This window comes from Papilio machaon, chromosome 21, assembly GCF_912999745.1.
Source record: "Papilio machaon chromosome 21, ilPapMach1.1, whole genome shotgun sequence".
NCBI classification, from domain to species: domain Eukaryota; kingdom Metazoa; phylum Arthropoda; class Insecta; order Lepidoptera; family Papilionidae; genus Papilio; species Papilio machaon.
The window spans coordinates 6,817,425-6,955,811 of record NC_060006.1 but is presented as its reverse complement, the minus strand read 5'-3'; the positions used below and the strand labels follow the sequence as shown (position 1 = coordinate 6,955,811).

The window sequence follows — 138,387 nt, the reverse complement described above, 5'->3', positions numbered from 1 at the left end:
CCTAACCTAACCTAACCTAACCTAACCTAACCTAACCTAACCTAACCTAACCTAACCTAACCTAACCTAACCTAACCTAACCTAACCTAACCTAACCTAACCTAACCTAACCTAACCTAACCTAACCTAACCTAACCTAACCTAACCTAACCTAACCTAACCTAACCTAACCTAACCTAACCTAACCTAACCTAACCTAACCTAACCTAACCTAACCTAACCTAACCTAACCTAACCTAACCTAACCTAACCTAACCTAACCTAACCTAACCTAACCTAACCTAACCTAACCTAACCTAACCTAACCTAACCTAACCTAACCTAACCTAACCTAACCTAACCTAACCTAACCTAACCTAACCTAACCTAACCTAACCTAACCTAACCTAACCTAACCTAACCTAACCTAACCTAACCTAACCTAACCTAACCTAACCTAACCTAACCTAACCTAACCTAACCTAACCTAACCTAACCTAACCTAACCTAACCTAACCTAACCTAACCTAACCTAACCTAACCTAACCTAACCTAACCTAACCTAACCTAACCTAACCTAACCTAACCTAACCTAACCTAACCTAACCTAACCTAACCTAACCTAACCTAACCTAACCTAACCTAACCTAACCTAACCTAACCTAACCTAACCTAACCTAACCTAACCTAACCTAACCTAACCTAACCTAACCTAACCTAACCTAACCTAACCTAACCTAACCTAACCTAACCTAACCTAACCTAACCTAACCTAACCTAACCTAACCTAACCTAACCTAACCTAACCTAACCTAACCTAACCTAACCTAACCTAACCTAACCTAACCTAACCTAACCTAACCTTTTTTTTTTTTTTTTTTTTTTTTTTATAGTCTGGAAATGCATTTACGCACCCCCTACGCCGGGCTGTGCAATGGCGTAGGGGAGTGTGGGACTCGCCGGCCGCAGAAGATAAAGACAAGGCGACCGGAATACCCACTAAAACCAGACTGCCCTCTCACGCGTTACGGCGGGGCCACGGGAAACGCGTTAGCTTACTTCCGTGACCCCGCCTGCGTTTGGCCGCTACGGGCCCTCAAAATTTAAGGCGTGGGGAGAAGGGCAGCAGCGAATTGCCGCCTCCTCCTCCCCACTCTTCTCTGCCGGAGCGGGGGCGCTAGGGGATCCCCTTCGCGCTCCCGCTCCCTCTCCTCCTTCTGCGACATGACTAATTCACAGAAGGAGGAGACCGCGTTCCAAGACCTCTCACTTCCCAACATGGCGCGTACGACGCCGGGAAGTGAGAGGTCGCCGCCTATCGCCGCCACCAGAGTGCGGCGCTCATCATTCCAGGCGCAGCACACTTCGAGTGTGTGCTGCGCCGTATCCTCGCTGGCGCCGCACTCGTGGCAGCGCATCGTCACCTCCCTTCCGATCCGACACAGGTACCGTCCGAAACAGCCATGCCCGGACAGCACCTGTGTCAGTCGGAAGGTGAGGGAGCCGTGGCTCCTCCCACACCACTCCGGGAGCTGCGGGCGTATGGCCTCTATGGTGCGCACGCCATATTTGGCGTGCGCTAGGCCTCTCGCCCACAGCTCCACGGTCGTCCTTCTCCTCGCCTCCCGGGCGCGGGAGAGCTCCTCGGGAACCGGGGCTTCGCCCCGAGCTCTTTGTCTAGCCCGCGCCCAGTAGGCTTCGGCCAGCACTCCCGCCTCGATCTCCCACGGAGGGGTGCCGGCCAAAACGCAGGCCGCCGCGTGGCCTACCGTTCGGTAGGCCCGGCACGCACGCGCCGCAACAATGCGTTGCGGCCTGCGGAGGAGGGCCCTGTTCGGTGCATTAAGGGCGCGAGCCCATATCGGTGCACCGTACAGGGCCATACTCTTGACGACCGTGGTGTACAGCATCCTCGCATGCACACCCGGACCGCTGAGGTTAGGGAGGAGCCTCGCCAGGGCTGAGGCCGCGCCCACAAGCCGGGGGGTCAGCGCTCGAAAGTGGTCACCGAAGCGCCAACCCCCGTCGAGGACAAGACCCAAATATTTTATCCGGGCCTTGACCCCGACTTCCTCTCCGTTGACCCGGAGGGTGGCCCCCGCAGGTACCCTCCACCGAGGCCCTTTAAAACAGAGGGCCTCGGTCTTGCTGAGGGCCACTCGGAGGCCTAGTGCCTCGATCCTCCGGGTCAATAATGTGGCTCCGGCCTCAGCCCTTCTCACAAGACGGCTCCAGGTGGTGTCCCGGACGGCTACCAGCGTGTCATCTGCGTAGCAGATGACCGCCATCCGGGACAGCACCTCTCCGCGGATGGCCCAGTCATACCCGATGTTCCATAACAGGGGCCCTAGTACAGACCCCTGTGGAACACCGGAGGCCATCCGCCTTTCCTCTCTCCCGGTTCTCCCCATGTAGGACACCACCCGCCCTTGCAGGTAGTGTCCCACGACTCTCCGCAGGTAGAGGGGCACTCCGTGATATCGGAGCGCCTCCTCTATTACCGCAAAGGGGAGGGAGCCGAAGGCGTTGGCGATGTCTAATGACACCGCCATGGCTCCCTGCCCCTTTTGGGCCGCTTCGTCGGTGAACTTCTTCAGGGCGGCCAGGGCGTCCAAGGTGGATCGTCCTGACCGGAACCCGAATTGGTTCACCGAAAGCTGCGGCCCATCCCTCTCTAGATGCTGGATGATCCGGGCAGCTATGACTCGCTCTAGCAGCTTCCCGGCCTCATCCAGCATCACCAGCGGGCGGTATCCCGACGGAGAGTCCGCGGGGCGGCCTTCTTTCCTTATAAGGACCAGCCGCCCCTCCTTCCACACCTCAGGGAAATGCCCCGCTGCCAGACAATCGTCGAAGAGGCAGCGGAGGCGGTCCCCAAGGTGCCTCAATGCGATGGGGAGAACCTTCCCCGGAACCCCATCCGGTCCCGGGGCCTTCCGCGGGCCTTGGAGTCGGCGGGCCGCCCCTAGCATTTCCTCCTCGGTTATCGGAGGAGGATTAGGGACGGCGGCGTCGTCCTCGTCGTCAGTCCTCTGTTGCGACATGCGCGGTGGCTCGAATGGGGGGCTGTCTGGAAATAGCCCCTCTACCACCGCGCTGAGGACGGCCGGCTCCATGGCCTCCGTGGGGGGCGCCGTTTTGAATTTGGCCCGTACCATCCGGTACGGGCGCCCCCACGGGTCCGCGTCCAGGGCCGCCAAGAACTCCGAGTATGCAGCGTCCTTGGCGGCCCCTATGGCGGCTTGGAGCGCCCTCTTGGCCGAACGCATTTCGGCGTGAAGGCGCTCCAGCTCGCCCGGCTCCCGATGCCGACGTCTTCGGCACCGGGAGAGTGCACGGCGGGCAGCGTTGCTGGTGGCACGCAGGGCCGCGAGGTCCCGCGACCACCAGTACACCCCCTCTCGGGGCGTGAGGCGTCGAGCCCTAGGCATTGCTGAGTCGCATACAGCTGTCAAGTCCCGACGGAACCTGGCAGCCCTTTCTCCGACCCCCAGGGATTGAGGGGGGTCGGAGGCCCACGAACAAACGATAGCGGCCTCCTCTGCCAGGTCTTCGTCGAGACGTGACAGCTGCCACCTAGGGAAGACGCCCCTGCCGCCCGCCGTGCGGGTTTGACGCCCAGGGGGCGCTGTGGAGACCCTGAACCTGATGTATAGGTGATCTGACAGGGTCTCCACATCCTCCAGGACGCGCCAACACGAAATGCGCGCGCCGATATTGGGGGTGGCAAACGTCACGTCGACAACTGAGCCACCCCGTGCGCGCACACATGTGAAGGCGCTGCCCCGGTTCTCCGGGACCAGGCCAATAGTGAGGGCCCAGTCCCGAAGGTGCGCCCCCTTGACGTCGGTGATGGGGGATCCCCAAGCCGCGCACTTAGCATTGAGGTCCCCCATCACGATGACCTGGGCTGGCAATGCCCTCCGCACCACCAGCTCCAGGCCATCCAGGAACCTCTCAAATTGCGAGAGGCTCCTGTTCGGGGAGAAGTAGACTCCGATGAGCACTACTTCTCCCCAGTTTGCCGCCACGTAACCCGCACCCCTCTCTCTGAGAGAGAGGATTTGCGGGCCCGTTGGCGGCGCCACCATTCCGACCGAGCCCTCCGTGTCCCCGACCCAATGAGGCTGGGAAGGGATGAGGTAGGGCTCGGCCACGACAGCAACGGCAATTTTCCACTCCGCCAGGGCCTGCATGAGCAGGTCCTGTGCGCGGGCGGAGTGGTTGGCGTTGGTCTGCAGGAACTCCGTATGCAGGTGTCTGGGCATTTATGACACCTGCATACGTTCCTCTTCGGGCGGTTGATGCGGCCCGGACGGCGGCTGCGCTCTTGGCGCAGGGGGAGGGCCGGTGGAGCGGGCCTTCCCCCTTATGGTGGGGGGGGTGCATTTAGCCCCCCCCATGACGTGGGCGTGCGGGCAGCCTGTCCTTTTACACACGGCGCAGTGGACAGGCGCCTCGCACGCAGCCCTCTTGTGGCCCTCTTGGCCACATCGGAAGCAGAGGCGACCATCCTCCGCTTCCGACGGGCATAGGGCCCGGGTGTGGCCCAGCTGCATGCACTTGAAACAGCGCAGCGGCCGGGCCCTTACCGCGGTGACGGTGGCCATACTCCACCCTATGGCCACCTTTCCAATCTGAGCGACGGCTTTTGCCGCCGCTGCCGGACATCTCACTAGGGTGGACCCCCCACCCCAGAAGCTGGGCCTGATTAGGCCCACTTTGACGGCCTCGGGGTGGCAGCCTCCGATTGTAGCCAGTTTGGCTGCCACCTCCTCGCACGTTATCGTCTCGTCCAAACCCGAGACCCGAAGGTCTGCGAGCTTGGACGGACGCGCGATGTCCGCCCAGCCGCCAATGACGCGTGTCAATTCGGCGGCCAGGCGGTCGGCCGTCTCTTCTGGGGTGCTCCCCCCCACCTCCATCAGCTTGGAGCCGGTCATGCTGGTACGCACCTTGACCGTCTCCAAGCCGAGGTCCCTAAGGCAGATCGCCGCCTTGGCCTTGGCCAATACATCTGTATATTTGGCCTCGGCGACCTGACCTTCCGCTGTCGTGATCGTGGCCCCCGGTTTGAGGGTGACGGTGATGGCCGCCGTCTTGGGGGCCACGATCTTTACCGCTTTGGGGGGGGGGGGCAGCCCGCTGCGTTCTTACAGGATGAACCTGTGCAGCGGGCGGGGCCCTGGCCGGAGCCTTCTTCTTACGGGCCTTCCGGCCGACTACCTTGGACCATGGTGTTTCCTCGCCCCCGGGTGTTTGGGGGGCGGGTTTGGTGGCTCCGGCTTTGGCCTTTGTGGCCGTCTCTGCGCTCCCTCCTCCGCCAGCAGGTGGAGGGGGGGGAGGGGCGGCCGGTCCGGTCTTGCTAATCTTCCGCTTTGTTTTCGCTGGACCGGCTTTGGCCACAGGGGCCTGGGCCGGTCGTACCTCCACGGTTTTGGTGGCACCAGCCACTAAATTGGGCCGGGCCACAGGGCGCGGCGGCGGCGGGTGGTTCCTGTCCGCCTGGAGAGGCGGCCTGACCACCGGCTCAGGGGGGAGGCGCGTTTCTAGGTCTCCTAGGCGGGCGTTAACCATCCCGCCTACGGACTCTAGAAGGTCGCGCCTCATCTCCTCGAGGGCGCCCCTGAGCACGGTTTCCACACTCTCCTCCCGGGCCGGAGGAGTCTCCCTCGGAGTCGCGGCCGCTTTTTTCTGCGACTCCGAGTACGCTTCCTTGAACGCTTTTAACTCCGCGCGGATGAGTTCTACTTCCCGCGCCAATCTGGCGTTCTCCGCGCGGAGTCGGCGTTGCTCCTCTTGGGGGGTGATTGAGCGGAGCTCCTCCACCGCCTCAATCACCCCCTTTGTGGCCCGGTTTATCTGGCCCAGGACCGTGCCCTTAATGTGGCCGCTCTTTTTAACCTCCCCCTGAATGGCGGCCACATTCAGGAGGGCTTTTGCAGCCAGGGCCTCGATAGTAGCGGCCTCCGGCTGGGAGCACCTTGGCTCCGAAGAGTCTCTGGGCAGGAGGCAAGGAGGCCGGTAGGGGGGGGGGTTCGAGCCGCTTGCTCCACTCTCCCCCTCCTCCGCCATGTGCGCTCTCGCCTCCTGCAGATAGGCGGCATGAGCCCCTGGGCGTCTAGGGCGGCCTCTTGCCGCCGTGGACACCTTGGTGGCGACCGGGGCCGCCGCTCCGTCATCTTTTAGCGCCCTCTTCTTTGGCATCTTTGCCGCAAATTTGAGGGCGAGTCTCGGGGCTGTGGGGGCGGTCTTACTCGTCTCCGCCAGGTCTTTTGTGCCCTCAACTGTGCTGTCCGAGTCTGAGGATAGCCCAGACAGTCCCGACATTCCGGACACTTCGGATACAGACACTAGCTCAGCGTCGCTAGTGTCGTCCTCCTCCGTCGGGTTTTTACCAGTCTTTGGCCCTCTCTCTCTCGACGCTTCCCGTCTTTCCTTTTCCAACAAATCCAAATCGCTCGCAAACGTTGTCAATATTCTTGCAGTGGTCGTGTGGCATCCTTTGGCCCCCCCAGAATACGTGGGCCGGCCAGAGGTCAGAGTGACCTCTGGGAGGGATTCTCCGCTGGCGTAGCCAGCGGTACCCTCCTGGGGTAATACATTTTTGGAGTCTGCCATGGTCATTGTTTGTCCGGCGTTGTCGGACACCGGAAGCCGCCTTTGTTATGCAGGGTGAGGTCCCCCAATCATGACGCGCGGCCTTGGAGGCCGCCATACTCCGACCGAAGTCCGCTGCCTTTTAACGTGTTGCCGCACGCCCTCGACGATGTTCCGCAGGCCTGCCCGGTATGGGTGGCCCTATCCGGTATAGCCCTACGGAACATCCTCCTCCTCCTCAGGGTAATTTTTTAGAGAGGTTTTCTTCCTCGCAGCCCCACGCTCAGTGCGCAGGGCCCCCGGTCCGCTCAATGCGGATTACGGTTTACTTGGCGTCCACCGATCATGAAGACCAGTGGGCGACCAAGTGTGGTGTTGCCACCAGGGTAATTTTTTATAGAGGTTTTCTTCCTCGCGGCCCCGCGCTCAGTGCGCAGAGCCCCCGTTTCCGCTGAGTGCGGATTTACGGGTTTTGGTGTTTGGTTCGCGGGGCGAAAAAAGCCCTACCCCAGCAATATGCCGGGGCGTTCCCCTATCCACCACCCGGGGACGCGCCACGTCGGAGTTCACCTCTCCGCCCACTCGGACAACCGAGCAGGTCCGTGGAACCTAACCTAACCTAACCTAACCTAACCTAACCTAACCTAACCTAACCTAACCTAACCTAACCTAACCTAACCTAACCTAACCTAACCTAACCTAACCTAACCTAACCTAACCTAACCTAACCTAACCTAACCTAACCTAACCTAACCTAACCTAACCTAACCTAACCTAACCTAACCTAACCTAACCTAACCTAACCTAACCTAACCTAACCTAACCTAACCTAACCTAACCTAACCTAACCTAACCTAACCTAACCTAACCTAACCTAACCTAACCTAACCTAACCCAGTCACGCGCCGCCCGCCCTGGCACCACCACGCGCTCAGAGTCGTAAAAAGTTGCTCCGCGAAAGAAAAAAGTGCTAAAATACAAAGTTGTGGGAAAGTTTTCGCAAACATACCAGTGCGATATATCGCTGGATGCGGAAAAATCACACGAGTGCAACGGTGCTAATATCTTGAAGATCAGGCGAGGAATAAAGAAGATATAGACAGAAAACACAAAAATTGTTAAAACTTACATCTTCAAAAATTCCCGCCATCGAAATAAGATCGAGAACATATATTTTTTAAATTACTACCGGATAGGCCTCGTCAAGACCTAGGTTTTTGAGTGGTTTTCGGAATTTTTTGGACCCGAAAAGACCACAAAAACACCAAAATTCAAAAACCGCGTGGACACGAGGCCCAAGATCCCGGTCTGCGAGAGGGGCGTGACACACCTCATCTGAAAGCCCTCGACGAGCCGAACGAGGAGCAGCTTTCAGAAATAAAATCGGACTACCAGCTGCGAAGCTACAGGACGAGGAAGTGGGGCAAAAATTTGACTGATTTTCAAAAAATCATAACTCGTCATTAAGATCTGTGACATATACTTTTTATTGTTTTACAAGAAAGAGCGGTTCAAGACGAGTACAGTGATACCCCATTTGGATTTTTCGGCTCAGAAATAACGGTGCGGTAACGTTTTTAAAAAAGGACTAAATTTAGAAAAACTTTAAGTGCTAATTAGGAACACTAAGTGTAGGATAAGTGTAGTTTTTATTGTTGTAAACCTAATTTTAGAGACAAATAAACAATATTAGTGAAAAAACTAAGTGAAAAAGTGACGTTTTAATCAGCTCATTTTGGAAATCGAATTACGTAAATCGACAAAGTTAAAACGTAAACAAGTTGCGTCATCGCGCACCTGCACCGCTCGCACGCCGGCGTCATTACTCCCACGGCGGCGCCAACATTCCTGCGCGTGCCGGCCGGCGCCAACATTCTTTCACACGCCGGCGCCGAGACATTTTTCCCACGGGGTAATTAGCGTGAGAACCGGCGCACCTGCTCGTGGGAAAATAAACAATTAATTAATAGGACATCGACTTGACGTCTTAGTCATATTGTAAATAGACTGTTTTTATTGTTTTATCTTTTATTGTTTACTTTTAATATATTATTTTACTTGTATTATTATTATTATAATTGGTACTTTTGTGCATATAGACTAAGACAAACTGTGATATACTGCGTAGTTAATAGAGTTAAGCCTAGAAATAAGTTTTAATTAAAATTTTGGTTTTAATATTTTAAAAAATTTAAAAGTTTTAAAAATTTAATTATTTAATTATTTTATTTTATTTTATTTTATTTTTAGATTATTGAGATTGTTAATTTTTAGTAGAATTAGTCTTAAGTTAAACTTACTTATTTAGTTTAACTAATACTATAAAAGTTTTAATTTACTTAAATTTTAATTTAAATTTAATTCAATTTATTAATATTCCTATTTTAAATTGAAAAATTTTTAAAAATTCTGAATTTGTTTTTAAAAAATTCTTTATTTTTTATTTTTTATTTTTATTTTATTTTCATTTTAACTTTATTTTATTCTTTATTATTTACTAAATTATTTCATAGGCGAAACTCTCGGAACTGGCAGTGAATATAAATTAACAAAGTCGAGTGTCCGACTACTATATTGACCTGGCTTTTGCCACCAATATTAGATTTAAGTTTTAACTATTATCTTATGACAGGCGCTTTTGCCAAATAGTTAATTTAGATATAAGTTAGTGTATTGTAAGGGTTATTGCCCACAATACTAGTGTAAGTTTATTGACAGGGCCTATTGCCCCTTAGTTTGTAAATTTTAAGAGTTTTAACAAAACAAAATTGTATTTTTAAAAAAATTTTATTTATTTTTAAAATTTTATTGACATTGTTTTTAAGTCTATATTGACACGATCCCCCGACCATGTTCGGCATTCGCACGCCAGAAAAGAGGGCTGGCAGGGCTCCTTCCCCTGACATGGATAGACCGGGAACCTCCAAAATGGCCCCCGCAGATAAATCCACTCCTCCTGGAAAAGAAAAAGGAAATTTAGTCAAAGAAGCTCACAAAAAACTAAACATCAAGCTAAATATAAACAAAGAGCCCTCCGACAGCTCCCCGAGATATCGGAGTAGAGCTGCAGAGGCTAAGTCGTGGGTGAGCAAGGCGAAAGTACACCTGTCACAGTCACGAAACATTAAGACTGAAATTAAAAACGAAGTCTCTCTAGCCATAGACATCCTGTATAAAATAATTAAGGAACTAGAAGAAGAATTACAGGGTAAGGGAGAGAATGAAGGAGGAAAGAAGAAAGAAGAGAAGAGACCAGAACCAGAAATTGAGAAAGAGCGGGAAAGGGAAAAAATTGAAAAATTTGGAAAAATTTTAATTGAAAAAATGGAACAGCAAGCTGAGCTGCTACAACGGAGCAACGAAAAAATTAACGAGTTAAAACAGACATTGGAGGAACAAAAAGTAGCTCACAAACAAAATTACACATATGCTAACGCAGTGACTCGAGGACTAAAGATACCGCAACAGAAAACTTTACACTCTGTTGTGGTAACTTCCAAGGACGAAACTGAGACAGGAGAGGAAGTATTAAATAGAATAAGAAAAGTGGTTAATGCCAAAGACGGAGGAGTATGTGTGGACAAAATAAGGAAGGTAAAGGATAGAAAGGTGATTGTTGGGTGTGAGACAGAAGAAGAAAGGAACAAATTAAAGAAAAGACTAAAGAAAGCCGAGGAACATCTAGAAGTGAAGGATATTAAAAACAAGAATCCCCTAGTAGTACTCAAAGACGTTTTTAACTATAACACGGATGAGGAAATACTAGCTGCACTGAAGATTCAAAATAAAGACATGATGCAAGATGTAGAGGGGATAGAGGAAATTGAAATTGCCTATAAAAAACGGACAAGAAATATCCACACCCGACACATAGTCCTACGGGTGCCCCCACAACTGTGGAGAAAAATGACCGAGGTGGGCAGAGTGCGGATCGACCTGCAGAGAGTGCGCGTTGAGGATCAATCGCCTCTCGTGCAGTGTTCGATCTGCCTCGAGTATGGGCACCCGCAACGACTGTGCAAAGCAGAATTAGAATTATGCAGTCACTGCGGAGACCTCGCGCATAAGAAGGCAAACTGCGAAGCATACAAAATGGGGAAGAAACCGGAATGTTTCCACTGCAGTCGTGAAGGTATGGACAAACTTGATCACAACGTCTTCGATCAGGAATGTCCAGTACGGAGAAGATGGGATGCAATAGCGCGAACCGCCATCATGTATTGCTGAAGTTGTCCCGAGCAATCAAGGCCCATGGAGTAAAAGCGACGGGAAAATCCAAAGGACCGAAAGCGGTGCGGAGATGAACGAAGTACACAAAAAGGTCACAAATGCGGGGTGGCATGCTGATCTATGCCACCAAGCACTCGTGGAGAGCGACCTCATATGGTTCGCGACATTCGCACCGACAACGGTCCCGGAGGAGAATACCGAAGCCATATATGACAAAAACTATGTGACGAGTCAACGGTCCGAAGGCGATGTGGAGGAAAAGAAAGTATACAAGAACGTAGTAAATGTGGGGTGGCATGCTTATCTATGCCACCAAGCACTTACGGAGAGCGGCCTCGTATGGTCAGCGTCACCCACATTGTCTTCGGCTCCCGAGACAGACAACAAAATCGGACATGTTAGGGGCACCACAAACAGTACTTACCTGGATTATCAATGGCCCGAAGGCGGCGTTGGGGAAAACGAGGCGAGCAATAAAGTAACAAATGAGGGGCGACATGCTTATCTATGTCGCCAAGCACTTGCGGAGAGCGGCCTCGTATGGTCTGCGCCATCAACGCCGGTTTTGGTTCCGGAGAGGAAAAACAGAACCAGATATGCTACGGACACCATAAACAGCATCGAATGGAGAGGTCAACGGACCGAGAGAGGAGTGGATGAAAATGGGGAAGATAATAAAGTAATAAAAGAGGGGTGGCGTGCCTATCTATGCCACCAACCACAAACGGAGGGCGGCCTCTTATGGACCGCGTCGTCCATACCTTTCCCGGATCCGGGAAAATCTACTGTAAATAAATTTAACAAGGTCAAAGTTAGTAGTATAAATGAAAGAAAAATAAAAAATGTACATACCATCTTCTCAATCAAGCAAAAGAACACAGCAGCCATCCAGCGGAAATCTGAAAAATGCAAGAAAACACGTTTAAAGCCAATAGGGTCTATTATATTAGGTAATTGTAAAATAATGGTGCAAATATTGCGGCAAAAACGGCCAAGTACCAGTGCGGCTTCCTTGAGAGTATGTCCTCATACTCAGAGTAAAGCCGCACATTGCAGCAATATTTGCACCATTATTTAGTACTAAATTTACACACATTAGAATTATTTATTTAAAAAATTGTAATAAAATAAAAAGTTAACAAAGTCTCCGACCCATAAATATGTCGGGGGATTACGGGAAATAAAAAAAAAAAAAAAAAAAAAAAAAACCTAACCCCCACCTCGCCCGCCCACCTAACAACCTACCACCCCCACCTCGCCCGCCCACCTAACAACCTACCACCCCCACCTCGCCCGCCCACCTAACAACCTACCACCCCAATTCTCCGGCGGGAAAGTCTATATCGCATTCCCTAAACGTATCTCGCCCTCTATTGTTAAGAACTGAACCAAAGTATATATAAATCTATCTCTCTACCGTCAGATGGTGCTAGGGACTTAGTATTTTCTGAATGTATTCCAATGATTAATTTACACACACATACACGACCTCTTAACATATCATAATGTTTTCCCATCGTCAGCAATCTACTACATTTTATAACACGCGTCACCATTTACGCACAAATCAGTTCATGTCCTGTCACCATACATATACATACCATACCATGTGTGCTCATTACCAGTTTTAGAGAGAGAGAGTAAACCAGTTATTAGAATTTTAGTTTTTTAGTTATTTAGGTTTATCCCTAGACCATCTTGATGTGTGTGTGTAGTATTAAGTTTGTATGTATAACTTGGCGAGGAAATGTCACCGTCACCGTTAACACTACTTTCCGACAGATGGCATGATAGCAGCCGCGTTAAGCTCATTACGGGTATTATACAATTATTTAAATACGTGAATTTATTGCGACTTAATAGACAGATGGCGTTAGAAAATTGTTTCAACAAATGATAATAATATAATAATATATATAATATATATAACAGTGGAAAATGTGAATTCTTGGCTGTGTGTGTGTATTCCCTTTGTAAGTAAGTTAGTCTTCATTTAGCCACGTATTACGTACGTAACTGTTGAGCGTGTGAACTGTATGTTGGAATGAAAGGTGGGTTTTACGATGATAACTTGTAATATTAAAGTTTATTAATTTTTATATTAAAATTAATTAAAAAAAAAAAAAAAAAAAAAAAAAAAAAAAAAAAAATCACGAGTATGTAATAGCCCACATTCCGAATGCTCTTCGTCCCTGCAATACGCCACTTTTAAGCAACTGTATGAACAACATTTTTTTTTTTTTTTTTTTTTTTTTTTTTTTTTTTTTTTTTTTTTTTTTCAAACTCGTGCGTTCTCTTTCCCAACTGTCAAAATAATGTCTATTATACACAAGTCTATGACACGGTAATAATAATTCCGTGAGTGAGAGAGATACAGTTATACCCAATCCCTGTGACGTGACAAAGACAGGGATAACTATCTTCTGTCCCTTTCTGCGTACCAGGCTTTGGGGTTTGTTTGGAACAAAGGTTGTCCCCAACAAGCAACCTAGGTTGTCCCTAACAAAGTTTGACATTCGTGTTATTTTTCGAAAATTGTGAGTACTTAGTGGCTGTAATTGTGCAAAAATATTTTGATATTTCAGTTTTAGTTAGGTAAAGTTTATAAAACATGGTATACTGCTGTATTGTTGGATGTAAAAGCCGTAGTGAGCGAAAAGAGGAAAACATAACCTTTCACTCGTAAGTACTGTAACTACGCACCTATTCAAATGTATTCATACAAAATAAGGAAGAAAATACAAAATAGTTGTTCTTTACAGTCTTTGTAATAACTAATATGTTAAAATACGTGTAAAATCAGCTAAAATAAAATCGTATTTTTCGAACATTATGCGCCCAAACGCAGATGTCATTTGTGTCAAATAATATACTGTAGATCTGGGAAACAAGCGGCCATATTAAACTTCTTTTCAAATTGGTTGGTTATTACCCGTAAAAATAATACCACCATCTTGTTGTAAAAATTACCCTGAATTTAGAGGAAATAAAGTATAGTATTTGTAATGTATATAAATGAAACAATTCACATTTTTTATACTATTTTCAACAGATTTCAAAATGAGTAGTTTTTAATTCTGGTATATGCTGTGTTTTTTATTGATACTTTCTTATCCCGTTGATTTCAAAGAGTATATTTTTTAATTTGTCCCATGTAAATTTTATCGAAATCGGTTACTTAATTTCTTAGAAAGTACAATCAAAATAGTTAAATATTAAGTAGTTTTACATATAGTGTTCACTGTAATGATATACAGAATAATTTAAAATTATATGACTTTAATATTGGTATGTTTTTTGTAGCTTTTTAAGAAGACTTAGGGCTTCGTGCATATCGAAGAAAAACAGGACATCGTTTGAATGCTGGTCTAATGGACCTAAGACTGAAGAGATGCCGCGCTTTGTTGAAGCGGTACGCGGGAAAAAAAAAATATCGGGAAATTCTTTTTTTGGAGTCACTCAAGACATCCTAGATTAAGGCAGCCGCCGATATTGACATGGACCTCGTTCGTGCTGCGATAGACAACTGGCCGCGCAGATTGAAGGCCTGTATTCAAAATCACGGAGGTCATTTTGAATAAACTTTAGTGTCATAAGAATCTATGTTTTGTTAAGTTCATTTTGGTATATAAATGGTCACATAATGAATAAACTTGTTTCAATTATTTTATATTAAACATGTGACAGAATTTATGACCTGACTAAGTATTACTAAAAAATCTGTTTACCTAATCTTAGTCACATAAACAAAAATTACGCATTGTTTTTTATATTTATTACATTTATTAATTACTACATATAATACAATATAATTGGGAATATATAAATTGGTATATATTAAATTATATCGTAATTATTCATTTTCGGGACAAAACAAATAACTGGTAACCCCAATCCTCTCACTTATATATAGGTATAGTCTATAGTACTCTCTATCTGTCCCTTACGGGTGAACGCGCATGTCATATCTATATAATTCTTCATCTGAGGTTTGTATTCTTTTACAGGTGGCGCCATTTTCAAAACATTTTAAGTAGTTGAGTTTATTGTGTTTTTATTATTATATTTAATTGCTTCGTTTTCTTTTTTTTTTAAATATTTGTTTAGCCCATGGGCGGAACTGTCATTACAACTTGTGCCAACTGTCGACCCTCACCTTCGGCTGCGCCTCGGCTCTGGTAGACATTTGTCGGAACTCTTTGCAATGACAGGCTTTCTGCACTCGTAATGAAATATACTATATAATGCATTCATACTTGTCTCTAATGTCTTAAGGAATTAAGATTATTTTTAATAATTTTTGTATTAAAATTAAAATTTGAAAAAAAAAAAAAAAAAAATAATTCATAATTAAAATAATCAAATTAATATTTTAAACAAGTGTCACCACCATAAGTGTTAAAGTAGTTTGTATAATTTTTGGTATGGTTAACTGTTAACGATTAACTTTAACTTGCGTTAAATTTTCGAGAATTTAACGCTTTAACGATTAACGAAGTTAAATTTTTAATTAACGAATTAACGATTAACGAAGTTAACTTTTCGATTAACTGTGCCCACTTGTGCTTAAAGCAATTTAAATTAATGTTTTGTTTTTATTATTTTGGAAATATAAATCTTTTATTTTGTGTGGATATTTAATACTTACTTTTGTTTCCATTTTATGATAGTGAGTCAAGTTGTGCTAGGCCTTATATTTCCGATTATGTTACCAACACTTCTTTTTTTGTTACTGTCCCAAAATAGTGCTGATAATAATTATACTCTATAACTTCTTCTTTTTTTTTTTTTTTTTTTTCCTTCAAATTTAAATACAAAAGGCACTCGATTAAAAGATTAATGAAAGATATTTTTTTTAAATAAATATGAATAATGGTATCCTTCTTTTGTATTCAAGAAAATAAAACTTTATTACTAGAAAGTGTTGGAATAGTAACAAACATTAGTAGTATTGCTAAAAAAACAATATACTTTGTTTGTTTTCACAGTTTTTCTTTTGACAAGATTTTGTTTGATTTATGTGATCTATACAGTAAAATATAAATTCATAAAAAAATCGTGTATAATTTTAAGATATTCAAAAAATTTCAAGCAATAAAATAAGAACTTTTGTTATGCCTCTAGCTAACATTTTATGGGTTTTTTGTATAAAAACCTAATTAAAAAAAAAAAAAAGAAATTTAAAATCTGAATAAGTTTAGCTAATTATATTTAGAATTAATAAATAATATACAGATTTTAATTTTAGACGAATTTCAAGACTCTGGTCAAAAAATTTGAGAATTGCTCATGTATGTTTTTTTAATAGCGCGCAAAGTCGCGGGCAAAAACTAGTCAACAACGATAAAGTAGAACACAGCACACTAAAACACACGCTGTGCACTTATTTCCGTAGCGGGTCTATGTCGTTTATATTTTGTACGGAACAATAGATAACTTCTGGTCCATGGTAAAAAAAAAAAAAAAAAACTTTAGATATCGTGCTAGTCACGTAAAGTGTGTTGAGTGAAAAATTATGTAAAATTGTGTAAAATTATGTACAAGGCAGACAAGAAGTTTGCGTTCTGCCAAAGAGATGACATACTGCCCACAATCCCTTTGCCTTTTTGTGTAAGAAAAAAAAAAGATAGACGAAAAGCGAAAAGTAAGATGAGAATCACGCGGGAAGTGTTAACAACGGGATGTAGAAGTTGTTAGAGTTTTATGGATTTTTAATGTAAATATTTTAATAGTGTTAGTATAAGTTATTTTACGAACGAATAAAGCATTTGTATAGAATTTTATAAGACTTATATAAAATTCCAATAGACAGAGGACGACGGTCCTCGTAAATGCGCCACAACGATAATAATAATTCGCGATTCGCGAGCATGCTTCATTTGAGAAAGTTTATTTTGCGCCCCGCGCACTCAGCCGCGCGGGGCAAGGCCCTCAGCCCCGAGCCTCGAGCGAGAGCCGCAGTCAGCAGTCGAAAGCCGAGAGCCAACGGCCGACATACATCGCGTCACGCCTAGCGCTCGCGCCGTTTGCGTTACCGCCTCACTTTAATATATTTGCAAGTAAATACGCCCCACCTCTACTAACACTATAGTTAGCGCCGCGCAGCCGTCGAGTGGACGGTTGTTTATGTTGTTCCAAAAAAAATTCAGACACCTTAATCAGAACTTCCTGCTGAAAGTGTATGTTTAGTGGCTGCTGTTATTGGCCGGTTGTTGTCCGTCCGCGTGACTCACAGCACGGCATAGTGCATTCGGAGGCCAGTGGCTAGCAAACGAATATGAAGGTAAGCCTGCCCATATTTTTCCTTTTCCCCTTATTTGAAACTAGCTTTTGCCAGCGCCTTCGTCTGTCAATATAATAGTACCGTCCGCGTGCCTGCCATTGCCCGTCCTTTTCCACTCGTCTCGAAGTTTTATTTGTCACTTTATAAATTATTTTAATTGTAAGCTTAAGATCGAAAGTTATATTGAACTTTGAAAGAATCAATGTGGAAAGATTGTTGCGAGACTAACAGTATTGGCAGAGACGTTTTTTTTAAATTTATTAAGGCATTGGATATCGGTGTCATTTAGCCTACCTAAAAACTTAGATATGAATATGTCATAGACAGGTGATTTGAAAAGCTACCGTAATCGCTAGGAGAGACTAGGTTCATGGGAAATTGACACTCATAATATAATTCTATTATGCAACTCATAAGTCCTAAGCTCGGATTTATGCATACTAATCGATTAAGGGCAAATACACATGTCTTTATAACGTCTTGACAATTACAGCATATTTTTGAATAATACTTTTTGTAATAAAAAGCATATTTACGACACGCTTTTGGCAATATATGTATTTTCATACCATTAAACTCAGGGTTAAGTAAATTGAAAAAAAAAATTGTGTAAATGGGACAAAACTTGCAAGCAAATAGCAGCAGTGATGGTTACCATGGTAACAGTAATTCTAAGCCAATGGCGATGGCTTTTTCATTATTTGTATTTTTGCATTTGCAATTGAAAAATTAATGGAACATAAACAATAAAACAAAGTTTTTCTGTGTAACAAAAATGAATTTAATTTCATGCGAATGAAGCTGCACGAGAACAGCTACTTGCTTTATTTAATTTAAAAAAAAATTAAAAGCTAGACAATGCGCAGACGACGTGATAGAGAAACAGATTGCACCTTTGTTTAATGTTTTAGTTTAGTTATAGTCATCGAACCTTATTTATCGGTTCCGGAACAAAAATTGAATGTCTTGAGATCGAGGACTAGGAAATGTATTCTGGCCGCGTTTGCGCAAGGACAGCGCGCCGCCACCGCCCTCCGCCCTCCGCCCTCCGCCTTCCGCCGCATTGTGAACTGTGATGTGATTCCACCACCGGAATCCAATGAATGCGAGCGAGAGAGATTTATACAAGCTGTGTGTGTGTCACAACTTGGCCTATATGAAAAAAAAAGCGAAAATTAAAATACGCCTGGAATATACACCTACTTTGTTTTTATAGTTACTTGCGTCAAATCAAATGTAATCGAGTCGTATTAACACTTAAATGAGTCAGCTTTTGTGTTCTCACAAATACAAAATGATGTTATTACATAAATGGTGTTAAATGAGTTTATAATTAGGGAAATTATTAAATAAATTAATCGGAAAACTGCAATATGTCATAAAGACAAGTACAAAAACAACAAATTAGACACGTGGCGACCACTTTCGTTATTTCATGTTATCATCGGTGAATGACTCGCCTTGAGCTACCCCTCACTTATAGCATTTTGTGTTCGGTTTTGATAGCAACCAATAAAAATTAATATGAAAAGGAAAGTAGTGGTCGGAATTGACACGCGCTAGTTAGAAAGTTGCGCCGTTCCGCGAATAAATAAAAAATTGAATCCACGCGCGCACACACCGACACTAAGATAAGGTAAAATGCAGGGTGTAACGTAGCGACCGTGCTTTGTGTATGTATTCCATTTCTCCATCCAAACTGTCTCCAAAACTGGTTTTTGTTTGTCGAACGAAAGAAGCTAAATCGACATTGTCAGAGCCAAGGAGGGAGTTCCGTCCGAAACTGAATGTTATCGTGGACGGTGGCTCGCGCTCATTTGTGAGAACGATAGCGCCGCTCCCACGATGAGGCCGATAGCTTGTCGTGTTATCTAACGGCGACCACTTTCTCTGGAGTGGTATCTAACGCCGCCACCGCCGCCGCCGCCGCCGCCGCCATGCAATGCTCGATGTCGCGGCACAACAATTTGGTAGCTACAAAGTGTCTCTTTAATGTTTTCACTGTAACTTATTCTTCCGTTCCGTGTGTCTGTGTGGGGACAGGTGTCACGAGTTCCATCCCCGTTCCCTGTGTGTTTTAATGTCTACTGCTACCCCCTCTCCTTTCGCCGTCCCTTCCCTGCGCCACCGAGCCACACGTGTAGTATTCGTGAGAATTTCTCTAACGAGTTAATTTCATGGTTATCAAGAAACCTGTCCGAGATGAAACTCGTATTGTAATTATTAACACTCATAAATCATTTACTTTGTGAAAATCAACATATGAATTATGAATATTGAGTTTCCTTTGACGTAAAATCGTGTTGCGATACAACTAGTGGCACGACACGCGCTTTCTCCTCGGTCACAGCACAAACCTGTTCATAAAAAAAAAACCACAAAGTTACCCACTAATAACAATATGTACAAACAGGAAACAGTCCCGACAGAGACGCGGAAACAGCTACGTAATCGCTCCCTGATCGATGTTATATTGTTATACATACACGGTTATATGAATTATTAGGAAATAACATTAAAGTTACTAATGACTTATTATTATTAACGTTTATTATACTTAGACATGTGTCTTCTAACTAATTAATTTATAGGATAGTATTCGGAACTACCAACTTGTAGATTAAATTTCATTAAAGTGTAATAGTACCGGTCCCCGACACCCGACCCCGGGCCTCTGGGCAGGCAGTGGCGCGGCGTGTCGCGAGTTGTCTCCTCGCAGCACTCACTTCAGCATCCAGCCGCTCTGTAATAGTCACGGCTCCGGTGTCCGGCTACTTCGCTCTGCCGCATACACTCTGTGCGTAGAACAATTCTCACGCCACACATTTGCTTTGATACATTAATATGTACTTACACGTACATGTCGCGGTCATAAAAATTCATATAACAATCGGAGGTACTCCATGATGTATCTGGCCGTGCAATCTGAACGTCTTCAATGATAACCATTTGTTTGAAATAAGTTTAGTATCACCTTAATTAGGTGACTCAATTAACTATTATATTTAACATTTTATAAACTGGCGACATCCGGTATTTTAAAGCTAAAAACTCGCCGCCGACCATAAAAACTCGATCAAGTTAAATATCAAAGCGACCGGTTTTTTGAATATGAAGATGGACTAATTACGAAAATGTAAATGATTTGCGACAAATGGATCAAGTTGTGTTGCGACGATGTTGTAGGAGCAGCGGGGGGGGGGGGGGGAGGAGGATTTCCCTCTAAATTCTACGAACATTTTGATAGTTAGAGGCGATTTAAAATATAACTTCCTTGTTTTTGTGATATTTTATATAATTTATTCTCGGTCCAATAATAAATGACTATTTATGTATTAACATGTTTGTTCCTACTTACTACGTCTTAGAATTTCGGTATGTCTGCTCTAATTCAAATGAATGCGGATACATCAATATCTACATATTACTAATATTATAAATGCGAATGTTTAGATGGATGTTTGTTAGAAGGTATTTCCAGAACGGCTGTATGGATCTCGCTGAAATTTGGCACATATGTAGAACATAGTCGGAAAGAACACATAGGCTACTAATAAATACTTATAAATCCGCGCGGACGGAGTTGCGGGCGACGAAGATAATTTAGACATTGTGTTTACAGCCACAATGTGAAACTAGACATTATAAATTGGTTATTACACCCACGTAAATTAATATACAAAAAAATTTGTGGGCCGTACCATGAGAAATTTAAACAGTGCTTCAAATACATTTTAGCTTAAATAAATAACGTCAACGCTTTTGTACGGTGACTCTAGCGCCCGGCAAGGATTTTTGCCAATCGTGGCTATTGAAACATTATTATGCGTAGGCTTGCGAAATGCGATCTTCACCAAAAAAAATATGAAGTACTTATACGGAAAGCAGTGTGGTGAATATACAAAGTTGAAGTCCATAATATAAATAACCGGCACCGGCGGTCAGAGTTAAAACACGTGTTTTATTGAATAGTATCTAACTACATTTTTTTGCGGTAAAACAGTGTCATCATCATCCACTTTTCGCTATTTTGGGAGACGGAACGTACGGGTGGTGAGCCGCGTCGCCATCTTCTTCTCTCGGGAATTCACACTATATCTTTGAAATTGCTTTTTGTTGATATGTGCAGATTGCATTACGAAGTTTTCCTGAGAGAGAGAGAGAGAGTTAGAGTAGGGAGGTGTTCTTACTTTTAACAAATTGTCGCTATCTTAAAATCGACCACTTTATGTTTTGGCCAGCTTTTTCATGAAGTGTTTATATTCAATGAAATACCTTACACGATGTACCTACTATGATGCAGCTTTCCAGTTCAATGAACAACTAGCTATTGACAATTTGCAAAGCAAAATAACTACGTTATCCACCGTTGCAGTGCTTATATTGTTTTGTTTTCGTGATGCAACATGGCGGCGGACAATGGTTTGATAAAATACAACTAATTAACAAATTGAATGTGTCAATTAAAGCTAAAAATGGACGATAACATTTTGAATCATACAATATAATACTCTATTTGACGTCATACCTACGTGTCGAGAACGGGGCAAGCAACGATGGCGACGAAACAATGAAACTGTTACAGAGGCACACATTTAGAATGTAATGAAGTAGAAATTAGCTTGAATTTTAAATTGAGTCATGAACGGTTTATGTCTTGTACACAAACCACATTTTGTTTTTTATCAATTCTCATACTACATAACGAGTCAAAATCCTCGTGCACGGTAACAGTATGAACAACAACTGTTGTGTTAAGATGCAGCGTGCGACCGCGACGCGACATAATATCAGATGCCCCGGTTGCTTGCTGCAGGCGCGTGGCGTAATGCGTGACGTCACGCGGAGTGGTCACATGCTCCACTAAACTGTGGCGAGCCTCGAACCCGGGACGTTTTCACTTTCATTACGTATTCGAGTCGCGGCCGTGGTCGCCAGCCTCCAAGACCGACAGACAGGGGCGGACTTATATAGTAACTTTAAATACATAGGAGATTTGCAGAAAATATGCACCTGTATACAAATTTTAATTATTAACCGGTTGGCGAACGCACTAACATTATTTTTGTTGCAGGCGGTGTTGTGGGTGGTGGTGCTGCAGTGCGCGGCGTGGCAGTGGCGCGGCGCCAGCGGCCACGGCCGTCTCATCGAACCTCCCTCGCGCGCCTCCGCCTGGCGTTACGGCTTTGACACGCCGCACAACTACAACGACCACGAGCTTTACTGCGGCGGCTTTACGCGCCAGTGGAACAGAAACGGCGGCAAGTGCGGCGTGTGCGGCGACGCGTGGGATACGCCGGCGCCGCGACCGCACGAGCTCGGCGGCCGCTTCGGGCGTGGTGTCATCGTGCGCCGGTATGCACCGCGCGACACCATCCTCATCAAAGTCGAGCTCACCGCCAGCCACATGGGCTACTTCGAATTCAGGGTCTGCGAAGAGCCAAAGGCGACCACACAGGAGTGTTTAGACAAGCACGTTTTGAAACTCGATGATCGAAACTCCACCAAATACTACCCCAAGGAAGGGAACAAGATCTACGAGATGAAATATCACCTGCCCGAGGAGCTGGAGTGTTCGCACTGCGTGCTTCAGTGGAAGTATATAGCGGGCAACAACTGGGGCACGTGCGAGGACGGCAGTGGCGCCGTGGGCTGCGGTCCGCAGGAGGAGTTCCGCGCGTGCGCTGACATCGCGATCGGTGACCGCTTCGCAACCACTACGCGTCGGCCCAGGCCGACATACGTGCCGCCGAGCAGGAAGCCCACCACGCCTCTGCCCGAGGAGTCCACCGGCGGTGCGTGGTACGGCGTTCTCATTGCCGTCATCACGCTGCTGGTGGCTCTCGCCGCGCTCGCCGGAATCTACCTTTACTACTACAGCAGCGGCATGAAGATTAAGGCCCTGTTGAAGTGGGGGTCCGCGTCGCCCGCACCAGCACCCGTTCCTCCGCCGAGGCACAAGAAGTCATCGATTTCCAGGGACAATCCCCCAGTTATATCCTCGCCGAAAATTATTTCTGAGGTGGGATTCGAAACGGTGGATCTCAGAGCCAAATGATGAAAGTTTTAACTGAAAACAACACTGCCACACGTGTGATCAAGACGTAACGTGACGGTATTTGGATGCGACCACGGACAACGGCTGCAACCCTGTGGCCGTAGCAAATTCTAATACATAGGTATCAATAAGAAACTTGTTTGAAGTGTAGTGTGTAGTAGTGTAGTCAGTCGATGATTCATAATTATTTGTACCAGGAATAATAAAATTTTACTGCTTGGAAAATAATATTATAAAAAAAAGACAGACATTTTGCAAACATTTTATTCATATTAAAACATTAAAACAGTTCAATTTGGCTAATGTGGAAAAGTTTTTTTTTTGTTTTAAGGAAAAATTAATTGGCAACATTGAATCCTGCTCCAGACTACGCGATAGTCATTTGTGATAATATTACATGAAAGTTATCATTCTTACACGAAATATATAGGTATAACGAAGCAAAAACATTTCACAGGAGAACATGCATATTTCTGTAATTTTGTATTTAATAAATATAGAATCAATCTTATCTAATATCTGTCTAAGGTTACGTCTTTGGTAGCTTAAGTTAGATTTAATGAGTACGTATTTGTAAATTGTGTATATTTAAACGACATAAATTAAATAAAATACAAGCGAAAAATTTATCCATTTCATTACATCTAATACTTTGACTGCCTGAATCAGAGTGATTTTCCAGATTTTACATGAAGTGAGTCAGCGAGGCGCGGCTGGTGAACTTGGACCATATTGCACTTGGACCATACCATAGATATATATAACATGGGATATCTTTTAAGTTCTAAGTAGTAATAGTTCTAGTTTTAAATTTCTTTATTGAGTATATTATTAGTATTCTCGCAAGCATAATAATTTTTTTAAACTTTGAAATGGAGGCCAAAAATTAGTAATTTCAATGCATCCATTGCGTTTTTAACATACTCTCTCTACCTTTTATCCCAGTGAGTTTTCTTAATTCCTTAAAATATAACAAAATCGTTAGACCTTTTAAGAATCATAAACGAGAAATGGACAAAAATGTCTATGGATATCTGTTTCAAATACTTAAATGTTTGGTGTTGCTTAAGCTTAGATTGACGAAGTTTAGTGAAGATTTGTTGTGAAAAAACTTTATTTTCTATCTCTTAAGTAACTGTCAATTTTAAGCCAGTACCTATGCAATACGACCAATCATAGCAATGATATTAGGCGCAATCTTTTTCTTAAGTGAATTCTAGATTCTAGTCGACTTTAACTGGATTTGAAAGACCCTAATTGCAATTTTTAGCCGACTTCAAAAAGAAGGAGGTTATCAATTCGACTGAATTTTTTTTTTTTTTTTTTTTTATGTGTGTTACCGCGAATCTCCGCCCCTGGTGGTCCGATTTTGATAAAAATTATTTTAAACGAAAGGAAGTGCTTGCAGGTGGGTCCCATTTTTTTGTTTTTTTTTTAAATAACTAGAAGAATAGTAGAATTTGAATATAGCTTCAAAATTTGTTGCGGAAATTAGGGACATTTTTGCTTTCAGCGCTTACGTAGGCTAAACTATAAGACCTACATCAAAATGATGTATGGCGAATTGTAGCTCTTTAAATGTGCTAAATAAAAGTCCGCGATAGCATATATCTATCTTTTATAGTTTTCTCACAATAACCATTTTTTTCTTTACGAAACATTAATTAAATTCATGCCCTATTTCCGACGCTATTATTCAAGTTCAGTATTAACCCTTATGTAAATAAATATGTTCATTATCAAGAGAATTTAATGTAGATTATATTTGCAATTGAAACTATTTCATTCTGTCTAATAGTTTAGGAGATATCGTAAGAATAAAATTACGCGGAAACGAAAAATGCTACATCGCGTTACAATGAATAGCACAAATTTGCTTTCTGGGCTTACGTAGGTCAAACTATATGACCTACATTAAAATGATGTATGGAGTAATTATAGATCCTTAAATTTGCTAAATAAAAGTCTCAGGTGGCATATATCTATCATCGATGGATGTCTCACAAAAACCATGTTATTGTGAACAAACTTCGATTAAAATGCACACGAAAAACAGCGTCGTAAACTTACGGCGCTATTATATTATATTCGATATGAATCCTTATCCAAATAAATATGTTTGATGGCTAGAGTATTAAATGCAGATTACATTAGCCTTTAAACTATGTAATTCTGATCAATAGTTTGGAAGATATTAAATGATTAAAAACTACGCGCATTCGAAAAATGCTAGTGCGGCGCGCGGCTGGACAAAATTATAGGCAAGCTACGATGTATTAGTTCGTTAATTTTCAATTTGTATACCGATTTTGATAATTAGTTCATTGTTTAAAGGAATAGTGGTTATCTGCTGCATTGTCTATTAGTTTTTGAGTACACACATATTAAAAAGGAAAGTCCTTTTCTTTATTTGTCTTATTTCTTTCCTCATGCGTATTAAGGAAATTTGTAATTGAACTTCAAATTCACTAAAAATTGTGAAATAAAACAAAAATTTTAAGAAAAAAAAATAGCCGACTTCAAAAAAAACAATCTCAAACAAAATGCACTCAAAAGTAACATAAAAAAACAATTTCAAACAAAATGCATTCAAAAGTACCATAAAAAACAATTTCAAACAAAATGCATTCAAAAGTACCATAAAAAACAATCTCAAACAAAATTCACTAAAAAGAAACAAAATAATGACATGAAAACTTCTTTCTTTCTTTCTTCTCTCTTTCAAAAACCCTCTAAACTCTAAAGAAAGTTCTCTTCTTTCTTGTAACATGTCTATATTGTATAATTATTGTTATTTTGGAGTCGGTTTCGGCCTAAGTAGGGACATAAAATGTATAATATTATATTTACTTCGGCCGACACCGACTGCGAAATAACAATAATTATACAATATAGACATGTTACAAGAAAGAAGAGAACTTTCTTTAGAGTTTAGAGGGTTTTTGAAAGAGAGAAGAAAGAAAGAAAGAAGTTTTCATGTCATTATTTTGTTTCTTTTTAGTGAATTTTGTTTGAGATTGTTTTTTATGGTACTTTTGAATGCATTTTGTTTGAAATTGTTTTTTATGGTACTTTTGAATGCATTTTGTTTGAAATTGTTTTTTTATGTTACTTTTTTTTGTTTAGATTTCCATCATTGCCTTTATGAGAAGATTATTTAAACAGTAATGTTATGAAATTTTTTTCCTCCTTAGTTGAACTTATGAAAAATTATCCAGCCTTATCTGGCGCAAGTCGCTTTATGTTCATCGACAAGCATGTGGGCAACGGCAAACTAGATTTAAAAAAAAATAGCTTTATCAAAAATATTTGTCATGGGTGTCCCTAAAAAGCGTTATAATTTCCTTATCTTCTGATATCAGATTTAAAACTTAAAAGTCTGCGAGGATTAATTATAGTCAAATTAGGAACTAGTGAGCGAGGCGCTGCTTCCGTGGTTGATTTTGTCAGAATACATATAAAACTACTTAGACCTACTTAGGCTATAGTACAAACAGGATTTTGACATTTTTTGACGTTCACAGGGGGGCGCTAGTGAGCTATCATAATTTAATTTGACTTATACAAATAGATATAGTGTGTGTATCTGTTTAAGGATGACTAGTTTGAAAACTGAAGCCTATAAAGTATCGAATCAATTTTATATGAGGATTAATATTGTACTTAATGGATGGTTGTCATGTCGAACTGTACATGCAAAATGATCAACTATAGTTTATAATTGATCGAAAATCGGACTTGTAATAAAATGAATCGAAGTAATAAGTATTATAATGTAGGTATTTTATTACTTTTCGAACTTATTCCAGTTATTTGGCTTTGCATCTCAAAGTTAAATAAAGAAATATTAAATACATTTTACTTTTTTGTTTGTCAACACCTCAATTTTTGGTTTATTTATTTGTGTAGTTTTGTAGAATAAAATAGGATTAGATAGAAACAATTTTATTTATTATTTATTACAAAATTCAAAAACAATAATCAGGAAATTTTCTATTGCAAGTTCTATGAGAACAATCAACGAAAATCAAAAAAAATCATAAATCAAAAATAAAAGTTAATTTACGTACCTTCTTAAACCGGGTTTTGTACCTGACAGCTTCATCTTGACGTAGTATCTTTGATAACATAGTTACTTAGTTAGTTAAATATCACTATTTTTTTAAAATTTTCTTCAGACGCTCATAGGTGGGCATTAAAGGGTCACCTTCATCGCCTTCTCAAAAGCATTTGAACTTCGCCACCCAAATTATTTTACTAGCAAACGAAGACCCTTGTGTGCGATTCATCAAAATATCGACAGGCAATATAGCTTTTCTCAAAGAAAATATCTAAAAGTTTAAATAGTAAAACCATCAAGTTTTAATAAATTTTTAAAGATACCTTGTTTCAGAGGCAAACGGACCTAATCTGTAGCTATACAAGCCAAAAATTCTAAAGGAATCTGAAAGTTTTAATGTATTAGATGTGTTTAAAAAAACAGTAACTGAAATAGATTCTCAAAGCAGATTTTGTCGCAAACCAGTGTTGTCGATACGTACCATATGTACCTCTAGTTTACTAAATGCCAAAATCAAATAGGCACAAAAACGACTCGTAGCCCGTCCATATATGTCTAGAGGTTAGTGGACTTATATATTTATATTTACGTACTGGTAACACTAAGTATTTTTGTCTAAAATTTACTCAAACATAAAAGTCTTTCTACGGAAGACTAGGCAGTATGGTCGAAAGACTATAGCCTGCGCCATGGGCGAAAAAAAAAAAAAAAAATCAAACATAAAATGTCACTGTCAGTTGTCAAAAAGCAATAAACGACAAGCACAAAACAAACGTGCAGCGAAAGAATATTAAAAGACACGAAATTGCATTTATTTAGCGAAAGACATATTTTAAGTAGAAAATGGCGGTGCGTCCGCAGCACATGCATGATGGTGGAATTGTCGAACGTCGCTTACGGCCGATATACGGTAAAAATTATATTAACCTATTGGAACCGTTCTCTAATAAGTTATTGCTCTGCATCGGCTTATTTATTTGCAGACTGGTTGGACAATGGGGTAAATAAGAAAGCGCTTCAGGAAGCCGAAAAAGTTCTCAAGAAAAGTCCTACTCTACAAGCGGCACGAGCTTTAAAAGCTCTGGCGCTTTTAAGGTTAGGAAAAAAGTGTGAAGCTCAGGCGGTGCTGGAGGCGCTGGCTGAGGAGAAGCCGAGCGACGATACCACGCTGCAGGCCATGACCATATCCTACAGAGAGTCGCAGCAACGTACGTAGAACGCATCATCGTTAATCCATTGTTAATCATGCATTCAATAAAGAAAGACCCAAAGACTGGTTGTGAAGACGGCCATTAATACTACATATTTTCAATTAAAAATGTTGAACGAAAAATGGTCCACAGTTGAAATATTGAAGGGTGATTAATGGTTGATTTAATTACTTTATTGAATCAATGCCCATCCCTATGGGGAAGGGTTCAAAGTAGAATACTCGTGTATTGTGCATAGTATGGCCCAACATAGTGGCACGATGCAGGCAAAGTGGTGTGTGTGTGTGTGCAGTACAGAAGGTGTGCGAGGCATATGAGGCGGCAGTGCGTGCGGAGCCTGGCAGTGAGGAGCTCCACTCGCACCTGTTCATGGCTTACGTGCGCGTGGGCGACCACCGCGCGCAGCAGCGCGCCGCTCTGCAACTCTATCGCATCGCGCCCAAGAACCCATACTACTTCTGGGCGGTCATGAGTGTTGTGTTGCAGGTACTCACCTTACCCATTTACTTTGGATTATATAAAAAGTTTTATGTGAATCTTTGTTGGCAAACATTTATTTGACATTAATGACAATTTTCACAATACCTGGAGTAATATAGGCTAATGATTATTTGAAATGACGATCCATTCCTTTTTTTAGAATGGTTTGCTTTTCAGGCTAAGTCTACAGAAGATGTTTCCAAGAAAGGAATTCTCCTCGCACTAGCGCAGCGAATGGTAGATAATTTTATAACGGAGAACAAAATGGAAGCAGAACAGGAGGCACGGCTGTACATGATGATCCTGGAGCTGCAGGAGAAGTGGGAAGACCTGCTCGCGTTCGTCGAGGGCCCCGTGTACGCGCAGCTGGTGCCCGGCTCCACACTACAGGCCAGCATACCGTACCTCAGGAGACTCGGCCGTTGGAGGAAATTAAATTTGGTGTGCAAAGATCTGTTATGGGAGAACCAGGACCGCTGGGACTACTACATGCCCTATTTCGACTCCGTTTTCGAATTGATGAAGAGCGACGAGCGCGACGAGAGCGACGGCTCGGCGGACGACACGGCGGAAAAGTGCCACGAGTTCATCTGCTCGCTTGTGGAGAGCGTGTCAGCGGGGCGCGCGCTGCGCGGGCCCTACCTGGCGCGCCTCGAGCTGTGGCGGCGTCTGGCGGCACACGAGGCGGGCGGCTCGGCGGCCGCGCTGCTGGGCAGTGCGCGCGCGCTGTGCGTGCAGTACCTGCGCGTGTTCGCCGCCAAGCCTTGCGCCGTCGCCGACCTCAGACCGTACCTGGCCATCATACCGCAGCAGGAGCGCGAGGACCACTGCAGGGACTTTCTCACATGCTTGGGCTTCGATGAGAACAGCGAGCCTGACAATGTAAGTACATTCGAGCTCAATATTATTTCTTTGAAAGGTTTCCGTTCGGGCGGTCCACGGAAGCGAGGAGGCATTCGATTAACAATGGAGTTAGTTACCGTTCTGTGGTATTGTTTAGCCGGCTTCAAAAAGAAGGTTATCATATTACTAAAATGTCCAAGGTTTTTAATTGAAGCTCAGCCTAGTGTATGTTCGAGGATTCGATACCAAAAGATAAGTCGACTCGAAAATGGCGCAACATTTTCAGGCGGCGGACATCCAGCGGCACGTGTCGTGCGTGTGCGCGTGGCGGCTGTGTGCGCCGCCGCCGGACGCCGCGGCCAGTCTGGCGCTGGCGCACGCGCTGCGGGCGCACTACCTGCGCTGCGTGCGCGCCGCCCCCGCCCCCGCAGCCCCCGCGCCCACAGACAGCAGCCCCGCGGACGCGTACGCAACGCTCGCCGCACACCACTATTGTTACGCCGGTACGCGCAGCCGCACGCACATCGTCCTCAAACTACGAATACACTCGTATATAACAATGATGCGATTGCAGCGGTGCAGCTGCAGGAGGCGGGCCCGCTGGTGCAGGCGCTGGGCGTGCTGGAGCTGTGCGCGCGCCGCTCGCCCGCGCAGCCGCACGCCAAGCTGCTGCTGCTCGCGATCTACCACATGCTCGGTACTCCCGCACGGACAAGCTTAAGATCGTTCGCGACTCTCGATATATTTCTACTAGGTTTCTACTGCTTAACCTGGTATGACAGTATTAATATAAAAATGAAATCGATAAACTTTATCCGCCTGCTCGCGAGAATTAAGTTGTCGAGCAATTTTTGCATAATCTTAAATAGCGACTTCCACGACTCCGGCACGTATGCGGACTCGGCCAACTGTCCCAACTGGCTCCCCACCGAGCTCAGGCGGGTTCGGCGAGGGGTCCTATCGTGTCGTTAGCCAGTAGTGAATGTGTTGCGATGTGCGCAGGCGCCGGCGCCGCGGCGGAGACTGCGTTCGCGAGGCTGGAGGCGAAGCACGTGCAGCTGGCGTCGCTGGGCTGGCTGCACGCGGCGCGCCTGCCCGCCGCCGCGCCCGCGCTCGCCCCCGCGCGCCTCGCCGACGTGCACACCTTCTATCAGCACCACGCCAAGGACGTCAGTATATCTCTGCTCAAATTCATGCGTCCGTCCATTTTGAGCCGAGGCGTTTCGAGAGTGACCGAGGTGTATTGGTCCCGCAGAGCGTGGAGCAGCTGACGTACGCGTACAAGTACGGCACGTTCGAGAAGCTGGTGGAGCTGGGGGCGTGGCGCGCGCGGCTGGAGGCGTGCGCGTGGGCGGCGCTGGTGGCCCGCGAGCGCGCGCTGCTGCCGCCCGCCGCCCCGCCCGCCGCGCCGCCCGCCGCGCCGCCCGCCGCCCCGCCCGCGCTGCCAGACACGCTCACGTGAGTCGCTGCTCTTTAATATCTAATTTAGACCTTCATACACAAGACGAGGTAAATCTCTGAAAACCGGCAATCGCTCTATAAGTAATTAACCAACTACAGGCAGAATACGTGTGCGGTGTGTGCGAGCTCCAGTTTCAACATACTGTGCAAGAAGCATGATATAGACCCATTTGCAACTAGTGTGTGCTCAACGAGGAGTTGCCTTAGCCGAGATTTTTTCAAATAACTCGAGCAGTAAATTTAATTACTTACTTTTATATTTCCTGTGCTGACTGACAAATTAGGTAAGCCAATGCTATAAGTGTGGACTTGTAATTAGCTGTATGTTAACTATCTTGTTTATGATACTGTTGTTTTCTAGCTGTAAGTCTGCCATGTAAATAAATAAATAAATACTCTGGTGCGCAGCGACAACCGCGACCTCACCGTGATAGTGAGCTGGGAGCCGGCGCAGCGACGCGACGAGGGCCTGCGCGCGCGCACCTTCGAGCGCGACGTGGCCTACCTGCGCCTGAAGGACGCGCTGGTGCGGGCGCTGGCGCTGTGCGCGGAGGCGGCCGCGGCGCTCGACAACGAGCACCTGCTGCGCCAGCTCGACCACTGCGTGGACGCGTTCGGCGCGGCCATGGAGCGCTGCAGATGCGAGTACCGCGCCCCCGAGGAGGACCTCAGCGTCTGCGCCCCTCTGCCTTCTAGGATTTTTGGTGAGCGAAGAATTGAATACCGCAACGAAACGATTATAACTACCCACTTACTATAACCTACCGATAGTCGTTGTCGTCTCGATCAAATATTTAAGATCGCTTTGGTTAAGAACATATTGCATTTAAAATAGACGAGCACAAATGTCGCAGACTTAATAAAGTTAGTTATATGATGAACATCAGCGCTGGTGCAGTCGCCGGCGTCGTACGGCGCGCTGTACACGTGCTTGCTGCGCGTGGCGCGCGCGGCGTGCGAGCGCGGCGAGGGCGGGCCGGGGGCGGGGGCGGGGGCGGTGCCGCGCGCGGTCGCCGCGCTGAGTGCCGCCCTGCGCGCCGCGCGCCCCGCCCTCGCCGACCTGGCGCCCGCCACACTCTGGCACGCGAGGGACGCGCTCGAGCATCTCTCCAACATCCTGGAGGTGAGTGTAGCCGCGCTCGTTGGACGGCAGCCGAATGCGGTCCCTCGGTGACCCGATGCTCTTCTATTTGCAGTTCGCGGGAGTGATGACGTACGTGTTCGGGTTGTGCCGCGAGGTGGTGACGCCGACCAACTCGAGGAAGTCGAGCAAGAAGAAGGCGAGCGTGTCCCCGGAGCGCGCGGGGACGGGACGCGCGCTGGGCGAGGCGGGCGGGGAGGCGGCGGCGCTGCTGGGCGAGGTGCGCGCGCGGCTGGAGGCCTGGCCCGCCGCCTGGGCCGCGCCGCACCTCGCCTCGGGCGTGGAGGAGCAGCTGGCGGGGGAGTACCGCTGCCCCGCGGCCGGCCAGCTGGAGCGCAGCTACCGGGAGGCGCTGCGACACGCGCGGGACACGCTCGACGATAAAATTAAATACTTGAAGAGTATGCAGTGACGGCGCAGTGCAGTGACCGCGTAGTGCAGTGACGGCGCAGTGCAATGACGGCGCACTGCAGTGACCGCGTAGTGCAGCGACGGCGCAGTGCAGTGACCGCGCAATGCAACGCCAGTGCCAGTGCTACACGTCACATACATATCCTGTACATAGAGCGGCGCGAGGACTCATCAACTCGTTTTTACTCGCTACAACAAAATACAAAGTGATAGAAACACCCTTATTATTTTTAAATATAAACATTAATCTTTTTTTTTTTCTTCTTGAAATTAAAATGACACCGTGTATTACATGCGGCGAAGTGAGGGCGGTTAACTTGCCGCCATACCAAGAGACACATCTTTAATAAGAAACCCTCCCCGTCCTCTAGCAAGTCATCTCTCAGATAGATGTGTACAAAATCCTGCTTATTGCGACTCGTCGACGCTAAATCATCATTTTTTGGCGGCACATTCACGGCTTCGCTTCGTGCGCTGCTGGTTCTAGTCAATGCGTCACCTCCGCGCCTCGCCCCGCATGGCCCCGCCTCATCAGGTCACTCAGTCCGTAGTATGTTGTTTTGTGGAAAAAAATTACTGCCAAATAGATATTTTTACAATTGTTCAAGAAATGTAAATAAGTCCTATCAAATCCGAAAAGATTTAGAGGTTCCAAACCTTGCTTTGGAGAGTTTTCTAACATCCAGTCCAGGGTGTTTTGTATTTTATATTCAAATACTGATAGAATATTATCATACCGATATTTTTATATGATCAGCGGAAAATATGATACCTGTTACTAACAAAATTGTAGTTTTATTTTATAAAAAGAGGTTGAGCGCCGACGTCGCGGAACATTGGATGTCCCTCTACATTCTGGCCCGCGTTTTATCTAAATCAAAGTACGACATTACTTCTGACATAACACATAACAATCTAACATTAAATTGTTCTAACTTTCCTGAGACATTTATATAAACCACTATGCGGCTAACAATATGGTATAATTTATCTGCAGATAAAGGTACGTCATTGTATAACATTGTACTAAGGATATAATATGAAGAAGTAAAGCCTTTTGTTCTGTGATGAAATAAAAAAGAAAAACATGTAAATAACTATATATTTTATTTACAACACTAATATTGCAATAAAAGTTAATTTTAGACAAAACTTAAAATTTGACAAGAAAATAACTTATTTTTCAATTTTGTTGGTTTACGTGTCGAGTTGCGACAAATATTAAACAATAACAATAATAATTAGTAATTACATTGTGCGACAGAAACGACCCCCCCCCCCTCCCTCCCCCAACTCCGCACTCAACACTCGCTACTCACTTCACACTACTCCACTAGTTCACCAAACAAATTGGAAACATTAAAAGTAAGTAAAGTGTAAATACTGGAAGCTTAAAAAGAAAATAAAATTGATTATGTAATTATAGAACAAGTTGACATTGAACTGAGCAACAAAAGTATTATCTTAAGATGTCTATCTAAAAAAATCAGGTCTCTTCTATACCGGCTCGCAAGATGAAATTTATCAAAGATATGAGATAGTATGTTCAGACAAACGGAACAGTTTTCGTCCAGGTGTGGAACATGTTACATGGCACGTGAAGTGTTCGCCCGCACACAGGGAGGGTGGGGAGGGGGGGGGTCGCCTGCGGGAATGTGTCACAGTTATGGAAATGATTTAATTAAATGTTAAACTCCTCACACATCTATTTGTACTTGCACCGGAACAAATCTTAAGCAATAAACAAGACATAGCAGGAATTCGTCAGATTGCGCCCCCCCCCCCCTCACCCCGCACCCTGCGCGCGTACGTCTTGATTTATCATCATTTAAATAGTTTTAATACATGGGCTTTATTTATTTGACAAAGATCGGGTTCCTACATGGCTGCGGGCTCGATACGGAGAGGGCGAGGGGGGGGGGGGGAGGCGCACTCGTTTAAGTATAAGACAAATAAATACAACATAAATAAAATGTACACAATGAAAGTAAGAAAGAACACTCACACAGAGAGAACGCTCCCGTGTATATATTTACAGCCTTAACCTACCTACATATGCAATATACACATTCTTATCACAATGTATTATTATTATTGAACATTATATGAAATAAGTAAAGTCAGAATACTGCAGCACATCGGAATGTCGTTTTATGTCACATGAAACACGGAGCGTCACCATGTGGGGGGTGGGGGGTGGGGGGAGGCCCGAGCCGGCGGCGCGCGCTCACAGCGTGTGGAAGAGGTCGCGCGCGTTGTTCTTGGAGTACCGCCGGTACGAGCACTCGCTGAATCAGCTGCCGCTGCAACCGACACGTGATGAGTTAGCCAGTGTGTGTGTGTGAGTGTGTGTGTGTGAGCGGGTAGGTAGGTGTAGGTAGGTACCTGCGGTCGTGCAGGGCGCGGCGGCGAGCTGTCTGTCGCTGGTGCTCAAACTCGAAGTCGTCCTCGGTGAGGGCGAGACGCTGCATGTGCTGCAGCAGGTAGTCCTCGGCCAGCACGGCGGGCGGCGGGTGACGCAGCAGCTCGAGCGTCTCGCAGAGGCCGTGGGCGCGGCGACGCGCGCGCGCGGGGCCCAGCGTGCCCGCCAGGATGACGAGGGCCGCCTTGAAGAGCACCTTGACGCCCTCGCAGAGGAAGCAGTCCCAGACCCGCAGCAGGCTGTCCCAGGGCAGCGTGCGCGTGAGCGCGCACAGGAACCACTCGGTGGCGTAGAGCACGGGCTCCACCTTGTGGCGCAGCAGGTGGCGGTGCACGGCGGGCGCGGTGCGGCGCAGCAGCGCGTGCAGGATGTCGCCGTCGCGCTGCAGCACCTCCAACCCGGGGTTGTAGTAGCCGCTGAGGTACTTGTCGCTGATGCTCACCAGGCACCAGAAAGCCTGCACGGCGGGCATGTGCATCAGCAGGAAGGCGGCGACCGGCGCCTGCGCCTGGAAGTACCCCACCTTGGGGTTCAGCACCGAGTACGCCTTCAGCACCGAGAACAGCTCCTGCTGCCTGCCGACGACACCGCTCCATGTAGACATACTAAATAAAATTAGGTAAAGGCGAGCGCGGCGGGGTAGAGGCTACTCACCCGAGGCCCTCCTCGCGGATGAACATCTCATGGTAGGGGAACTGGCGGTGCAGGTCCTTGCGGATGTCGTCCATGCACTTGGGGTCTCCGGGCGCGCGCAGCAGCTCCTCGTAGTCGTGCGGGTGTTTGTCGAGCAGCAGCTGCCCGCCGCACAGGTACAGCCACGCCTTGGGCCGCACCGACGCCGGGATGCCTGCGCCCCACGGTCTTGCGTTAACTCACAGTCACAGGTTATGTCACACCATGTTTTCAAGCCGATATAATAAATATTTACTTAAATAATATAACGTCAAAAAAAAAGTAATGTCCTATGATAGTAGACCTTCTCAATACGGCGTCGTACAGACCTGTGTGTGTGTGTATGTGTGGAGGTGGGAGGAAGGGGGGGGAGGGGGTAGACGCACCTTTCCTACAGCGCTCGCGCACCTTCTTGTAGTTCCTGCTCATGAAGGCCTCCCAGTTGTCGAGCATGCGCAGCCACTTCTGCTCGCGCTTCAGGATCGTGCTCGGGGATACGGTCCGCTTGCTGCAACCACATATCCCCATCATCATCTCAATTATATTGCTATGAAGTTTACAATTTTCATCGCTTTGTAAAGGATAAAGAAATTAAGCTTGTAGAACACAAGCATGTGCGGGCGGGGCACGGGTTTAGGATAAGCAAACCCCGCTGCCATAGGGCCCCCAGTGCTAGCCGCCCCCCCTTTCACAGTTCACATTATTAAATACTGTACCTATCGTATATTATTGACAATGATAGCGAAGAATATTTGCACCGATTTCGTGCAAAAATTCAGTCTGTTTTTGAATACTCTTATGTAAGCCTCGAGTTACGCACAACGTAACAAAAAAAACCTTTAGCATTCCACCGCGCGTCGAATCGAGCTTGCGCACAATGCATTTGCGAAACGCCTCGGCGTCTAGGTTCGCACAATTTTTACAACAAGTAGTAATTACAACAGAGTGTTGCAGCGCGTGCGGGCCGCAGGGCGCGGACCAGGCGGCGCGGCACGGTATATATACGCAATACAATTTCACCTGACACCGCTCAACTTTTTGCAGACGACCGCTGACGTCGCACGCGCTACGCCACAATAGAATTGTGGTGATATACCCTCTGGGAGGCGAGGAAGAGGTGGAAGAAATTCACAATAACCCAATGTTGTTATTGTCCAGTGAACCATACAACTATTTTTGCACTGGCATTTACTAACCTGATATTTGTAGGGTGAATGGCAGGAAAGCAGTAAAACGACCGAATGATGATACAAGACTGCCTTTAATTAATGATAAATTGTATGATATAGCTAGCATGATTACATCTCTATGTATACTTCTATATATTTCTTACAACTACTACATACTGAGGATATAGCAAACTTATCAGTGGAGACCAACTTCATTTGTTCAGGTGTATTGTGTCAGGAGTACAAGCAACTGACACAATACATCTGAACAAATAGGATTTATATATAAAACATAGCAAGATCAAAAAACACAACTCGGTGAAGTCAACCAGGTTCAAGTGATGTGTCTCACTGCATAAGGAACTGTTTAATTACATTTAACCTGACTTGAAACTTTATCAGATGTAATGCTAGAAAAAAAAGGTTATTAGACAATACATAGAAAGTATTTGCAATATTAACATTATGATGCAAAAATGTGACACACAAGCAATTAAAGCAAGAACTGAAGGTCAATAAACAATTTGTAATTGTGGGTAATTGTCCATGTACCTCGAAAGTGTGCATGCTAACTTGGCCTAGTTATCATCCCTCACACCCCTACCTCTCTCCCAACCAGTACATAACATACTTGGGAAAGTTTAGAACAGTGGTAGATCCCATAATAACAAATATTTGGGTGCTCAAATAGGCTGGGTCAACCAGTAAAATGCCACAACCACAAAGAAGACCGGGGATGAAATGGAAGCAATTTCATGTTTCATCTGATAAGGATGCTTTCAGGAGGCCTAATTTCAGTCTACATTCCCTATACGACCTTTCTTATAAGGAAATGATGGGGAAGATGAAGGTGCTGTGATGTTGCACCGCCACATCCAACTGAAGAGAGGTTTATGTTATAACAATTAACCTTTACAGTCCTTCTTGGATCTTATTTCCTCTTCTTTTAAAAACAAATAACACAAATAGTTACTGCTGATGTAAATCAAGAGAACTTCGCAAACTTACTTCCAACAAAATACATACTTCCCTCCAACTGTTTTTATTGCTTATCAATTTACTGAAATCTCTTAACTTGCACAAATTACACAAATATTTTGTAAACACTTTTTCTAGGCCAGGCAAACCAATGGCACTGTCGAAATGACACACAAAACAATATTTGGGCATGATCATAACATTTATTATGCACAAGAGAAAATGAGTGAACCGTAAGCTACCAAATATTCCAATTTATCAGTCATCATCTACAACCACAATACCTCATCAACTATTTCTTGCAACATTTAAATGGCACAATGATATGCAAAGATATGCCACCCTTGTTCTAGGGGATAAATGTAGCAATTAAACATGTTTATAGGCATTACATGGGAGGAATAGCATTGGCTTGAACATTTCACTGTCCTCTTAAGAACTTTGTAATGCCATTCTTCAAGAATAAGATTTATGCATATATAACATATTGTCACTGTCCCATTACTGTAGTTAATTGCGCTTCGCTTGCAGCCTTTATACGTAAAATAGGTTCAAAATAATGAGTGTACAGCAGTTCAAGTTTAAAAATATGGTCATGTTAGCCAAATACTGTCGAGATTGTTGGATAGTTGAGTTTTATACTTACGGTTCTGGACTGTACTGAGCACCTCCAAAAAATCCATGTCTATCGGGCTGCGTGGTCACTGAGGAGCATATCGATGCGTTGTCTGCTTGTTCGCCGCGGTCCTCCGCACTCTTCACGCTCTTCTGTAACGACATTATCCAAAACGAATCCCAAATCTCTATCACTATCTTCTTTCTACCATCACGCACGAAGGTTTCGCCACAAGACTGTGTGGGCAGCAAAATTAATTATAAATCATATAATTATTCCGGATGTTCACGCCCGTCCACGAATCACAACACCCCAATGCAATTTCGTAAGTCAACAGTCATGGATAGTAAGTTATTAATTGAACACATGCCGATCTACATCCATTATCCACGCAGATTTCCTAACAAGAAAAATCACTAAGCATTTGCAACAATGAAAAGAAAGTAACAAACCACAACAAACTATAAAATATAAAACATTGAATTTGCGAATGCCTGCTGTGCTTACTTACACTTACAAACATATTAGGGATGAGCGTTGATTCAACGAACTAGTTAAATCAACCGTTGATAATAAGCCTTCAACTTTTCAACAGTTGACCGTTTTTCATTTAACTGAATTATTTTACCTAACTTTAACTGAATTAAACACAAATTTACGTACGGTACGCACTTGTTGTTTTTTTTTTTCGCCAGTCTTCGGGTTTTCGTATACTGAATGTTTAATTAACCAGTTGACAAAATCAACTAATTTCCGAGTAGTAACCAAATTAACGTTGGTTGACGCTAAAACTGTCAACAACCATCCCTAACGTAGCAGATAACAGATACAGATATAGCTTTACCTGCACAGATAGCAGCTCATAGACAACACCAAAGAGTGTGTTTGCTCGAAAATCGATTTCACGATGTAATCTGAAAAACGTATATGGCTTAAAGGTATCGTAACTAGGCCATTAAATCTTCAAAAAAAAAAAACCCAGATTAAAAAGTAAATTAACATTAATAACATAACCTTGCAAATCTTAGTTTTGATTAATATTTAGTGTTAAAATAATAATTTAAATGCTAATAAAATGTTCTCATCGAAGAACCATAGTATTGTAAGTCACCTGGTTAGATTTTCATCATCGTTTCCAGAATTTGTAAATAGAAATCCAAGGAATCTAGAAAAACTTCGAATAGCCCGCAAACCAGATGGTTACCATTTAGAAAAACCTGGACGCAAATACTGGCACAAGTATGCGGTTAATTCGATTCATTTTTAGTTCTTATATATTCTCTCTTTCCAATTGTATTAAAGCAATTATTGGTATTTTTTCTCGATATTTCCTCCGATTTTTAATAACATTATCAATTTATGTCAGATGATATAACTTACTACAGGACTTACATTACCCTGGCCATTATGAATAATATGTAGAATAAACTATTTGTATCAATTGAGCTTCTGTTTGTACTAGAAGTTAATAGATAGCAATTGTGATGTATAACTGTAACTTTCAGGTTAGTATTGACAAGGAGTAACAGGACAGTTACAGCACAAGTTATTCATTTTATGAATGGGCCTATTGTTGAGGCGAAGACCTCTGAATGGGCCTTAAGGAAACAACTGTACAGTATCACAGACACATCTGCATACTTAAATTTAGGCAGAGTTTTTGCACAAAGATGTTTGGAATCTGGCATCACCGAAATGTATTGTGATATAAATCCTGCTAAAGGTGGAAAAGTTGAAAAGTTTTTGAATGAAGTAGTTCATGGTGGTGTTAAACTGGAGGAGCCTGATGTGTATAAGAAACCTAATCCTTGGGATATGCACAGACCAGAAAAACCATGGGAAGTGACTGAGGAATAAGTAGCCATAAAGCCATATCTGTATGTTTTAGTTTTGCAATAAATTATATGTAGTAAAAAACAACCTTTTTGAAATTATTACCACATAGGGAAATGTACACGAGTATCCCACACATAATATAAAGCATTCTATCTATCTATTCAGCCTCGTAATGCCCACTGCTGGGCAATGGCCATATATATAAGCAATGAATTTCTAACTTGTCACATTTCAGTGAACTTTTAATATTGTCACAGTAGAGTGGCTCAATGCTTATTGTATCCCAACTAAATACTTAAATTTTGTAAATAGCATGATTTGCTTTCATCAGGGTAGCATTTTTTTGATGTATGGATGTAGAAGAACATAGAGAGAGGTGTGCCAGGACTCGTCAAATGTAGGTCCTGGGTCTCTGCCTACCCCTCTGGGTTACGGGCGTGAAATTTGTTGTTGTGGAATTTTACTTAAATTTATAAAAAATTACAACAAAACATATTATTACAAACACATATTAAACTTACAAAATAATCACATAAACATCATATATTCCCATACAAAGTTTCATCGCCTATTCCCTTTTGTTATATTGCAGCCTTGAGGATAAAACCTGTACAAACTTCAAATGTCATATTTATTTATATAAAATCAGCAGCCTAAAAAATAAGTTTCAAGGTTCTAACTGTAAAAATAACGATACTTCCATACAAATTTCCATTCCCATTTTCAACTCCTTACAACCCTTATTTCGCGTTAAAAAGTAGCCTTTATCATTTCTGGGGCTCTAGATAAAATGTTGGTAAGGGTAACTGTTCATATCAACGACCATGGCTAGAGCAGATTGCACAGCAACGAGAAAAATATGTAGAGCATATGTGGCAGGAAGTCTAAAAGATTGGGGCGCTCGTAACACACACACACACCTATGTAGATCGTGTTAATGCTCATGCTTGATCAGGCATCTGAGAACATTAATATATAAGGCGAAATACGTATCAAATAAACCTGTTCCGTTAACCAGCATTAGGTGGTTTTATTTCCCCGTGCTCCGCATTGGAGGTGCACCGTTGATTATTGCCGGTGCACCTCCCGTGCGAGTCGTTCTATATGTCCGCAGTCAGTCCCCTACCCGGGGCTGATTTAGGATGTACATGTTGGCCCTTCGAGCCGGATGAACCAGCGACCTATGGATAATATGTAGCAAAACATATTAAACAAAACATAAAAATAAATTCTGGCAGGTATCTTGAAGATTCGCGCCCCCGACAAGAAATAATCAAATCCATTGTTTAAACGTACACACAAATCAATGTAAGATTTCATTAATTTTGGAGCCTTCTAGCGCCTAAACTAAATAACTTTGGATAGAGATAAGTTGGTTAATCTTCATATTTTCGACCAAGTACTGACCTACCATAAGCGTATTATGATATACACTATTAATTGCTATTAATGTTATATTAATGGCTCTGAACAATTTAAACTTCGTGTGTACTCGGCCTTATAAAATTATTGGGGCTTGTAGATTTCAATAAAGCCATAGACCATACCAACGACATTAAATACTTTTAATTTTTGAATAGGTTATTAATAGATACCTCCTTTTCAAAGTTAAAAATATTACTACCTAGGTGTTTTTACATTTTCTTCTTTGAAATAATTTCTAAAGTAGTAATTATTTTTTTGAAAACGCTTCTGACTAAATTTATTGGCGTAGATATTATCTAAAGGTAACAAGGTACGTTACGTCTCTCGCATATAAAATGGCGGAATTCACTATGGCGTCTGTTACTTTTCAGTTTGTGGTGAAATCTGTGAAATACAGTTTTCTCTTTCTGACACATTGCAACATCCATAGGAAAGTGAACACGCGTAGCAATCAATATGTCCACGTGACCTGTCTTTTTCAGTTCTCTTTCAACTCGCAACTAGAGTAATTGCAAATGCAAAATGTGGAAAAGTGTATTTTATAGCAAAATCATAATATTTTGCGTTTAAGTTATTGTGTTACCGTTTACAAAATGCCACCATCGATTGGTGTTAATTTACGTGTGACTGGACACTGCAGTCAAGGCGGGAGAAAGTATATGGAAGATTTGTTTTCCGTTGCCTATCAACAAACGGAAGACGAAAGGGACTTGGAGTACGCTTTCTTCGGTATATACGATGGCCATGGAGGAAGCGAAGCTGCAGCCTTTGCAAAGGAACATTTAATGGATTCTATTGTGAAACAACGGCAATTCTGGTCGGACAACGACGAAGACGTCCTAAAAGCCATTCGTAATGGTTACATGTTGACCCACTTGAACATGTGGAAAGAACTAGGTAATTCTATATGTCAATAGTTCTTTATCAGGTCTGATTGTGAGGGGATCATCGGGTGCATTGGCTTGTTGGAGGAGAATGTCTGCACTCGTAGATTGTGCAAAGTGTTTCGCGTGACCTTGTTGAGTGCTTACCGTGTTTTTTCTGAGTGCTTTGACATTGAGTCAATTTTTGCGCTTGAAACGTTGGATAATATTTCAATCGACCATTTCAGCTCATGGTATATAATTGCACAATATCTGGGATTCCCACACATTTTGCAAAGTGAAAGCTGTTTAACCAGTTTTTATGTTGTATATTTTGTATAGCACTTTAAGATTGGAACATTAAGAAATATACAATTTTAGATTAAATTTACACTTCAACTTAATGGAAATTTCTAAATTGGTTGCAATGTTTTATTTCAGAAAAATGGCCCAAAACTGTGACGGGGCTGCCAAGCACGGCGGGGACCACAGCCAGCGTGGCGTTCATCCGCCGGGGAAAGATATACATAGGGCATGTGGGTGACTCCGCAATAGTGCTGGGATATCAGAAAGAGGGTCTGTATGCTCATTGTTACAGTTGAGTCAAGGAATTTACTCACCCACTCACGCTAACAGTCAATATTGTATAACTACACGTCTACTGATAAAGGTGGATTTCCACTATACTTGTGTAAAAACATTGTCCTAATGTATTTTAGTGTTGACATGCAGAAGTTCACAGTTTAACAGTTGAACTGTTATTGTCATTGTTATTGTATTTTAACAGTTTAATAAGATTGAGATGAAATACTTATAACATTAATTATATTTAAAAATCTAAATCAGAAATTATTAAATTTATGATTTGTGAATGTTTAATTTACCTTATAGCTTGATAATTAATTGGTTACAAATGATGCTTTGTAGGTTGTGAAGAGTGGGCGGCAAAACCGCTAACATCAGATCATAAACCAGAATCGAGTGCAGAAATAGAAAGGATTCAAAGATGCGGGGGCAAGGTGATCACCAAGGCGGGTGTGCCGCGCGTCGTATGGAACAGACCCCGCCTCGGGCACAAGGGACCAATCAAGAAGAATACTCCTATGGACGAGATACCATTCTTAGCTGTGGCAAGGTCACTTGGCGACCTTTGGAGCTACAACCCACAAAACGATGAATTCATCGTCAGTCCTGACCCGGATGTGGGAGTGTTGACCATAGACCCGGCCAAGTTCAGGTGAGCAGCTGTCCTTATATCTACTATGTGCAAGTGATACAAAGTTCCTTATTGTCAGATTCCCTAAAACATTGACATTCAACTCAGGCTGGGTGGTTTATCTATGGTTTTAATTTTAAAATCTGATTTAGAATAAACTCATACCTAACTCATAAACCAACCTAACCAAACCTTAGGCTGAACTAAATTATTTGTAAAGTTATATATCTGATTTCAAATACAAAAGTCAATACCCATTTTAAGATTATTGTGATAACATTGAGGGTAAAATTTTGTTTGCTGGCAACACATAGTTAAATGTAAAAGCAATATAATCAATTTTTTGTTTAGTTGATAGATCAGTTTTAAATGTTGGGTAATATTATGAATGAATGTATGATTATTTCAGATGTTTAATATTTGGTACGGACGGGTTGTGGAACATGATGTCTGCGGAGGGTGCGGTGGCGCTGGTGCAGGCGACGGAGCGACACAACGAGGCCGCGCTGCTGGGCGCCGCCGGGCCCCCGCGCGACTGGCTCAACCCCTCCAAGAGCCTCGTCGACCACGCTCTCGAGAGGTACTCGCACTTCTCTGTCACCAATGAACAACTTCATTTACACATTGCTTAATATTATACATGCGAATGATTGAATGAATGTTTATTATTAGATATCTCCAGAATGACTTCATGGATCAGGATGAATTTTTGTATAGATGTAGAACACAGGCTGGATGAACACATAGTCTACTTATGATCCTAGAAATATGTATTCCTGTGGGCTATCATTGATTTACATAATAATTTCAAAACAAATAATATTTTTTAAATTTGACACAGATATAGATTATAGTCTGTTCATTTAGCTTTTTTTTTATTCCATGCGAACGAAATCGCGGGTAAAAGCTAGTTGATAATAATTCTGATATTTTTCAGATGGTCCAATACGCGAATGAGGGCAGACAATACGTCAGTGGTGACCTTGATGCTGGACCCTCCGGGCCCGCCGCGCGCCACCGTGTTGCGCTCGCGCACCGGCGCCGCGCACCGCCCGCACCTCGCCGCGCCATCCCTCGCGCACCCGCAAGGCTCGCCGCCTCCGCATCCACCGCCCGCCTCCGCCTCCGCCTCCGCCTCCGCTGCACCCGCTGCTCCCGCCACGCACGATGCACCCGCAACACCCGCAACACCCGCAACGCCCGCCACACCTCCAAACGGCGACGGCGACTCGCGTCAAGTGCCACAGAATGGCCTCACCATCATGACGCGGTACTCCGAAGTCGACAAGCCTGCGTCGACGCCGGACGCCGCAGACAAGACACCGTTGCCTCCGTGTGCCACCCTAGACGGTCGCTTCTCTGTACCCAGCCGGGAGGAGACGCCGCGCGAGGATGTCGAAGACGCGATCACTAATTATGGGAATCCGGCGGAATCTTACTTCATGGCGCGGCTGTTAAATCGAAGTCGCGTCGTCAACACTCTGTCGGAGGTGTACGAGGAGATCGTGAACAGACAGACGTCGGACCGCTCGGAGGCCCCCGAGGCGCCGCCCGCCACCGCGCTGCCCGAGGCGGCGGGGAATGACGCCGCCCCTCCTGCGTCAGACCGCCGCGTCGATGCGGTCCCCGAGCCGCCCCCCGCGACCACCTCGCCCGTCCGCCCGGAACCCGACGGCGGCATCCAGATCAACGAAGTGTCGTCTAGTTCGCCCACCGACGCCCCGAGACCTCGCGGCCGCAAGCCGAGGGGCGACGCGAGGCGCGAAGTCGTCCCCAACGACCGAGTCCTGCGCTCGCACCCCCACCACGAGCCCGACGCCCCCGGTCGGCCGCACACTCGCCAAACTCGCGGCAAGAACATCGAGCGCGTCGTCATCCTGACGCGACGTCCGCCCCCCAAGGCCGAGCGCGGGGATCGCTCCCCTGCGGTGGAGGCCCGGGGCGTCGGGCGCCGCGCGGCGGACCCCGGCGAGGAGGAGGCGCGCCGGACGCGTTCGCAGTTCGCTTCGGGAAACTGCGCGCGCGCCCCGGGGCCGGCGCGGCGTGCCGCGGCGGCGCGCGGGGCGCACTACAAGGAGAACCTGTGCGGGAGGACGCGCGCACGCACCGCGCCCGCGCCGCGCCAGCGCGCTCGCCGCGCCCCTAGCGACGAGGTGCACTCCACGACGGGGTGGGCGCGCGCTCTGCGTTCTCGCAACGACGGGGAACCGCACGCCGCTGTGGGCCCGCAGCCGCCCAGCAGCGCGCCCACAGCGCCCCCGGCGAAGCGCGCGCGCTGCGAGGCGGTGACGCCGGCGGCGGCGAGCGCGGGCAAGCGGGCGGGGCCGTGGCCGACGCTAACGTTACGAAACCGCTTACGTCGCCGCCTCGCCAAATAGTAGCGGCACGCGCCGGAGTGTTACAAGTGCAAGTGCAAGTGGACAGACATATGAGATTTATTTGTTTAAGTAACGTTGTGGTGTAATCGCAATGCGCCTCCGCTACATTGTAGCGCCACCTGTCGTCGTTTACAACAAGCGCTCCTACATTGTTGTAACATTTAGTCAGACAATGTCGGGGGCGGGAGTAATGTGATGTTACCTGCGAGTGCGGGAGCAATGGTGCCTTGTCTAGTACTGCCAAAGTACTGTTTTGAACTTTAAATATTTTATATGGGAGTGCGAGCTGATATATATATCCAAAGATGACTGCTTTGTATACGGTTAGACTTGTGTTGTTATTATTTTGTATTTTGTTAGTCGGCCGAGCGGCGCCATGCTGCGTCATGCTGCGCCATGCTGCGTCATGCTGCGCCATGCTGCGCTCGCGGAGCTGCGTTGGAATCAATAGTACAAAGAGTTATTGACTAGTTAGATAGATAAGGCGACGACGAGGACCACGCAATGAATTAGCCCAAATAGATATTTATTTTGTCTATATTTATAGCACATCATATTGCATTTAAGTTTAGGAGCCAGGAAATGTGATTTCCGCAACTCAGAGGCTACGTCTGAACTTTGAGATGAATTTGTTACAGAGCCACGAAACGTATATACCGAGACTTTCTCAAAAATCTAAATATTTATATAAAGATAAAGAATTTAGCTAAAATTACGAAAAGTAGATTTTGTACATTAATTAAACATTTACATTTTATCTTATTTTGTAATTAGAGTGGTTATTCTTTTAGGAAAAGAATTATGTTTTATTATTTGGTTGACAAAGAGAGTTATATTGTAAGATATGAAGCAGGCAACAGTGAATTGAGACGAAACTAGTTGCCTTATTGTGCGGGGAGCGGTCGGGGGAAGACCAATCTCTTGTTAGTATAAGTAGAGGTTTGCTTTTGTAAATGTCAAAGTTAAGTATATTGTGATGATGAAACCATTGACTTATATTTTATTATCATAGTGAAGAGTGAATCAGACGCAGATCAGCAACAGTGACTTGTTGGTGTGTGTGTGTCAACAACAAGGACACGGTGCAGTGGCCGGGGTGTCGTGTCGTGTAGGACATACTGCACTTCAGAAGGATATTGCGAAGTAAACAATGTGCCTCATTCGTTACCGACTTGCAGCAAATAATAGGTAAAAGTGTTCTTTGATAAAACGAGATGTAATGTATTTTTATTGAAATAAATTTTATTCTGTGTACTTTAGTGATGTAAAAGATGATTTAATATAATTTGTTAAGATAATTATGTAAAGGTTTAGTGAATTTGGTGCGGAGTTGATTGAGTCGGGGCCGGGATTTGTTACAGCTATAGTTTCCTCTGCGTGAGCTGTGGATACAGTTTTGTATCGAAGGGTAAAGTGAATGCCTTGTCTGGGGCCGTGTCATCGGTCGCAGCGATTTAACTACATATTTGAAAATGAAAATTAAAAATTTATTACTATACACATTAGTTCTAAAGCGAAACATCGCTGTAGACTTTATTTTTTAAATATGGTTTAAATAAAGTTTGTATAAAATGAACGCGTAGTTTTATTGTTAGTCGTTACACCCTCCCCAGCTGTCGTGGGGGGTCACCCCCGCTCACCCCCCGCGCCACTCACGCACGGGGCTGCCGCTGCCGGCAATAAGTCAGTCGAGGTCGGACCCGCGGAGCGACGCGTCACTTGTACGCAGAAATAATCACGTACATTTTAATTGCTTATTTGTTATGAATATGATATGCAATCAAAGATTTTGAAAACAATAACGCAGTAATGAAAACGAGACGAGGGTAGGTGTGTGCCCGAGCGGCGAGCGGCGGCCGACGCCGGTGTATCGATCGCGCGCAGTGCAGTGACAGTGGAGTGGACTGAAGGAAGTGGAAGTTGTGCACTGCGGCTAGTGATGCGCACCATATCGTTTTCTACTGCGGTTTTATGTGGCTTATTCTGAATTTTTATAGGCGAGGCGACTGCAAAAATATTTGAGAAAATCAAATTGTAATAGTGGCAAATTTATTTAGTACAAAGTTTAAGAGATATATTAGTTAAAAGCGGAGGAGATTGTTAAAACTGCACAAACACCGAGCTCGTCCTTTAATTAAATTATGTAATTAATAAATGAGTTCGAGTGACTCAATATAACTCATCACTTATTAGAGCACTATAAATGAACTGTTACTTTTTGTAGTATTTACCCGTTAAAGCTACAACTACAATATATTATATTGTTGTACGATTTGAAATAAAAAATAATGAGTTTTGCACTTTATAATGCGTGTGTTGTACATTCGGTATACAAGCCCCGGGCGGTTCTGGAGTTGGGGTGCATCGGCAGTACAAGGATTCACCCCAGTGGGGAGACGCGTGTAAATGAAATCAACTATTGCTAGTACAAATCGAATGTTTTTCGGATAGTAATATACCGCGTTAAAGTTATGTCAACGTCCGATAGTTCCATCTTTGCTGTAGCTCGAAGGTTACGTGCTGGGCTGTCAGCACCTCACGCATGTACATATATATACATAGAATCATGTCAACTAAATGACATCTGTTACGACCGAAATACGATCAGGGAAAAACTACGACTTCCCTCTGAAAAGGTCCAGAGCAAAGTATGTATAGTTCGTTTGTACAAGATACGAACTTCATATTTTGAAAGTCAGTAAAAGATTCCTTCACAGGAGTCACTCTGAAGCCGCTTTATCGCACCATCGCTCTGAGCGAGTGGATGTGGTCTCTGACCTTCTTTACACAAGGCAATGTAATCTTGGAAACTATAATATTGCATCCATCCGTCACTAGTATATTCGTCACCCATGCTCGTTCTGCGTAAAGGGCTGTCCGTAATACCAATACTTTGGCGACTAAAGAACAAAGTGTCGGTGACGACGTGATCCTATGTCCCTTTATGATATAGTATTGCGTAGATGGCATAACGAATAAAATCGCCGGGTTTGAAGATTTACGTTTCGCTTGTGTACGAAGGGCCTAAGGGGCACATATAATGCGTTTCAAATAAGAATATGCTTAAATCATTGTCATATTGTGATCGTCGGTGAAATAGATGTTTTAAATCTGAATCTGAATTGAAGTAGTACTGTGACGTCATCTGTATATCTGAACATTTGGTGTACTGTAAGTTGGTGTGATTGAGGCGAGATGGCGCTGGAGATAGGTAAGCAATATTACAATTTCGTTTTTACATACAATAATCAATGTTTGTTTTCTTCGTGAACATCGATGAAAATTTATAATTTACACGAGAAAAGGGTATTTTAAGCAAATCTAACCTGACATACATATAATCTGCATTATAGTATTTCTGATAAAAATGTGTTGGAGATCGAGCAGCTGCATTCGAGACAGTTTCAATACTACAATTGATGGAGAATACGACGTTATCCTTGTTCTTATAATTCTGAAGTATTCGTGGATATTTATTGCGAAACGATGCAGCGATAAAATAAGGATGGCGGAAACGAACATATCTCTGTCGAGGAAAATATCCGGAAATAAGCACCAATCGTATCACCCTGACAATATATTAATTACAAAACTTTCGCTTTTAAATGATATTATGTTTTATTTTATTTATTCATTTAATGATATGAAAAAACACACAAATGATGTACTTATATACAGTCCACCTCCACCGCTATACATTTATGAAAGCCGTATTTTATTAGTGTACCCGAAGTCACAGATAATCAGGCTAAAAACAACATTCACTCGAAAATTCTATATAGTAAAAGTATAGTATAGTGTAATTTTATATAGTTTTGCGTTTCAGTATATTGACCAAAGAGTCAATATAAAATATCTTAAAAGGTGTACACGCCGATGTCACTCAGCGCCCGCTTCCACTCTCATACTCAGAAATATTGACAAACAGCAAGAGATATTCATTGAGCTGGCGAATGTACTAGTTACGTCACATAACGAGGCAGGCAGGGAGCGTGGGCGGGGCAGGCCTCTGGATCTTTTACTCAGACTCAGGAGGTTTACCGATGAACAACCAATCGTAAAAGATCGGTAAAGAAAGCAATGGGAGAAGGATTAGAAACTGGCCGTTGGCGCCACACCCGTCACACGCAACGAAGACACCTGACTTCCGTGAGATGGTGGTATGACGCCGCCGAGCCGACACATTCGGCGTGGGTAGGATCGCCATGTGTTGAAAATGTTTATCAGACAATAGTTATAAGTAATCATTTGGGGGGGGAGAAGGGTCCAGTCTCTCGTATCTTCAGAGAACACATCCGCTGTCACAAGCGGCGCGTACACAGCCCACCACTCGCCGCGCCCGCACGTGACTACAAAAATTTTTACGCGACCATTCATGACACTATCTTCTCTTGTCTACACTTTACCGCGTGGGATTCCACCAACAAAACATTCGTTTAATTTACCCCCTTCGACCGACAAATAAAGTTACGTCGACCGACAAATAAGATGTAGAGGCCGAATTGTTATCTTTTTTTTTTTTAGAGAAAATAATAGAGATAACTTTTATAAATTTTTTTATTTCAATATGTTATATGAAACGGCGGCAGTGGAAACCCAGCGTTGCTAGTGACTGATAAGTGAAGCCGACCGTTTGTGATTGTGTCAGTCGTTCGCGAATCGCTTACCGAAACTGTCGCTTGTTCCGCACTCAGTGAACGTTCCGCACTCAGTGAACGTTCCGCACTCAGTGAACGTTCCGCACTCAGTGAACGTTCCGCACTCAGTGAACGTTCCGCACTCAGTGCATGTTTCTGCAAATTGCAAAAGTTCATTGATAAATAATTGATTTCACTTTGTTTTGGTGCGCAGCCTGATACTGAATTTATCTTGCACCAATTGTAATATTTACTGCTGGAGGCTCCGACAGGTCAGATATCCTTATCAAGTTAAAACTTATATAGTACGTGTGCGTAATCTTACTAAATCAACCTTTTTTGTGAATTCTGATAAGGACGCGTTGTAGCGTGGGGTGGTGTTTCACCGTCACCAGCTGCTGATCTTAAAGTATCTAATTGTTGGAAATTGTTCAGTACGCTGGCCATACGTTGAAGCCGTGGTGAGGTCAGCGTACCTCTGTCGGCTGACGGCAGGGGCACAGCAGCCCGACTGAGGCACTCTTTAATGAGCCGAAAAGCGTAGATCTTCATTAGCTCTTCAGCGTTACTCCTGTTGTTGGGTCAGTCGCGGCTCGAGTGTGGAGTAGGAGTGCGAGTGCTGAGCGGCTAGCTGACTAGCACGAGCGTCCGTACCTTGGGATTAAGCGCTAGAATTACAATCTGCATGGTTTAATGTGTTGGTCGTTTTCGAATTACATTTCTACATTAATCCGTTGTGTGTACGGTGAAAGAAAATATCTTGATGCAACCTGCACATATCGATGAATAAATTCAAAGATGTGTGAGAAGTGAACTAACCTGCACTAGGCCAGCGTGATTTGGAAAGCGTCACTTTAGAGTAGGCTCTGAGGTGTGTGGTCGTGTATGAGCTGATAATAACCTAGTTGTAATGAAGTGTTCGGGGCAGCAGCAGCAGCAGCAGCAGCAGCAGCAGCAGGCACACCCATGCCGCTGCTCCCTACTGGTTATTACTTAGCAAATTTGTATAAACAGAATAAATCCATTTCCATATTAGCAAGTATGCGTAGGATTTCGCAAGCTGTTGCGCAACATTATATACACCTTGAAATTCTCTTTTGCATATCTTTAGTTTGTCTTGTATATTTCGGACAGTAAATTGTATAAATCAATATATTACAATTTTCGGAGTCGTAGAAGTTTAGTTTCCAGCGTCAAAAGTATTCGTTTTTAATTCCTTTTATTGACAAGAAATAAAAAGTGAACTGTAAACGTATGGAATGATGCAAAGATTTTAATAAAATGTTGCCTCGATTTAAATAAGAAAGTGAGCGGCGGCATTGCGCTGTCGCGTCGTGTCGTTTGTGGCCGGTTGTGGTGTTTGGTAGCGCGTGGGTGGCGCTTGCACCGGCGGCGGTCGCACTGGACAGCCGGCGGCGGTCGCACTGGACAGCCGGCGGCGGTCGCACTGGACAGCCGGCGGCGGTCGCACTGGACAGCCGGCGGCGGTCGCACTGGACAGCCGGCGGCGGTCGCACTGGACAGCCGGCGGCGGTCGCACTGGACAGCCGGCGGCGGTCGCACTGGACAGCCGGCGGCGGTCGCACTGGACAGCCGGCGGCGGTCGCACTGGACAACCGGCGGCGGTCGCACTGGACAGCCGGCGGCGGTCGCACTGGACAGCCGGCGGCGGTCGCACTGGACAGCCGGCGGCGGTCGCACTGGACAACCGGCGGCGGTCGCACTGGACAGCCGGCGGCGGTCGCACTGGACAGCCGGCGGCGGTCGCACTGGACAGCCGGCGAGCGTCCTCAGTCCTCACTCGTCGTCGCCTTACTCTGGTGCTGGGCCACATTGTGCAAATTCCCCTGTCCATAGTCCTGTGATCAGCAGAAGACATCTGTATGATGGAGCTACTATGTCATGAAAATGAGATTGGCCGATTGTAGGAATGTGTCAGCGCTTTCTCTGTGTGTAGCGTGAGTGACGTCACTCGCGATAAGATAGCCCGGTGCGGTCCTGGTGGCTGTCTCCTATGTCAAGGTCACTCCATTGAAAGCAAAACGTCGCGTTGTGAAAACGATACACTTTGCTGGTAACGTAGGACGTAGGCCTCCCTCATTGAGCGCTACAAACATCTGTCTCCTTCTCTGCCCTGATCCCCTCATCATGTTAGTGTTTGCGTATTTGTGTAGATGGCGCTCTGACCAAACAAGCAAAATATCAATATTTTTTTCGTTTCTTTTTTTTTGCGAAAATATTTTAAATTTTATCCCGTCTCATATCTAAGTCGGTTAAGTCACTCGTATGTAATAAACTCCAAAATAAGTTATACTTTAATTTGAAAAATAATAAAATGACAACACAGTTATCAAGTGATCGTCATTATCGCAACAATATTATCACCGCTACAAGCTACAAATATGCCCACGACTTTGTTAACATGTTTCCTTATTCTATAAAAAAATAAGCTTTAGTTACGTTCGCATACATCTGGTACTTAACATTAAAACTCCTGCTAAAATCGCAACATTATGCTTAATAAAACATTATGCTTTTTGGTATAAACAACGCAAATAAATGATATGTACGAAATATTAAATTGTTATTTTGGTATAAAATACATTCAGACAATATAACAGTAAATTATTATATCTGGATTTATATTTTATTCAAGGTATTTTGGACTTTTTAATAAAAAAAATGTGATAAATATTGTCAAATGTCAATATCATTGTCACACAAGACACTTATTAGATTCATATATAAATGTAATTCGAATAAAACGACATACATAAACTGCTAAACAGAGCAAATGTTAAAAGGATCATCCAATAACGTTCTATTAGAATAATTTGTTTTGTTTTATAAGATAAAAGTTATATAGTAAAGATGTGGGCAGGTGTACGGAGGACAAGAGAGTATAAATTTATTGTGGTAATCACAAACAGTAATCAATAATGATAGAGACGACATTTGAGGCGATAAAGTTCTGCGGCCGCGACAAGACACGCAGCGCTGCAATACTTGCGGGCTCCGCGCTGCGCACTGTGCACTTGTTATCTAAATAACTGTTATTTTTTTTTATAATACCTACTAATGGTAGGAAATTGTTGCAAAATCTTGTCTCCTCAGTTGCTTATAATGATAAGCATCATTTTTTTAAATTAGTACAATAAAACTGTTATTGATTGTAGATCGAGGAGGTTATGCAGCAGAAGGCGCCGCGAGTGCCTGCTGATATCAAATTACTGTAAGTTGTATTGTTGTTATTTCATTATATTAAAAAAAATGTAGCATCTAAAATACTTTTTCAATAGACGTAACAGACATTTATTGAATGATCCATCAAAATAGTAAAATGGTCCAAAATCATTTTGAAACATTGATAATCAATACCATAATTTCAACGATGTATTCGAAGGGGATATAGCTCAGTGGTAGAGCATTCGACTGCAGATCGAGAGGTCCCCGGTTCAAACCCGGGTGTCCCCTGACTATTTTTGTCTTCTTTTTGTCTACAGACAACCTCAGTGCGAGTCAATACCAGCTAGCAATTCTAGCCTCCAGGGCGTCCGCAGGCGGCTGTCGGCTAACTTTTTCAAGGCTACGTTCAGTTCGCGCAGCAAGGCGGTCTCCGCCGCCCGCGCCCCTTGCGCTACCCGCTCCGTCGAGGACACTACTAAGATAGGCAACGCGGAGGCAAAGCCTGTCACTAGAAACAGACCTAGATCAGGTTGGAATCGTTTCCTTCATATTTCAATGATTTTTTTTTATTTTGATAATTATATTTTTTTCTTGCTCTGTCAGAATGACAGGAGTTATTATATATCTGTTTAATCCGAAACAATTCTTTTCTAGTATCGCATTTAGAAGACGTAAAATTGAAATCCAGAAAGGGCATAGAACGTTCGAAGCCTGTCAGCCGGCTAGACAAGCCCGAGCGGCCCGCACGCCCATCACGGGCGCCGCAGCCGCCCCACGACTCTGAGCCCCAGCCCGTTCACCGCAAGCCTCAAACTAAAACCTCAAATGTCATACTTGAAATCGTCAAGAGGTCTGTTACTCCGAAGCAAGGTCGGAAAGGCGCTACGAGCGAGGGCACGAGTCTCCTGCCCCCCTCGCTGAAGCCCCGAGTGCCGGAGAAGGCGAAGCTGCGGCTCAACAAATTGATAAACAATAACAACGAGGTGAGCAACGCCAACATACACCAGAGCACCGCGCCCCCCGCACCCACTGCACCCCCCGCACCCACTGCGCCCCCCGTGCCAGCGAGGTAAGTCAACGATCAACTACATGTTTGGTTAATCTTACAAGTACCGTACATACCTCAAGGAACGTTACCGTATCACTGATCGAATTACGGACATAGTAGTTTTATAGTTAGTGACGATCGACGAACAAATACATTGATGTCTAGAGTAACAGTATTCAGAATACTTACTTATGATTATTTTTGCTTGTTTGATTACTTCGTGGTGTACTAAACTTATCTGAATATTATGAAGATATTGGGCCAATTTCGAATGAAGAACACAAGATGGCCCACAGATCCTGCAAATTGAGTAATTTGCTAGAAACTGGGCCGTCCAGTTCAATTGTTTTATTTTCAAAGTTATACCATAGATGTCACTATTTAACATATGTTATTTGTTGATTTATATAAGAATTGACTCTTAAATAGTCTATTTTTTTATGAATTTATTACTTGTAAGTCAATTAGTTTGTTATGATGAAATGCGTGTAATTTTCGAAGTCGGCGCTGTTTTGCAAAACACATATTTTTATGAACGACCCTTACCAGATGTGTGACATGGGAAAATAAGCTCTAAAACAATTTGTTTAAAGTTGTATATTGATTATCGAGAAAACCGTGAGTCGTACAATACACGTGATAAAGTTAAGCAGTTATCTCCAATATGTCTATCTCTTTTTATAACACGTGCGTTTCTTCCAAGGAACAAGAGCGTTGAACAGAGAAGGATATCGTTTCTCCAATCCCACGGAATGTATTTCAGTGATGCGATACAACTAAATTGTATTGATAGTTTAAATCGTGACCAGCCGGCGTCTGACTAGTGTTTTGGCTTCGGTCGGATAATAAATTAATGTGTGAACTGCGAACTGCGACGACCGATGGAATTTTAAAACGCGAAGCGAGTTCCTGCCGCGCGGTCGGTAGCGTCGTGATAGGGCCGGTGCTATTATTCAAACTTTGTTGCGTTTTGACGTCTACAATAAAGTATTGGTAATTCGGTAATGCTGCGTGTTGTGTGTGTGTGAATTAGTGCAAATGTGACGTGGCAGTGATCGGGCTGGATGTTTGTGAGCCGCGGCGTCGCGGTCGGTGCGAGTCGGCGGCGAGCAGATGTGGCCTGCCTGCCTGTCTGTGACAAAACAACACTTGTGTCCACGTCGTGTTTGCATCTTCTAGTTACTCGCTTCCTTTTCTTTATTCTTGCGTATAGCTTAGATTTCTTACTTAACGATGTTCTAACACATATGGCTCTTGGATTACTTCACATGAGAGGAACAATTAATATAAAGTTTATAATTTGTTAGCGGATTCAATTTTGTCAATTGTTTCTTAACTGAGTAGGTCTTTGATTATATACAAGTATATATTATTATTTATAATGAAAGGATAGGTATGTCAAATTCGTTCATATAAGTCAATCAATCGTTGCAGTTCAAAGCACACAGAAGCCGTTAATTTAATAAACGTAAGCAACAGAGTGCCCGAAATTGTACTGCTGATGCTCGGTCTCGATTCGGCCGCCGCTGTCACTGGCGAACCACATCAACTACGCGGTGTGGCGCGCGCGCACGGATCGACGTAAATTAACAATAAGCCCTCTAGCCACCTAAGCCTAACACACTGTCACCAAAGCGAAACGGAAACGCAGCAAAAAAAACTGGAAAAAAAAAACTAGTAATAAATATAGTCGTCACCCGGGGATAGTGTAGCTTCCCAGCAGTGAAAGAATTTTTGAAATCGCTTCAGTAGTTTCAGAGCATATTCAATGCGAACAAACAAACAAATTTTTCCTCTTTATATTTGTACTAAAAAATGTATTCCAGCGCGATTGTTGTTGGAGCCAAGAAAGAGCTCGTCTGTCTCGTCTTTGCCATACTGAGCAAACGCAGTAAATTGATTAAGATCGATAAAAATTATCTTTATTCTTTTTCTATAATATAACAAATAAGTAGTACCAACTCACGTACTCATACCTTTAAGGAACTTTGTTCAAATTAATACTTATAATGCTTGCCGTCTCTATACACTTTTATTTTACTCATTATAAAAAAATCTATGTTATCTACATCAGTACATAGAACGTAAATAAGAAAAAGGCAGTGTTGAGTGGGCGTCTGTTTATAAACATGTAGAATACGTCCACTGCTCCTGCGCCTGCGCCACCGCCGCCGCCACCGCCGCCGCTCTGCACAGCGTTGATGATGGATGCGTTACATTTTATTGAAACAATATAATTTCTAAACTCACCGTTTTTACGAAGACAATGTATCTAATTGCGGATACAATGGAAAACCCTCAGATGAAGAATTATATAGATATGGCATGCGCGTTCACCCGTAAGGGACAGATAGAGAGTACTATAGACTATACCTATATATAAGTAAAAGGATTGGGGTTACCAGTTATTTGTTTTGTCCCGAAAATGAATAATTACGATATAATTTAATATAGACCAATTTATATATTCCCAATTAAATTGTAATTAATAAACGTAATAAATATAAAAAACAATGCGTAATTTTTGTTTATGTGACTAAGATTACGTAAACAGATTTTTTTAGTAATACTTAGTCAGGTCATAAATTCTGTCACATGTTTAATATAAAATAATTGAAACAAGTTTATTCATTATGTGACCATTTATATACCAAAATGAACTTAACAAAACATAGATTCTTATGACACTAAAGTTTATTCAAAATGGCATCCGTGATTTTGAATACAGGCCTTCAATCTGCTCGGCCAGTCGTCTATCACAGCACGAACGTGGTCCATGTCAATATCGGCGGCTGCCTTAATCAAGGATGTCTTGAGTGACTCCAAAAAAAGAATTTCCCGATATTTTTTTCCCGCGTACCGCTTCAACAAAGCGCGGCATCTCTTCAGTTTTAGGTCCATTAGACGAGCATTCAAACAATGTCCTATTTTTCTTCGATATGCACGAAGCCCTAAGTCTTCATAAAAAGCTACAAAAAACATACCAATATTATAGTCATATAATTTTAAATTACTCTGCATATCATTACAGTGAACACTATATGTAAAACTATTTAATATTAAACTATTTTGATTGTAATTTCTAAGAAACAAAATTTACATGGGACAAATTAAAAAGCATACTCTTTAAAATCAACGGGATAAGAAAGTATCAAATATTTAAAAACACAGCATATACCAGAATTAGAAACTCCTTTTGAAATCTGTTGAAAATAGTATAAAAAATGTGAATTGTTTCATTTATATACATTATACATACTATAATTTATTTCCCCTAAATTCAGGGTAATTTTTACAACAAGATGGTGGTATTATTTTTACGGGTAATAACCAACCAATTTGAAAAGAAGTTTAATATGGCCGCTTGTTTCCCAGATCTACAGTATATTATTTGACACAAATGACATCTGCGTTTGGGCGCATAATGTTCGAAAAATACTATTTTATTTTAGCTGATTTTACCCGTATTTTAACATATTAGTTATTACAAAGACTGTAAAGAACAACTAGTTTGTATTTTCTTCCTTATTTTGTATGAATACATGTGAATAGGTGCGTAGTTTCAGTACTTACGAGTGAAAGGTTATGTTTTTCTCTTTTCGCTCACTACGGCTTTTACAACCGACAATACAGCAGTATACCATGTTTTATAAACTTTACCTTACTAAAACTGTAATATCAAAATATTTTTGCACAATTACAGCCACTAAGTACTCACAATTTTCGAAAAATAGCACGAATGTCAAACTTTGTTAGGGACAACCTAGGTTGTTTGTAGGGGACAACCTTTGTTCCAAACAAACCCAAAAGCCTGGTACGCAGAAAGGGACAGAAGATAGTTATCCCTGTCTTTGTCACGTCACAGGAATTGGGTATAACTGTATCTCTCTCACTCACGGTATTATTATTACCGTGTCATAGACTTGGGAAAACCAAAGGCCAGGAAGTAGTTACACAGTGGACAGTGACAAGCGCCAGTTGAGACACATTAATTGTACAGTTTAAAAAAAGCATAAATGGGAAATGTTTCAATAGACTTAAAACTAAATATAAATAAGTACTGCGCAGCTCTGTGCCAGCTGCGACAATATTAACCTTTAACATGTGGCTGAATTATTTTATTTTTCATCTCATTGTTGGCAATTCTTAATATCTTTTGTCCCACACGTCCGCCATAACCATCGTCTTCAATTCTGTTAGACAAAAAGAATATGGTCATGTAGTCGCTGGATTTTAATGGAATACTAATCGTCAACAATGGGTCGGACGCTTCGTATGACGACAGGATGTGACGCAAACACAATCCTCATCTCATCCAGACGCGCCGTTACCTGCCGGACTTGCGTTACGTCGATCGACTAGCGTCCATAATTTAACGTGCAAGTGACCATCGCAACAGACAGATAACAGACAGGTATCTGACGTCAGCTCGCACGATGGAGTACCCAATAGAGTGTGTAATCGATATAAAGTAACATTATGTTAAAGATGTAATTAGTGGCTAAGTAAACAAGTGTATGTATATTATTTGTACAGACGCGAGCGAGGGTACGTATGTTCTTGGCGCTATCGGTTACTTAGTCACCTCATCGCGCCGCACCGCCGCCGCACCGCCGCCGCCGTCGCATGAATTGAGGTCTCCTTATTATTTAGTTATTGACATCCGCTCTCACTATGCATTACGCATACCAAAACATTTATATTATAATTGTTACTTAGCAAACGTCCACATTTCTCAAACAAACTATTTTCTAGTAGCTATGCAGGTCTGTAGTGCGATATAGCTAGGTGGGTAGGTACCAATTGTTGGTAACATTTTATGTTTTTCTCAAAATAAACGCTTTTTGCTTCAGAAATGCATATAAGAGTCGAAGCTTATTAGCACTATTATCGTAATGACAATGGTTTGGAAGATAAGCGGTCACAAACAAACAATGAACGCAACCGAAGAAATAGCTTACGACCCGGGTGCGTCTGTTTTCAAAAGGTTTTTACTAATAGACGGGACAACACTGGGAAGGGAAGGGTATTACTGGTATGTTAGACAAGAGATCGGGCGTAAATACCTTGCCACCTGGGCGAAGCCGGTAGTTTAATCTAAAGTATTTGACTTGCATCTATGTCATATATAGTGATGCAACGAATGTCTGTTTCCGTTTCCGCAAGTGCGGAAGTTCCGCGTGCTTTTCAACATCCGTTTCTGCTTCTGTTTCCGCAACTTTTATAACGGAGATAAAACGGAACTTTACGACGACTGAGAGATCCAAATGCGCGGCGCGAGACGGGCAGTCCGTGCGCGGCCTTTCGGCACTTGTCGCATTTGTTTGTTTACGTACTATTTTGTGAATTTAAGCGCGTAATATTTTCTGCTGCTGTTTGAAACAATCAGTTTCTCTTGCTGGAGTAAACTGTCTAGTTGTTGTCCATATAAAATTTGACAACTGGCAAAATGTGACTATTTCATACTTACGAGTTATTAAATGTACTTTTGAATCAGTGATAACCATGTAATATATCATCATCATTATATAGTTAGAAATATATTTGTCGTTTGTCAACACGAGTGGTTTGGCGAACTTTAATTTGTAAATAGTGTAATTTTGTTTCCTGAAAATAAATTGAAAAAAACGCGTATTTTAACTTATCGCAGCGCAGTAAAAATACATACATTGAAGGCTAAAGGACACCGATATCCAATGCCTTTTTGTAAATATGTTTTTTTATTATTATTTACACTTCTGTTTCCGCATCCGTTTCCGTTTCCGTTTCTGCTAAAATTTATTTTTGACATCTGTTTCCGTTTCTGGTTCCGGTAAGACACTTCCGTTGCATCACTAGTCATATACCAGTGTCAATAGTACCGCTCCGCGCCCCGCCCCGCCCCGCCGCGCCGGTCGCCGCGCCCGCTTGCGATTCAATCGACAAACAAATAGAGCTGTATAAGGGATCCGTATCTGCTGATTGTTCTGTTTATGTCACTAGATATGTAAAGTCGTTGCTTGATGTTTTTCAGTAAAGTATTATATTATTAGGTATTTGATGCGAAAGTATTTTAAAAGAAATAAACTAACAGCGAAATAATGAATTTAACTCTACTTCTAAATAATCCTCGCAATAGTATAAACTCAAACCGAACGTAAATAAACAAAAATGTCAGACGTTCTGCAATGACGGATGGAAAGAGCTTCCTTATAAAACCTTTTGTGAGACTACCCTCAACAGTCCTAACAGTATAGTAAAAAAGTAAAATGTGATGTACGAACACTGACAGTAGTAAAATAGAAAGCGCAGTAATATTCAGTGATATTTAATTTTAATTAAAAGTGTGTGTTGTGATGTAGTTGACGGTGTTCACAGAATACCAGTCACCGTTTCAGCACACATTGCACAGATGACCAACACTTTGTGAACTGACTACACGTACACAACCTAACTAGTAAAGTAATGTACATTTATCAATTATTATCCGTCAGATTTAATGTTTTATATGTGTATGTTAATGTGCATATTTCATAAAATCTAAACCTTTTGGAAACTCATGAAAAGTGTTCTAGTCACTGTTAATTGAATGAGTTCTTGCTGTGTACCAGTTGTGTGTCATTCATTGAAAGTTTGTAGATGAATGATTGTTATGTGGACAGGTTACATGTGTACATGGTCCAGGTGGCGGCAGCAGGTGGTGAGCGCTGCGACAGCGGGCTGCACTCAATATGCGCACCGCGTCATTTGTTGATGCATACACATCAAAAGTTCAAAAGTGCTGCGAAACATTCCTGCATAAATCCATTGATAAATAACTTCGACTAGAAATGTCTGGACAAGTTTATTTATTGTGTTTATTTCAATAAAATTACATAAACCTAATTGAGTAATTAGTTTGGTGTATCATGGCTGGCGGCCATCTTCACAAGTACAATTTCCCGCGCGACAAATTTAACTGTCGTTAATTTGTTGTGTGACGGACGCTGTCCTGACGATACACTCGTATTTTGCTTCCCTTAAATCACGTTATTTGGTTATTTATTTTAATGAAATATGACGCAGTTACATGGGCAGTTGTATTGAGCACGTTTTTTTTTTCTATTTATGTTTTGAGTGAATAATTATCAATGTTACCTTGATATTAAACACAAAAATAATAATTCAAAGCGAACGTCATTCACACAGCGGCCTTAATATGTTACCTTGCTGAATGCAATGATTTAGAGTCCAAATTGCAGTAGAGATGATAATCTCAAAGCACAAAGATCTCATGACATATCGCTGTTTTTTTTTCCAGCGATACTACACTTACGAGCGGTTGACGCGCTCACTCAGCGTGAAAATGTTACGGCTGCGGCATTTATTTAGACCTTTCTCACGTATACCTCGGTAGCACTCTGCGTGCACGTGCGATTCTCCCCTCTGCTACGTACAGCATGCGACATGTTTTCGCGTGCGCTTGCAATGTCGCGTATAATTGTGCAATAGTCTCACTTCCGAGTGAAAATGAAATTAAACCGTTTTAAAATTCTCTCAGCGCGCTCGTTTCCACTGATGTTGCATTAGATGTTAGCGTACATTCAGCTTTAAATTATTGCGTAAGTAAAGAGAAACGCAGGGTCTCAGATTACCATTGTGGACCTTTTAATATCTTACGTACGAAGTTAGGTCCCGGTCGTTTCTTTCTGAGAGGTTATAATGAGTCAAGTCCATTGACCTCTAAACATTGACAGGCTATATTTATTTATTTATTAACTGTTATTAATATTAACAGGCGTTTTTAAGTCGGAACGAACTAAAAGCTGCCACTTCAGGCGACTTGTCCTAATCTATAGAGGTCGGTGGACAAGTCTCACACAACCCCGTCTCGAATAGATAGCAAGGTATCTATAGAATTACCCCCCCCCCCCACTATTTAATGTAATAAATTAAAACTATGATAAATAATGGGACGACATGCCCTTTATCCGGCTCGAACTGGTTCGCGTCGCTAGCAACCTGTATTTGGTGGTTTTCAATTAATTAACTTATATATAATATATATGCTTTTTTAACGGACAGACAGAGGTCCGGTTTTATGTATATGATTAGAAAATTTAATTTTTCATTTCGGTACGAATGTTTTTTTATATATTAAACCATCTACAAATAAACTGTACAGTAGGTACAAAATTACACGATACTAAATGTGTTGTGATCTTTACTTTTCATAAATATATTATTGTTGTAAGAAAGCCGTTGATGTTTGTTTCTATACATTAAATAATTAAGTGAGGTGAAGATATTTTAGAAACATATTATGTGTTTTTCTAAAACACACAGCGTTGATATGAAGAAAGAATATGCGTAAAAAGGGGGTAAATTCAGATATGACGGCTGATAGAGATGTATGGTGGAGTAGTACATACTGTGCCGACCCACCATAGGGATAAGAGGAAGAGGCATGGAGTGGCAACGAACTAGGAGATGCAAACCGAGCGATCAGTCGCCTAACGTTTTAGGCGCCTCTTAGAGGACAAAGGTGGTAAAGATAGGTACGATAGATGGTTAGGGAGCCCATTTCATTAGTGTTCCAATTAGTAGGTGTCGTGCGGCTGCTCATTGCGAACCGCTCACTGAACGATTCGTGATTAAGGCGAGCGGCGTTGCAGGCGCGCACGCCATGCCGCTAACGAACTACAGCGATCAGTGATACGAAACGAACATGCGATAGTGCAAGATGATGAAGTTCAAATCGTTGTTCCGTAGAGGGCAACAGGGTAAGCAGGAGCCCGCGCTCAAGGGCGCACCCTCCGTCTCCAGCCTCGACTCTAAGCATCACAAGGTCGCGCCGGCGCGGGATAAGCCGCTGAAGATCTTCGGCTCCAAGGAGAAGCTGCACAAAGCGCACAAGAAGCGGGAGCCGGAACCGGACGACAATAATGCTGTGGCGGAAGAGGGCGGCACGGGCGAGGCGGGCGGCGCGAGCGCGCTGAGGGAGTACGGCAGCGCCGAGGAGCTAGGCTCGCGGCGCGGCTCGCAGGAGTGCGTCAGTCTGCCCGTCACACTGGACTCCCAGATGCACGCCTTTCATCTCGATCTGCGTCCCCGCCCGCCTTCCGAGGTACGATTCGATTTATTTAATTGTCGCTTTACATATACTATAAGATGCCTCCAGTCCGGGATCTCTAAGAAGGCAGGTTCTGCGTGGGGGTGTCCGGACCCGCCGGCCATTTATGATTACATTTTTCTACTGAGTCAATGATTTGTTTGGTAATTTAATAATGTACGTACTTATTTTCTAGGTATGGTCTACATTACGTTAACGGTGTATTATTTGTCTTGCTAGGTGTCGGCGGGGTCGACCGAGGGGGAGGGCGAGGGGGAGGCAGAGAGCGAGACGGCGGCGCTGCGGCGCGAGGTGGCGGCGGGCCAGGCGGAGCGCGCCAGGCTGGCGGCGCGGCTGGCGGAGACGGCGAGCGAGGCGGCGCGGCTGCGGGGCGAGGTGTCGCGGCTGCGCGCGCAGGAGGCGGAGCGCGCGGCCGCAGTGGAGCGGTTGGCGGATGAGAACGGCGCGCTGCGGGCGCGGCTGCGGGGCGTCGCGCACTCGCCGCTCTCCGACAGCGAGAAGCGGCAGCTGCTGCTGGCGCCGGCGCCGCGCCGCATGCACTCCTCCGCGCCCGCCTCCATCGCGCTCGCACACAACGTCAGTCTCGGCATACCTTTTCGCGTTACATAAATCTCCTCCATCACGTTCCCCGACACTATATATTTTGACCTATTCGATGGAACGTGTTTCAGGGCGAAGGCGAGGGCGAGGCGGAGGGCGAGGGCGAGGGCGCGGGCGAGGCGGGCACGCCGGAGTGGGACAAGCACTCGTCGTCGTCGCTGAGCGAGGTGTCGGTGGCGTGCCTGCAGGACCGCATCCTGCAGATGGAGGAGCACCACTACAGGTGCGAGACTACTATATCTAATCGTTATCTACATTCTAATGAGTAATGTGTTAATGTGTAAATGAATGTTTATATGACGGCGGGGTGGTTACGGGGACGTTGCGGTCGCAGGCGCAGGTGTCTGCTCGTGGGTGAGGGCGCGAGGTACACACCGCACTTGTACCCTGTCGCTCGCGGTCGACTTGCATCTCTCACATTTCTCTCTATATCTACTCCGCTCGGTCATCTCATTGTAGACTAAATTTACTTTACGGGCTTTGCACTGAATTATTTTATTTAGTATTTGGTGCTAGAAATATCGAGCTGTATTGAATATACCCATCGTTACGTTAGAGCAAAAGATTGCTTACTTCGTGTCGATGTTGTCAAACTTAGTAGATGTCTAGTAAGGTTATAGTGAATGCGGCAGTTTGGATGAGGCTGATGTGGTTGTTCTGCAGCACGAGCGAGGAGTTGCAAGCGACTCTGGCCGAGCTGGCGGACCTGCAGACGCAGCTGGCGGACGCGCACGCGGACAACGAGCGGCTGGCCGACGAGAAGCAGGTGCTGCTGGAGTCGCTCTGCCGACAGACGGAGAAGCTGGAGGACAGCAGGACCAAGGTACCGGGCCTTCGCCCCTGGAGGCGGTACCGTCGCCTATTCATTATGTGGAGCTTAGCATCGTGAACAAAACATGCACAGTAGAGTACAGCCAGACCGGTCTGCAGGTGGACACGCTGCAGGAGCTGCTGCTGCGCGAGGGCGTGGAGCCGGACGCGCTGGCAGCCGGCGACCCCGGCCGGCACCTCTACGCCGTGCTCAAGGTACGCCGCATCGTTTTATGAAAAGATTTAAGCATTAAATTATATAGTTTTCGATCGAATTTATAAGTTCGTCAAAGACGAAGATGGCAATGTGACGATGTGGATGTCGCAGACGGCGCAGGAGGAGCGGCGCCTGCTGCTCGGGCGGCAGGAGCAGCTGGCGGCCGAGCTGGCGGAGGCGCGCGCCGCTCTCGACCGCACCGCCAAGGAGAACGAGACGCTCGCCGACCGCCTGCGGTTAGTTCCACATTTCGTACATCACCGGCTTCCACTTCGTACCACAATTTGAAGCAGAAATGTTAGCGTCGTACATTGTTTGGGGGACAGGAGCACGGAGGCGGCGCTGGAGCGCGCGGAGTCGAGTCGCGCGCACTGGGAGCAGGAGGCGGGGGCGGCGCGCGAGCTGGCGGGCGCGCGCCAGCACCAGCTGGGCACGCTGGAGGGCCTGCTGGAGGCGGCCAAGGCCAAGCTGGCGGGCGCGGCGGAGGGCGCGGCGGCGGCCGAGGCGGCGGCGGCGGCGGCGGCGCGGCGCGAGGCGGACGCGGCGGCGGCGCGCGCGCACGCGCTGGCCGAGCGACTCGCGCACGCGCAGCGCCAGCTCGAGCGCGCGCACCACGACGCCCGCAAGCTGCACGACGACGCACTGGTACTTCTGCCGCTGCCTCTGCGGTTAACCTTCTTAAAACTCGACGACGATACATAACCGAGACGTATACGAGATATAGAATGTTGGTGTTGCGTGTCGCTTGTGCAGGTGTCTCGCAACAACGCCAAGTCGACGATCTCCGAGCTGGAGTTCCAGGTGCAGCAGGCGCGGCAGGAGCGCGCGGCGCTGCAGGGGCAGCTGCACTCGCTGCAGGAGACCGTCTCCGAGCTGCAGATCCAGGTGCCGTGCCCTGCTCTCTTATATTGTTATACATTTAAATGTGATTTTGTAATTGTGTGCTTGCGATGCAGTAACGCGCGTGTGTGTGCGCAGGCGCAGCTGGCGGCGGACGAGAAGCTGTCGCTGCTGTCGCGCGCGAGCGAGGCGGCGACGCGCGCCGGCGACCTGGAGCGGCAGCTGCAGGAGACGCGCGCGAGACTGGCGCAGCTGCAGCGCGACAAGGAGCGCGACGTCGGTATCCTCGCACCTCGCACCTCGCACTCCGCCCTTACCTGCCGCGATATACAGCAAAAGCGGTACCACGAAGGATGTGCTTTTCCAGGAGGCGGAATGGAAGCAGTTCCAGAGCGACCTGCTGATGACGGTCCGCGTCGCCAACGACTTCAAGACGGAGGCGCAGCGCGAGCTGGAGCGGCTCGTGCAGGAGAACAAGGCGGCGCGAGACCGCGTGCGTGCGCTCGAGGACCAGCTGCAGGCGCGCCCAGGTGAGCCCCCTCCCCCCCCCCGCCCCCCACGGCATGCCCACGCCCAGCACGAACTCCCACTTGTAGAATTGAGAATTGTATTTGCGGGTTTTTCCTAGTTATTGATATATTGTAGCTTGACTCGCTCCACTCCGCGGTAACGTAGCCCCGGGCGCCGCCGCATGCGAGGCGCGCTGACGCCTTCGCCCCGCGGAGGCATTAACGCATCGTCCGCCGCACTAACTGTACATAATGTAGTGCTTCAGCTCCGGTCATGCCACTCATGCCACTAACAAACGATCGTCATGTATCCTATCGTGTACATATTTATTTGTGACAAATGACATGTCTAATAATGACTTGGTGTACCAACGCAGGTGTAAACAGGTCGGAATCGTGTGAGAGCGCGCGATGTCGCTCCGACGACGAGAAAAGCTTTTGCAGGGAGGGTGAGTTCGGAGAAGAGGCAGCGGGGCAGACAACGGGGCGGGCTGCGGGGCGGACTGCGGGGCGGGCTGCGGGGCGGACTGCGGGGCCGGCAGCGGGGCAGGAGGCGGACGTGTTCCGCGACATCCGCACGCGCTACCTCAGCAGGGTGCACAGTGTGGGCGAGCCGCCGCGCGCCGCTCGCCTCGTCGACCAGGCTTTCCGCAAGTCCGGCGCTGCTTTCACACTGGAAATCGAGGACGTCACCACAGACGAGACGAACGACGACGCCGGCAACAACGATGAACCGTTGTTAAATTCCGACAGCGGCAAACATAAAATACTGGCGGAGGTCGTCCTCCCTCCCTTTAGAAGCAAAGGGTTGCCGAGGCAAAATGCCATCGACGTCTCCGGACGAAAGCTCAGCAGACGGGCCGCATTGGATTCGGAAAGTGAGGAGGTCGGCGATCCGGCCGCCCCCTGCCGCAAATTACTTTGTAAATCGTGGTCGTCCGCCATTGGCGGAGGTGGGGCGGGGCCGCGCCGGGACCCGCCCAGGTCGTTGAGCCTCGACAACGTAAGCACCGCCGACGGCTTCCGGGATGTTTTAAAGGAGTCCACCAGCGTGGAGTTTGTGGGCGGCCATCTTTCCAGTGATATATCGCTCTGCACGGGGAGCTCGGACAGCGTTTTTCTTCCATCTTCCTTCGAAGAAAACAACAACGTTTTGGAAGTGGAAAACAACAATCGCTTGAACCACGAGTTGGATGTTAATTATAAAGCGCCTTGTCATTCCCCGGATTTATTAAGAGATCATACCGGTGTGAAGTCATCGAGTAGAGATAATTCAACTTTACCGTATTCATACTTGCGGAAAGACGAGTCGACTCCTCAAAATTGTACCTTAAATGAAGCGATGCACGAAAATCCGCCGGAAATTGTATTGAGTGACAAATTGGAACAAGACTTGAAAAAAGCAAACGAGGAACTTAAGTTAACTTTTAAAGCTGCATTAAACAGAATTAGAAGACCCGCCGCACCCGCCGCACCCGGCGCACCCGCCGCACCCGCCGCACCCGCCGCACCCGCCGCACCCGGCGCACTCGTTGCGGACGATTTAAACAAAAATTTTACCCCAATTGTAGAACAATCTGGGTATGAAAATTTTGGTATCGCAAATAATGCGGCCTTATATGAATCAGTAGAAGAAACCAAAGAAACAACGAATACACCGGCAGCGGGCGATGTTAGTTATCGTTTGAAAATACACAGTCTGCACGACACCAACCCCTCACCGCCCGCCGCGCCCACCATGCCCACCACGCCCACCACGCCCGCCGCGCCCACTACGCTCCCGTTAACCTCACGTGCCCCCCTCTCCTACTTAACTAAAGATAACAAAGTACCCAAAAATAATGTTAAAACCTTTTTAGCACCATTGAACATTGTAAATACCAGCATCAGTATTACGGATGGAAAGACTTCTCCGGTCATTATCAGTCCGGTCTTATTACGACCCGTGTTGCTGAGGCCCCCCGCACCCCCCGCGCCCCCCGCGCCGCACGCCGCATCGGCCACGATCTATTATGACGATATCGACCAGGTTGTGACCGAAGACCAGAAAACTAACGAAACACTCGCCCTGCCCGCTGCAGAAAGTACCAAAAAGAAAGGAATCTACCAAAAAAATGTTAAACCTAAACATTTGCCGTTTGTTTCGTGGAAATCTTCCAGTGAATATTTAACTGAGACGAAAACGAGTAGCGCATCGACGAAGTCAAAGGAATCACCAAAGATTAACATAAGTAAAATATCAAAAACGCCGGAATGGCTAATAGATAACCATTACTATCGGCCGACGGAGAACGCCTCGATAGCTTCTGGCGGCGGACGAGCCGACAGCCCCCAGAGCTGTGCGGCGACAGTGCGCGAGCCGCAGGAGAACTACTACGAGGAAATCGGCGAACCCATCGCCAAGCGCGCCGACAACCTCGCCGACAACCGCGCCGACAACCGTGCCGACAACCGCGCCGACAACCGCGCCGACAAACGCGCCGACAACCGCGCCGACGACGACAAGGTCTGCGCAGCTCCGACCTTGCCCGCGCTCGCCAGAGAGGAGGTTCTGAAAGTTCCGCGAAAACCTAAGAGACCTGGAAGACGGGAAGCGGGAAGACCGCCGGCCAAGCGTGAAAATCCACAAACCGCCGAGGACATCTCACAAACGACGCAGGCCGTCATATCTCTGGCGAGATCCCCGAGTGCGAGGGATTTGATAAATAGGCGCAACGCCTTCGCAAAAAACCTCGGCCAAAACGTATCGACACAATCATCTCAGACGGAAGTTCTCAAACCGGGCGAAATGTGGAACAGCGAAATTTTCCTCCGGACACAGGACAGATCGCGGGCGCCGCAGCAGCCCGGCACCTACCACTGGAAGTCTCTGCAGCACAAGCGGCTGTCGCACCCGATACGGTCGCTGAACGGTCCCGCGCCCGCGCCCCCGCCTCCGCCCCCGCCTCCGCCCCCGCCGAGGCCGCTACGTAAGTGAGGCTTGTGTGTGTGAGGCCCGCGAGCGCCGCCCGCGACCCGCGCTACTCCTGTCCTCTCGCTTATGTCTCCTTATTCCCTAACAGACCTGCATTTTATGTTGTAAATGGTTTTGTCCTCTAAACGTGGCGGTGGAGGTCGTCGAGAGTATGCATGTAAAACAGGGGGAAGGGTTCAGGTTGAAGTAGACCAGCGGTTGTGCAGCACGTCGAGGTGTAGAGGTGGTGGTGGTGGTGGTATCGCCCGCATTCGCTTCATTGTGACACGCCGTCGCCGTCGCCGGCTCTACGCACAGTTTATCACTGAGTGACTTCTTAGGCTTTTTGTAAATTGATTCCGAGGGTATAAAACGAAGTATAGTGTTTTTTTAATAAGGTTATTCTTTGTTTTATATTATTTATAAACGATCCATGGTAAAGGGTAAACGTGTATGTTTGTCATAACAATGGTTCTGGCTTCATTTAAGTCTTAACAAGATTAAAAAATTATTTTGTCGACTTGATAATTATATCGTCACCCTCAACAGCTATAAACTTATAAGCGAATCCTGGGGCGGCATGTTGACCTGTTGTCGTGTTGCAGCGTTGGGGGCGGGGCCGGGGGCGGGGCCAGCGGGCGCGGGGGCGGGGCGCGCGGAGGAGGCGGCGCCGCCCGCCCCGCTGCTCACCAGCGCCTCGCTGCAGGACATCATGGCGAGCGCCGCCACACACCGCCGCGGTAAAGGTATTCTTGGTTTTCCCAACGGTCGCGATCGAGTTACAATAATCTGATCTTGTTGAATTTTGCTCCCGAAACGTCATACGCAAATGACATGGGGTGAGTCGTGTTCTTGTGTGCGCAGGAGTGAGCCGTCAGGACTCGCGGCTGTCCGTCAAGTCGCTCATCGAGAGCATAGAGAACGCGGCGAAGGCGGCCAAGCAGGCGCCCGCCGCCGACTGGCCGCCCGCAGCGCCCGACGAGCCCCGCGCCGCTACCACCACACCCGCCCCCGCCGGCACCACCGCCACCACCGCCACCGCCACCGCCGCCACCGCCTACCTGCAGGTACCAACATAATTAAACTATGCATTGTTATTTATTGTGTACTACTTCTACTTTTTGATCACTAATTAGTGTTCAAACCAGAGTGATATGTTCACCGCCGGTTGCGAACAGTGTCAGTTTGATGTGGTGTACAAGAGGTCGTTACAGTACAATATTCGAACGTTTGTCTGCAGGCGGGTGCGGGTGCGGGGGCGGGGGCGGGGGCGGGGTCCGGGTCCGGGGGCGTTTCGGGCGCTAGGGGCGGGTCCGCGTCTCCGCCCGCGGCGGGGTCCCAGGCGGCGCCGCGGGTGCTCCGCCCCACGCCGCCGCCGCAAGGTAACGCCGCCGTCGTGTTAGGTGCATGCGCATGCGCCGACATTGCGCTGTCGGTTTCCGTCTCTTCATTATCGTATTATTTTGTTAAACATCACTTTCTAAAATATGTATACCAAGTTTCTTACCATAGTTATGTAGTGCTGAGACACTTCGCAGGAATATGAATAGATGGCACCTCACTCACCAAAATAGAATCGAATCTAATCAAATACACGAAGTGACAGAAACTAGGAAATGTACAACCTCTTACATACACTACATCTGTATCTGTTGAGGGTGGTAATGTGACGCGTATCCAGCTTTGCATGTCATTCCGATGTGTGCTACTCTTTCAAAACTTCAGCGGCGCCGACATAATACAATACATGCACTGCGTCACCTAGCATGAAGGTTGATGACACCCTATCTCCCCCCCCCTCCCTCCTATGAACCGAGGGTGAGCAGCGCGTTCTGTCCGCAGCGAGGCGCGCTCGACCCGGCCACTAGCGGGCCGATGTTCCGGCGCCCGCCTCAGCCTCACCCATCACCTTGTGTGTCTCGTGCTCGTGTCGCTCGTGTCGCACTCACCACTGATCATTCACCACTAGTTCATCTCAACTCTGCTTGTTCTCTACTAATGAAATATCGTGTTAACTTTATTTGTTATGGTGCTTAAGCTTTAAAACGGAGCAATAAAGAGCTTAGTAATAACTATTTTCTTTGTCAAACCAACGTCTGATAGTATTATAGGCTTAATCCAGTGCGGTGTGGGGCGAGGTGGGGCGGGGGGAGGGGGGTTGTTTAAGGGTCGTCTGGTGATTGTTATGTTTGTTTATTTGAACCTTATTAACATCCGCTCTGTCAAACTTCCGAATCATTCTCAACACTTTAATCCATTAAACTGTTCACTTAAGTTTAATACATATAACTCAGTAAGGAAATCGAAGCGAGGCATTTTGGAATTTACTGGAGCGTCGCTGTTAGACATAAAAGGTGAACATAGCATCAATCAAGTACTGCCACTGCACATACAACTGTTATAATTCCAAAATCCCCGCTTCGCCTTCCATCCTATCAGATATGTAGATACATCATGTCACTCTCCACACTCATACAGATACTGTTTTGGTTTTGTTTGTTACATAGATCTAGGTTTCTTTATTGTTTAATGTTGCTTTTCTATGTACAACGTGTGGGGAGGGCATTGTGCGGCCGCGGGCGTGTCCACCGCCGTCGGCTACTTACTGAACACGAAGCCGCCGTGAGCGGTAGCGGTGGGCGCGTCCGCGGCGAGTGTGGGCGCGCGGGGGCGGGGCGTGGGCGCGCGGGGCGGGGCGTGGGCGCGCGGGGGCGGGGCGTGGGCGTGCGATGTGCTAACGGCGCGGTGATGCAGAGAGCGCGGCGGCCAACACCAACGTGCCGGACGAGGAGCGCGCGCTGGCCAGCCTGCACCAGAAGGCGATGGAGTCCTTCGTGCGCCGCAACAGCTACGGCGACATCTGTAAGTCCACATCTCTCGTTCCTCGCACCTCCTTTTTTATATCATAAGGTGGCAAACGAGCGAGCGGCCACCCGAATTCGCCGTAATAGCGAAGCGACCGCCGCCCATAGTCATTCGCAAATACAGATGCATAAAAACAGAATAATTCCCCTCGTCTATGCATACCTTCTACTTACCGAGTTCTCTGTGCGGCTGCGTGCAGGCGAGCGCAAGGACCCGCTGAACGCGCTGCAGGTGAAGAACGGCGGCTCGAAGCGCAACGCGCTGCTCAAGTGGTGCCAGCAGAAGACCATGGGCTACAACAACATCGACATCACCAACTTCAGGTACGCCGGTTGCTCCACTTTGAACATCTCTCTCTCTCTCTGTACGAGTAGCGTCAATGGCGGTGTGCGTTGTGTCGGCAGCTCGTCATGGAACGACGGGTTGGCGCTGTGTGCTCTGCTGCACTCGTACGTGGGTTCGAGTCGCGTGCCGTACGCGGACCTGACGCCGCACGACAAGCGCACCAACTTCGCGCTGGCCTTCGCCGCCGCCGAGGCCGCCGGCATCCCCACCACGCTGGTCAGTCCCGCTCTCATCCTTCACCCGGATCTCAATATTGTGTCGCTCTAGATCTAAACGTTTTCTCGTGCGCAGAACATTCAGGACATGATCCAGCAGGAGCGGCCCGACTGGCAGCAGGTGATGGCGTACGTCACCAGCATCTACAAGCACTTCGAGACTTAGGCCCTCCCCGAGGCCCGGACTTAACTCGCGGCTGACTTTTGAGGCTTTTTTAACGTGCGCTTGTGAGGATTAGGGAAATAATGTTTAGTATTTATACATTCCGCGGTGCGCCGAAGACACATGCCGTCTTTCTGTAACTAAGACTGATAGGTTAGCGGGGTAGGACGTGCGCCGACCGATTGTGGACCTTGCGGCGAGGACATAAGGTCGGAGATGGGCCGGCGCGAGGTCCGAGTCTGGCGGAGAGCGGTCGGGGCGCACGGAGACAATGCATATTGCCTTGTGCTCGCGAATTTATATTGTCTTAAAAACGACTCGTGTAACTCCACTGCATATATAACTAACTGTCTTCTGAATAGATTCGCTGTGCATTTTTTGTTTTGAATTAGTTTGAATGTGATGTGAATGGATAATTAATTAAGTTAATTGTATGTAGGGTAGCCTTCGCTGGCGCTGATCCACTCGCAGAAATATTGTCTCTTGCAGTGAATTAAAAAAGTAGCGGTCACCTGCATCGTCTCCATTGTAAAGCGTGTTATATGTATCGTAAAAAAACTAAAAGGCCTATCTATAATGTGGCACACCGCCGTTGTCAGCGCCAGCGACGTCCGCTGTACGTATAAGGTAGCAGGTAGCAAAGTGATGCATGTGCCGACAACATTACAGTCTGCGCACGCGCACGCTGACACACATACGTACACGTGGCTGCGCACGCGCACGCTGACACACATACGTACACGTGGTCTGCGCACGCGCACGCTGACACACATACGTACACGTGGCTGCGCACGCGCACGCTGACACACATACGTACACGTGGTCTGCGCACGCGCACGCTGACACACATACGTACACGTGGCTGCGCACGCGCACGCTGACACACATACGTACACGTGGCTGCGCACGCGCACGCTGACACACATACGTACACGTGGCTGCGCACGCGCACGCTGACACACATACGTACACGTGGCTGCGCACGCGCACGCTGACACACATACGTACACGTGGTCTGCGCACGCGCACGCTGACACACATACGTACACGTGGCTGCGCACGCGCACGCTGACACACATACGTACACGTGGTCTGCGCACGCGCACGCTGACACACATACGTACACGTGGCTGCGCACGCGCACGCTGACACACATACGTACACGTGGCTGCGCACGCGCACGCTGACACACATACGTACACGTGGCTGCGCACGCGCACGCTGACACACATACGTACACGTGGCTGCGCACGCGCACGCTGACACACATACGTACACGTGGCTGCGCACGCGCACGCTGACACACATACGTACACGTGGTCTGCGCACGCGCACGCTGACACACATACGTACACGTGGCTGCGCACGCGCACGCTGACACACATACGTACACGTGGTCTGCGCACGCGCACGCTGACACACATACGTACACGTGGTCTGCGCACGCGCACGCTGACACACATACGTACACGTGGCTGCGCACGCGCACGCTGACACACATACGTACACGTGGTCTGCGCACGCGCACGCTGACACACATACGTACACGTGGCTGCGCACGCGCACGCTGACACACATACGTACACGTGGCTGCGCACGCGCACGCTGACACACATACGTACACGTGGCTGCGCACGCGCACGCTGACACACATACGTACACGTGGTCTGCGCACGCGCACGCTGACACACATACGTACACGTGGTCTGCGCACGCGCACGCTGACACACATACGTACACGTGGCTGCGCACGCGCACGCTGACACACATACGTACACGTGGCTGCGCACGCGCACGCTGACACACATACGTACACGTGGCTGCGCACGCGCACGCTGACACACATACGTACACGTGGCTGCGCACGCGCACGCTGACACACATACGTACACGTGGCTGCGCACGCGCACGCTGACACACATACGTACACGTGGCTGCGCACGCGCACGCTGCGGCCGACACGCTTTGATCCTGAGGTTGTTGAAGCTATGTGTAATAAATGAATTATTGTCTATTTTCTGATATTTGTATTTTGTACATATATATGTTTAGCTTAAATAAAGTTCCTCATTTATAATATAACAGGTATTTTTATTTCAAAGCTAATTCTGACACAATTCTGCCGAAGGACAACGGACGCAGTTTTCAATCTAAAAGATGATTGATATACTGAATTAATTTGAACTTGAATTATTGGTGGTCGATATTGAACTTAAAGCATTGCTAATTCTCACTCTGTCTTCTTCTATTGACCTAAGTCCGAATGAATAATAATAATTGATGTTAAAAGTAGGTAATTTGACCATGGAGGGGTCTGTGGTAACGGTTCATTTGGGAAATGGGGGTCACTTGTCCAATATAGTTTGGGGATCCCTGATCTAGACGATTGCTTGTGAAAATCGCCATCGTATCGTTCTCGACAAAATTTGTGTAACGTAATTGTATAAATATTTGTGTATCGTAAAGTACATGAAAAATCTGATGCTAATCTTAACAATTGACGATTTTCACAAATATTAGCGTTCTTTACACTGATGTGGAGGGAAATTGTAAATTGAACGATCAAAGGTTATCATAACGTGACGTAGAACTGCGGGTCGCGAACCTTACGTATGTCAAAGACGCGCGAAATCTTATCATTGTATTATCAGTAAACTCTAACACATGATAACCTTAGCGTTGGAGGAGACCCACTGCCTCTCACCCAGACCTTGCTGGTTGTTCTTGAATTATTGCTCCGAATAATCAATTTGTCGTCTCGTTAATTAGTTAGGAAGAAGAAACAAATAAATCACTTCAATATATTTATTAATCTATAGTTATCATTAATTGTAAATCGAATGTTTGTACATAAACTTAACCTTAATTCAAACGAAAATATAATCTATTACAATATCGTGTATAAACGATCAAGTGTTATTTTACAACATAGTATTTACAAATATTATCATATAAAACAGACAAAGACAGGTCGTGTTAGTCAGACGTGAGCAGATGTCTACCACTCGAGCTCGCCGGGAATGTACTTGTCGATGAGACCCTCGTAGTATGGCCACAGCGCCTCGATGTCGGGGATGCCCGCGCTCTTCGTGTACAAGTCATATTGACTGGAAACAATTTAAATTGCTAAGAAACACTAATAGGATTCAATCAAGACGGTTCTAATTTTTATTAATTTACGTAATTCGATTTATTCTTAAACCTCAGTAACTCACTTGAACTTCAGCACAGCTTCTTTGATGTAGTCGTCTTTCTCAGTGATGAGGTGCTGATAGTCGCCGCCCGCGTGCCACGGGTAGAACGAGTGGTACCTGCGCAGAGGTCAATATGTCTTGCTGCATATAAATAATACATAAGACAACATTTTCGAAGTCGCAGTGGCCAGCTCTAATGTGCATTTGTGAGTGTAAGGAGATATCGTACCTGATCATGTAGAGCGCCTCCTTAGGCAGCGTAGACTTGTTGTGTAGTAGGACGCGGTAGAGGTACTCGTCGTGCCCCCACGACATCATCAGCCGCTCGATGCCGCACTGAGGCTCGTACATGCCGTACTCCGTGCTGCGCCGCGCCGGGAACAGACAAGATACGCAGAGGTTAGGAAATATGTTGCTGAAGGGATAACTGTGACGGACTGAAACGAGGAGAATGCAAGATAAGCGTACTTGTACTTGGGGTTATAGGTGTCGGGGTTATCCTTGAAGCTATCGTCGCCGTAGACGATGCTGGGCCCCCACTTGCAACCCACGGGGAAGGTATCGCCCACGACACACCACTGCGGCTCGCCGTAAAAGGCCATCACCTTGCCCAGATCGTGGATGAGCCCCGTGAGGTGGAACCAGTCGTCCTCGGGGTGGTCCTGGCGGATGCGCTCTGCGGTCTGGAACGCGTGCACGATGTTAGGAAGGTCGGTGTCGGGGTCCGACTCGTCCACCAGTTCGTTCAGTCGGATCAGCGCGTCCTTTATCGTCGACTTGAAGTGGTTGAACTTGAGCCACTTCTCCATCTTGCCTGCAAGAGAAATAAGTGGACGGCTTCAGTTTCATCAGGGCTTGCTCTGGCCGCAGCCGACCTGGCCATGCGGCGGCAAGACTCACCTTTGACAAAGTCGACGGTGGTGTGTGTGTGCATGGTGTAGTACGTCCTGCGCACGCGCTGCTTGATAGGGTCCTCGTCGTCCACGGAGTAGTCCCGGAAAGCAGTCACCGGCTTGTCATCGTACACCTTCTCCGGCCGCAGAAGTAGCGACGGGTCGATCATGCCCACGGAGGTTTCCTTCAAAAACACCATTGATTTCAGATTAAAAAACCCAGTGTCACCATGAACAAATATTACTATAGCGTAACCTAATTCAACTTCCACTACCTTCCAATGATTATGTAAGTCATTCTTCGCTTTAAATGTTGTATTTATATTACATAGTACGTATTATATTAGATCTAATTATTTAGTTACTTTCTGTATTAGTTACTTTTTCCTACTTAATGATGTCTTTATTAATTAGTTAATTGCACATTTTATTGCTAAATCTAAGTAACAATTTAAAAGATGCGTGTTTGTGTGGCCGCACGTGAGGTCAGTCGCGTGGCTTTAGTTAGCGTCACGCGACTCTGGCGGACGTGCCACTAGTATTTATAGACCTCAATGTACTTTATTCACGTGCATCTGACTGTACAATACATACTGTACACTCATATGTAACTATTATACATAAACTGAACTACGAGTACTTGTGGATGTGATTTCACAGCAGTGTTAATTCCGACCGCCGCGGCCGCGCCCACACTCGTCAACATTTCTCCCGACTGATGAACATTTTCTGGTTACACTTTTGAGTTGAAATACTCTTAATAGAGATAACGTACACTTTACAAAGATAATGAGAGAGACGACTTAATGATTGATATCGTAGAAATGCAAAATGCGCAATTTGTGTTCTGACTTGTTTAAAAAAGCGGCCGGTATTGTCAAAGCGAACTTACCGGTTTGACTTTCATGGTGGTCGTAGTCAGTTTATTCTCTGAGGATAGGACACGAACTGGTGCGCGGGAGTCGCGCCCCCGGCTTAAATGTGCGCGCTAATGGAACCGCGGGGCAAGAGTTATCGGTGAGCGCAGATAGACCGCCTACTTCGCCAAGCTCACGGCCATAAACAACAGATTGTCATCTCAACTTCCACCGGCTTGATCTTATCTGCGTTATCCCTCGCACCTTGGTCTCATCCAATGTCATCTGCCCTCACAGAGCGATCAACGTCATTCATCAACGAGTATTCAACGATTTTTTTCCTTTCAAATCACCGTAGGCGACTAGGAAGAGTTTTATGTCCAAAGATCTTTATACAATAATATGACGGTTTTACATTACAATAAAACCGATATTATGTGCCGAGAAAACATACAGCATTGCTTATGAAGACGCATTGTATACTTAGCTTAAATTTCGCGGTCTTTCGCCGTTGACAGTTGGTATCAGCTACGGTTGGTACTACCTGTTCTGTTGCTATTTCACTCGCCAGCCAGGACGAGGCAGCCGATGCCATTTGCGGAGCTCATAGTCGTCTTCACCAGGAAGAACTTCTGGCAATGCTGTATGTTTTCTCGGCACATAATATCGGTTTTATTGTAATGTAAAACCGTCATATTATATGCCTCAGGAAAACATACAGCATTGCTTATGAAGACGATGTGTTTGTTATCTGCTGGTGAAATACACGTAAAACACAACGCTATGATGATTAATTGCATCTAAAAAAAAAACAGCTTAATGAACACGTTACAACTGAAAAAAAAAAAATTACATATCTGAGTAGGAGTTAAAATTAATTTATACATAAAAAAATACCACCTACATAACTTAAAGTCTTGATTGGAAACTGATATATGTAAAACCTACATCGAGCCACGACACAGATACAGGAAATGGTACAAAGTAAGGGAGCTAGTGAGCCATCCCATTCCAGTTTTACTTATGACCACCGGGTCAGATAGCTTAAGTCTATATTGTTATAATCGTTTAGAACCTAACCATTAAGGTCGGGTCTTGTTAAATTACTATTTTCCTGATGGATTTCTCTTTAAAGACTATTGTGACTGAGGAAGTCCTAGATAGAATTTCAATTGTTAAACTGTCGTTTGAAATGATGTTTCTGAAGATCCATTGATTGACTATGTGATGCGTCTTTATTCGTGTTGCACAGTGGTAAAAAATTCATTCAGAAACACACAAGAAAAAAAAAATAAGATAATCATACAACAAACCTTGAACAATGTCTTATAGTGGTCAGAACCAAGTATCAGTTCTAAATTCTAGATTCGAATCTAGATAGATGGTCAGTGCAAGAATGCGATTCAAATTATTAGATTGGATCCAAATTCAAATAAATAGACTAATCTAACTAGAATGGCTTTAAAAACTTGTTTGAATGATTCATTGTAGCCCTATCAGAATTTGACATGGAGTGACATAATGTACTTTTAGCACAGTGTAAAGAAAGATTTCATACAGCTTGCTGTTGACGTCAATATCAGTGTTTAATTCGAAGGCTGATAGTTTATAACAGCAAAATGTTCTCTCCGTTGTCAGCAGAACATCGAATATCAATAAGTAACAAAGTGTTTTTTGTTAGTGTTAAACTGAACTCATCTCCCGAAGCAGGTGAAACGCTGTATTCTCCAAGGTATTGGTATTGTCATTGACTGTTTATGACAGTCGCAGCACATGGTTGAATATATTCGTTAGTTGAGGCCTCCTCATACCATCCTGGATGTGGCAAGAAGATGATAGTATGTTGTAAATAAGAAAATACCGTTGGAGTCAAATGAAGCCAGTCACTGAAATGGGTTTCGGTGCGTTAGGGTTCGGGCCCATGCTGCTGCTGCTGCTGTAAAGTATTTTAAATATATATACAACTTATAAACAAGATTGCACGTCAACTTCATTTATTCCATACTTGATTTATATCTGAATTGATTTAAGCTTTCCAAAACAAAACTTCCTTTTTTAACTTTATTATTCTCTTTGTTCATACATATTGTTGTCTTTCTTATCTCTCTTCACTACATATCTTTCTTCTTCATACATTTTTACATATCCTCCATGTTTACTATAGTGTAGCAGTATATATCTCAATTGTAATCTTTTGAGTTAAGGCACTATAAGGATTTTTATAGAAAACATTTATTTTTCATTAAGAATGGTTATATGTAGCAGGATGCTCCTTCATCACTATAAGATATACCTTATTTGTGGAATTTTCTCATATAAAAAAAAAATCTTAAGCTTGAAATGGTACGCTACTAAGTGCATTTAACGGCAATCTGTTTTCTGAACTCTTTTTATAATAAATTGAGAAATCAATGTTGGTTAACATGTTCTAGTCATTTGCTTCCTTTATCATCCTCTATCATCTATTTTATTTTCACTTCAATTCATACTTTTCATAACTGCTATGTTCAATATCTTCCATAATGACCAAAGCCTCTTTTGGTTAATTATAAAATATTATCATTGAATCATGATGTAATATGTGATATTTGTTCTCAAGAAATGACAACTACTTCTATAATCCAATAACTTTATACCTTAAAAGCTATGTCCAATGTAATATGTATGTATGCCAGTATCTTTGGAACCTTGCCTGAAGGGACACCTTTTAATGACATATTTTAGTTTTCATATTTTATTTAAATTAAGTGTAATTAGGTTTTGTATAATTGGATTCAATATATTATGTCACTTTAAACTTTAATCTATATCTTATATTTATCTATATATATAAAAGAAAGTCGCGTTAGTTACACTATTTATAACTCAAGAACGGCTGAATCGATTTGACTGAAAATTGGTGGGCAGGTAGCTTAGAACCAGGAAACGGACATAGGATAATTTTTTACCCCGTTTTATATATATATATATATATATATATATATATATATATATTTTTTTTTTATACCGCGCGGACGGAGTCGCGGGTAAAAGCTAGTATATAATAAAATGTGCAATATGCAATGTACCATAGGTATTAAAAGAAAAGATTCGATGATTATCATAGTTATAGCTTTCTTTCTTAGAAAAACAATAACGTTAATAATGCTTGGACGGTATACAATGTCAAAGGAATACAGACGATTTTGCGGCTTAAAAATTAACCAAGTCTGGTTAGTATGTAATGATGACTCATTGATCATTGATTTTTGATTTTGATTTGATTGATCAATGATGCTTTAAGTCATGAATAACTTTCAATAATCATAAATATCCGTTGTTGGGCAATTACACAATTACAATTATTATTGAGAATTTGAACTTGTTACGATGTGTATGTTGTTAGAAGACTGCGAAAAAGAGGTGCTGAGTGTTCCAAAGGAGTGCTCACAAAGTAGCATGAAATATCCAACGCTTTTGTAGTAGATAGGCTCCAAACTAATTTTGCAACTATTGCTAACAGCCATTTGACTTATCTATGTCTTTTTCTGGTAAAATAATCTTCTCTATTAAGGTTTAATTGGCCTCAGGTAACAATTAAGCAGGTAAAACATATCTGCATCTCTTCTAGGTTACTGTTCATTAGCAGCGATAGTTTATCTTTGTCTCTTGCTTCTTGATAAGTGTTTTGTCGATGTTAGTTACCGATTTGATGGTTGCTGCGTCAGTTGAGGTTATACAAGTGCCACACAACCTCCGCGGTCTGAGACATAACTTGTATGGGTCGTTATAGACCAGAAGGTAGTCGTCCAGTTAGACTAGCACGATATACCTCCTCATGCAAGGTCTCCGCGACCAAGCATGTTACGGAAAAGAACAGATAGGCCGGAAAGAAGTCGTCTAGGTAGACTAGCACGACATTCCTACTCACGCTAGGTCTCCGCGAAAAAGCGTGTTACAGGAAAGAACAGATCAGGCGCTGGCGCCAACCCGGCTGCGCCAATTCGGCGATTAGTAGTTAATACTCCGCAAAGCTGGTGTGATGCACCTACGTTACAGGCCGGAAGGAAGTCGTCTAGGTAGACTAGCACGACATACCTACTCACGCTAGGTCACCGCGACCACGCATGTTACGGAATTTAGTGTTTTGCACCTTGGTCAAGGTTCGCTTGAATTTAATTGAAAACAAATTGTTAAAATAGTTCAGCCAACATATACAGCAGTGACTCACGGCCCACGGTCCGCTATTTTTTTTTTTTTTTTTTTAAGTTTTCGTAGGTACTTAGATTTATTTGTGGTATTGTTTAACCATTTTGGATGTGCTATTAACGAATTCAATGTAAATGTAAATAATCCTACATGAGTAAAGCCATTTTTAATTAGTTAGTAATGTAAATTCTAATGTAACGACCTACATGTGCGTCTTGTTTCTTTGTTATTGTTGTCCGAGCGATATGAACATAAGTTCTGCCAAAACATAAGGATGAAAGGAACAAAATAGTATTACTCTTTTACTTTTTAGGTACAAAAAGGTCCCGGACAGTTAACATATTCATTAATGTGGTAATTTGTTGGTAATTACGTTGTACTAAGGAAGAAGTGACGTACTAGTTACCTACTAGGTAAACAAATTAAATTTCAATAAATTTAAATCTATCGAAGCGTTCCTCGTCTGCCGATTCACGCTTAATTTAATCCAAAATATCTAAGAGTTCTTTTAGGACTGAGGCTGTGTTTATTAGAAAACGTTAGTGCTATTTGCGCCCTTGTTACGTGCAAATTATTAGAGCATTATGTTCATATAAGGACTACCCACTAACCTGGGTTTAGATACATCGATGTGAGGGTGGTCCGATTGGTTGCGTTTTGTGTGTCGGCCCCCCTCTTCTTTTATATCGCTGTTGGATGAGCTGCTCTGCCACGAAGAATCTTCTTATGCTGTATGCGGGCGTAAAATATTTACCCGACATCTCGGCGGTGGTTTCTTCTACGGCTCCATTACTACCTTTTTGGACTATTTCGAAATTTTAAACTCTCTTAAGCAATAGAAAGAGCTTTTAGAATGCTTTATTCGAATTATGAACTTCGACACTAGTAAATGTTTAGCTATTAAACATTTGTTATTACTGAGTACAGTGACGACCACCTTGTACGAAAGTACACAACGCTATGAGCTCCGCAAATGGCATCGGCTGCCTCGTCCTGGCTGGCGAGTGAAATAGCAACAGAACAGGTAGTACCAACCGTAGCTGATACCAACTGTCAACGGCGAAAGACCGCGAAATTTAAGCTAAGTATACAATGCGTCTTCATAAGCAATGCTGTATGTTTTCCTGAGGCATATAATAATACGTTTCTTCGGTTAACTTAATTTTATCTAGTTCATTGAGGGATATGTTAAAAATGTGCGAAGTACCAGCTCCATAGCTTGAACAAATTTTTAGTTTGATTTAGACACGAATATATATTCGACTGTGTAAGTCTATAAATAGCTAAACTCCTTTTATTTGTTATGATTTATATGATGGCAAATGGTTTCAATTGTCGCTGAATGAGAGGCGGGCACGTGAGGAAGTTGTCGTTAGCTCGCACAGCTGCAGCGTCTCGTGCTGGCTGCAGCATCGCGAGCTGTGTTCCGACTCAAAACACCTTACCTCTAAATGGTAATTGGACAGAGGTGTAATTATGTTTGACAGTCATCGCCAAATATCATATTACGCTTTGAATGCCTCATGCGGTGTTCAGGAAAGATAGAACAGCTAGCATAGTTTCTACATCTTTGCAACTTACTGCTACTAAACATAAACAAAGTTACAAGGGTGTCAAAATGGTACTGAGTGGCTTCGCGATAAATATGTTTCGTTATCCGTGTTCTTCTCGACGGGGGCACCGCTACGCCTCCAGATAAATATCACTTAATTTCTTTCATAATTAATCCAATACTATATTACATAGTTATTAAACTAATCGGCGACAGCGACAGCGGTCCATATCATTATATATGTATATTGTGAATTTTTGTTTATCAATATTCATACATAACTTAATGTTTTATATATAAAATTTATCTCATTACTTATTGTGTGTATTATGTTGTATATGCACATACATACATACATACATACACACAAACACATAAAGACGTGGTAAAATAATATCTGTTTAGTTTGTATTGTTTTCAAGAGATAATTTTTCCTTTTCGTTTTATTTTTATACTTTATTGATTGAAGTAATAAGACAACATCGTTTCCATTAGATCTTTATTGACCCCCATATGGTCACCACTCGAGCTCTCCGGGAATGTACTTGTCGATGAGTCGCTCGTAGTACGGCCACAGCGCCTCGACGTCAGGCACCGCCGCACTCTTCGTGTATAGGTCGTATTTACTGTAACGGGACATTTTTACAACACAATACATTAAAAGCCTAAGTCGGAGTATAGAGGTAAGATAAACAGCGGCATGTAACCACAATGCGAGGTGTGCTGACTAACTTGAACTCGAGCACGGCTTGCAGGATGTGGTCGTCCTGTGCGGTGATGAGGTGCTTGTAGTCTCCGCCCGCGTGCCACGGATAGAACGAGTGGTACCTGCATATAGAATATTCGTACTACACTGTACATGGCATTACTAGCAACTGTACCAAGTTCATTCGATAAATATGTTATAATTTTTCTAATAAATACATTATTTCAATAAACGTAATGAATGGCGACAACCACACATTAAATTATTATATTTTCTTTATTAACTTGGAAATTTGTTCTATTTAAAATTGCAACTAACTAGAATACTATTAAATCATTTATTTCAATTTAAATACTTAGTTGTAATTAACTATTAACAAATATTATTAATAATTAATTATGATTAATTGTTAATCGTCAGTTGCGTTTATCATGTACTTTAGTAGGAACTGAGAGTAGTGATACGAATGCGTGTGAAAGTGCGACCTGATCATGAAGAGGGCGCGGCGCGGCAGACGCGCGCGGTTGTGTACGAGGACACGGTAGAGGTACTCGTCGTGCCCCCACGACATCATCAGCCGCTCGATGCCGCACTGTGGCTCGTACATGCCGTACTCCGTGCTGCGCCGCGCCGGGAACAGACAAGATACGCAGAGGTTAGGAAATATGTTGCTGAAGGGATAACTGTGACGGACTGAAACGAGGAGAATGCAAGTTAAACGTACTTGTACTTGGGGTTGTAGGTGTCGGGGTTATCCTTGAAGCTATCGTCGCCGTAGACGATGCTGGGCCCCCACTTGCAACCCACGGGGAAGGTATCGCCCACGACGCACCACTGCGGCTCGCCGTAAAAGGCCATCACCTTGCCCAGATCGTGGATGAGCCCCGTGAGGTGGAACCAGTCGTCCTCGGGGTAGTCCTGGCGAATGCGCTCCGCGGTCTGGAACGCGTGCACGATGTTAGGAAGGTCGGTGTCGGGGTCCGACTCGTCCACCAGTTCGTTCAGTCGGATCAGCGCGTCCTTTATCGTCGACTTGAAGTGGTTGAATTTGAGCCACTTCTCCATCTTGCCTGCAAGAGAAATAAGCGGACGGTTTCAGTTGCATCAGGACTTGCTCTATTCGCAGCCGACCTGGCCATGGGGCGGCAAGACTCACCTTTGACAAAGTCGACGGTGGTGTGTGTGTGCATGGTGTAGTACGTCCTGCGCACGCGCTGCTTGATAGGGTCCTCGTCGTCGACGGAGTAGTCCCGGAAGGCCGTCAGCGGCTTGTCATCGTACACCTTCTCCGGCCGCAGAAGCAGCGACGGGTCAGTCAGCGGGACCTTGCCCTATGTATTGTACCGAAGTTAATTACCACGTCTAATCGAAAACATCGGGAACATCGAATAATAGAAGTGTGATTGACCTCACAGTCAACATTACCTCTTTCCATGCTTTTATAAGTACTTCATCTACTCCTCATCTCCAGCTTCGTACCTGCATTTTAAATGGTTATGGATGTTGACAAATAAGTGTTCTCTCGATGCTCGCTCGGTTGTCAACTACGCCTCCTTCTAAATTCATAACTTAAACTATATTTCGTACGTTGGGTAAGTAATAATACTCACAACTTGAGCACACATCGTTTACGCAAGACTTCCGGCAGCTCCAGTGTAGTGCTTCGTCGCCTCATCTCGCGTTTTATACAAGCTGCAGTCTTTACATCGCATCTATATTGCGGTTTAGATAAATATGGATTTATTCTATCCGACGGATTACAGTAATTCCGCGATGTTTGATTTGACAATGTTATCGAAGGATGTTACATTCACAGGGTGGTATAGTTACATAGCTTGATTACTCAGCGCATCAGAGACTTAATGCATTACGTTATTGTCAGTTTGTATGTACACTACATTTGCGACACAATCCAATAGAGGGATTATTGAATAGAAGAGTTTAGAAACATCGTGACTTAATAAAGCGGCTTGAAGTGGTGACTGGTAACAGACAGAACCTAGCAGCACGTGCACCTTTGTAATTGACGCTAATGAGCGCACTTAATTGCACGCGATGAGAATAACACCCTGCAGTATAAACAATACATCATAATCAGAGATAAAACACCTCGATTGTTGTTGATTATCTGAATTATCAAACGCTCGAATAGAACGGCATTCTTTATTGCACTACATCAAAGAGTACAATACTACATTATATGGATATTATCTCTTTGGAATCTACATTAAAAATAATGAAAAACATCTGTTCAGTTAACTATCAGAATTTAAAAAAACTAGAACCAGGCAGCGCCATCTATCCCAGGCAAAAAAAATCAATAAACCCTTCCTATATTTTTACTGCCAGCATACAGAAGAGTTATCAATAATAATATGTTTGTAAAGATAAAACTTAAAATAATCATTACGTAAAGCGCACATTATTTAACTGTTACGTTATATGCGCAGAAACGTATCGCCAAACTTTACGATGTTTTGTTCTATGTTTGACCCCGCGGCCCTCTGGCGGTCACTCCATGACAGTTAAAAATCGACGATAACAAATTCAATAACAAAACAATGAATTTTGTGTTCCAAGCGTTTTTGCACTCGTGTAAAATATTCTTAAATTTGATGTCACCCAGAATTGAGGCAACGTTGATCATAAAGGACAATTTATGTTGTAAAATATCTACGCTTGATCGAATGGAAATGAAATTTATAACAAAATCATTCAAATAATGTTGCCTTTAAAAGGCTTTAAGCTCACGCTGGCGAAGTCGAGGGCGACCGCTAACTATGAAATGGCTGGGCCGATTTTGACGGGACTTTTGAATTTTGGAACTTTGGAATTTTCTTTGTGTACAGTAGATATTGAGAAACCGATTGAAGCGCCCCCAAGTCAGGATCTTTATATTCTTGCTTAGACTATACTATTTTAAACTTTCTTGCAGACTATCATTTGTAATTGCTATTATTTGTATAAAAGAAGCAGCGATAACCTCATGTTATTAAAATGATATGTGGTAAAACTTTGAAAAGATATTTTTGTTTTGAGCGAACGAGAAGTTAATTTAGTGATATCTATAAATTTGTTATACATTGTTTTGACATTCCTTTGGTGAGCAGCCGACATGTTGTCCGCACAATCAGAGTTGCATTTATTCCTGTTGCATTGATGGGAATTCATGGGGAGTTATTATTATGTACCAGATGTCGTAGGCGAGGTATAAAAAAGAACTAAGTAGCTTATGTGTTGTTTTAGACTGTGTTCTACATCCATATCCGTTCTGGAGATACCTCCTAAGAAACATCCTTCCATCCAAATTTTTGCAGATGTAAAAGTAATGCCAAATTGATTTTTTTATATTAAATAAAAGACGTGTTTCTATATAAGTTTATATACAATTTATTTTAACTTTTTTACGATTGTTTTGGTTACATTCATGTGATACGTTCAGCGAGTTCAGTTCTCTCAATACATTTTAAAATAATGAAAATGCATATCAAATTCATTTATAATTTTCTGTAAAATTGTATTTAAGAAGAAATTAGAAATAAAAAGTATTTCAATAAAATTACAGCTATTTCATCTGTTTTTTTTCATAAATTCTCTTGTCGTTAACACTCTTAATGAACCACTGTAACCTCTGTTTCCTTCAAACATAGTTAGAGGGACAGTTGTGTTTGTACAGTCCAACATACGACAAGGTTTTATGTTACATTTATGTTGATATAAACACAACATAATGATGTGTTTTGTTAATAAATGGTCTGATAAAATACAAATAATGATCCATTCACAATGTGTCACAAACTTACATTTTGAATTTAACTGTATTAATTAATTCTAATCATTGCAGCGTCTAAATTAAATATACATAACAGATAAGATTGTTTTGATTCATTTTACAAAGACTTAGTTACTATTTACATATATAACTCTACATATAACATTGTATAACATTTGAATACCTATTTTGTACAAAAGACAATTTCGGCATATAAAGATGTAAGACATCAATATAATAGACTGTGTGGTGTAATGGTGGTCAGAGGGTCAGTGTTGCAGTACAGTGAAGTCTGAGGTCTGAGGTCTGAGAGTGTTGCCGCTAGAGGTCGGTGTCGGATGCTGCGCCGCTGTCGCTGTCGCACTCGCCCTCGCTGTACTCGCGCCTCTGCCTGCGCCCCCCGCCGCCCTCCCGCCGCTTGCCGCCGCGCATCACCTTCCCATTCTCCTCCTCCTCCCCCACCTCCTCGTCCTCGTCGTCGGAGCGCGAGTGTGGGGTCGGGGCGGGCACCAGGCCCAGGTCGCGGGAGGGCGAGGCGGTGCGCAGGCCCCGCAGCGTGCTCGTCAGGTCGATCTCGATGGGCAGGTCCTCCTCCTCCTCCTCCACCTCGCTCTCCCTCCTTCTCTTCTTCTTGTCGCGGGAGCTGTGTTTCTTATCCTTTTTGCGTTTTTTCCTTTTAGACCTGCAACATTGAATATTTGTTGTAATAAATATAAATGAATGACATATGGCTGTGACGTCACGACGCCGGCACTCACCCCTCGCAGTCGGAGCGCTCCTCCGCTGACGACCTGCAACAATATGTCGGTTAGCACAACATAAACATTATTATCTCGAGCATGTGAAGGTTAATTAAGCGCGAATCCACCTCCGGCCGAGTGGAGAATACCACAGTTATATGTATAAGTTAAATAAGACAACACACACTCTAGGAGGGACATTAACAGACACTGACCTGCGGCGTCGTCCTCCTCCGCGCCGCCGCCCCGCCTCCTCCAGCTCTGCACACAACAACATTATTACAAGGTTATTACTTGTTCTGATCTCACACACAGGACAGCGGCTGACACAAGTTCATTGTAAAAAAGAAGTGCGACTCTCAGAAATAGCTGTTAGAATATATAAAAGTATGTGTCGTCGGACAAGCCTCGACTCCGCCCTCACCTCGCCTCTCCCTGCGCCTTCGCTTGTCACGTCGTCGTCGCTTCTCCTCCTCCTCCTCCTTCTTCTTGCGCAGCGTCTCCAGCGTGTCCACCTGGCGAAGCGCAAGTAAACATACAGACCCTGGTGATGTATGTAACATGTAAGATATGTGTTGCACGTACCATGGCGGAGGCGAGGCTGGTGGTGGGCAGTGCTGCGGGCGCGCGCAGGCCGGCGCGGCGCAGCAGCTCCTCCGCGCCTCCTGCAGACCACCAAGCGCACTGTTAGCACCTCACCCGGCACTCTACCGCCGGATACTGCCGACTGAGGCAGCTCTCACTTACCTTTGCAGTCGGCCGGCTCCTCGGTGAGGTCTATCAGATCGTCGGAGTTGTCCACCAGTGAAATTATCTCGCTGTAGGTCGCCTCTTTGCTCGCTTTCCTCTTCTTTTTGTTTCTATCGTACTCTTTATCCCTCCTCTCGCGATCTCTCTCCGCACTCCTCCTGTCGGCCCTCCTCACCTCCCTGCTGTCAGACTTGGAGCGATGCGTCCTCTTGCGGTCGCGGCGCCGCCTGTCCCGCCCGCTCCTGTCGGGACTCTCCCTATGTTTACTTTTGCTTGCACCGCTTTCGCTCCTTTGCGATAAAACTTCCTTCTTTTCTACGTTTTCTTCGATTTTCTCCATTTTCGGAGGAGTGACTTTGACCGGATTTTCAGGAAGAACGACGGGCATCTCTGTAGCCTTAAGAGGTTCGTTCACCTCCGCGAGGAGGGGCGCAGGTTTGGGCGGTTGCTTGACTGCAGGCGCCGCCTCGAAGGACTTGACGATGGGCAGGTGGTTGTGCTGGCCGCCCTCCAGCTTGTAGACGACGACGGGGGGCATCATGTTGTGGAGGGCGAGCGGCGCGGGCGCATTCCTCGGCTCGCTCTCCTCCGGCCGCTCCCGCCGCTGCTCGCGCTTGGAGCCCTCGGACTCGTCCTCGGAGCTGGACTCGTAGGGCAGCGCGGGCTTCGGCAGGATGGGGTCGGGCTCCTTGTGCTTCTTGATCGAAAACGATACCACACCTGGAAAAGTAATACAAGCGATTAATTTTTCATTTAGTTGAGATAATTATCCTATGCGATGTTGTGTTTTGCAATGGGATGCTGACCTTGTGCTGGTGCTGGTTTGTGTGCGGTGTGTGCGCGACGCAGACGCAGCATACGCGTGTAGTACGCGTGGTGCGCATGTGCCGGCTGCAGGAAGGCGAAGCGCGGGTCCCGCTTGGCGCGCACGATGTCCGCGAACTGGTCGCCGTTGCGGGAGACGTACGCCGCCATCTTGTCGATGACCAGCCGCACCTCCTCCGGCGGCTCCTCCTCACCGCGCGACTCCTTCGACTCCCTCGACGACGACTCGTCCGTATCTGTGGAGTTATAATCTTCTAGTGATACTATCGATTATTTTATAAATAATAGTAGTATTGTGATAGTGAAGAATGCACGATGTACCCGAGTCTGTGTCGGAGTTGTAGTGTTTCATAAGGCTGAGGCCGGTGGAGGCGGCGGCCGAGATGACGGTGGGCGCGGGGGGTGCTGTGGGCGCGGCGGGTGCGGGGGGCGGGGCGGGTGCTGGGGGCGCGGGGGGCGGCTGCTCGGGCTGCACTTGCTGACTCGACTCCGCTGTAACTGTACAGAGAGACAATATATAAATTCAAACTATTTCAGTAGCTACAAGAGCATCATAGATAAGTATGAGATATGTGTGTAGTTACCGTGCGCGAAGAGCACGGGGCCGCGTTCGATGTGCGCGTGCGCGTGGCTGGCGAGGGGCGGGGGCGGGGGCGGGGGCGGGGGCGGGGGCGGGGGCAGGGGCGCGGTGCCGGGCGGGGGCGGAGTGCCGCGGGGCGGGGGCGGCGGGGAGCCCCGCAGACGCGACACCAGCAGCGTGTAGTCGCAGTCTGCGGACGGACGGTACGCGATGCTCGGGATAGAGGGCGCCTACAAACGTACACAACAACAATCAATTTACAATTTTTCATAGTAAAATAAACCGTAACCATTGTACAGGTCGAAGCAGTATTACTTACAGATTCAATGATAGTAGAGGCCAAGCTCGGATGAAGATAATCCTCACTAGGCTCGGGATGTTTCTCTGAAAACAAAGATTAAGCAAATTATGCAGGGCGAGGTCATGCCGACGAAAACATTGTAGTAAAATTACACACACTTGCGGTAAGCAATAGAGGTGGACTCACCTTCAACAGGTGGCGGGGGCTTCTCAGGCCACTTGCCGGTCTTGACGAGCGCGACGAGGGCAGCGTAGTACGCGTGCAGGGCGCACTCCTTGCTGAGGAACTGGAACTGAGGGTTGTCCCCCTGCTTGGCCTTGATCAGGATTTCCATCTGCGCACCCTGGCTCGCTATGAACTTTGCCGTCTTCTCAATTATTGCATTCTGTTTCTCGGTCTCGGGCTGCAAAATAATTTATAACTTAGAAATCTCCATTAATACTATTCAGAGATTTTGTTAATTAATTGAAAAAAAGATTTGCAACATGAAAGGCTAAACATACCAATATAATGTGAGGAGGCAAGAGGGCCTTGAATGTGTCGCTGGGCAGGAAGGGCTCGTCCACCTCCTGCGGCGGGGGCTCCGACGGTTGTGACTGGGGAGCGCCCGCCTCGTAATTGAAGCCCACCTGCCCGTAGCCCGCTGCGTGCAGACGCTTCAGCTCCTCCTCTGCAATGTTCATAAACAGCTATAAATCATAATGAAATCATCATATTACACATTTTACTCAAACAAAAGAAAACTTGAGGACATATAAACAACTCAATTTTGAAAGTGGCAAAGTATAATTGGTAGGATTGGAAATAAAGAGATTTCAATATAATTCTTAAAATTAGAAATTAATATAAATTCAATTTGTTTCAGGAGCCTTTAACAAAGCAATATGCTGTCACCTTTGTACATCTCCTCCTCATCCTCGTCAGTGTGCAGGGCGCGGTATCGCTCCTCATCGCAGAGCAGCTCAGCATGGCGCTCGGCGCGCGTCAGCTCCACGCGCCAGTCGTAGCCCCCGGGCGGCGCCTCCAGCGACGCCAGCTCGTGCAGGGCGCCGCGCGCGTCATATCTGAAGAAGTCACAAATGTCTCACTACACATACAATGCTTCATCGGGAACATTTGCAAGTGGAAATCAGTTTTGCCCTATTTCACATCCCGGATAACATGTTTATGAAAAAATAAAACTATTGTTGCACAAATAACTGGTGAGAAATATTAACATTATGATCTAACTTAATAGCAGTACTAAAAGGCTTCTACTTGATTGAAGAAAACATAGAATTGTCCCTTTTAAGCATCAGTGATCCCTTAAATAATAATAACACTGGGTAAATAAAATTGCTTTCTACTAATATATAAATGGTCAAACATTGTCCATTGTATTTGAACTTAAGGGCCCTCAAGAGGCTTGATACTAATTGATACAAACACTGAACAAATATGTGAGTGTTTAGCCATTTATATCAAAAAGTGGCAAATGAGCAAACGGTCACCTGAATTTGCCAAAATAGCGAAGCAACCGCTACCCATAGACATCTGCAATTGCAGATGCCTTGCCAACCTTTAATCAATGGGGAAGGGCATGCACGGAAAGAAGATATTTCAGTTTCCTCTTCTGCCAAATCCACTTCCTCTTCCCATCCATTTCTTATAAGAAATAGGTGGGAAGGGACTAAAATTGGACCCCCAGATAGAACACTCATCAGACATCAGACAAAACGAACTGAGTTTGTAACTAGAGTGTATCCAATAATCTTGATATTAGACAAATTTTTAAAGCACCAGTAGATCAAATTGTGGACAGTTTTATTTCTTCATAATTAAATGAACATGTGTGTTGCTTTCATGTTGCAAATTATTAAATGAAGTAAAATTAAGAAGTGAAGTAGGACTAGGTGATTGTACAATGAAAATGTGTAAATAATTAAAACGCAGCACACATGTTCTAAAAAATAGAGTTGAAATAGGCACAATATGTAGTTCACAGTCAAATACATATACGCAAGTGTACCGTTTTGTTTAATACATACCACCGGCGTCCGTCACCATAACATAATGCCGCGCAGCAGCAGCAAAGCACTGCAGCTGCCCTCCGAGCGGCGAACGCATCATCGAACATCTTCTGCGAAAATCTTAGGGTCTTCCAAAAATTTTATAGTTTCTTATAATTGAAAATCGCTTTTTTTAACTCTTTGGCGGCATATTAACAGTCTTATAGTAAAAAACGTATCGAACCTGTCGATTTTCAATGATTCGTCCCCCATCCACGGTATGAGGTGCTTGCCTTGGTCAATGTGCAGGGCTTTCTCATCGTCCCTGAACAGTTTGCACGAGTAGCCGAACACGAATAACTCTTCTTTCTTCTCTTTAAACTCACTCTTTCGTAATATGCCTGACTCACTGTGAATACCAGTCCATTTTACTGACATTTTGTAGAATATAATGTACAATAAAATACACCTTATCTTATATTTAATATCAATTTAACTAATATTTTTTTGGTTTTTCAACAACCAAAGAAGCAACCAATCGCAAACGCAAATCCATAGATGTAGAGGGTGGAGACCTATAGATTATAGAGAGACAACAATACAATAGATTTCTATAGATTACATAATTTTCAACAGACTATATAAATGAGGACTTTTTAAAATATGTGTCGTGTCGTGCTTGCTTTTCTTTCTGATAAGGAAGAGAAGACCGTTTTAGATTGAATTGAGGTAAACATTTTCAAAAATTGCAACTGTTACCTTCCAACAAGAAGCTACTGCATCGGAAAATTTTCATAAAATTTTATGACAGTCACAAACGAATAAAACGCCGTTTACATAAAAAAGAGTAAATAATGGCAACTGGATATAACCCTACCGGATTAAAATAACGTCATCGTTGTTTGAGTTTTTCTAAACACGGGTCTTATATAATTTAGCTTGATAACATAGGTCTCAAAAGGCATATGGCGGACGTTTTATATATTTTTGCATCGAAAACTGATAAATTGTTTTAGTTATGAGTATCTTGTGACCATTATAGCGTATTTACTAAATTTAGCTGATAAATGTTAGTTTTTAATGTGTAAATAAGTTTATTTTATGTAGAGTTGTAAATATTGATAGTATTTTCGTGCGTGGACGTTTTGATCCGTATTGTTTAGTGAAAAACGAAAAGTCTGTGATATAAACAATACATAGGTGATAGAATAATTTACTGAGTTTTTGTAAATACTGTTTAGGTATTTTAGAATTTTAGAATAATTAATATATTGAAAGAAGACTGAGAAATTGTGTGGGAGATTTACAAGCTATGTCAGCTGCGAGTTTATTGTCTTCGTTGAAAGAGAAACCAACCGACGAAGGCCCAAAGAATGGCTCTAATCAATCAGGTGAGTACGTTAAACACTTTTAATATGTTTAACATTTTGTCTGCTTGAATTTTGTTTACTCTTTTATTTGGTGGAGTACAGTTACCTGGGACTGATTTTGCTGAAACTTTCCTATTGGTGGCCAATTAGTATTTTATTCGATATAAATAATGTCTTTATACATAGTTAGCCTAACTTGGTGTACGTGCGCAGAACTACTACTTAATTACCCTTGCAATAATAGCTCAATGGCTGACTGATATATTGTAACTAATCAAAAACAATTTGATTACTTTTGATCGAGTTATTTAGATTCAAAAATAAGCAATTCTTCAGAAAACAAAATTGTTATAAACAAAAGTTTTAAAGCTTTTTAACTTAGGCAATGTGTAATTATGTCAAATGTTACTAAGTAAAACAATAGTCTTAAGTAATTTTGTATTAAGATCAATATTAAGATATTATGAGTGAATTGGTGAGCCATAGTAATTATGGTACAAATGGTTCAACCTTCAAGGTGTTGATTTGATTTTTTTAATACAAAACCCCGACAGACAGCTGCTCATTCATTCTTTGTAGAGTTTTGCTGGTGAGAGGCATTAAAGATAAAAAAAATTATAACTTTATCCATTTCGATGTTTTATAGATCTCATTTGGTAACTAAAGTAACATAAAATATAGAAAAGAATGGGAAAAAATGAGTGATGGAGTGATAAATAAACATTTTATATTGAATTGCAACGTAACTTTGATGTTGAAGTTCTTTATGTAAACTACACTGCCTATTTATGTGAATATGTGAAGGGAAATTTGTAAAAACAAATAATCTTACTAATATTATAAATGCGAAAGTTTAGATGGATGGATGGATGTTTGTTTGAAGGTATCTCCGGAACGGCTGAACTGATCTTGATGAAATCTAGCACAATTGTAGAACATAGTCTGAAAGAACACATAGGCTACTTAATAAGGTTTTTTAATTCTGCATGGACGGAGGCGCGGGCTACAGATATAACTTATAAATAAAACTGATATTTTGCATTGGAATGTAATTTTCCGAACCATTTTTTTAATAAATTTCATAAGAGCACTGTACCATGTTTTAATGGAAAATATTTATATAAATGTGTCAGTAAGGATGTACTAATTTAATTATTATATGTTAGTACCCTCCACTATGAATTATAGTAGAACTTGTGCATATATGTATATGTGAGTAAAACATTGTGTATGTGATCACTAATTACAAGATACAAATGTATTTACATATAATGTAAACTATCTCTTGCTTGTGACTACCTATGCAGAATTAAAAAAACAAAATTAGTAAGTAGCCTTCTAGAATATGTTCTCTATTTATGTCAAATTTTATCAATATCCTAATTCTCTAACTTTTTTTTCACAAGAACTTTCTCTTGACAATAACAAAACAAAATATGAAATAAATATTTAACAAAAAAAAATCTTAATATTTAATCTATGTGTTTTTCCAGACTATGTTCTATATCTATGCCAAATTACATCAAAATCCATTGAGCTGTTACAGAGATACCTTCTAACAAATACCTTCATCTAACATCTAAAATTACAATTTGATAATATCTTTCTTTTCTTCATTCTGAATTCATTTTCCAAGTTTTACATAAAACAGGAAGTTTTGTTTGTAAGAACCATTTGTAAGCCGGACATAGCATAGCTCACAAGAAAATGTATGTTTACGTATTATTTTGTCAAGCCTGTTTCAATTGATTACTATAACCTAATACAATTACTTTATAATTCCAATAACATTTCATATGGTTTTCTTCAATTCTGTTGCCTTATACTTCAGTTATAATGCAGTCTAGTAAACTGAGACTGAGATATAATCTCAAATAATAAACATTTTAGTTTGGTATTTAATTTATACATTTGTTTAATCAAGTTAACTCCTATTGTATGAAATTTACAGACAGATATAATTTCTACAGTATTTTAGCAGATTGTAAAGCATCAAAGTTAATTTATTTCAAGTTATTAAAAATGAATATTTGATTGAATGATAACAAAATAATGTTCAGAATGGATGTTTTCAATCTTGTCTACACAAGTATGTCGCTTTAAAATTGAATAATTGCAACGTGAGGGATGAGTGGTCAGACGTTGGGTATGGGCGCTAGGGCGGGGGGTGGCAAGGCCAAGGTCGCAGGCGCTAATCCGCAGCCGGCTCCGCTGTCCCCTTGTCCACATACTACATGTGTCATCCTGCCCCTCCGTATATATAGAATTATTATTTGCTGAATGAAATGCCATGTTAAGGAAGGATGTTTTCGTTTTAAAAAATAATTTAGCTGCATGTTGGTACTGAGTGCAAGGGGTGCTGATTATGAATATCATGATGTATTTTCTGTCGTAATCGTCGCAACTTTTCCCTTGACCCATTCATTGTATGGTTACCACATTTATCTTTTATAGCCAATATTATTTTAGCTCCAAAAAACTCGAAACGTAAAATTTTTGCGCTGAGTTGCAGTCAAAAAACTTTCTACAATTATTTAAATCTTAAAAAAATAATCTGGATCATACCGTAGGTACCCTGTTTGTTGGCAAAGTTATTACTTGGCGCCGGTATCAACAAAATTTTATTATTAACTATATCCTAAACACTAGCTGTCGTCTGCGACTCTGTACGCGCGCAATTATGCTAAACTTTAGCAAAATCCATGCAGCCGTTTTGGAGATACCTTCTAACAAACATCCATCTATCCATCTAAACATTCGCATTTATAATTATAGTAAGATTATAACGGGTTTTTTTTTAAATAGTTGTAGTTTTAATGTTATCAGATGCCATGTTTTAATTGTTCGCCGCATCCTTCAGTGCGGTGCGGTGCGGTGCGGTCGGTTTAGCGTGTCGATGTTTATGAGGAAGTTGCGGTAGCGCAGTGCGACATCGCCATTTCAGAATTAACGATTATCTCTTTAGTGATATCAAATATTAGTTGACAATATGAAAACAATCTGTATAATTCGAGCAAAGGTACATTCAGCCCTTTCGTTGCTATTGGCTGGTGTAAATGTGACAGTGAAGTTGCGAAAGTTGGCACAAATGGTATTAGGAATTGAACTTTTTACAATTGGATTACGTTTAACATTTGCTGTGAGTTTCGACTGCAGTGTCGCATAGTATTGTCTCTGTTTTTTTTTCTTCATAGAAAATGTAAGGCATGACAATATGTATCATTAAAGAATATAATTTTTATAATAACACTATACCCAGCCCATAATTGTACCATAATAATGAATAACTGGAGGCAAAATATATCTTTGTAATATGTAGGTTTCATGTTAAAATATTATAAACTATAATTCGACGAAATCGTACCGACAGTTTGCAATATCGCTAACTAACGATAATCACAATTGTACGGTGACATAAACGCCTGCATCTACAACGGAATGAGGGTATGCCAGAGAATAACATTAACAAAAATAATTAATTATTGTAGGTAGAAATAAAAATGGGACATAAAGTGGCGGCGCCGCGCAGTCTGCACCGGCAGTGAGCTGTATGCCCCGCTAGTACCCATTGACCTTTCTCGCAGCATCGACATTTGTGCACTGCGCTGGCGCCGCGTCTTCACACACCACCCTCAATTAATACATGATTTTTTTTAGATTTTAGCTCAATTTTATTTATTATTTGTTTTCGTTTCCGTGTTTAGTTTTTAATACATTTTAAGTGCGTTTTTATTTTTAGTAGTTTTAATCGGTAGTCGTAAGCGTTTACATTTAAGTGGTGGTCGTCGGCGGCCATTTTGTTTTATCGAGTTTCGGTTTCGGTATCGTCATCGTCTCGTCCTCCCCCTGTCGTACGCTGTGGCACGCTGTGGCGCGATGGTGAGCAAGGAGGTATGCCCCAAGGAGGCGAGCGGGCGAACAAGGCGGCGGCGGCGGGCCGGCGGGCGGGCGCGGCGTCGTGCGCTGCGGGCAGCGGCGGGAGGCGGCGAGCGGCGCCAGTGCCCCGGCAAGTGCGTGATGCACGCCTTCGTGCTGCGCTACCGCAGCGCGCTGCGCAAGGTGCCGACGCAGATGCCGCCCCACGTGCGCGCCGGCCCGCCCACCAAGCGCGTCAAGCGCGTCTCCTGGCGTGAGTCCTCACTCCACACTTCTACAAATACGTCGAGTTGGCTGGCACGCGAGTGCTGCGGAATGTTCTGGAATGTTGGGACTTCAAAAAATAATGTCTCTCTTTGTTAGCTACGTAACTTACAAAATGACGTGATAAAGTTAAAAATCTTCGTGTAATTAGTTATTATCTTTTATGAAAATTTTTGCTTATTGTATAAAGTAATGCATTTACACCAAAATATGTGAAAGAAAACATATTTTCCGTCTCCCTCTCTGCTTTGTATTTACTACCAACTTTAAACTACTAGTTGCCAAAGTAAGCGTTTGTTGTACAAAATGGTGGATACCACAGTGCACTTCTGTCAGTCAATTATATTATTTTTATATTTAAGTATATGTTATAACTCCAAACGGTCAGCTACACAAGTGACTCCTGCGACATTGAACGCGGAATAATAACCAAAAGGATGCAGCTTTTAAACGTGTACTTAAAAGAAGTAGGAAAAAAAAGTCAGTCAATAGTACACGGTTAATTGCTTTTTATCATTATACCGTTGTTTATGCAAGTCACTGCTACCTTATTGATTATTTGTAAGAAGAGGCGGAGTTTATCTCGTTGCATGGAACAAGGACATTTTTTCTGTAATTGGACACCGCGAATTTCCGCGACTGTACATGTATATATTTCTTCAGTTAGTGCTGTAATATTTATTATTAATTATTTTCGCTTGTAAATAAATGTGAACGAAACTTTACGTAGACAAAAAACCTGTTTTTGTTTTACTTATTTTACAATGAATGGAAGCTATTTTTATAGCTACCCGCACTTAAAAAATAATCATTGTATACTGACAATGAACCAACGAGAATACTAATGACATTTTTAAATATTTCAGCATTTGAATGATGTTTCTATAACAATCATTTAATTATTATAAAAATGTAATTTAATATAAACATATTAGTTCGTCAGTAAAACAATGAAACAAAAATAGGAGAAATTCAATGAAAAAAATTGACAACGGTTGACGAGTGTGCGTGTCCGTGTTGCAGGCGAGGCGGGCGAGGCGGGCGAGGCGAGCGAGGATGCGGGCGGAGGGCAGTGCGGCGAGTGCGGCGCCGGCGACCCGGCCGTGCTGGCGCTGGGCCCCGCGCGCCGCCCGCTCGTGTACCCGCGAGATCTGCTGCTGCGTCTGCGACACTCGCCGCTCGTCAAGCGCGGCCTCGAGCACGCCTTCCGGGGCTGCGACGCCGCGCTCGCACTGTCAGTACATCTCCACACTCTCTTACACACCATCATAATACATTCAAATTATATTTATTTGTTTACTATAATATTAGAAAAAAATGTCAAGCCAGTGATTGCAAAATGTTTCCAGGGTCCTCAAGAAAGGCTCCGATTCCCCCAACGACGACGACCGAGGAGCCAAAGGAGACGCTCCTAACGACAATCATAAGGTATGAGCTTATGACCCTTCTCCGTGTCGTTAATTAAACTCACCCGCTACAATATATAATTCTCTAACAACGCAATTTAAATTATTTTGGCTGTGAGAATATTTAGGTATTTAAAATGTGTAGGTTTTTTGTATTAAGATTTGTAATTATTTGTTATTTTTAAAGTATCTATTTGAATCTTTAATTCCCTTAATCCAAGATATTAAGATTTTAGTTGAAATAATAACGGGCTTTATTCACTAACCATTTTTTGTGGTGTCATTTGTATACGCGCGCACATTTACTGTACGATGTAGCTCGTACAGTTGTGGAGACAACGCGGTTGTGTCATACCAGTTGTTGTGTAGACGAGCGGCGGCGGGGGCGGGGGCGGGGGCGGGGGCGGAGTGCGCGAGCGTCGCGCCGCAGACCCGCGCGAGCGCGTGCGCCGCGAGAGCGAGGGCAGCGGCATCGTGCTGTCGCCGCAGCGGCGCTCCTTCGTGTCGGGCTGCGGCGCACCAGCACCACCAGCACCACCGCCGCGACCTGACTCACCACATCACCCGCACACGCACACGCACACGCAGAGCGCGGGCAAGACTGCAGAACAAGGTGAGACTATTGCAAGAATAAGTAACGGATGCGTTGTGTACCTTCTTAAAGAAAAGACGTAATTAAAGTTCATTACTAAACACTTAGTTAATATAGAAGTGGGCCGTGCGGGCGACACGTGTAGCTCGTGCCGCGTGTGTCGCATGCGGAGGCCTAGAGCGAGGCGGCGGCAGGCCAGGTGGCGCCCGCCTGCAGCATGGCGCGGCGCCGTATAGCACTGCCCACACTGCCCACACTGTACCGCCAGCACTGAGCGGCGAGCGGTCACTGGGAACATGACGTATGTGTTACAGCGGGGAGGCGCATCGGCTCGGGGCGCATCATGGTGCGCGAGCCGGGCGGCTGGGAGGAGCCGGACTTCCGCGACACATACCGCCCCCCCAGGGATCGCAACAACACAGACAGGTATCTTACATTTCTTACCAAACATCATTTTATTTGTGCATTGCTCGCGCTTGAAACAAAATAAATATTGTATATATGACAAGCAGGTTCGAGCGGAGGTCGTTCACTCGCGATTCCTTCTCGTCGGACATGAAGCGCGACCGTGATCGCGACCGAGATCGCGACCGCGACGACCGCTACGTCGGCGACAAGCCGCGAGATAGGTACGACCCTCACAGCACCGCCACCTCACTACGCCGTCACGTAATTTAAAAAAATGTTTATGTTGATATTTTGCTTGAATATGTTTAGAGAGGAGAACCGGCGGTCGGGCGGCCGCTACTCGCAGCGCAGATACGACAAGGAGGAGGAGGAGCCCGAGTGGTGAGTAGACATTGACTCGCGAGTAGCATGCGAGTGCAAGTGGGAGCGAGTGAGTGACTTGGTCGTGTTGCAGGTTCAGCTGCGGCCCCACATCACAGCTGGAGACCATCGAGCTGCGCGGCTTCGACGACCCCCCGCGACGCAACGGCACCGCCACCTCGCAAGAGACTGAGGTATGTACTTGCTGCAATGTTTGTCTGCATTACTTAATGTTGTTGCTGACGCACGCAGTTATGTACTCTCTTTGTGCAGAAGTGGAGCGGCGGCGATGGAGCCGGCAAGGAGAGGGGCGGAGGCGGGGGCGGGGGCGGGGGCACGGCGCGAACGGACGCGGAGGCGGAGGCCGGCGCTCCGCCCCCCGCCCCGCCCGCCGACCCGCCGCAGCCCGGCGCCGCACATCACGTAATATTCCTATTTATCATACACTAACACGAGCCGTAGCTCACACCTTCACAAATAATACGAAACAGGTTGTTTTAAATTATTGTTTATAAGTGAGTCGTTAAATGTATCGTTCCCTGTCGTCAGGAGAAGGAGGAGGTGCGCGGGGCGGAGGGCGCGGCGGAGGCGGAGACGGAGGCGGCGCCGCCGGAGCCCGAGTTCAACCTCGACGACTTCCTCAAGTTCGACACCATCCCGGACATGCTCACCGTCAGTCTCTCTCTCTCACTCTCACTCTCACATTATATATTGTATATCTCTACAGATACATGTAGTGTAGCAATTGATGAGGTGTTGTTGTTGTGATGTAACAGAACGGTACGAGTGGTGCAGAGGGAGGCAGTCGGTTCACGCAATGGTTCAGACGTGAGAGCCCCGACACGCCGCACTTTGACGCCGCCACCATGCTGCACCACGTGCTCGACGGTACATCTCATATATCTTGTCCACCTTCTGTCTACGAAGGAATGTTTCCTCTTCCGATGCGTCTCTTTCTTCGTCAAATCCACTTTTGAAAGGAAAAGGAACTAAAGCGAGAGCTCCGACACTCACCAGACTTGAGGCGTGTCTTCTGTGTAGTTGTGGTATTTCACGGGTCGAGTTAGACCAGATGCTGTATGTGTTGTTTGCGCAGACTCGGAGAGCGTGCACGAGCCGTCGCCCGTGGATGCTGCCCACGTGTTCGCGCCCATCTCACCGCACCCCGCGCACCCCGCACACGCCCCGCACGCCCCGCACGCACCACACCAGCCCTTCTCACTGCTGGACCTCATGTTCCGAGCCAACCAGAAACCGAGAGGTAATGACGCATTTTTTTTATTAATTTTATTAATGAATGCTAATTATATAGATCTTAAAGATTTAACATTGTTTTAAAATCGCTCTTGGAAAAGAATCTCACCTGACCGAATGATCTGTTGTCTTATTGAGCCGACGTGAAACAACTAAATTATTACACAGACGTCCCGAGCGGGCTGGGAGTGGGCGGGTTTGCGGGCGGCGGCGGCGGCGGCGGCGGCAAGATGCAGAGCCTGGAGGAGCTGGAGGCGCGTCTGCGGCCGCACCACTCGGCGCCGCACCACAACGTCTCCGAGCACGACCTCACCGCCTTCAAGCGCCTCGTGAGTATACAACGCGCCCTCGCCCTCACCCCCGCCCCGCCCTCACCCCCGCCCTCACCCCGCGCTGCAACACATGTCTGTCACAGCTGGCGCAGGTGTCGGGCGGACATGCCGTGACAGAGCAGCGCGCACCGCACCCGCAGCATCAGCAGCACCAGCAGCACCAGCAACATCACCAGCAACACCAGCCGCAGCCCATGAGCCTCATGCAGGTAAAAGACAACCACTATTGTATAAACATGCCGCTATGATATTATAGGCGTTAGCGATGGAATTCATTATTTGTTATTACAATTTTAAACGAATAAACTTTGTATAAAAGGCATTCGACTCCAGGTGAAGCGTCCATATTGTTTCAGATGTTAAACAAGAGTATGGAACAGCAGCAGCAGCAGCAACAGGCGCAGCAGCAGGCGCAGCAGCAGCAACAGCAACAGCCGCATATCCCGCAGGAGCTCCTTTACAAGCTCCTGCAAGTGCAGCAGGTAGGCGAGGAGTGTCCTCTACAGTGTTACATGTGCCGAGTGTTTGTGTACCGATGTACTGACAGCGGCGCGTGTTGCAGCGCCAGCAGCAGCAGCAGCAGCAGCAGCAGCAGCAGCAGCAGCAGCATGCGCCGCCCGCCGCCGAGCTGGCCGCGCTCTCGCCCTCCGACCGCGACCTGCTGCAGCGCCCCGAGGGTCAGGCCATCATACGAGGTGCGGCTACATACTGACTCGCAGCTATCACACTCACACTTCACCACATTGTCACTGATGTTAATAAACTTGGTTCTTGTTATGGTGACAGGTCTCAAGTCTGGCGAGATCACTGTGCAGAACGTGATGCAGCAGCTGAGCAACCCGGGACTGCAGAGCCGCCACCGCGAGATGCTGCTCACCATCCTGCGTCTGCACCACGCGCGACAGGTACACGCCCCCCCCCCCCCCCCCCCGCTCCACATCGCCCCACCTCGCCCCACGCCCACCTCGCCCCACGACTAAATGTTGCGCATTTGTTGTTAAGCAGCAGCAGATGAGCGGGTCGCCGCTGCCCGGTGCGATGGGCGCTATGGGCGCTATGGGCGCTATGGGCGGCATGGGCGCGCCTCATCTCGTACTGCCGCAGCATCAGCCGCTGCGTCTGTCGCCGCTGCCGCACGCCGGTGAGCCGCCGTTACACATAACTAACAACACAACTAGATACAATGTCATGATGTTGAACAGATGATTGTGAGCGCAGCATCCGTCAGGTCGACATGCGGCATCAGGCAGCATCAGGAATGCCGCGCTCTCAGTCACTGCAGCGAGATGTAGTGTATTGTACGTGTAATGTGTGTAGCGTTGTTTTGGTCCGGACGCAGCGTACTGCGTGTCGCCCATGATGGCCGCCAGCCCCGGCGCGCTGGGGGCCCACCACACAGGTACCATCGCTCCCCCCCCTATCCTCCTCCTCCTCCCTCACATCGATACTTGCCTACCTTCAGATGTTGTACTATGTCTACTTAGAAAAGAGAAGACGGAAAGTTTCCCCTCAAGAAATCATACAATCAACCAAAAAAAAAACATGTAATAAATAAATAAATAATTGTGCGCAGGCGCAGGTGGGGGTGCAGGTGGGGGTGCAGGCGGGGGCGGAGGTGTCGCGGGCGGCGGGGCGGCGCGCATACCTTCACCGCGCGAGCTGGCGGCGCACACGCAGAGCATCATGCAGGGCGCGCTCATCAAGAAGAAGCTGGAGGAGCAGCGCGAGAACTACCGCCGCCGGCACGACCCCCACCACAAGCAGTCCACGCCCATCTCCTTCACGCCCACCTCGGTCTGTGCACGGCATGCTGCATACCCTTGCTGCCGTATTGAAGCCTTCAGTCGACGATACTGACCGGTGTACCGCGGCACGTTGCAGGTGCTGCGCAAGATGACGGCCGACAAGGAGGCGGAGGCGCCCAGCCCCAAGCAGCAGCCGCAGCCCTGGGCGCAGCCGTCCAAGATGCCGCAGGGCCGACCGATAGTCAAGGTAAATTAAAAGAGAGGGTCAAGAAAATGATAAGCGTACGAGGCGACGAGCAGTGTGATAAAGGTCGCCTTGTCCGCAGGGAAACCAGAGCGGCGCCCCCACCGCCCCCACCGCCCCCACCGCGTCCTTCGCGCAGCCCGAGTACGCGCACCACTACCTCGGCCAGCAGCAGATGGCGGGCGTGCGCGCCTTCCCGCAGCCTGCGCCCCGCCAGCAGTACGGCGCGGGGGGCGGCACCACGCTGCAGCAGCTGCTGCTGCAGTCGCGCCAGCGCTCGCTCAACGAGATGGCGGCGGGCGGGGCGGGGGCGGGGGCGGGGGCCGGCGGCGGCGACAACCAGCTGGCGCGCTGGTTCTCGCCGGAGCTGCTGGCGCGCGCCTCGGCCGGCAAGCTGCCCTCCGTGCACGTGCCCAATGCCGTAGCGCTCGAGGACCTGGAGCGTCACCAGGCCCAGCTGGCGCCGCACCCCGCGCAGCCGGTGCGCAACTAGCGCCGCCGCAGACATCGGCGCTCCAACACAACGTTTGTAAAGGACTTAAACCCTGTAATATTGTAAGTTCGGTTCTCTCGTCAGGGGGGCGCCTCGCCCTCGCCCTCGCCCTCGCCCTCCCCATGGGGGGACGTCGACATGGGGGGGAGGCCCCATGTCGACGTCTTCACTGAACCGTATTTTCCCATTTAATGTGGCCGTCTCTTTTGTGATCCGTTTTTATTGTAAATTTATTATTTATATGCGTGTGGCGAGAGCTCTCAGAGATAGGAATGTAGCAGCGGGCTGCTTGCGCCCGGAGAGAGCGAGACACGAGAGAGACCGAAAGTATAAAAATATTGTCGTCAAAACGAGGATCACTTTCGTTACCATTACATAAATTAAAAAATATTTTAAATGAGATGAGATTGAGGAGAAAATTTGTACTTGAGATGTAAATGTAATGCTGTGTCAGCAAAACTTCGACACAAACTGATACAAGGAGCAGAATGATAAGCAATATGATGTTCAGATCGCGAGGGTCATGAGAACTAGAATTAGATTACAATTTATCAGTTTTAGATGATAATAAAGACCCTAACGATTCTATAAGACATCGGAGCTGCGTCTCACCACCTCGTGACCTCGATCTCAATATGGCAAATTGGTTGTGAGTGCGAGCGGCTGTCTGCTGTCTGCTGTCTGCTGTCTGCTGTCTGCTGTCTGCTGTCGGCTGTCTGCTGTCGGCTGTCTGCTGACGGTCGTCTTATACTTTTAAACATTTTTTTGTTATTGCATCATTTTTGAGAGCATACGAAAAAGTTGTACGTTGAAATTAAAACATAATATTGACAATGTTGTGTGTTTGCACTTCTTAAAAGGAGAGATGAAGGTTGAGGATTTTAAATCTCCTTTCCCCGCTGGCGGTAATGTTGAGTAGCGCGAGGTCCGCACAGGCCCCCCCGCCACCTCCCCGCCACCTCCCGCCACCTCCCGCCGCCGCGCATTTATTTTACCCTTTTACTTTTTTTTAGAACCTTATTAAATGTTACAACTTAACAATTAAGGAGCATTTTATGATTCACTTGGGAATGTTTAGAAAGGATTTAAAATTTTGAAGAGTTTGTTTTAAATATGTTCCCCGGGGCGAGAGAGGCGAGATGTGTGAGAGGTGTGTGAGAGTTGTGTGAGAGTTGTGTGAGAGGTGTGTGAGAGGTGTGCGGGCCCCGCGCGCCGCGCCATCAGATGTGCGCGGTCAAGTGCTGGACTGTTTGTTTAGAAACGCGTCTCGCGACCGTTTTTAATTAAAGAAAAAAATGTCTCCTGTAAGCTTTAAATTATTGAATAAAGAGAAATTTGAAAGTTGTATTTGTTTTTTTTTTTTCATTTACCTGGATTTCTGATCGAAAAATGTTAGACAAAGTAAACATTCCATAAGCAAAGTGGCTAATCGAAAAGTCAAAAATGTATAGAAGTGACTAACTTTTGATATGTCTTGTATTTTTCCTATACATTTTGACACATTTTGTCGATTCTACAAGCGAGCGATAATCAAATGTTACATTGTCTAAACCCACAGTGAGCCTAGCACGAATATTTGAGACAAGAGTCTTCGTATCGTTGTCGTAAATTATATTAAAATCTGTATGAGAATTTTTTACACCATACGATGGCGATTGTCACAAATGTTCTTGTAGTGACAGATGACAGTTAAGACAAGAGCGAGACTTACAAAAACGTACAATACACGATAAGGTTGTCGAGGGCGGCCGTGTGCGTGACTTGTGACGTCACTTACTTTAGAGCCATATAAAAAGTAGACAACACATTTTCTATGAAACTAACATATCACACTAATTTATATAACTGGAAAACTATGATTTTTTTAATAATCCTTACAAATATTATAAATGCGAAAGTAACTCTGTCTGTCTCGCTTTCACGCCAAAACTACTGAACCGATTTTAATGAAATTTTGTACACAGATAGTCTAGAGCCTGAGAAAGCACATAGGCTATATTTTAACGCGAAAAAGTGGAAAAGGGGTTGAAAGTGGGGGTGAAAGTTTGTATGGAATTATCGTCATTTTTGCAGTTAGAAGCTTGAAACTTATTTTTAAGGCAGCTAATTTGATATAAATAAATATGAAATTCAACGTGTGAAAAAATTTTACCCTCAAGGGTGCTAAATAAAAATAGGGGATGAAATTTGGTTTGGGAATATTTTAGATATTTGGCGCGGTCCCGGCACACCTCTCTCTATGTTCTTCTACATCCATACATCAAATCATAGCACGTCGGTTAAATAAAATAATTAGCCTTAAAAAATTCTATCCGAAAACAGAATTTCACGCGGACGAAGTCGCGGACACAGCTAGTAATAAATATAAGTGAAAGTTGAAAAAGAAAAATTACCACCATACGTCAGTATGAAATCCACTGCCATTATTGTGATAGTCGTATCTGTGAATGGACTGATAGCGAAGAGCTTCGACCAACATATTAAGAAGCTCTCACTAAACAGTTGGATTATGAGCCTGATTGATACAAAAGGTAAGTTATTTTAGAAACCGCGCGCATAGTGAAGAGGTTCCTGTCTCTGCAGCTCTCACCACTGGTTGCTGCAGATGCGCAGCTACACGGCCTAAGCTAAGCACCCCCCCCCCCTCCGCCTACCCTGCACTCCCTTCGCTCTTCCCTTGCTAGGGCTGTTTTTAATGTCTGTGTTGTGCGCAAGGTCGTTTTGTATCAAATATAAAGCAAGTTATTGAAATCAGGCATAGTACCATTTGTGGAGGTGGCAGAGAAATAAATATACAGTTATCACCGAAATTCGTTTAATTATTGACATCAGTCAGGAACAAACAATAGACACTTATTCTATCAGTACTGGTACTAACAACTGATTAAACATTTACTTATTCCGTAAACTAAATGAGACATCACTCGGAAACAATTAAATCAATCAAACCGCTGTTGTCACTTAAACTGCTGATTAACAATGAAAAGAAATAAAATAAAAAACTTAAACGCTAGTAAAGTAAAGTAAAGACATTATGTAATTAATCATGGCCGAGTGGGGTCTGGTGGGAGGCCGGGTTGGGGACTGGGTCCGAGGCTAGGTCCGGGGCCGGGTTCGGGTCCGGGATGGGCGAGGTCGCGCACGCGCACCACGGGGCTGACGCTCATGACCTCGCGCAGCTGACGCAGACTGACGGCCACCTCCGCAGTGCCGAGGCGCAGACGGGTGGTGACGGCGGCCAGACCCTGCAGCCGAGGTCGCGTGCCGTAGAACGAGTACTCCTCGGTCTCCGATTCTTGAGGTCCATTGTGCGAAGGTAATTTAGTGGTAGATTTCTTGGCGATCGCCTGGCTGGGCAGCTTGGTGGTGGACTTGCGCGCGCAGCGGCGGGCCGGGGGCTCCGCCGGGGGCTCAGCCGGGGGGCTGTCCGGGGGGCCGTCCGGCGCCGGCTCGGCTGCGAGCGGTCGCTTGCGGTTGCCGAGGTTCGGGGCGAAGTCGCCGTGCGCCGCCTCCGTGTGCGCCCTCAGGTGGTGCATGTATTTGAATTGTCGCATACAATGGACGCAGAACAAGTTCTTTTTAGTATGGAGCACCTTGTGGTAGACGTAGTTGGGGGCGGTCTCCGGGTGGGTCGCCTCGTGGTGGACGTTCAGAGCCCCGATGTTTTCGTGCAGGGTGAGACAGACGCAGCACTTGACGACGATCTCCCCCTCCTTGGCGAGGGGGGGCGCGAGGCCGTCGTGCGTGTGGAGACGCGCCTCCTCCCCGGTGAGGGGCTTCTCGCAGCGCAGACAGAGCAGCCTGGTGTCCGCGGCCAGCGGGGGCCCGACTGCGCGCTGGTTCCTGGTGACCATGCGGGCGGGCAAGTTCTCGTGTCGATCGTGCAAGTGCTTCAGCACGCTCTTTCTATGGCCGTTGAAGTCGCAGTGAGCGCAGAAGTAGGGCTTGATGTCGTCGTGTCGGGACACGTGCACTTTGAACTCCTTGAGGCCGGGCAGCACGTCCCCGCAGAAGGGGCACACGTGCGCGGTGGGCGGAGGCGGAGGTGGGGGCGGGGGCGGGGGCGCGGGCTCGTCGATGACCAGCTTGTCGTCGTCGTCGCTGTCGCTGTCGCGGGGCGGGGGCGCGGCGTGGGGCGGGGGCGCAGCGCGGGGCGGGGGGGGGGGGGGGGGCGGGGGCGGGGCGCGCACGTCCGGCGGCGGGGCGACGTGCTCCTCGTAGCGCACTTCGAGCAGCGAGTTGTCGTCGGGCGGGGGTTCTCGTGCGGGGGGACGCGGGGCGGGCGCGGGGCCGAGAGAGCGGGCCTGGGCGGCGACCGCGGCGGCGAGCCAGGCTGCGCGCATGGCGGCGTTGCGCGGCGCCTCGAGCGCGCGGGCGCCGGGTGCGCCGGGTGCGCCGGGTGCGCCGGGTGCGCCGGGCTGCGCGTGCGCAGTCCTGCAGTGGAACTGCGCCTCGTGGTAGTTCTGGAACTTGTCCGGACAGGCGCTGCAACTCCACCTGTACACGTATAAAGTGATTACAATTAAATTATCGATGCTAAGAAATGGCGACGCGATGAACTTAATATTTCGAGTAATAGTATAGACTTAAAGTAAATAACAGACAACGATGGCTCCGGCGTCGACGGAAATACTAGCTACGGACTTGCACTCGCCTGATCTTGTTCAGTTCGATCTCCAGATGTTCTCGCATCGCCTTCTCCTCTTTCATGATCGCGCCGCATTTGGGACAGCAAAAATTTGCATTTTCGGGAGCACCAAATTTGCCAAAAGATTTCACTAGATCTTCGATGTTGTAATCGTTAACGTCGTCGGTGGCCTGCGCGGTTACTCCGGTAGAGGGAGAGGGGGCGGGGGCGGGGGCGGGGGCTGCAGGGTCAGATGGTCGGACGGAGGCTCCCTTCGATGCATTAATTCTGTTCTTCTCGATGGCAAGGAACTGGTAGTCGAGGATCTTGGCGATCCACATCTCGATGCGGGGGTCTACGGGCAGCTCGATGGCGTCGCGCGCGCGGCGGTGCTCGGTGGCCATGTGGTCGGCCAGGCCGGCTTTGTGGAACGCCTTGTACGAGCAGAACACGCATCCCCATCTGCAAACAACGTGTACCACACTTAGCTAACGGCGAGGGGCGTCATGGCGATGTCGCAATGGCGGCAGGGTGCGGCGTTACTCACTTCCTGCACTGCAGCTCCTCGTACAGGTGCGACTGCATCCGGTCCCTGCACTCGTCGGTCACGTCGCTGCACAGCGGGCACTTGTAGCGCAGCCCGGCCGGCTCGCACGGCCGCCCGAACCTCTCGTACAGCTCCCGCGCCTCGCCCTCGCCCTCGCCCTCGCCCTCACCCTCACCCGCTTCTGGCTCGCGTTTTACTATGTTGAGATCGACAGCGGGCGCTTGGGGCGCGGCGGGCGCGGAGGACACAGGGGGCGCGGAGGGCGCGGGGGGAGCAGGGGGCGTGGGGGGAGCATGGAGCGCGGGGGGCGCAGGCGAGGAGCACGGCTCGGCGCCGTCCTCCGCCTCGGTCTTGATGCGGGCGTGCGGGAGGGCGAGCCGCAGACGCTGGTGTCGCCAGCGCGGGGTGCCGTCCGGCTGGTCGGGGACGGCGCCCTCGCGGTAGTACACGTAGAACGTCTCATCTCCGCTCTCGGGATGAAACTTCGATCTATGCTTGGTTTCATTTTCTAAGGTGGAGGTTCGAAAAGCGCAGTGGAAGCACTTGTACTGCATCTTGCAGCCGTGCAGCTCGGCGCAGTGGTCGACCACCTCCTGGCGGAGCATGCTGCGGAACTCGCAGAGGCCGCACTGCCAGGGCTTGAGGTCCATGGTGGGCGCGGTGGGCGCGGCGGACGCGGCGGGCGGCGGCGCGGGGACGGGCGGGTCCTCGCGCACGACGAGCGCGGCGCCGGCGCCGGCGTGCCTGTCGGCGAGGTGCTTGTCCACGGCCTGTCGGCGGTAGTGGAAGTAGGGGCAGAGGGGGCAGGCGTAGAGCTTGGCGTCGTGCATGCGCATGTGGGAGACGACGCGCGCCGCAGTGAGCTGCTTGGCGGCGTGCAGGCGGTGCGCGGGCGGGCAGTGGACGCAGCTGAAGTCGGCGGCGGTGGAATGCAGCGCCTCCCAGTGGTGCTTGAGCATGTCCTCGCTGAGGGAGATGTAGCAGCAGCCGGGCGCCCCGCACGTGTAGCGCTGCCGGTCGGGCACGTAGCGCGGGTAGAGGGCGGCGCGGTCGGGCGCGAGGGGCGAGGCGGGCGCGGCGCGGGTCGGGCGCTCGGGGCGCGGCGCCGCCAGGGAGCTGGAGGCGAGGTTGACCATCTTGTCGAAGTGCTTCTCGTTGGTCTCGAGGTGGGGCACGGGGTTGACGGGCGCGGTGTTGGGCGCGGGACGACGCGCGGCGTGCAGCTGCAGATGTCGCGCCATGTTCAGCCGCACCTTGGTGCTGTACTCGCACACGGCGCAGAACACCAGCTCGTCGAGGATGGGTTGGATGGGCAGGCGATGGACGTCGGCGGGCCCGAACTTCGTCATTTTGGCGGGCGGCTGCGCCGACCCGGTCTCGCCGTCGTCGGACAGAGTTCTCTTGGAGGGCTTCTTCTTGGGCGTCTCGCCGACGACGAGCTGACACTTTCCGTCGCTGATAACGTTGGAGGTGACGAACTGTTTGGCGACGCCGTGGACGGCCTGCAGGTGCTTGCGCACGAGGCCGAGGGTGGCGAAGCGCTTGTCGCAGAGTGCGCAGACGCAGGGGGTGTCGCGGCGGGCGCAGTGGAGGGCGCGGTAGTGGTCGAGCAGGGCGGCCTTGGGGAGCAGGGCGGGGCAGTGCGCGCAGGGGAACTCCTCGCGCCCCGCGTGCACGCCCAGGATATGTCTTTTGAATATTAAAGCAGTTTTGAATGTAGCGGCGGAACAAACGCCGCACTTGAACAATTGCGATCTCTCCACCAGTTTCGTTGTGTCGGTTTCATTCGCGGAAACGTCTAAGGCGCCGTCGCAATTATCCTCGTCGCTATCCAAGGAAATAATCTCAGAGCTGGTATCGTTGCCCGAGCGTGGGGCCGGGGCCGGGTCCGGGGCCGGGGCCGGGGGCGAGGTAGGGGCCACGGGGGCAGGGGCGGAGGCGGGGGCGGAATGCTCGAGCTGTGCGCTCTCGGGTGCAACAAACGCGGCGTCTGCTATCTGATTATTAACACTTGATTGTAGATTCAAAAGCGATGCGCTTTCACTTTCAGTCAAGAAATCATTACTGAATTGCGGCTCGCTCATCTCGATGTAGTCGTCGCCGGGCGAGGGGGGCGCGACGGGCTCGACGGGCGCGGAGGTCGCGGGGGTCTCGGCGGGCGAGTCCTGGGACTCGATCATCTCCGTGGTTTGGCCGATCAGCTTTTCTAAATCAATGGAACGTTCCGCTTCTCTGGCGGGATCCCTTTTGGCGGTACTCGGGATTACATCGATTGTTGCAATTTTTGAAATGTTAAGTTGAGCCAAAGGAAGCACGCGGAAGCCGGCGTTCCCCTCCTACGATATATTATTTTAAATTATTTTTAACATAAACTTAGATATTTTTAAAAAGATCGGTATCGGGAAAGTTATGTACGGTTGTAACACCACTTACAATATTTCCTATGTACTATCATGAGACACGAGAAAACTAATCTTTTTGAAAGGCCTATCTTTTGAGAACATATTTATAAGGGAACGGGAGAGGGATTAGAGAATGTACATGGTTATACAATGTTGCGGCTAAGGGAGAGGAGGAGAGGGGGGGGGCGCACCTTGTTGGTGATGACGCGCAGGTAGGCCTGCGGGGGGCGCGCGGGGTGTTCGCGTGCGGCGTGCGCCAGCAGGCCGGCCTCGTCGTCGGCACCGTGCACGCACCACGTGCACTGGTAGAACTTGTAGCCGTGCACCTTCATGTGCTGGATCAGCTCCGCGGCTTTGCTCACGCCCATCGAACACACCTGCGACCGTATTCAAACACAAGTGACAGCCACAGAAGTAGAATATGTAATAAAAAATAATATTATGTAAAAGTAAAGCGATGCGGATACGTACGGAACACAGGAAGCTGGCGTCGAGGGAGTGCCGGAGCTGCAGGTGCTCGCAGAACTTGCCCGACGTGTACGTCCGGAACCTGCAGCCGCCCGCTGACACACAACACATCTCGTTACCCAATGGCAATCCACAGCTCTGTCTCACTTCCCCTTAATACAATCATCGCTAAACATCTACTCGCACTGCCATTCTCTAATATTGACTTAAACGGTGTAACGTTGCCGCTTGTAACTAATATCATACGCTTACATTCTTTTCTCAAAACAAGGTACATTTTAAGATGATCTCAAAGACTTGAATTCTTCTGCACAACGGAAATTACGTAAATTCTAAGTTTAACAAGACGTCGGCTAGAGAGATTGGACGTCGGAGTTAGTACTTACGTTGAACGCACACGTAGTAGGGCACTGCGATCTCCCGGGGCAGGATGCCTGCGGCGGTGGGCTGGTCGGTGGCGGCGGTCGGGGCGCGCGGCGCGGCCGTGGAGCGCAGCACGGCGGCGTGAGGGCCGAGGGCGGGGTGCAGACGCAACGCGTGCGCTCGCACCAACTGCGCGGCCGCGGCGCGGTAGAAGCAGTGACCGCACGCGAAGCGGCAGCCGCCGTGCGCCTTGAACACGTGCGTCACCAGGTCTACCGCGCTTTGCGACGAGTCGAAGTCGCAGTAGATGCAATCGAGCGCGCGTTGGCCGCCCGCGCGCTCGTGCGTCATCGCGTGCCGCAGCGCATCCCCGGGCTCGTCCGTGGAATAGCTGCAGAAGCGGCCGGCGCACTTGAATATGTGCACTAACTTTTCGCGATCCATCATCACCTCCAAAACTACTTTATTTTTCTTATCCATCACTTCAGTCTGTGTTTCTTCGTATTTGAATACGTTTTGTTTAATTTTTAATTGAAACAAGTCGGCGATGGAGGTATGCGACGCACCGGGGGTCGAGGCACCCAGGCTGACTACGCTCTCTATGACGGGAAGCGTCGTGGCCGGTGGCGTCTCCGCCGGGTCGATCAGTTCCGACAGGGGCCGGACGTTCAAATGATTTTTGTTCGGATTTTGTTCCTTCAAATTGACAACGTGGGGAACGATATTCGTATCGATGTTATTCGACGGGTTCTCTTCATTTTCTATTATTGGAAAATTATCAATATGCTTGTCGAGAAAATGCTGTAAGCAATCTTTGAAAAAGTGTTTTCCTTGGGGAGTTACGATAAGTTTACACAAGAAACAAAATCCATCCCAAATTTCGCTGTGTTTCAGCTGCACATGCTTTTTAAACGATATTAGCAGCGCGGTGCGATAATGGTTCTCTGTCCCGTTGATGCAGCACACGTATTCCTTCGTACCGGAAAGCGTGTAACTCACTTTAAAGTGCGGGTAGTCGAGAACGTCGTTGCTTGCAGCCGAGGAGGCGTCGGCCTCGATTATTAATTGTCCCCGTTCGTCTGTGGCAACGTCGTCCATTAATTGTCCGTGTTCGTCGGAGTCAGTTTCGTCTACTGGTTGTTCGTTTCTAACCGTCTCGCTTGCAAGTGGTTCCTGTTCGCGTGTGTCGGTCTCATCTGCCAGCGGTTCTTGGCCCAGCGTGTCGGAGGATACGTCAAGCGACTGACAATGTTGCATCACCTGCTCCGTATCACTGTCTTGTTCCGCTTCAACCTTAATATTTGAAACTTTACTTAATTCACATGTCTCCTTGGTGACATCTTCGTTTTCAAAATATATTTGCGATTTCATTTGCTTGCGTTTGGTATGTGTCGTATCAAGTTTTGCGTCCGACTGAATATCAAATTTTTCTATGTAGGATTCAGACTGTGTATCGGCCATTCCATTATATTGTTTTGGTTCATCACTCACTTCAGCCGTATTTTGGGTCCCACGGCTGCTTCTTAATATTCTAGGCTCTGACCCTGTCGTAGTCGTAGTCTTTGTCAACAACGACAACGTCTTTTTCGACATCATGCCCAAATTTATTGTATAAACTTCAGTTTCTTCATCGTTATGTCGATTGATTACATGTGTTTTTAAGTTTTCGAGGGAAATTTGTGTAAAATTACATTTGCCACAAATGTATCCTATTAATTGACCTTTTGGTTCCTTCGGAGGCGCGGGGATGTCTAAACTAAAAGGACATTGCTTCTCATTTCTACATTCTGAACAAATTTGTTTATATTCGCCAGTATGCGTACTAACGACATGCCAGAAGAAAGATTCCAATACTGTTTTCCGTTTACTGAACTCTTCAAAACAAAATCTACATACATGCTTATCAAAAGGCAATTTACTTAAGGTTTGGAAATTGAATTCCTCAGATTGCTCTATAGCTTCTTTCGCCATATCTGGGCTCATTCGGGACAGCGGAATCTCTGAATGAGGATGTCGTTTCTTATGATGGTAGACGATTTCGCTGCCGGTGTACGAACATAGCCGACATGAATAATTTGTTACATTCTTAGAGAAACAATATGTTTTGTCAGTAAAACAGGTGTTATCAGTAATATTTAGGCAACTTTCTGTCAAATCCTCAGAGGTGTTTCCTATTTCGGATCGGTTTAGTTCCATCTTTCTTTTCTTATTTTTCGATTTAATAACACCTGATTGCCATCCGCGCCGCCTTCGTTTCACTTTTTTCTTTATTTCTACTAATTGTTCATTACTTCCGAAGCTCTGCGATGATGCAAGAGACCCACTTTCAGACTCAGAACCACTTCCAACTTGCTTCTCACTGTTATTTGTATCGTTTGATTCGGCAATGGAGTCTGATTCGAACATATAAGGGTCTACATCGGTTCGCTCTAATACTTTGGTTTTAGATTTAGGTCCAGGTTTGTGCTTGATCGAAAGTTTAGATTCCGTTGTTATCTCTGCATTTTTATCTATATTCATAGGAGTTTGCTTAAGTGGGGCTTTTGTTTTTAAGGATTGTTTCTTCTTACATGCTTTGCCCTTTGAAGTTGCTTCTTCAAAAGATTGTTTAATTTTTTGAAGTATCACAACTGGGCTGTTATCAACGTTTTGATCGCCCTTTTCTGGCGAAGACTTATCTTCAACAAGCTTAGCTAAACGGCACATTCTGATGCCAGAAGTATTTAAAACATCTTCGTTTAAAAACATCTCCTTGATATCATTTTGAAGTTGCTTTAGTTCCCTTGAAGGCTTTTTTATATTGAGAGGTTTGTCAATTTTCAAAGCAGCTGAAGACCGAGTAGGAGGTTTCTGGGCGTTACCTTTACTATTCTTCATTTTACCTTTCATTTTTTTGATAGGTTTTGTGATCTCCACCTCGGCGTTTTCATTATTATTATTAGATAATTCACTTTCAACTGTCATATCTTTAATCTTGTCGTTATCAATTTTTTCCCGCAAAGCTTCTGAGTTATCTTCACTTACAACATTTTCCTTTACCTGTTCATCTTGGTCCTTGTTCTCACTATCACTAGTAATGCTCGGTCCAGGTGCTTGGTCAGTCTCAATAGTAGAATCAATTTCTACACTTCTGTGTAGTACAGCATCGGTGCTTATTTCCTGCGTTTTATCTTTAATATCTTCGTCACAATGCGTATCAGATATAGTATCGTTACTACTTACTGTAGCTTCAACTATAGCACTTTCATTATTTTTTTCTGTCGTACTAGCAAGAGACTTTGAAGAATTAGATAAATCTTCGTCATCAGAAACTATTTCACTTAACATTTCTAATTTTTTCTTTAACTTTTCATTCCCATTCGACTGCTCTTTTATCATTGAGAGTAATTCTTGTATTTTTGATTTATCTTTTAAAATTGATAATAAGCTTCCGATAGAATCTGACTGTTTACTCGTGTCGGAATGAGATGAATTTAATTGACTAGTATCCTTAACTTCAGTAGAAGTTATATCTGAACTCATTTCACAATGTAGTTCACCAGTACTATCCGGTAACTTTTCCTGACAAGCAGTTTCATGGACATTTTCGTTAACGTTAATTGTGCTATCGGGTGTAGAACAGATATCATCATCATCATCATAACATTTGGAAAGCTTTTTTTGTGGTGAAGTATATTTTATTTCGGTTTCTGTTGTTGAAACTACACCGCTATTACTATCTACTTCTTGTTTATTATCAGTTTCAGTATTAGGTATACTATCTTCATTTATTTTTATATTAGGTTCATTTACTTCAGTTCTTTTTTCGTTGTCATAATCTGAGTTTCCACAGGCCTTTTTTTCAGAACACGTAATATTTTCAAGCATATTCTCAAGAATTATCTCCTTAGTAAACTGTCGTTTATTCCCATCATTTTTAGAAGTTTCTAAATCATCGTCTAAATCAGCTATAAGTTCATTTATATTTTCAATAACAGGATCAGTAGCTAAGCTGTCAGGAAACATTTCAAGGTCCATTCCAAAACAATTATCAGAGTCGGGCATATAGTTTGACAAATCCTCAGCAGAAATTAGATTTTCGGAAAGTTTTGTACCTTCGGATTCAACGAATTTGCCGTCAACCGCACAATCTTTTGAATTTCTTAAATTCTCTGTAGTTTTGATGCCATCCCAATCGTTACATGTTATTTTGTCTTTTAATGTGGCACTATCCTTTTCAATCGATGTTTGGACACTGCATTCGTTGGATGTTTGAGAATCGATAATGAGAACAGTGTCATCATCAGAATCGGAATCGTATCGTAACGGTTTTGATATCCTATTTCGTTTTTTTCGTGAAACTGGTTTGTTGTCTGAATTAAGTTCATTTAATTTTTCATTTACACTAATCTTTGTTGAAGATCTTGTCACTCGCTTTTCAACGTAGCCAGAAACATTTTCAACTACACTTCTATTTTTATCGTGAACATCATCGTTCTTCTCTGATTTTTCTAATACTTTTTCATATCGTACAGATATCGGATCTTCTTCGCATTTATCTTTGTCTTCTACAAGTTTAAACGAATTTGTTTCATCTTTATTATTTTGTTTTTCTATTTCACATTTTTTACCAGTTTTAACATTCTCAACTTTAACATCATCAATTGTATCTTTAGAACATGTTTCCTCTTGAGCCTTTTTAATCTTCGGAATTTTATAATTTTTTACACCATAACCAGTCCCCAATATTGTTCCCTTGACAATATTATCATTGGAATAAACTATGCCCTGTTTTTTACGGTCATCAATAGATTTTCCTACCTGTATTTTGTTTTGAGTATCTTTATTAAGTCCGCGCTGAAGCCTTGGGTCCCTAATGTCTCCCCGACGAATAGACAATTTTGTAGATTGATCTTCCTTTTTACAAGTATCTAAGCTTTGACGATCACGTCTTGATAACCGAGGATCGCGATCATTTAACTTTTTCCTTATGTTAGTGACGAAATCTTGGTTAGAAAAGTGGCTACTTTCATTGTTTTTAGTCTCTGCATGTTTATATGATAGCAATTCTACTTTAATATCCTCAAACCTCTTTTTTGAATGACATTCTGCAGGTTCTCTTCCGACGCTGCGTGCACGTCTAAAATTCGTCTTTAGGTCCGGTGAATTTGTTTTCTTTGCAGTATTCAATGATGACCTTTCTGCACTTGGTTCACGACCTAAATGCCTACCAACACTTGATGCGCGTTTTCTTCTGGCATCAAAATCAGTACAAATTTTTGCTACATTTTTAAATTTGGAAATTGTATCTTGAAAACTCCTGTTAACACTTGTGTCAATAGTAAATGAACGGCCTGCATTTGATTGAACCGATAAAGTGTTCCCAGTTGTGTAATCTTTTTCTTTGTGACATTTTGTGTATTTATTATCTGATAAGTTACGACCCACACTATGTTCTCTTCTGTTATTACGCTTTGTGCCGCTATCATTATAAAATTTACCAATATCTGTTTCGTTACGATAATCTCCGACACCGTAGGCAGTACTACGGTCATTTGAATAACGTTGATCATATTTATAGTTTTTATAACTTGACCGACCTATGCTAGTTTCACGTCGACTAACGTGTCTGTCATAATTTCTATAAGAATCTGTATAATTTCGTTTGGATTCTTCATATTTATAATTACGTGTATTAAAGTTATGTTCAGTATATTTGCCACCATCCATATCATCATTACAATATGGTAGATTATCGCCCTCTGAATATCTATTATTTCTAGCAGTCTGAAATTTATTACATCTGGCTCCTGTATTTTGTATTATAGTCTGATTTTGTGAGAAATCGCCTCTACCGAATGGGTTATTTGGGGTCATTAGATGTTCTTTTCTCCCAAAAGGACGACTTATCGCAGGTAAACAATCTGATCTTCCAAAAGGATGATTTGGAGTAGGCGGACAATCTGATCTTCCAAAAGGAATATTTGGGGTAGGCGGACATTCCGTTCTGCCAAAAGGATGATTTGGGGTGGATGGACAATCCGTTCTGCCAAAAGGATGATTTGGGGTGGATGGACAATCTGTTCTGCCAAAAGGATGATTTGGGGTGGATGGACAATCCGTTCTGCCAAAAGGATGATTTGGGGTGGATGGACAATCCGTTCTGCCAAAAGGATGAATTGGTGTAGACGGACAATCTTTTCTTCCAAAAGGATGACTCTGGGTAGACGGACAATCTATTCTCCCGTAAGGATGGCTTGGAGTAGATGGACCATCAGTTCTCGGAAAAAGATAACTTGGTGTAGACGGACAATCGGTTCTTCCGAAAGAATAACTTGGAGTAGGTGAACAATCTGATCTTCCAAAAGGATGAGCAGGCGTCATTGGTCCTTCTGTCCTTCCAAATGCATGGATTGGAGTTATTGGCATGTCTAGTCGTCCAAATGAATGGTTTGGAGTTGGTGGACATTCTAAAGGAACAAATGAATTTTCAACATAAAAGGAACTTTGAATTTCACTATTGCTGTGACATAAATTACTACGTGAATCATCACGCAGCCGCGAAAAACTGCCAGCATTTTGTCCATCGATAACTGATACATTATTTGGTTCGACAACAGGAAATATGGGAGCATATACATGATCTTTTTTTGAGTTGTCGCTATCAAATGATTGCCTTGAAGGAGTCATTTCATACCCCATAGTTGTTGAAGTCAAATTATTTACCATGTTTGGAATAACCTTCGTTTGGGTAATACCGCTCATTCTATTAATTGTCGTTTTTGGCATTCGAGTGGGTGTCATATTAGGTGAAAAGTTAGACTGAGTTCTAGAAACATTGTCTGCTGAACTTATATGACCACTCTCAACATTTAGGTTGCCAAAATCTCTTCTTACTCGAGGATCTGCCAACGGCAATGCTTTTTCTATCGTACTTGGTTCCGTTTCTTTTTTAGACCCTTCTAATGGCTTTTCGAGAAGTTTATTGTCCGTCAGCAATTTTGACAGCGGCTTAAGCGGCATCATTCTCATATCCACGTCGCTTATTGAAGGCGCAACCTCTGCTTTCACTGGCTCCGCAGGAATTATAATTGGTGGTTTAATTCCTGTATCAGCAAAATCTTCATGATCGGGTGACTTAGGAGCTAAAGCACTGTACATATCTTTGGTAGATGGGCTCCTTTTTCCATTGTCTTCCTCATCAGAAGTTTCAGCAAGTGACATATTTGTTGATAAATTAAATCTTTCATATTCCTTCTCCGTTAACTTTAAACTTTGTTTTTTCAGTAGTTCATCTTTTGACGTATTATTGTAAATTTCACTTGTTACTTGGGTGGCTTGTGATGCAGATGTTGATTTCTCTTTATATTTCTCAATAGAAATTCTTTTCTTTGGTAAAATCTTTTCCATGTTTGCCACTTTCATCACTTTAGGTTGATGTAATGGTGGCGTGTTGGTCTCGCAATCAGATAAAGAAATTTTTTCACTTAATATTTCTTTCTTTAAAGCTTGTAAGATATCAATTTCTTGAACTACTTTTTGTTTCGCATTAGTTTCTAAATCTAGTAATGGTATTTCTATGGAATCTTGCAATTTGGTTAAATTGTTATGTGATTTATTCTCTGTAGGTACAGTTTCATTGGTAGTCTCATTTAAGGCGATTGTAGAGGATTTGTTCGGTATAGCTTGTGGAATTTTAGAAGAACTATCTTTATTTAAGCAACTTTTGGTGGACTTTGGTTTTAAATTAGTCGGCAAAACCTCGGATATTTTATGTCGATTGATATTTGATATGTTAGTGTTTTTAAATTTTTCATTTGAATCATTGCTGTCGTTAGATATATCTGACGTTTTATCTCCAGTTTCGTGAACTCCACCATCTTTTTCATTTTTCTCAGGTATACTAGATATGTTTTCCGAGATGGCTCTATGCTGTTTAGTTGCTTCCTTATTTTCAGATTCAGTTTCGATTATTTTCATGTATGTCTCGTCACTTCGGTAAGGTTCAAAATCAGATATGTCTATTATTGTATTTTTTTTGGACAAATCATTTGTAGTAATTGTTTCATCTTGACTTTTCTTTTCCGAATTAATTACGAGACATATTTGAATTTTTCGAGGCAGATCATCTTTTTCTTCTGCCTTTGGCTTGTTACTTGTTTCATCTTGATCTTTATCCACAACTACCAAACTGCCATATATGCTTTCAATAACTTCACTCTCGCTGTCTGATAATTCACCTTCTTCGAATTCCTTTTTCTTCTTTGACCCCGACTTCTTTTTGCGCTTATAAGATTCGAGTATTAAATCAGAAATATCGTCTTTGGCACCGGTTTGTTTTAATTCGGAGAGGATCTGAGTCCTCAATCCACGTAATGTGTCAATGTCAACGTCGTTGTCGCTGCAGTTAATGATTCGAGATAGTATATCTTTAGTATTTAAAGAATTTAGACTTTCTTCTGGAACTTTAAGTGTTATATTTAAATCTTTTAGCTGATTTGTTTGCTCAGATTGACTCGAAGACTTTTTCCTGTCACTTTTATTTTGTAAGAATGTAGTTTTTCGCGGCGATTTTTTAGGAGTTCGAATGGGAGATTTTCTTTTTGACGTGTCTATCGGCCTAGGTTTAGTTTCTGGATCAGGGGAGATCAGAACACGAGTATAATTTTTTTTATGCAATGATGAAGAAGATTTGTCACTATCAGTAAGTGATGAACGCGTCGGAGAAAGAGTATTGTTCTGTCTTATTTGAAACAAAGCTGGTTCTTTACTACCGGGTGTGACCTCTTCACTCCGAGAAGGGCCTACTATCTCAGGCAGCGTGTCAGAGTCTTGCAGTCGTGCGGTGACTTTTTTAAGTTTACTTCGCACCAAATCCAACTGAGGATTGTGACTCCCTATATCACTGCTCTCCAAAAATGAGTCTCTCTAAAAACAAAAGAATTTACTATGTAGTGTGCTATAAAAATTTATTAAAATTATATAAACTCCATATTTATTAAATAATATTAAAATATTCTAACCTGTTCAATTTTTGCATACAAATTCACCAAAACTTGTTCACATTTCATTAAGTTCTCCATTTTCATTCTAAAACAAATAAATGGCTATTAGTCAAAAGAAAAGCCTTGAGTAACTAAATAAAAAGTAGTGTGCGGTCTCATTACTTTATGGACAGACATAGGAAGAGGATGGCGGAAGAAAGTACGAGTTTATATTACGTAGCTTTTAAAACTAAGCTGTAAGGTAATAGCGCACTCGTAATCTCCTCGCTTAACGTTACTCCCCGGTCGGGTTGTGGGCAAGTGGATTTCTCGCCGACGTCTCAGCGAACCCGTCAAAGCGAAAATCACTTTGCTAACAAATTAAAATCTATATCCCGCTCAATCGGCGACGTCGAGGCAACGGCGAGAATATGCCGCGGCAATCGCGAGGCGGGACCTTTAGATTTAGAGCATCTTCAAATTTACGACCATTTCTTACCCCAGTTGTAATTAAATTCTGACATAAATGTAAAACTTAAATCTCACTCAAAGAAAAACCTCTAAGTTTTAACAAATTGCACATTCCATTTACTGTATACATAATTCAGGCAGCTGTCCCCCTTCCCCACCTAGAGACTGACGACACGAAATATGCATTATGTGATGGCTAAAAATCCTATAGATCGTTAAATTACTCAAATACTACTTGTCTGTTTTTCATTAAAAACCACATGTTTATAAGAATTCCTTTTGAAATAAAAAAAAATACCTACAGGCCCCCCACACCCTTCACCATCGGCTGACGAAGCCCTTGCAAAGTACAGTAATGGTCGAAGAGTACAACCCGTGACATTTTTAACGTGGTAATCTTGATGGTGTTTAATAATTAATAAAAAAAAGTGGAGCAATAAAAGACATGAACCTTTTTCTCTTATCCAACAAAAGATCGCGGAGGGAGCGTATCTTGGCGAGCTGTGCAAGGCGCGGGTTGCCGCTGCCGGACCCCGCACTCTCCAACTTACAGATCATGTTCTCCAGGAATGGAATGTATTTCTTCATCTCCTCGAACTTGCGATCGTAATCCGTCTCCATTTTTTATGCTGAAAATAGAACAAAGAATAAAATGGAATTGATGAGTTGCCTATGTGAAAAAACACCAATAAATATAATTGCAGTTAAATGTAATTTGTCAATGCATTTAATTGGCATAAATATCCAAAATGTTTGTGAATTTTGTAATTGTTCTATTTCATATGTAAGTCTTTGTCATTTGTCCGACAATTTACGACTATTAAAAGTTAAATAATTTAAATAGTCTTTATATAACTGTTAAAAATTACTACGTTTTAAGTAACAGAATTACTTTTTTAAGAAAGTGGTATAAACATAACTGTGATATTCAGCGATAACAGGCAAGAATCGAACAAAAATATCAACAAGCAAAAAATCGCCTGTAATGGCAACACAAACAGGAACATTTTATTATGTTACACATAAAAAAAATAACAAGCAGCCGCTCCCGACTTCGCACGGGTGAACACTTGTAGCAATGTTAACAAAGCTTACAAACATTGAAAAATGCAAATCTTGCCTTGTCACAATTAAGTATGTCTTACTAGTCGGGTGACGCCCGCCGGTAACCTTCGAAATCGCACTTAAATAACGAAGTCAGGCCCACATGTTGTCCTGTATTAATATTTCTGAACAAATGAAATTCTCAAATTCTGTTCAAAAGTTTGACGTTTTTGGAGTAAATAAATATACAACGTATACTCTAAGAGCTACAAAAGCCATACCTTTATCTGCGACATTATAGGAAACTTCTCGTTTTAACCAAAAACTTATGAAAAATATTACATAACATGAAGATTGTGAAATAAAACAAATACTAATAAATATACAAATCATAATGATAATTTAAGAAATTTATACATATTATACTTGTTTACAAATGCTCCATATTAGTAATAGTGCATATTGTGCACAAATATTTGTGTGGCACACATTCAACAACAATCACTTTCAACAATGCTTTATGCTTTACTATTAGCTTTGTTTAGTATGCCCTCATGCCTCGGATCATTTATCACGTCCTAAGTATAAAATTAATAAGACATAATCTGCATATTTATTCTGATGTCCACAAATATTTTACCGAATATTTATTTTATACCGAAATTCAAGTAACGATTTAAATTCTATTAAATAAACTAAATAGGGTATCATTTTATATAATATAGGATAGTGAAGATTAGGAAATAAACAATTGGCGACAATTGATGTACTTTTTAGCCGACTTCAAAAAGAAGGTTATACAATAATAGTTTATTTTTTTCACATGGTAACACTTGTTTTAAAAACGTGCCCTACGTCGGGTGCAAACTAGGGATGGCGATTCTTTCCAAAAAAGATCGATTTTTAAATCGATTCGAATCGTAACCTGATAAATCGATTCATAAAAAAATCGAGGTCTAAAAAATCGATTTCTAAAAAATCGATTTTTTTTCAAATTTGTATTTACAATGTAAATATAAATCCATTTTAAGAAAAACAAGAATGGTACCATAATAAATAATCTCTGGGATCTCTTATCAGTAAAAATCAGGAATTTTATAGTTCAGGGAATTCGATAATTACAATTATTTTTATTACCATATCAAAATATCAGATCACATATAAAAGAAGATATTTATTTTCTAAATGCATTTGTTAGATTAAAAATTTAAGAAGAAGAAGAAGCTTTTTAAAAACAACAATTTGTCAAGTCTACTGGGATCCAAGCGGTTCCGCTCATCACTTGCGATGTTGCCGGCAATCGAAAAAAGGCGCTCACAGGGAACAGATGATCCTACGATACTCATATACATCACGGATATTGAGTGAACATGGTGATAAATAGAGTTTTTTTGTTCTTGCCAATAAAATATAGGATCATACTTTTGGTGCACAACTGCCTGTGATAAATAGTGTTTAAACTCTTCGTTTAAGCCTTGACTTTCCAGTGCAAGTGTATTACATGTAGAGAATTGCTTTTTACAACTTATGAAAATCCCAAATTCCTTTTTCTAAATCAGTCCCTTCTATTGCGTCAAATTCTTCACTATTATTTTGTGGAAGTTGTTGCTGTGATTGAATAACTAAAATTGAAGTATTTATTCTATTTATTGCTCGAGAACAGGCTACATGGTCAGAAAAATGAATATATTTTGGTATTATATGGTCAGTATATTACAACAATCAACCAATCAAAGCATATATATAAACAAATGAATAAATATAATAATAACAAGACAAAACAATGACGCAATATCAATCAACCAAGTCAAAGATTACCAACGTAACTTTTTTTTTACTAAAGAGAAGCAACGATAACTAAGCACACCGCCATCTCGCGAATTTTTAAGTAATTAAACTTTTAACTGGCAATGCCGTAATATTGGGAGTACATTCAGCTAATTGTAAATTATTTTTTTTTACCATAAAAGAAAAAATCGAAAGTCGATTTTCAAGGGTAAAATATCGATTCACTGAATCGATTCAGTACGACATATCGATTTAAAAAATCGATTTATTTAGTCCGAGAAATCGATTCTTCGATTTGAGATCGCCATCCCTAGTGCAAACAAACAGCAAGGGACTGCAAGAGGGCGACAGCTCACAGAGTGAAAAGGAAAACGAATGTTGTTTCAAAATTATGTAATTATGTCGCACGTATTTTATCTTACACTGAAAGATACCAATCTAATGACACTTCGCTCGGTCACAATGTATGGCTCGCATTTTTAATAGAGTAGACTGGCGATGTCCAATTTACACACAAAGGTGGCAGTGAACGTGATAGCTCGCTTCAGATTCGATCTCATGTTGGTAGACGAAAATTTCTTCGTTCGAAATTCAAATTATTCCCTTCATCGCATTCTTTTGTCAAACGGGAGTCACAAGCAACAGCAACCATATAAAACAATCGTTTAACTTCGAGCACGTGGAAGGAAAACATTAGTGAATCGTCTACACATCCGACAACTTCGTATACAAAACAATATTTCATGTAAAAAATGTATGTATGTTTCATGTTTCATGTTTTCATGTATTTATATTTCAACAAAGAACACGCCAATTTTTAATATTTTATAATAAAATAATAACTTCAAGATAACTACGTTACGCCAAATATCGTTGTAAACCCCCGAAGCACAGGGGCCGTTCTTGGTAAGCTGCTGTTTCATCACAGTATACAGATAACACAGAGTACAAAGTAAACGTAGGAATGGTTACTGTAAATGCCTAAAGTGTGGCTAACAATTAGGATTGATGAACAAATTAATGTTAGAAGAAATCGAAGTACGAGAATTTGCGTCAAATGGTTTTGTGTATCGGAAGTAGTCTGGCACTAACTACCTGTGAAATTTAATATTGAATTTGTGAAAAAAAATATATAAGAATTTTAAATCTTAATGAGAAGACTGTTAGGTAAGTTGTTTTCGTTTACAAGGTGGAGTCTACTGAGTTCCTCACTATTAACACATGTCATTATTAAACATTGTTGATTTTAAGAAAATTTCTGAGGGAGTCGTACAATATATGATATTTATCACAACTTTTCGTTATACATAAAACTCGTATGATTTAACAATTTATTGCAACGACTAGTCATTTTTAGAAATTAGACAATGATAATAGGTACAATTAGTGTTACTAAAAATTTGTACCGCAGAACAACGAGCGCTACAACTAAATAAGGAACAGGCGCCATAGTGCCATATTGAAAATTTTTAGGCATGCGTAATCAAAATTATTGCATTATAAAAACATGAATTGTAAAATACCTAGTTATTCATTAGCTGCACAAAATTAATTCTTCACTTCACTTCACTTTTTGGTAAATATCTGTCACAAGATATCACAAAACAGAATGAATAAATAGGCCCAGGCTAGTTCCCGCTTGCCACGCGCTGCTTTTACGTTGCGCCTGCTTTGTCTTGCGCCGTTGCGATTGAAGTGATCAACTAAACAAAATGGCGACGCGGCCGTGAGTTGCGGGCGCCCTCCTATTACCTACCGTCCTTTTTACAATACTTTGGCTTGGTAATAAGCAAATGTAAGCAAAGGATCGAAGCAAATTAACCAACATTTTAAGCCAGGATTATTTAATTTTTACCATAGTTTTATGTAAACATTTAAAAAAAGTCATCGAATTCATTATTTTACTATTTATCATATTGTGTAATACTAAAGTAAAATAGAACTACTGTGTTATACAAATTCACATACCTTAGCATTCGAAACATTTTAGTTAAGTCGGCAATAATTCTTGCCCTTCCGCTTGAGTATAGCTAGCAAATTGAAGAAGAGAATGTTAATCTCCTGTCTCACACTCATGTTATACGATATCGAGAAAACAAACGTTATAAACGAGAAGGAATGATGTAATGAATTATTTCACAGGTCCGTATGCTACTGCTATTATTTTACGGTTGCACATCTTCGGAATTACTGTAACATTGATTCAAACAATGCTGTTCACTTTATTCACTCGTGACGCCCGACAACATTTTTGTATTTTAAAAATGGCGTCTTCATTACATATCGAGATTTACAATCTCGCCATGTTATAAAGACGACATGTTTGCTAATAGCTAACATAAAAAGAAAAATAACCCGATCAAACTTTTCAAATGCACTAACCTTTTAGTCTAAATCAATCAAAAAGAAATGTTTAACAAAAATTCTAGTCACAGTCGACGATTGCGCGATGAATATACAAAATTTTTTGTTTGGTAAGTGTAGCGTCCATTATTCCTGTGCGATAGTTCTCGTTCTCGGCTGTCGGGTCGGCTCTCTAGGACGTACGATGAACGAGACTGTGCGATGTGTTCAAAATGGATACCGAGCAATCCGGTCAAGCAACGCCCCACCGCCGGCAGCGGAGCGCCTCGAATTCAAATTCATTCGACGAGCAGCCACGTCGGTGGTAATGCGCGTAACGCGAGGATAGTGTTCTGTTAATATTTTCCACGCGTATTATTTTTCAAATTTTATAATAAGTATTTAATTCACGTCAATACACAAGTCTTCTGTACGCATTTAAACATTGTTTTTCTGGAATATTCTTCTCCGTTATTTCTGGCCAGATATAAAAAGTTAAAAGAGGTCGTATTCAATGTGAGTATCGAATGTAAACGCGCCAAGTTTTATCTGGATGTTATCGTAATTTTGTTGAAGCTATGTTAGATATTTCACAGCAAGCAATATAAAGTGTGTGATGGTGATAGAAAAACATTATACATTTATTTGTATCTTGTGTTCGTAAAGTATCATTTATAGAGTTTGTAAGAAGATTTGTTTTGAATTTTCATAATTCAGTCTTACTGACGTCAGTGTCAAAGTGTTTTCAAATAAAACACGATTTTTACAAGAACATTATGTAATTAACTATTTATAATATAAATATTACATGTTCTTAGTGATTTTCTCACATTGTTGATGATTTCGGTTAGTTACGTAAAAGAAAAAAAATATTCTTTAACAGTTTTCTAGTGTTATGAAATTTTTCAATGTTAGAGACGTGAATTTCGTTACCGCAATTTTATGGATATAAAAGTTGAGAACCGCAAATATACAACGTACAAGACTCGTGGAGAAGGAATGATAAATAAATAGATAGATCGGTAGTACATAACTATGTTTCAATACCTAAATCATTATCAAATATATTAAAAACTGCCTAAATAATGTGGTCGGGAACGGAATATCTGACAATGTAATACCAAAATGAACGCTGCGTTTTACTTAATAAACATTTCTGCTAAGAGTGGAAAGATTTCGCCTTGGATTGTTTGCCGAAAACCTCGATTGCTCTACGAACTTCCTTTTCGTCGTAACATTCGATTATCAAGCGCTATTTGACCAATACAGAAGTTGAAACAATACCTAAACATAAAGTCTGTGTGCGAATTTTTAGAAATACATTGTAGTGAAGAAGTTAGCGTTACGGGAGGAAAAAAGATCAAAAGTGTTGACAATTTGCTGTCTCGCTTTATTAAAGACTATTTCGAATGCCATTGCTGGTTACTCTGGTTCTAGAGTAGACCTATAAGCGAGTCTTCATATTACGAATTTTTTGTTGAGTTTCTCTAGAAGTCCGCTTTAAGGTGCAATTTCGCAGGACGCGGCAGGCGGCAAACGGCAGCAGCGCGAGACTTGCATATTATGTCGAATTCGGTATCAAAGTAATGCTGTCTTTGAGTCCCGCGAAAGTGCACCTCTATAGTTTTTTTAGAATTTGCCATTACTTGATGGGGAGTGATGGTAAGTAGGTATCGTATAACTTTCCCTAAAGACTATGAATTACGAATGCAGTTATTGAATCGATCGATATATTATTCTTTGATAATCCGCGAGAAAAATTACAAGTTACAATAGTTTATAACTGGAACATATTGTCTAACATACTCTTACAACTTAAATCAGACCCCTTACTTACGTTTTGGCACGTCAGGAACAAGCGTACTCATCTGCCTGACGTGCCAAATCAAGCACAATGATATTGTTCACAAACATACAATGAAAGGATAAACGTGTCTCAATTATCTATTTTTGTATAATAGATCTTATTCCATAGAGAATAGATCGGATTTTGGTTTAAAACAACGTATCATTTCGATATTTTCTCTCCGGAGGTGGGACAGACAGTTAAAGGACAAGAACAAAGTTTAGGTCGCACATCATGATGTAGCTGGAAAAGGACCTTCAGCAGCAATTCACAGCATGTTGTTAAGTTCGATCTGGCCAGATTTTTTTTTAAAGTCGCGTTTATGTCATGTAGTTGTTTATCCATTCTGTTGGAAACATTTTGTATTTGATGTGAGTAAGTATCGATATGTCTGCAGTGAACAAAATACTATAAACTTTTATGAAAATATATTATTATAATAGATATTTGAAAGACAAATTCTCAAGGGTGTTTTTTGAATTTTACTGATTGATTTTGACTACCTATCTTTCCAACGATTTTCGATATAATGTAGGTAATTAAACCTATGCAACTACTGAAAAATGTAGATTTCTTTGACTTATAACTATCATAGCAAATGGTCAGAATATTATGTGCGCAGTCCGCAGCAAATAAATTAAACAAATAATACAAGGTCAAATTAAGTAAGACTTGTTTGAACAAGTTGGTAGATTCTACACATTTCAAGTTTAATTTTCCTCGTGTAAATAACACAGTCTGCAGTCTTTTGTCTTTTATTTATCATAAGAAATCATCTTTAACATTTTACAAATACTTGAATTAAATAATACCAGAATCCTTGATTTTGACTTCATAAAAATGTAAACAAGTTATTCATAATTAAGTTAATAATTTCTTCGAGTAAAACTAGATAAACTATAAAAGATAGTTGATGAGAAAGACAAATGCTGCTGTCCCATTCGAAAGCAGTATCGACAGAGCGGATTGGCAACATCGCACAGCACATTGAGGTGCGGCAACGTGTTGCTGATCGATGTTCCGTCTTCTCTTTCTTCACCTACACTCGACTGTGTCATTTTTTGGTCGATATTCACTCTACGTGACGTCACACCAGTATTGTATACCTATTTTTTAAGTGTGAAATTCCACTGCATGGCCATGATGTTCTGAAGAAAGAGTGTTATTTTGTACTCACAGATAAGACAATACTATCACCATTATGGTATCTGCGTACCTCGTAAACTCGATATTGTCTAGTACCGTAGGCAAAGATAATGCAACGCCAATTTTTGTTAGCATTTTAACGATTTCTTCACATTACTGAATACTTGTATTATTACAACGTACTACGTACTACGCTTGAATTGCATAAATAGGAGTTAAGTAAATTAATAATAATAGCAGAACACAATGCACAGCGCGCAATTGACTGGGGGCTGCCGAAATATATATTTGAAAAATATAAATTTCATGGTTACTTTCTAGGGTGTAAAATTAAAAAATCATGATAAACTATTTTATATTAGATTAAGTGTCATACCCAGTCCCTGCGACATTATAAATATACATACATACATAATTCATAATTGTGAAATGTGAATAATTGTCCCTTACACTGCAATATGACGTCACGCATGTCCACAGTCCACTACTGCGCACATTGAGCGCCATCTGTTATTCTTAATAGGCATTATTATGTTTATATATTATGATAAAATCTTTGATATAGCAACACTACCTACACCATGAACATACCTTTTGGAACATACAGCGAAAAACCCATGATGAACACAGCATTTAAAAATAATTTATCATGATATCACAAATTAAATTACAATCGTAATATATTGAAAACCCAATAACGTTAAAGACAAGGCTTGGCAAAAACTTGGCAACAAATTTTTCTTTTTGATTATATTTGTGTTGCCATTGAAAAAAATTAATTCCATATTTAGCAACATGAATTTTTCACTTTACTGGGTAGGCAAAATTACAAAATTGGCATTTTTTAAAATGGTTACGTTTCATGTAATAGGAATTCATGAGAAATGGCGGTGGTGCTAAATGCAAATACAAAATAGTTTCATTGTTTCCTGTTAGAGGCGCTGATATTATTCCTTTTTCTTTAACGAGCTGAAAGATTTATTTTGTTTTTGTACTACTGCTGCCATCTAACACCGTTTATAAAGAAATATTTTTCAATGAAATACCAAAGTATGCGTTTCACCAATAGATGGCGCAAAGTTTAATATAGAAATCAATTCTCAAACAATTTTAAATGATGATTTCCACCAATAGATGGCGTAAAAAGCAAGTACAGTATTTAATTTAAATTATTAAAATATGGTAATCTTATCTATATATATATAAAAGAAAGTCGTGTTAGTTACACTATTTATAACTCGAGAACGGCTGAATCGATTTGACTGAAAATTGGTGGGCAGGTAGCTTAGAACCAGGAATAGGACATAGGATAATTTTTACCCCGTTTTCTATTTTTTTTTATTCGGCGCGGACGGAGTCGCGGGTAAAAGCTAGTCAATGATATAATTTCATTTTAAACTAACTTTTAAACTGAAACACAATTGTATTATAAATAAATAATTGTAATATATTAGGAGTATTATAAAACATTATTGTTATTTAATTATTATGTATGGAGATTGTGGAGTTAGACGTGGCCGGTGCAGTAGCAGGTGCGCTGCGAGCGGCAACAGGCGCCACGATCTGTATGGGCAAGCGGATGCACCATACCGGTCCATCCGAATCGTCCACCACACGGAACTCGATGTTCAGCGCCGTGCCCTTAACACAACGATGTAAAATTACTTTTGTTTTCACACAATAAAAGTTCACACTACAAGAAGCTGTTTAAAAATAATTGAAAACAAATCACACATGTTTTATGTTTTGATTTTTTTTATCGAGAATTTGCTTTGATTTAATTAAAGAAATATAAATAGGTATTGACTTACGACCGGGAAGAAGGGCTCGATGTACATGCGCAGTGTATAGGAGACGAGCTCGCCGGCCAACAGAGGGCAGTAGGTGTTGGTAAGGAAGCGGCACGTGTCCGCGTTCTCCGCCAGGTTGTACTCCACAGGCAGAGTGATGGCGCCCAACTGCAGCAGCGCTGTCGCCTTCGTAGTCATAGAACGCAGCACGCGCGCTGCAAACGACGCACAGTGATCACCACGTGTACATACTAATATAAGAACTATAGGTGTGGTCAATAAGAGCCTTTATTAATAAATTATAAATTACATCTTTATAACCATTTTTATTACCACTCGCTTAACGCTTTGCATCGATTTCTGCCATTGACCTTTTTAGGTTGCAAGAATGATAACATACTTATGCTATGCAATGCTGACCACAGTGGAACATATACATGTGTAGAGTCATTTGGAACATAGTATAGTTAGTATAGGAAATGTGCTGTGTGTGTGTGTGTGTGTATTCTTACGGGCTCGGAAGACGACGTTGATGACGGCGTCTTGCAGCTGCGGCAGCAGGCAGGGCGGTGTCAGGCATCCCTCCACGTGCGCGTTCACCGGCAACTCGCCTGGGTTGCGGGTACCTACACACAAAAGTGTTAATATTAGGTCCTTACATATGAAATTGGCGTTTTGTATGGGAGGAACAAAAAGTCGAATATTTTTTAATATAATATATTTAATTAATCAAAGTATGAACCATTATTTTCTATGCACTTTTGCCGTCTCATAGGTAGTTCATTGATCCCTTTACTAAAAAAACCAGTGGGAAGGGAATCAATAAAATCTTTGAAGGCGATTTGGACTGCCCCATCGGAGTTGAATTTTTTCCCTTGCAAGAAGTTATCCAAATTTCGAAAAAAAATGGTAATCTGTTGGAGCAAGGTCCGGGGAGTACGGAGGATGTCTTAGACTTTCCAATTGAAGCTCTTCTAATTTAGTAGCCGTCTGTTGCTCAGTGTGTGGTCTAGCGTTGTCGTGAAGCAGCAGTGGCGTGGGGCGATTGACCAGCCTAGGTTGTTTAGCCGCTAGCTTTTCCATCATGGTTTGCAATTGCTGACAATAGACATCAGCCGTGATAGTCTGCCCAGATTTGAGAAAACTGTAATGAACAATACCGGCACTAGTCCACCAAACGCTTACAAGTAACTTTTTTGGGGTTAATTTTCGCTTGGGGCAGGATTTGGCTGGCTGGCCAGGATCCAACCATTGCGCTGAGCGCTTCCGATTATCGTAAAGAACCCATTTTTCATCACAGGTAATGATTCGGTTTAAAATACCTTCATTATTGTGCCGGTTTAGTAATGTAACGCAACAGTCGACGCGCGTTTGCCGGTTTGCTTCAGTCAATTCGTGAGGTACCCACCTTTCAAGCTTTTTAATCTTCCCAATTTGCTTCAAGTGAATTAAAACAGTTTTATCACTAACATCGCAGCCTGCAGCTAACTCGGACGTGGTTTGCGATGGATCCGCTTCCACAATAGCCTTCAACTCTTCATTATCAACTTGAGTCTCAGGCCGTCCACGGGGCTTGTTCTGCAGATCGAAATTTCGAGAACGAAAACGTTGGAACCAAAAACGAACTGTGTTTTCTTTTGCAACACGACCGCCATACACATCTTTCACCCTTCGAGTCGTTTCTGCAGCACAAGTGCCACGGCGGAACTCGTACTCGTAAATAATGCAATTTTTTAAGTTTTCCATTTTGTAAAATGAGTGACGCAAACAGAAAAAAACAGAAGAAAAAAAACAAATGAATGACGGTCATCGAACCACAATGGAATTCCTTACCATAGAGGAGAAATTCGTGATTAAAGTGGCCAGTACGAAAAACGCCAATTTCATATGTAAGGACCTAATAGTTGAGGAGAGGCGGGGGATGGGGAAAAGACGTTATCGTAGCAATATTGGCACCAGAGGAACCTGTCACGTGACTGACCGTATCGAAGAACTTATAGACAATTAGAAACATTAGAAACCTATTAGTTATAGTAATACGTCTGCGTATATTTGATGCTGGATTCAATCGAGAAGCGTGTCGTCTATTGTTCCGAGATCATCAGCTTGACATTTACGTACCAGAGCAGTTGCAAAAATGTCTTTAAGACTTTATTCTATTAATGCCGATTGTTCTTCGGCTAGGTCTCGTGCGTAAAATTTATCAACAACAGTTTAGAACAGTGCACTTACATTGTGTGACGGTGGTGGTTTGCGCAGTCACCGCTGCGGCTGCGGCGCACAATAACACGACAACACGGAGCATTCTCAATATCAACTGACCCGTTCTGATTCTAACGCGATACTCTGTCAATATAACTCATTCGAAAATTGTTAACATTATCACGCAGGTGTGTTATCTTTTGTAAAAAATACTGATAACGATGAGTTAATACGTATTTATAATTATCTATATTTTACTATATGTTCGCTGAGCTGTTATTTAATGAGTAATGTTTCTCACCTTTACAAACTTATCCAACTTATGAAATAAATCTATTTTTCTCTAATGGGCATACATTCCCAAATTTCAATAATCAATTTATGTGGATTCATGTTATTTTTATGTTATTACAAAAAAAGGGTTAAACTAAGTGATTCCTTACGAATACAAAAGATTTATTAGATGTTTTATTTTACCATAACAAAGGTTCTGTGAGAAATCTCAATACAGTTTCCAGGCCGCCGCCGCCGCTACGAGGGAACGTTTTGTTTTTCTTTTAACGGCCATCAAACGCAGATTGAAATAAATATAATAAATTTTATTGTATTTATGAGAAAATGGACGTTGTTCGCTTCTTGTTCCAATACATTTGTTATTCTTTTAACAGGAAATGAATTATTGGTGCTACATATATGAATGGGAACACGGCGAGAAACGAGATTTTTTTAATAAACCAAGGCACAATAAATACATACTCGTAGTACTTATGTTTATATGGAGGTAACGACGGGCGCGAGCTAATTGTATCTTAACAGAAAAAATAATCGTATCACATGATGAAGTATAGATGGCACTAGCTTAGCCTATTAAATATTTTATTCTTGTCTTAAAGGAAGCGGAGGCAAAGACAAAGGTGAATTATACCAGCCAGTGACCGTAGCTGAAAAGGAAAAGAAGCTCTGTGTGAACACTCTTCTACAAAAAAAGGTTGAAAACAAAAGCTTTTGTATTCGCTTTTTAAAAGTGCACCTTGAATTTACATTGTAACAAAGTGTTGGCAACTATTTTTGCAGAAGTTTTAACGAGCAAATAGGTGACTGATCGACTGAACATCATTATAAGTAAATATATTATTCTCTATAACGATGTGTAGTGCAGAAAATATATTTGTTGTCGAGTTTATTGCGTTAAAGGTAAAGGATTTAAAATCAAATGACTTTCGTTCGACACATCGTGGTTGTTACACTAATTTTAATAGAAGTTTAAACGATAGATGGCGTTAAAATAAAACATGAATTATTGGAACTTTCAAAAAGGTTTAAATTGATTCAAATAAAATAATTTATTTTCAGAAAATTGTAACGCTTTTTTTAAATGCTGTCGTTTAAATGTTATTTGTTTAAAAGTTAGATAAGTAATTAATTATTAATTACAATAACAATTACATACGTCATCGGTAGATGGCGATGGCGGGTAGATTATTGACAAATATTTTTTTAATGTTACAAAATGTTTATAATTTTCAAAACTCAATTAAGTAAATTAAGATAAAATTCAATTAAGTAAGTACAATAAGTTAAATATCGCTAAAATGTAAGAAAATTTGCTGTTTTAATTTAATGAATTTCATTATTAAAATTTAAAATTCATTAAATTAAAACGAAAATAGCTTTTAGCATTTATCAAGGTTACGTTATAATTATTCCAGAAATCAAATTTAACGGACGTAAAAAATAAAATAACAATAATTGTTATGCACATATATTTGTATGATTTTTTAATATAATTTTTATGATGTAGAGACAGTGTATTGATTGCTTTTTAAAACATTCAGGTAATAAGAAAAATGTTGTAGTCAGTTAGTGATAACATTTCACTTAATTAT

General features: G+C 44.1%; 14 protein-coding genes and 1 non-coding gene across 15 annotated transcripts; 7 read left to right on the top strand and 8 right to left on the bottom strand.

The window, feature by feature from the left end:
- Positions 1-4,247: 4,247 nt before the first annotated feature.
- On the bottom strand, positions 4,248-6,600 carry LOC123722223. Its single transcript, XM_045683383.1, has 2 exons — positions 5,137-6,600; positions 4,248-5,078 (listed from the first exon to the last, which is right to left on the bottom strand). The coding sequence occupies exons 1-2, from the start codon at positions 6,598-6,600 to the stop codon at positions 4,248-4,250; spliced, it is 2,295 nt and encodes a 764-aa protein (XP_045539339.1).
- Positions 6,601-16,702: 10,102 nt separating this feature from the next.
- Positions 16,703-23,392, top strand: LOC106713013. The gene is made up of 2 exons (XM_014505711.2): positions 16,703-17,092; positions 22,167-23,392. The coding sequence occupies exons 1-2, from the start codon at positions 17,087-17,089 to the stop codon at positions 23,148-23,150; spliced, it is 990 nt and encodes a 329-aa protein (XP_014361197.1). The 5' UTR covers positions 16,703-17,086; the 3' UTR covers positions 23,151-23,392.
- A 4,543-nt stretch (positions 23,393-27,935) lies between these two features.
- On the top strand, positions 27,936-32,758 carry LOC106713014 (phagocyte signaling-impaired protein). Its single transcript, XM_045683381.1, has 11 exons — positions 27,936-28,120; positions 28,194-28,418; positions 28,714-28,907; positions 29,079-29,783; positions 30,031-30,247; positions 30,319-30,441; positions 30,747-30,913; positions 31,000-31,187; positions 31,614-31,909; positions 32,093-32,328; positions 32,402-32,758. The coding sequence occupies exons 1-11, from the start codon at positions 28,054-28,056 to the stop codon at positions 32,756-32,758; spliced, it is 2,775 nt and encodes a 924-aa protein (XP_045539337.1). The 5' UTR covers positions 27,936-28,053.
- A 2,194-nt stretch (positions 32,759-34,952) lies between these two features.
- LOC106713012 (TBC1 domain family member whacked) lies at positions 34,953-39,121 on the bottom strand. Its single transcript, XM_014505709.2, has 5 exons — positions 38,645-39,121; positions 36,238-36,359; positions 35,834-36,026; positions 35,143-35,754; positions 34,953-35,060 (listed from the first exon to the last, which is right to left on the bottom strand). The coding sequence occupies exons 1-5, from the start codon at positions 38,776-38,778 to the stop codon at positions 35,051-35,053; spliced, it is 1,071 nt and encodes a 356-aa protein (XP_014361195.1). The 5' UTR covers positions 38,779-39,121; the 3' UTR covers positions 34,953-35,050.
- Positions 39,122-39,618: 497 nt separating this feature from the next.
- On the top strand, positions 39,619-40,523 carry LOC106713007 (39S ribosomal protein L18, mitochondrial). The gene is made up of 2 exons (XM_014505704.2): positions 39,619-39,853; positions 40,120-40,523. Exons 1-2 carry the CDS (start codon positions 39,690-39,692, stop codon positions 40,469-40,471), a joined length of 516 nt encoding a protein of 171 aa, XP_014361190.1. The 5' UTR covers positions 39,619-39,689; the 3' UTR covers positions 40,472-40,523.
- A 1,757-nt stretch (positions 40,524-42,280) lies between these two features.
- Positions 42,281-47,396, top strand: LOC106712950 (probable protein phosphatase 2C 20). The gene is made up of 5 exons (XM_045683380.1): positions 42,281-42,772; positions 43,180-43,314; positions 43,666-43,975; positions 44,364-44,534; positions 44,892-47,396. Exons 1-5 carry the CDS (start codon positions 42,469-42,471, stop codon positions 46,330-46,332), a joined length of 2,361 nt encoding a protein of 786 aa, XP_045539336.1. The 5' UTR covers positions 42,281-42,468; the 3' UTR covers positions 46,333-47,396.
- A 4,299-nt stretch (positions 47,397-51,695) lies between these two features.
- LOC106712951 lies at positions 51,696-74,438 on the top strand. Its single transcript, XM_045683379.1, has 23 exons — positions 51,696-51,954; positions 54,146-54,201; positions 54,473-54,684; positions 54,810-55,224; positions 63,934-64,288; positions 64,514-64,870; positions 64,966-65,117; positions 65,558-65,717; positions 65,825-65,920; positions 66,033-66,157; positions 66,248-66,408; positions 66,460-66,566; positions 66,675-66,806; positions 66,900-67,037; positions 67,129-67,291; positions 67,648-70,239; positions 70,829-70,969; positions 71,088-71,290; positions 71,464-71,605; positions 72,978-73,085; positions 73,288-73,411; positions 73,493-73,649; positions 73,725-74,438. The coding sequence occupies exons 1-23, from the start codon at positions 51,880-51,882 to the stop codon at positions 73,812-73,814; spliced, it is 6,261 nt and encodes a 2,086-aa protein (XP_045539335.1). The 5' UTR covers positions 51,696-51,879; the 3' UTR covers positions 73,815-74,438.
- On the top strand, positions 54,372-54,443 carry Trnac-gca. The gene has a single exon. It is a non-coding gene; the product is annotated as a tRNA-Cys (tRNA).
- LOC123722222 (keratin-associated protein 10-5-like) lies at positions 74,407-75,814 on the bottom strand. Its single transcript, XM_045683378.1, has 2 exons — positions 75,732-75,814; positions 74,407-75,693 (listed from the first exon to the last, which is right to left on the bottom strand). Exon 2 carries the CDS (start codon positions 75,655-75,657, stop codon positions 74,407-74,409), a length of 1,251 nt encoding a protein of 416 aa, XP_045539334.1. The 5' UTR covers positions 75,658-75,693; positions 75,732-75,814.
- Positions 75,815-76,713: 899 nt separating this feature from the next.
- Positions 76,714-78,886, bottom strand: LOC123722181 (inositol oxygenase-like). Its single transcript, XM_045683127.1, has 6 exons — positions 78,791-78,886; positions 77,906-78,083; positions 77,474-77,819; positions 77,235-77,369; positions 77,027-77,122; positions 76,714-76,918 (listed from the first exon to the last, which is right to left on the bottom strand). The coding sequence occupies exons 1-6, from the start codon at positions 78,803-78,805 to the stop codon at positions 76,810-76,812; spliced, it is 879 nt and encodes a 292-aa protein (XP_045539083.1). The 5' UTR covers positions 78,806-78,886; the 3' UTR covers positions 76,714-76,809.
- Positions 78,887-84,984: 6,098 nt separating this feature from the next.
- Positions 84,985-86,903, bottom strand: LOC106713005 (inositol oxygenase). Its single transcript, XM_045683128.1, has 6 exons — positions 86,812-86,903; positions 86,358-86,532; positions 85,926-86,271; positions 85,687-85,821; positions 85,228-85,323; positions 84,985-85,121 (listed from the first exon to the last, which is right to left on the bottom strand). The coding sequence occupies exons 1-6, from the start codon at positions 86,824-86,826 to the stop codon at positions 85,013-85,015; spliced, it is 876 nt and encodes a 291-aa protein (XP_045539084.1). The 5' UTR covers positions 86,827-86,903; the 3' UTR covers positions 84,985-85,012.
- A 2,322-nt stretch (positions 86,904-89,225) lies between these two features.
- Positions 89,226-94,674, bottom strand: LOC106712952 (protein suppressor of white apricot). The gene is made up of 14 exons (XM_045683377.1): positions 94,402-94,674; positions 93,064-93,233; positions 92,673-92,839; positions 92,356-92,572; positions 92,188-92,252; positions 91,873-92,098; positions 91,610-91,786; positions 91,270-91,524; positions 90,461-91,183; positions 90,299-90,378; positions 90,138-90,228; positions 89,929-89,974; positions 89,732-89,764; positions 89,226-89,655 (listed from the first exon to the last, which is right to left on the bottom strand). The coding sequence occupies exons 1-14, from the start codon at positions 94,593-94,595 to the stop codon at positions 89,295-89,297; spliced, it is 2,805 nt and encodes a 934-aa protein (XP_045539333.1). The 5' UTR covers positions 94,596-94,674; the 3' UTR covers positions 89,226-89,294.
- Positions 94,675-100,734: 6,060 nt separating this feature from the next.
- On the top strand, positions 100,735-106,585 carry LOC106712953 (the record flags this gene model as incomplete). The annotated part of the gene is made up of 21 exons (XM_045683376.1): positions 100,735-100,901; positions 101,017-101,095; positions 101,443-101,686; positions 101,980-102,091; positions 102,175-102,294; positions 102,383-102,454; positions 102,528-102,627; positions 102,707-102,856; positions 102,983-103,105; positions 103,210-103,321; positions 103,530-103,694; positions 103,856-104,016; positions 104,103-104,228; positions 104,376-104,501; positions 104,582-104,714; positions 104,806-104,924; positions 105,022-105,160; positions 105,359-105,556; positions 105,599-105,813; positions 105,901-106,011; positions 106,091-106,585. Coding segments are annotated over 21 exons (3,183 nt in total), but the record flags the coding sequence as incomplete, so codon positions are not given.
- Positions 106,586-109,278: 2,693 nt separating this feature from the next.
- LOC106712954 lies at positions 109,279-130,131 on the bottom strand. Its single transcript, XM_045683375.1, has 9 exons — positions 129,557-130,131; positions 124,794-124,971; positions 123,911-123,977; positions 114,932-123,815; positions 114,549-114,640; positions 114,269-114,454; positions 111,676-114,011; positions 111,156-111,590; positions 109,279-110,998 (listed from the first exon to the last, which is right to left on the bottom strand). The coding sequence occupies exons 2-9, from the start codon at positions 124,961-124,963 to the stop codon at positions 109,546-109,548; spliced, it is 13,623 nt and encodes a 4,540-aa protein (XP_045539331.1). The 5' UTR covers positions 124,964-124,971; positions 129,557-130,131; the 3' UTR covers positions 109,279-109,545.
- A 3,837-nt stretch (positions 130,132-133,968) lies between these two features.
- Positions 133,969-136,667, bottom strand: LOC106713008. The gene is made up of 4 exons (XM_014505705.2): positions 136,532-136,667; positions 134,812-134,925; positions 134,321-134,514; positions 133,969-134,150 (listed from the first exon to the last, which is right to left on the bottom strand). The coding sequence occupies exons 1-4, from the start codon at positions 136,602-136,604 to the stop codon at positions 133,989-133,991; spliced, it is 543 nt and encodes a 180-aa protein (XP_014361191.2). The 5' UTR covers positions 136,605-136,667; the 3' UTR covers positions 133,969-133,988.
- Between the last annotated feature and the right edge of the window lie 1,720 nt (positions 136,668-138,387).

Coding starts and splice junctions, on each gene's coding strand:
- LOC123722223 (XM_045683383.1), bottom strand. CDS start 6,600: ATGGCAGACTCCAAAAATGTATTACCCCAGGAGGGTACCGCTGGCTAC. Junction 5,079..5,136: donor CCGCTGCACAGGTTCATCCT/GTAAGAACGCAG, acceptor GTGGCCCCCAAG/ACGGCGGCCATCACCGTCAC.
- LOC106712950 (XM_045683380.1), top strand. CDS start 42,469: ATGCCACCATCGATTGGTGTTAATTTACGTGTGACTGGACACTGCAGT. Junction 42,773..43,179: donor GAACATGTGGAAAGAACTAG/GTAATTCTATAT, acceptor GTTTTATTTCAG/AAAAATGGCCCAAAACTGTG. Junction 43,976..44,363: donor ATAGACCCGGCCAAGTTCAG/GTGAGCAGCTGT, acceptor TGATTATTTCAG/ATGTTTAATATTTGGTACGG.
- LOC123722181 (XM_045683127.1), bottom strand. Junction 77,820..77,905: donor CACCGTCGACTTTGTCAAAG/GTGAGTCTTGCC, acceptor TTTCTCTTGCAG/GCAAGATGGAGAAGTGGCTC. Junction 77,123..77,234: donor GAGGCGCTCTACATGATCAG/GTACGATATCTC, acceptor ACCTCTGCGCAG/GTACCACTCGTTCTACCCGT.
- LOC123722222 (XM_045683378.1), bottom strand. CDS start 75,657: ATGTGTGTCAGCGTGCGCGTGCGCAGCCACGTGTACGTATGTGTGTCA.
- LOC106713008 (XM_014505705.2), bottom strand. CDS start 136,604: ATGCTCCGTGTTGTCGTGTTATTGTGCGCCGCAGCCGCAGCGGTGACT. Junction 134,515..134,811: donor CAACGTCGTCTTCCGAGCCC/GTAAGAATACAC, acceptor CGTCGTTTGCAG/CGCGCGTGCTGCGTTCTATG. Junction 134,151..134,320: donor TCGAGCCCTTCTTCCCGGTC/GTAAGTCAATAC, acceptor CGTTGTGTTAAG/GGCACGGCGCTGAACATCGA.
- LOC106713012 (XM_014505709.2), bottom strand. CDS start 38,778: ATGTCGTTACAGAAGAGCGTGAAGAGTGCGGAGGACCGCGGCGAACAA. Junction 36,360..38,644: donor GCTCAGTACAGTCCAGAACC/GTAAGTATAAAA, acceptor ATGTGGTTGCAG/CAAGCGGACCGTATCCCCGA. Junction 35,755..35,833: donor ATCCGCGAGGAGGGCCTCGG/GTGAGTAGCCTC, acceptor TGTCGTCGGCAG/GCAGCAGGAGCTGTTCTCGG.
- LOC106712954 (XM_045683375.1), bottom strand. CDS start 124,963: ATGGAGACGGATTACGATCGCAAGTTCGAGGAGATGAAGAAATACATT. Junction 123,978..124,793: donor TTGTTGGATAAGAGAAAAAG/GTTCATGTCTTT, acceptor TATTTGTTTTAG/AATGAAAATGGAGAACTTAA. Junction 111,591..111,675: donor GAGGAGCTGCAGTGCAGGAA/GTGAGTAACGCC, acceptor CGTTGTTTGCAG/ATGGGGATGCGTGTTCTGCT.
- LOC106712952 (XM_045683377.1), bottom strand. CDS start 94,595: ATGTCAGTAAAATGGACTGGTATTCACAGTGAGTCAGGCATATTACGA. Junction 93,234..94,401: donor GAATCATTGAAAATCGACAG/GTTCGATACGTT, acceptor TGACTTCTTCAG/ATATGACGCGCGCGGCGCCC. Junction 91,787..91,872: donor CCCCGTGCTCTTCGCGCACG/GTAACTACACAC, acceptor CTCTCTGTACAG/TTACAGCGGAGTCGAGTCAG.
- LOC106713014 (XM_045683381.1), top strand. CDS start 28,054: ATGGCGGTGCGTCCGCAGCACATGCATGATGGTGGAATTGTCGAACGT. Junction 28,908..29,078: donor TCATGAGTGTTGTGTTGCAG/GTACTCACCTTA, acceptor TTTGCTTTTCAG/GCTAAGTCTACAGAAGATGT. Junction 30,442..30,746: donor CGCGATCTACCACATGCTCG/GTACTCCCGCAC, acceptor CGATGTGCGCAG/GCGCCGGCGCCGCGGCGGAG.
- LOC106713005 (XM_045683128.1), bottom strand. Junction 86,272..86,357: donor CACCGTCGACTTTGTCAAAG/GTGAGTCTTGCC, acceptor TTTCTCTTGCAG/GCAAGATGGAGAAGTGGCTC. Junction 85,822..85,925: donor ACCTACAACCCCAAGTACAA/GTACGTTTAACT, acceptor GGCGCGGCGCAG/CACGGAGTACGGCATGTACG.
- LOC106712951 (XM_045683379.1), top strand. CDS start 51,880: ATGAAGTGTTCGGGGCAGCAGCAGCAGCAGCAGCAGCAGCAGCAGCAG. Junction 66,158..66,247: donor ACGCTCGCCGACCGCCTGCG/GTTAGTTCCACA, acceptor TTTGGGGGACAG/GAGCACGGAGGCGGCGCTGG. Junction 73,650..73,724: donor CCGGCATCCCCACCACGCTG/GTCAGTCCCGCT, acceptor TCTCGTGCGCAG/AACATTCAGGACATGATCCA.
- LOC106713007 (XM_014505704.2), top strand. CDS start 39,690: ATGTTCTCATCGAAGAACCATAGTATTGTAAGTCACCTGGTTAGATTT. Junction 39,854..40,119: donor GGACGCAAATACTGGCACAA/GTATGCGGTTAA, acceptor TGTAACTTTCAG/GTTAGTATTGACAAGGAGTA.